Raw genomic sequence first — 144,179 nt, 5'->3', positions numbered from 1 at the left:
TTCAAAGTGAAAAAAGCATATTGAATTATAGGATGGGAACACATTTTGTGTCGAACTAGTATAAGTAAAATTTTGATTTCAAACAACCAAATAAATCCAGCATTGATTTAACCTCATCCGCATATAACGTTATTTGCACAGAAAAAATGAACACGCTGAGAGCTCAAACGGATCATCGTGTCAGCGAACGGATGATGTAGACAACCAGTGGGTCGAGGATTAAAAGCCATAGTAACCCGGTAATTCGTCTGACACTCGGTAACACAAGGATAAAAAAAAGATTTTACTTATTCCCTTGCGTTTAAACAGCATTTCTGTCAGAGATGACCAGGACTGCAGATGTAATACACAGAGCACAAAAAACACGACGCCGAAATATACAGATAATTAGATTCTCCAAATCAGGTATATCGGACTCTTGCTCCGTTTTAACTTTGGAACATGACGTGCGTGTGTGTGAGATAGGGAGAGAGGGGAGAAGTGAAAGATGCAAAGACAGGATAGGGAAATGTCAAGAAAGAGAGAAAGAGAGACGAATATCAATATGAAACACATATCATTACAGTGTATGATATAGAACGCACACAATATTTATTTGAATTATCACCAGTGATGCCTTGTAAGTTATCCATCAGAAGATAAATTTCTGCGGCCATTATTTTATGCGAAAAAGTCGTACTACCTGATGGAGAATCGAACCAAGATTTACAATTTGGAAGTGTGGCCCGTTACCACTACACCAGCGATTGCTTTAGCCAAGCTTTGTTTAGCAAATGGTGTAGTTGATGTTGATGTTCTGAGAACGATAACATGAAAACTGTATACTGCAGATCAGTGGTGTCTTTGAAATGCCCTTGCACTTTCCCAGCCAGCATTCGTATATCGTCTCTATCATGATACAGGTGTTTGCTTCCGCATTCTTATGTATTACTTGTCCAGTATGTTAAGTCGATTCTTCACAATCACTTTGTGAAAAAACTGAGGTTTGTGTGAACAGGATTTGAACCTACGTTTGATAGTTGTATTATTCATAAGGGAATTACGTTACCCCTACACTATTATGCCATCTGAAATTACAAGCCAAATATTACTTACTTTAGCCCTGATCTTTGGAACGAACCGGCTTCTTCCTGTAACGTTATTCGCACCAAAGTACACAACGAAATTGATTTATTCGACAGCCTAGAGAGAAATTAGTGACCACTGATAAAGGAAAAACATATAATCGAGGAAAAGATAAATAAAACATATTATACAGTAATTTTGCCTTGCAAATTCAAACGTAAGCAAATAATAATAATAATAATAATAATAATAATAATAATAATAATAATAATAATAACCTATATTATACTATTGAAAGTAACTATGTTTGAAACTCCTAATCTCTTGAACCATCCAACCGATCTCCATGAAATTTTCAATATTGATATGGTTCGGGCTTAGGAAGCTTTTTTTATCATTTCATTTTAATGGTAAAACTTAGGGAAAAGAGGAGGGAAAGAAGTCTGATATATAAAAATGAATAAAACGTAATAACTCTTGAACGACCAGACCAATCTCTGTCAAACTTTCAACATAGATAATGTTCGGATCTTGGAGGACTTTTATCATTTCTGTTTGACGGTTCAACGTAAGGTCTGGAGAGAGGAAGACATACGTAAAAAATGTAAATGAAGGGACTGTCATTGCGACTTCATCACTCTTGAACCACCCGACCGATCTCAATTAAATTTTCAACATAGATGAAATTCGGCCCTTAGATGGCATACTTGTATCTATTTATTTTGACGATATAACTTAGAGTTGAAGGGAGGAAGGGGTTAAAAGAAATAAATAAAATTTGATAGCTCGTGAAACAAAGAATCAATCATGATCAAATTTTTAACATAGGTGAGGTTCGCGCCTGAGATGATTTTTGTCGTTTTAATTTCACGAGAGAACTTGGAGAGGGGAATGGGAGAGGAATTCCATTAAAATGCTCATCACTGTTTAATTCTGGCATTGATTCTCTGCCATTTCCACTTCATTATCATAATTAACTCGATTTCGTAGTAGAATGTCAAGAGTGTTCCTATTACTATTTACAGTAGCTTTTATAATTTTCTATTGACGCAATACTTACTTCTTGAACTATGAAAAGTACGAGTAAGACAATAATGGACATAAGAAAAAGTGGCCAAGTATCGTAACATAAGTGAAGAAACACATGTATAAAACCAAGCACAAACAAATCAACTGCTAAGCGTCCTAACGGAAAGTCGTGTATTTTCTTTAGACGTCCACTGATCGTCGTGTGCTGGGTGGGTTAGATTAGGCTCAGTTCAGTTAATTCAGTTATAATTCTGGCTGTACAAGAAGAATAACATTGTAAGAGTTGTTCGATTTAAATCGCAATTTAAATTCAATGTTTTATTAAACAAAAAAATTTATTTCAGTCAAACATATGTTACTTAAACAACAAATCAGGGAGCGAAATCCTAGTCCAGGTACTTATGTGGGTATGAATGCTAACTATACAGTGATTCCACTATTTTTTTTCACTCATATTTTTCTTAACTCGACTAATTTTGATTCTCATTAAAAAACGAGCAGAAAAATGGAAGTACAGTCACACTGCTATTAATATAAAATTAAGGATCTACGATGTACGCTACAGAAAAAGAAAAAAATAATAAATACTTGCTTTATTAATCTTGGGACTCGCTATTTAATATTTAATAGCAGAAACATTTTAATTTTAATTAAAATTTGCAAAGCCTACCTAACAAACCGTCATGAACATTAATATTTAGACGGCCCATTATACAACAATAAAATTTTTAAAAAGTCAGCTGTTGGCGACATTTAAATTTTAAAAAAAGAATTCAAATCTAAGAAAAGAATATAATCCAGCTTGCATATTCTTTCTGTCCTACTACTTAACCGATATCTTGTAACAGTAAACATATATCGATACGAACCTACGTCACTACAATCTGAAGTGGTCTTATTTAAAGATTCTGGTGTTGTTTCACTATTACAACTCTTAACTACAGTTGCTGTTGAGGCCGGAGTCTCTTTTAGCAACATGACTTGTGGCAAACTGGAATATCCGCTATGTCTTCTATTCCCGGATTACAATCCGACTGCGAACTGTCTGAATAAAACGAGGTGCATCTTTCTTTTCGTTTCCGTGTTCTTCGTTGATCCATCTCTTCCTCTGTATTTAGGCCTGATGTTTCCTCAGCTCTCTTTAGGTTTCGTCGAGCTTTGTCATAAGTATCTGTTTAAAATAAATCCTTACATTAATAGCACTTTTTGCAGGTACCATGTGTAGAAATATTAATAAGTAGAAGTAAATAACTAAGTTTCATGTCTTAGTGTAAAATTACAGGTAGACTCCCAAACTATGCAGAGCCAGAAGTAGTGGACATATAACTTTATGTTCCAATAAGGGGAGATGAAACCTGTTCTTCGTGCTGTGAATTCACATGAAAAATAGTATCTCGCTATTCCTTACCATTATTAGAAATTAAGCTAAACTTCTAATTATTACCATTATTAGAAGAATATGTCACTTTTCTCTGATAAGCATTTACTCAAACCGGAAGTTTTATAAATCACCCGTTTACTTTTTCCAACATAAATTGCTATAAATGAAAAACAGTAATAGAGGCCAGGAAGCGGTTTTCGAAATCCGATTCAGTGACTCAAGGAAAAGAAACACACTGATTCGTATCCTTTTACAAAACCCTAAAATCATAAAGTTATACTATAACTTCCAATTTTAGTAGTGGCATCCATACAGTATCAAAATACTTTTATTTCCCCTAAAACAGGAAGTTATAGAAACTAGTACTTATTACGGTTTCAGTTTTGAATCCTCATAATTGTAACTGACAAAGAGTAAATTCTTTAATGTTTTTCGTTTGAATTCAGAGCCAGAAGTATAGATCCAATCCCTTTATAGTAGTGAATTTTGTATGTGTACTCTTTTCGGTTTAATATTCAGTCCGTATAGTTTGAAAGTTTTCACTAGTTTCGTATCTTGAAACGAAACTTACTTCTTAATACCATTCGATCCCCATAAGATTAGCACGTGAAAATATCACAGAACAGAGGTTGGGTAAGCTTAATTTCTTGTACACACCATTGTGAAAAGTTCTCACTATCACACACACCAACACAAGTACTTTGATCCTGAATACTATAACTCCTAACACCTATTGTATTGTAACTTATACTGGTAGCTAAACGTCATTAACTTTACTTACTTCTGGTAATGACATTCATAACGCAACTCAACAGTAAGTGTATGAAGCTCACTATAAGCATTATTAAAGCCACCCAATTTCACGGTAAGTGACCTTGTTCCACATAATACTAATAGAGAACTACCTGCAGGTCTATGGCTAGCACGTGCACCTTTTGGTACACAGAGTTATAGAGTTTGATTCCATGTTAAAGCACCTGACAAAATTTGAACGATTACAGTGGTTTGGATTCTATCTTCACTGTAGGTCAACGTTTCATACAGTTTCAACACTGAAACGCAAGCTAAACTTCAATAATCAAACCAAACATAACATAACACTTTAATGGTACTCGGCATGGCCTTGTTTTATTAAAATAGTTAAATTTAGGGCATTTATTCCTGTCACATTATACTCAAGTATAATGTATCAGTTCGTAAAATTTTGTAACTCCCTATATATATTTTATTTCATGTTTAGCTTCGAGAATACAATTGGGAATTATTTGATTAATAATTATATTTAAGGTTTACTTTTAATTGTGACATAAGGTCAAAATAATACCATACTCAAGTAGCGTCTATAAAATTACATATAATCGAATATTTTAGTAATATGCTATATTTTGTCCTTATTATCATGTTATGTGGGATCAAAGGTGTATATTCTGTAAGTTCTCATAGGTTTTGTATTATTTTCAAGGAAATTGTAATGTAGGGAATCTTCGCAAGGAAACTCAAAATTTTAATTTTGTAATTTCTTCAAAAATTATCATTTAATAATTCAGCCATGATGTCTCTTGGCACATCCCTTTGTTTAGGTAGTAATTATTTTCTCATTGGAGTAGAGAAATCTCAGCTTCGTTTGAGGGTCATTCCAGATATTTATCATCATTGGTTTCATTTCTTTTGATGTGTCGAGATTTAAGGCGTTATCCTTTTGTTGCGTCATCAGAGAGCCAATTAGAGCTCTTCTCCTTGTCATTCTTTGTCTTTTACAAAAAGTCATATTGCAGGTAGGAGATACAATTCAATTTCTCATCGAAATTGTGCAGAATTTGGAAAGGTTTGCGTCAGTATCTATGATAATCATTGTGACTGTGGTTAAATGGTCTCCGAGTTGACAAAATAGGAAATTTTGTTGGTAATGCATTTCTCAATGGACGGTGAAATAAAGAATTATGAAACAAGATACCCTCGCTGCGGAGCGATAGTCCAAGACCAGCCAGGAGATTAAGACACCTCTCTTTGAAATCAATTTTTGTTGCACAAATATAGGAATTCCGTAGGATGACTTGCGCAGAAATTAATTTAAGGTAAAACTTCTCCTGTTTTCTACCTAGTTCAAAGATATAGGGAGAAGTTGGCGGTAAAGTTAATTAATGCATGGAAACTTTAGGCTGTTGTAATGTCCCTCTCCACATGGAAACGAAATTCGTGGATTACTGTTTTCTTTAGACCTCGAAATTTTGGTTTGAATAAAGTGATGGGTTTTGTGTGCTTAATTATCGTGTGTAATATTAAAATGCAGTTTTAAACTAGTTAAGTTTCCCCAGAAACTGCAATCACATTTATTTGTCATGTGAGCCCGGATATTACACGGATTAGTCAGGAAACGAATCACAAACACAATGACTTGATTGTCGTAATAGATAGGTTTGCGCTTCTTGTGAGTGCAAGTCTCATCCCGATCTTATATATTAACTTTTCAGTAATGTAATTCTATTAAAGAAAATAGTTTACTCGAAACTACAATTGATTTTAAGAAGAAAAATACTGCTCATAAAGTATAAATTTTACATTCTAAAACCTCTCTTCACTTGGAAATTAGAAATCCGAAGAAAACCTGTACGACTCCCAGTTATGTATTATTTTTTACTTCGATAATCTGGTACAGATATACTTAGAACGTGCATGATGGTAACCTCTGACAACAGATTTCCTTTCGAAAACTCGCGGAAGTTATGCTATCCTACGAATAGGAATACAACTTAAATATTTAATATTTTCTTTTATATATCTTTATTTTATTTGGTCTGAAATCAAAAATTTTATTCTGTTTGGTTGGATGAGTAAAGTTTGACATCCTTCTACGTCTTTGTATTTCAGATGTGATGTGGGCTATGAATCAAATGTAAATGTTTTATGAGTGATATATTTTCATGTTCTAGGATTAGGTAATTTAGATTAGATTAGTGTAGGTTAGGATAGGCATAGGTTAAGGTTACTGTATGTGCCGATATTCTGATTCTGTGTTCCTGTATGTTTGTAAAAGAAAATTTTAGGCAGAAAGGACACAGACAGTGACAATGTTTCCGTGCACAGAAGGCAGATGACCAAGTGCGTATAAATCCTGTCGCAGGAGTCACTGTTTGTTTTTCAGAGGCACTAAAGCAACAAAATAAGATACATTAAATATGAGAAGTTCTAGCCCACTAACCACTGTATAAAACTTTAGTATAAATTGAATTGATTAAGTGTATTGATGTCAACTTGAAATCGAGATACCAAGAATCATAAGACTCTCAGATGTCAACAGATTTCATTAGTTTTATCCTTAGTACTATTAATGGAAAATTTATTCAGTAAGAAATTCAGTATGAAATGAGACATTGTATCTATGTTGTCAGATTTTTCTCTGTTTAACTGAACAGTCGAATATTGTAGAACTATTGAAAGAAATGACCTTTTTAAAATCTTCATATTGCTCAAGAGGCAGCTGTAGCATGTGTGTAAACAAAACAATAGAATTTCTCTAATAAAATGTAGAAGTTGTAATCTGAACGTTTTCTTTCGAGTAGAATTGAGAATTTGAAGAATGCAGCGATCTCGAATAACATTGATAGTAAAATTTAGATACATGTATGTAGTCAAGGTATTAAATGCATGAGCAGTATTAGAGGTATTTTAAACTTCCAGTGGAAGGTGAGATTTTACAAGTTTCGAGTAAAAGAGTTCTTGGTGTGACCGATATAAGAGACGATCGAATACAGCGACTTTTTATCTTCAGTCTGCTCTTTTTTTGCAAAATTCTAAGTTTGGATACTTTTTTTCTTTGCGTTGCGCCAAAAGAAATTCTGATTTGGACGTTGTGATTTTGTTCTTGGTAGGGTATTCAAACACAAACATCAGGTTTTCCGTAGTCCTCATTGTCAGCATAACTTAGTGGTTGACATTCTTTGTCGGTAGTTTGTGAGTGGCAACCTTTTGCACGATGGGTTGCGAATGACAAACTGCAGACCTGGATCCCGAGCTGTGAGTTGTGATTGTAGAGGTTCGAGAATTATCTTCTTTGGGCAAATTTGAGTTCCATTTTCCGGTGACAACTGGTTTTGGTGAATGGATCGGTGATTTTTGGTGGCATACCTGCACCGGGCCCAGTAGGTTCGCGACCACCAGTCACTGATACATTTACACAGTCCATGGTCCTAAGGAAAGTGAACATCATTTTCGCATATATTATTATTATCATATTATTTTCATGAATGTTAAAAGAGGGCGATCCACATCCAGGATTCTGTCGTACTTATGTTATGCGAGCGCCAAGAAAAGAAAACAATTATAGCATGTGATGAAATGGGATAATATTGCAACAATCGGCTCATTCGAGAAATGTCCGATCATTGATGGATGAGTGTGAGAGTAGTTTCTGGGAAACAATTTCATGAAAAGTGAAAATGTCTGGAAGTAGCAGAGCTAGTAACGAGTCTCGTTACCCTTAGGAATATTTGTGTTGTTATAAGAAAATATCAGGATATAGTGTTTATTGTGACGGTTGTCAATTGTGGGTGTATGTCCACTGTTATGGTTTAACCCCAGAACAAGTCCAGGAATTGAATAAAAAGGAGGAACCGTGGTTCTGCAATACCTGTCAAGTTAAACATGGTGTCCACAGAAAATTCCATCTCAATTTCCCTGACTTTCCCTGATTTTCCCTGACTGCATTTCCAATTTTTCCCTGACTTTTTCTGGCCTCCACCATCCCCATGGCCAGCCAACTCTCACCTTATTTACTGTCGTATTATTACATTTATTACACATTATGCACACAAGATTACAAAGATACAGAAAGATTTTTTAACGTACATTTACAAGTTTACAAAATGTATTATATTAGCACATGTTGACATAAAACTGAAATATATCATGGTTTAAAATAAAAAATAATAATGATAATAATAATAATAAAGCGTCTTCTGTACAATATGGAGAATGTGTTCACATGAAAATTTCTCACTTATGATTGCCCAACTATCCATAAAAGTGGGGAATAAAAGAGTTTATATTTTTAATAAGTGTTCCATATTACAAACTGCCTTTCTTCTTTTCCAGCTCATCGATTCTTGCTTGAAGAGCACTTTCTTCTGATTTCAAGTTATTCTGCAACTTTTGTCTTTTGTCATTTAAATCTTTTAGCTCTTGATTAATCCTTCTCTTTTCTACAACTTTCTTTTCTTCTTCGCGCTGTACACTTTTCTGTTTGTCCAGATAATCTTGGTACCTTCGTCTGGAACATTTTACAGACTGTAGTAAGCTCCTGGTGATGGATATATTACCTACACCCCCAGCACTGCTGATAGCATCATGCACAAGTCTTTGAGACACCAGAGAGTGTTCTACAAGATTTTCTACAAGTAGTGATTTGTTGATGGAGAAACCACTTTCAACCGGTGAATTGCCATGTGACATTATCAAGCAAATTTTCACTACATTCAAAAGGCTAGCAAACTTGACATCATCCTTTAGCATCTTGTAGTAAAACTCATCTAATCCTACAGAATCGTCGTGTCTTGCAGTAAACTCGCAAAAGTATGATTTCAAGGAACCTTGTGCTTCAACACACAATACACTGAACTGTTTCTTTGCCTGTTCAGCCACATCTGACGAAATCCTGTTTGCACTGTGAAGGTCTTCAAGAACAATCTGCGCTCTCTTTCTTGCTAGAGATGGCTGCTCTAAAATAATACTTGGGGCAAAACAAGTGACACCACGCACAAACCTGTACTTCAGCGGGCTTCTTTCACGCAACTTCTGAACTAAACCTATGATTAATTTGCGAAACTCAAGTTTGAATTCTGCTTTTTCCTTGTCTGTACATACGGTTTCTCTTAATACTTTCCTCGTAGCAAAACCAATATCAATCATTGCTGAAGGAAGGTTCTCATTTGAAAGTTCCAAAGACATCAGTTTTTGAGCAGAGTCAGCTTGCTGCAATATTTCTGGTTTCACACATCGAGCCAATAAACTATGCATTAAGTCCAAAAGTGCTGTGTGCAAGAAAGGCATTAGTGGCTTTGGAGACTGAAATCTTCGAAGAAAAGTTTCACATTCTGCTGAAACAACTCTATAACCAGCCAACTTACTCTTCAACAGAGGGTCTTTCATCTGTTCCTTTAAAGAAGATTGTTGCCGACAACTAGGTAGTGTAGAATCTTGTATGAATTTCTTCACATTGTGATAAATTTTCACAGCCCTTTCCAAGCAATCCACATTCTCAAGCCATCTGATAGAACAGAACTTTTTTGGGAAATCGGTGGATCCTGTAATGGTAGTATATTCCGCCCGGCGAGCTGGGCTGTTATTAAAAAGGTAATACATATCCCTAAGAGTCTCGTCTAAATGCCACTGTGATGCCTTTAGCCCATTTTTTATGCTACCATGCAAAACATGTAGTCCACAAACACCAGTGTCTATCAAACTTTTTCCATCGGGATTTCGTTGGCACATTTCACTCTTTAGTTTTTCCCTGAAGAGGAGATTTACGTTTGGTCCATCCATGGAAACCTGCAGTAAATTGTCTAATGAAAGACCTATTCCCTCTCTGAATCTCTCCAAAAGATCATCGGCTCTTGCCCGTCCCAAAAATACACTATTTAGATATGATGTAGAAACTTTTTGTTGATTTACATCCCAGAATCTTACGACTAGGTCCATATGGCCTCGCTGAACTACTTTATTCAGAGATTCGTCGAAATATATGACATAATCTGAAGCCTGTTTAACTCTATCCATAACACAATCTTTAAAATATGGAGCCAAGCCATGATTTACTAGATAAGAGGCTTTTGTCTTCCCAAGGGTAAATTTGGAAGCAATAGAGCTGTCAGGAAACATCAACTGGAAAGTTTGGCTAATGTTCTGGCAAGCATTCAAGGATATTTTCTTTGCAACCAACTCCAAAGTCCATATTATTTCTGCCTTCATAACTTCTTCGGTCTGTATGTATGAATGTAAACCACGCTCTTTATTTTTGCTATTGATTTCACCACTTCCTTCACTTGATTCTGGCTGATCATCTTTATGCTTACACACAGTTTGATCAGATTCCTGGCTACAGTCACTTGTACCTGATGACTGACCTGTTGAACTGGAAGGCACAAACACACTGACAGCAGGTTGCATGAGTTTAGCTTTCAAGTTCTTAAGATGTTGAGGTCCTTTAGCATGAGAGGACACTGCTCTTCGTCCCATGTTACTAAGCTTGAATGATTTTGAACATACTTTGCAAAACGCACATCCACTATTTCCATGTAGACGTCCAATCCAACATGAAAATTCCGGGTACAACTTTTCATCAAGCCATTGATCATTAAAAGAAGTTGACTTATTAGCCATTATGATGACTCATAAGGTCAGATTATTGAGTTGACATCCCACTTAAACCTGCAAAAAGAGAAAGTGATATTAATTTCTGAAGCAATGCAAAGAAAGGCATCTAAAATATTTTTGGAAGTGAAATTAGAAATTACGTACAATGATATACTTACCAGACAAAAGGTACTGATAGTAAACTGTTCCCACAATTTGATTACCATCACTAATATATGTACGAGCTTTCAAGAACTAACTCACTGTTCACATCATCGTCCGTGCTGCCCTCACCCATCCTATTCTCCCATCTAAGCCTGATGATGAGAACAGTGAGTTAGTTCTCGAAAGCTTGTACATATATTAGTGATGGTAATCAAATTGGGGTAACAGTTTACTATCAGCACCTGTTATCTCGTAAGTATATCAATGTTAGTAACTACAAAGCGGTCCAACTTTTGCGGTTTAGAAATTATGTAGATAGGTAGATACAATAGAATATTATGCTCTGAAGCACAGAAAAAAATATAAATGTATTGTAAGAAAAGGTCACCCTTCACCTCCAAGGGCAACCGGAAACAAGATTTAGATTAATACAAAATAAGAGTATCTTTTTACTTTTTAAACTTAGTAGACCTGCTGTATCCTTAAAAAATAATAATAAAATAAATATGGACTGATCACTTAGCCACTGATCGCAAAATCGAGTTTTTCTTGGCACTGTAAACTAATGATCTATACAAGAAAAATTTAAATACAATTAAATTAGCAAATATGTATAGCTCATAAAGGCATATGCATATTCTAGTCCCTCAGAAAAAATCCTAAGACACAATTAGCATATTGCTAATATGTAGCAATTTAAATCATCATTGGGACTGCACTTGAAAAATAAAGGAAATAAAGGACATATATACGAGGGCTATCCAGAAAGTAGATTACGTTTTGGAATAAAAAATCAACAAAGTATAGGAAACAAATTTTATTATATACAGATGAAAGCCACACACAAATACTACTTTTCGACATAGTCACCATTCAAATTAAGGCATTTATCGTAGCGATGTACGAGCTTGGAAATTCCTACGTCGAAAAATTCGGCCGCCTGCGACTTCAACCACTTCGTTACCTCTTCTTGCAGCTGTTCGTCGTCATCAAAACGCTGCATAGCCAGCCACTTCTTCATTGCTGGGAATAGGTGGAAGTCGCTCGGTGCCAGGTCGGGACTGTACGGCGGATGAGGAAACAACTTCCACTGAAAAGATTCAAGAACTTCACGTGTGACATTTGCCGTGTGGGGCCGGGCGTTGTCGTGAATCAACAAGATCTTAGAGCTCAACATTCCTCTGCGCTTGTTTTGAATTGCTCTTCTGAGGTTTTGCAGAGTTTGGCAATACCTTTGAGCGTTTATTGTAGTGCCTCTTTCCAGGAAGTCCACCAAAATCACACCTTTTCTGTCCCAAAAAACAGTCGCCATCATCTTCCTTGCCGACATTGTTTGCATGCATTTCTTGGGTTTTTGGGGAGAACCTGTGTGCCCCCACTGCATGTGTTTCACCCATGTTTCGTCACCAGTAACGATGCGATCGAGTAAAGAGTCACCATCCTTATTGTAGGCGTCCAAAAAGTGCAACGCTGCAGCCATTCGCTGATTTTTGTGGTCCTCTGTCAAGATTTTTGGAATCCATCTTGCACAAAACTTGTGGTAACCAAGCTTTTCGCTGATGATTTCGTGCAACAAACTTCGCGAAATTTGTGGAAAACTCAAAGAAAGTTCCGTTATTGTGAACTTTCGATTTTCACGGACTTTAACATCGACTTTTTCGACAAGTTCGGCAGTCACTTTGCTGGGTCTCCCACTTCGATCTTCGTCGTGAACATTGGTTCGGCCATTTTTAAATCTTATGACCCACTGTCGCACTCCGCCTTCAGTGATAATGTTGTCCCCATACACTTCACACAGCTGCCGATAGATTTCTATCGGTTTACAGTTTTTTGCTGTCAGAAACCTTATTACTGCACGCACCTCGCAGCTCGCGGGATTTTCAATTAACGCAGACATTTCAAACCGTCATAGTATCTTAACGGAGCACAGCACGAACCTCTCACTAGCACGGCTAGATGCCGACTGAGCTGCGCAACGCTCTGACCCCAAGATGGCCGCGCTAGCCCCGCCCCTAGCGGACACAGACGAAAACGTAATCTACTTTCTTGATAGCCTTCGTATTTGTCCTATAATAATTGTCACAAATTTCCAAAATATAGGAAAACAGGACAAGTGGGAGCCCTGTTTATATAAAAAACACTGTGTTCAAAGGAATAGTTAACTGATAAGGACTTTGGACTGACAGCTAGGCCAAGTTTGTTTACGGGAAGCAAGCGCTCACGGAATAAGCAAGCCCATTATGCCTGCATCATTGACTCACAATCACATGTTCACGGATGTAGTTTATGGTGCAAGTCTTTTGAATCATCCTGTTGCTTTTCATCATTGGGTACAGGCCATGCGAAACTATTAAGTATCTAGACAAGCCCTCAGTTTGGGTATGTTTCATTATTGGGCTCAGGTCGTGCGAAACATTTCAACTGATATTAACAACTGAATTTTTTTCGCTTAGCCTACCAAAGAGCCTGAAATATTGACTTGGTATTCCTATAGTACAGGTGTTAGAAAAAGATGAAAATAAAGTATGTATGAAACCAAGAAGAGATTCAAAATACTCTACTGTCAAGTAAAAAGCAAACAAACAAAACAAAACAAAACAAAAAAAACGGAAGAAAAAAATGAGTTGCTAGGAAGGCGGGAAAGTACCTTCTGATAAGCATCAGAAGGTGAATACAAAAATACTTGTACATTTCCATCAACATATGGTGTTTGTCCCTCCAGGAATCAACTGCAAAACATACAAGAAATCTTTCTAATTGTAATGTTTGTAATTGATCGTACAATTTCTTGTGCATTTTCCCTGACTTTCCCTGACTTGGCAAGCTTTTCTTGTGATTTCCCTGACTTTCCCTGACTAAAATCCATTTCCCTGACTATCCCTGATTTTCCCTGACTTTCCAGAATGTGGACACCATGTTAAACACGGTAATGTCTCATCATTCCCAGACTTGGATCGGAATGGGATTTCAAATGAAAGTGAACTTGAACTGTCAAGTAAGGACAACCATGGGTTAAGGTCTAGTGTTAGCAGTAATGTAAACAAAGGTGTTGATAATCAGGAATTAGTAGGTAAAAATACGCAAGAAAATGTACAAACCGGTTCAATGGTATTTCCGGCGGATCTAGCCGCAATTTTGGAACAATTTAATAGGTCGTTAAATGTTTCATTAGACAGTAAATTTCAGACAAAATTTCAGTAGTAAATTCCAGAATATGAGTGAAAAGGTTGATAATGTTAATCGTGCTTTAGATGAAAAATTTGAAAACGTGAAATCTGAGTTATTACAGCTAGTCAAGGATAAAATCGCAGATGTAAGCAAACAGGTAGACGATGTCAGGTCGGAAGTACGCGACTTACAAAATACGGTCGAAACCTATCAGGATAGGGTAAATGTCCAGTTGTACGGGTTAGGCAAAGATGTTCTGTTGTCAGAAGAAAAGCAGAACCAACGATGTGATGCCCTTGCTCGCGAAATATCATATCCTGAGTCTAGTAGTAAAGAAGCATATGAACTACTGTATGCCAAAATAAAGTCATTAGCGCAAATTCAAACGGGGAAAAGTAGCAGGCGTGGATACCAAAAGCCACATGACATAATTCCCAATGAGTTAGTCGATCTTGGTGAATCAGATGTCGACACTCCAGTGGAGGTGCCAGTCTCTTCTGTCGAGGAGACTCGTACTGTCCCACTGTCAACCGACGGTCCCTGTTTGTCAACCGACTAATAGTCATGGTTTGAATGTGATCCCGGTAGGATATATTCCACAATCTGGGGAAAAGAATTCTCGAAAGGACAATTATACAGAAACTTTTGGCTGTCAGTCCCAAACTCAAGGGTTGAATTCTCTGTCCGTTTGGCCTCAGATGTCAACTTCTGTAATCAGTCGGTGTAGATTGAATCATTCTTCGTTGCCAATAAGACAGGTGTAACTCACTTCTTCGAATGCTGGAATTCAGGAGGGAATGTGCAATCAGAGGGTGGTATCAAGGCGAAGTGAAAATACTTCAGGTCAAAATTATATAACCTATGCAAATATTGGGCAAAATTTTCAAGAGACAAGAGCCCCGTTGATGATTCTTACTCTCCCCTGAATGCCAGCAACTACGAAGAACACACGGGTAGTCGTGCTCTAAATTTAAGATTATCCGGATTAAGTTATTTACCTTCATTTTCTGAAGAATACGGTTTGGCGAGATCTTTCTTAGAAAATTAGAACAAACTTTCAAGTTAATTTCGGCGTCTGAATACGAAAAGTTTATGTTGTTACCTTGCGTTTTAACGGCAGGAGCAAAGATCTGGTATAAAACAGTTGACAAAAACAACCCAACATCAAAAATTATTCAGATTTTGTTCACTTGTTCAAGGAACGTTATTTTTCCAGGAGGATGGAAAGACTCCAAAAGAAATTCATTCAAGAAATGAGATTTGATTGCATGAAGTACAGTCGGCTAACAGAATTCGTATGGAAGGTCAGCACGGAATACTATGCAATTGCTCAAGATCGGGATGAAGCCGAAATGATTTAGATTGTTTTAGACTGTTTACCCGTAGGCGATGGGAAATTATTGCAAGCTGTAGAACCCAAAAGTGTCTACATTCCCGAAATTGAGGGACACCCAGAGCTAGTGGAACCCGTGACAGAAGAAAGATGAAACGTTTTCACATCCGCCAGACTAAATTTCTGAAGAAGAGAGAGAAGGATTTGAAACAGAACACAAGAGATACTTCCCCGCAGACGGATGAAGATAGTAAACAAAATGGTGAAGGCACCAATAACAAAAAGCACGGAGATTGGTATTCCCGGAATCGAGGTCGAAGAAGAAATTTTTCATCCAGAAGATCTTGGCAAGGTCGTAGGAATGGAAACCAATGGGAAAGAGAAGATCGAAGAAACCGGTATGCTTCACACAATCCAAACGGTTCATCTCAACCGGAAGTGGTGAACTCGGGTAATTATCGGGGTGGACCCCAGTCGTGTGCACCTAATTTCATCAAGCTAGCTTACCCAGTAAATGCTTCACAGAATAACGGAAGTGTTGAAACTCCAACTACCACTTCAACTTCTGGACAAGCAGTGAACATGGTCACGACTATGGGATAACCGATGTACTTTGTACCATATATTCCACCGACGGTAAAACCACCTGAATCGAATCAATGAAGAAAAGAAACAAAGAGTTGCTAAACGGATAAAAAAACGAAAAAACAGTTAAATTTAGATCAAGGATATACTAGTCTTTATGGTGTTCGTATAGTCATGTGTAGAATTAAGGTTAGTTTAGATACTTTGTTTTGCTTATTTAATTTCATGTACAATTCAGTATATTCTTGTCAAAAAAACTAAAGAAGTACTTCTTAGTTTAGAGATTTTTTTCTGTGAAGCTCCCGGAAGATGTTATATTATATTCAAGTATAATGTATCATAGTCCGTAAAATTTTGGAATTCCCTATGTATATTTTAGTTTAGCTTCGAGAAAACAATTTAGAATTATTTGATTAATCATTATATTTAAGGTTGAGTTTTAATTGTGTATTCTTTCAAAATAATACTATACTTAAGTAGTGTCTACAAAATTACATATAATCGGATATTTTAGTAATATCCTATATTTTGTCCTTATTATCATGCTATGTGGGTTCAAAGGTGTATATTCTGTAAATTCTCATAGGTCTTGTATTATTTTCAAGGACATTTTAACGAAGGGAATGTTCGCAAGGAAACTCAAAATTTTAATTTTGTAATTTCTTAAAAAAATATCATTTAAAAATTCAGCCATTATGTCTTTTGGCACCTCCCTTGGTTTAGGTAGTAATTATTTTCTCATTGGAGCAGAGAAATCAACTTCGTTTGAGGCTCATTCCAGATATCATTATTGGTTCGGTTTGTTTTGATGTGTCAAGATTTAAGGTGTTATCCTATTGTTCCGTCATCAGAAAGCCCATTAGAGTTCTTCTCCTTGTCATTCTTTGTCTTTTGCAAAAAGCCATATTAGAGATAGGACGTACAATTCAATTTCTCGTCGAAATTGTGGTGAAAAATTGGAAAGGTTTGCGTCAGAAACCGTGATAATCATTGTTACTGTGGTGAAATGGTCTCCGAGGTGACAAAATAGGAAATTTTGTCGGTGATGCATTGCTCAATGGAAAGTGAAATGAAGAATTATTAAACAAGCTATCCTCGCTTCCTAACCCTCCCTCACCCTAACCCTCAATTGATGCCCCTCACCCTACATTGACGCCCTCAACTTCACCCTCCCTCACACTCACCCTCTATTAACGCCCTCACACTCACCCTCCATTAACGCCCTCACCCAGCCTCACACTCACCCTTGCCGTTTCTTACACCCACACTCAAATGACGTCCTCACACTTACCCTCAAGCAACTAAATTAATCAGGACACGACAAACTTAAATGTGCCCAATATAGTACGTGTAAAATAGTACGTACCTGTAATTCCCCTCTAAGGTGTGGAATTTTCAAAAAAGCTAAAAAAAAAGTTACTTTTTATGGGTAATTGGTGTTCCCAGTTGTATCTTCCTAACTTCAGAAATCTGGGAGACACAGTTCTTTGAAAAAAACTACCATTTACTCTTTTAGGTTACACGTTACCAAAAATCCTTCCTTATGCTTTGTTTTTTGACAAAAGGAGCATTTTATGCAAATTGAACATTACTCCCTATAGATATATGGTCTGGCTGATAATGAGTCACTCACTTCTACTGTTTTATATAATAGCATAGTATTGTTGTTATTACTGAAGATTTAAAAATAATATGTTGCCTCTGAAATCCCAGAAAAGCGGGGATGAAGGGTGGCGGAAAGTATGTAAGAATTACGAAGGGGGATCGCCAGGTAAAACGATGATAACCACTGGGCCCTAGGATAAATCTGATAAGATTTTTATTTTAAAAGTGGTGGGCGGTTAACAGATCTCTCGTATTAATACGAATAGCGTACGCACCTTTGGCACGGGAGACACGGGTTCGATTTCCGAAGGGACCTCATGTGGTTCGCATCCCATGTTACGCTGAACGAGATGCTAATTCAAAAAAAAGGAATGAAATTAATAGGCCAGGAAAAAGCCTCATTGAATTCGAATCATTTATTTCAAAGTGAAGAACAGAGCTAACTGGCTGTGTGTTGTAACAACCGATGCCAGTCATTTTATCTTAATTAAATCTTTTCTTTAACTTATAGTTAACCTTTCATTTTTTTACCACAGGGCCGGCGCGAGGGGGAAGGGTCGAACCGTACCACAGCCCAGGGCGGCAAGCTTGATGGGCGGCAACATTTGAAAAAAGGAAAAGACTACTATCAAAATAGACTTCGTAATATGCCCACATGGTAAAATAAAATTGTGTTTACCTGAGAATGTAATTGAACTTATTTCACTCATATTCAGGGAAATACTCACTCAGTAAATTCAAAGCATTCCCCCTTATTTTTAATTATCAAACTACTATCTACAGGTACACTATGTGATCAAAAGTATTCGGAACGCCCCCGCCAAAAAAACATACGTTTTTCATATTACATGCATTGTACTACCCCTACTGCCAGGCACTCTATATCAGCGACCTCAGTAGTCATTAGACATCGTGAGAGAGCAGATTGGGGCCCTCCGCGGAACTCACAAACTTCGAACGTGGTCAGGAGATTGGGTGTCACTTGTGCAGAAATCTCTAGGCGAGATTTCTACATTCTTAAGCATCCCTAGGTCCACTGATTCTGATGTGATAGTGAAGTGAAAACGTGAAGGGACACGTACAGCAAAAGCGCAAAAGCGTGCAGGCCGACCTCGTCTGTTGACTGACAGACACCACCGACAGTTGAAGAGGGTCGAAATGGGTAGACATTTATCCAGACCATAACCCAGAAATTCCAAACTACGTCTGAGTCCACTGCAAGTACTATGGCAGTTAGGTGGGAGTTGAGAAACCTTGGATTTCATGGTTGAGCGGGTGCCCATAAGCTACACATCACGCTGGTAAATGCCAAACGACGCCCTGCTAGGTGTAAGGAGCATAAATATTGGACGATTGAACAGTGGAAAAACGTTGGGTGTAGTGACGAATTATGGTACACAATGTGGCGATCCGATGGCAGGATGTGGGTAAGGCGAATGCCGGGTGAACGTTAGCTGCCAGCGTGTGTACTGCCAACAGTAAAATTCGGAGGCGGTGGTGTTATGGTGTGGTCCTATTTTTCATGAAGGGGGCTTGCAGTCCTTATTGTTTTGCGTGGCACTATCACAGCACAGGTCTACATTGATGTTTTAGCACCTTTTTGCTTTCCACTGTTGAAGAGTATTCGGGGATGGCGATTGCATCTTTCAATACAATCGAGCACCTGTTCATAATGCGCGGCCTGTGGCGCCAATAACATCCCTGTAATGTATTGGCCTCCACAGAGTCCTGAGTTCGTCCTATAGAACAGCTTGAGGATGTTTTGGAACTCCGACTTCGTGTCAGGTCTCACGACCTACATCAATACCTCTCGTCAGTGCATCACTCCGTGAAGAATGGGCTACCATTCCCCAAGAAACCTTCCAGCACCTGATAGAACGTATGCCTGCGAGAGCGGAAGCTGTCATCAAGGCTAAGGGTGGACCAACCCCATATTAAATTCCACCATTACCGATGGAGGGCGCCACGAACTTGTCAGCCATTTTCAGCCAGGTGGCCGGATACTTTTGATCACATAGTGTATTTTGTTCAAAATTTCCGTTGCAGCAGCCTAGATAAGATTTTTAGCCAGGGTGGACAATTTTTTCTATTCACTTTTCTTTTATGCTTTTTCTATTCAACGATCTCTAACGCCCCACTCCAAGTATGCAAAAGGTACAATCCCACTTGAGACAGGCCTACAGCCTACAGCAAGGCTCCACATTTTATTGACCTTCGACACGTGGTTAAGATAGTTATGTGGTAGCAAAGAAGGTGCACGGATCATTCGATATGACAAAGAGTGGTCTTAAAATTGACGCAGATTACCAGAAAATCTTAAATGCCGAAGCACTACATTGGAATAACGTAATAGAGTGACTACTAGTAGTAGTACAGTTTTTAGGTGAACAATGTCTCCCGTTACACGGGACATCTGATAAACTTTATACAAGTAATAATAGTAATTTTCTGAAACTGGTAGAACTGTTTGCAAAGTTTGACAGCATCATGGCTGAACACATTAAAAGAACCATGGTAGGACAAAAAATCCACATTGTTTAGGAAAATATGTCCAAAGTGAAGTTATTGAAATTCGTAGTGAACAAATAAAAAGGAAAATACTTTATTTGTTGAGAGCTTCAAACTATTATAGTATAATACTAAACTGTACGCCAAATATTTCTGGTATAGAGCAAATGACAATAATCTTTCGTTTTGTACAAATTAATACAGTAATAGAGCTGCCTTGTATAAATTTGCGAACACCTTCTTGGTTTCGTACCGATAATAGACACAACTGATCTAGGACTACCAGAAGTAATAATTAAACTGGTAAAGGAAATGAATTTTCCTATCGAAGATATGAGGTTCCAAGGATATAATAATGGTTCCAATATGAAAGGCAGAACATTCAGGTATTCAGAAGAGAATTTTAGAAGTACATTCTCGAGCCTTCTATGTTCCTTGCAGTGTCGTTAACAATGCAGCCGCAGCATCTCAGTACGCAGTTTCATCCTTTTGTATAGCTAAAAAAGTTTATGACTTTCTTTCCTGCGTCAGTTCAGCGTTTGGGCATAATAAAAAAAACATGTTAGCAGTCTCACTTTAAAATCATTAAGCACCACAAGATGGGAGAGCCGAATTTATGCTCTGACTGCACTTAGGTGATCTTTTTGATGTCATACTTATAACAGACTAGCAGCGTTCACCCCGCTTCGCTGCGGTCACCCCGGAACGCAATAAACTTTGTTACTTAGATAATTTTTACTTTTTCGCTTTCAAGTGATATGATAAAAACCATAGAAGATTGCAGTAAATCTTAACATTATATCGCCTGTCATTTATGTTAACCCGCCCCGCTTCGCTGCGGTCATCCCGGAAGTTTTCGCTTTCAAGTGATATGATAAAAACCATAGTAGATTGCAGTAAATGTTAACATTATATCGCCTGTCATTTATGTTAACCCGCCGAGTGACACGGTCATGCGGGTTGCATATAAATACGTTTATTTTTACCTATGATGAACTAACAAAGGATTTGTACGTTATGGACACTTGAATGGTCAATTATCTCAAGACACTGGTAATTAAAAATTAAAGTGATATGATAAAAACCATCTAGGGTCCAAATCCTAATAACCCCCCAAAAATAAAAGAAATTGGTTCAGCCGTATTAGCGTGATGAGGGAACAAAGGATTTGTGCGTTCTCTTTTATATATATAGATAGTATGGTCGCCAATGGTGCCGTGTATAGCTAACCAGCTGCGTGACTTTACTTTCGTTTGCTCACTCGTTATCTGGCATGACTTTTACACCACATAAAAGTAGTAATCAAAAATGTCCAAAGCATTGATTCTCATGTGTTGAATGCAGTCAGGTTTCTTGAAAATATATCTGAGTACTTTGAGAGGAGCCGAAATGATGCAAAATTTCTGTCTTATTAGTTGATGCGATGGACTTGGCATCACTACTAGAAGCGGATGACCCACTGTAACCGTCCCTTTCCACCTAGTATCGTGAAATCGATCCCAGACCAAGAGCTTTTATTATCAAACTGAATAAATAATAATAATAATAATAATAATAATAATAATAATAATAATAATAATAATAATAATAATAATAATAATAATAATAATAGTTGTTAATCCGAGTCCAACCAACTAACACCAGGTAGAAGGGACTTATAGGGGAAGCCAGAATCGGTCAACATTCATCTCACTCGAATAGTACAATGCTTTAATTCCAATATTTTTAATACACTAGGAAAATATATGAACACCGGAAAAAAAATGTCTATTAATATAACAAATATCGGACACCAAAAATTTAATTTTAATAACAATTTATTTGGTATAACGAAATAGCGGTTACGTATTTCAATATTGCGTTAGAATAGTGTAAATACACAAGTAACACAACACAAAAATAACTATGATAAATATTGCAAACGCTATAGAATATGTGATAAATTTTTTTAAAAAAATATAATTAAATTACTGCAAATTTGAAATTGAATTTAATTCACAGAAATATTAGCAAACAACACATGAAAATACAATCATCTTTACACTTTATGAATGTGTTTTCTACTCGAATAAAGTTTTCTTGAAAATTATTTTCCAAAGTCATTAAAGTCAAATCCTGGAATAATATTAATCTAAATTTAGCAACGATGTAAATCTCCACAAAGCAAAGTAATCATAAAAGTCTTCAAACCATACTTTTCAAGCGCGCTTCTATTTTTGACACCTTACTTTTCGAACACTGTATATAAATTTAAAATCACTAATCTTTCAACGAACATTTCCCAAGGAATTCTTACTCAAGATTCGTATATACATCTATCAATCGCGTACATAATAATTTCAAAAATTAATAATTTGTCTCTTTCAATCTTTATAAACCCAAATAGTGGAATTCGAATGTTGGAGAAATTGAAAACAAAAATTACTCAAAATACATTTCTTAATCAATTTCATCATTAACCACAAATAATTAATTTACTAGATTCATTATCTTAACTCTCCAGCAGTGGAGTTCGAATGCTGGAGGAAATGAAAAATAATTCTGGCAATTTTCTATCAATTACGGTCAAAAATATATATATAACGCTACAAGCTGCAAAAGAAGATGTGAGGATTAGAAATATTAGAATGCAATAGTTAATTCAAGTTTCGAGCCTTTTTAATCTCAGAATACTCAACTCTCAAATTTGCATTTAAATAGGGAGAGTCCTAATGGCACGCGAATTGGGAATTGAAGCGCAAATTGCAAATGCAATTCAACCAAGTTTGAGATTCCAAACAAACCGGACATACACCAATCTGAACGTGACACACATACTACTTAATGAAAAAGCAAAAAATTTCACTCACCTCTTGTTGTTTCGAACTTGCAATTTACCTTCAGATTTGTGCCTGCTCCGCGTCCGGTAATTGAATTTACGTCTGAATCCTTTTTGGGCATAAGACAAAATCAGTTTGGTCGGTCACTGCCAGTACTTATGTTTTAGCGATTCTTTGATCAATCCCTTTGCGCCTTCGTTCTCAAAGCAAAAATAATACTGGAACAAATCATATTTATTTGGTATCTTGAAACGAAAAAACCAGAAGGCCAAAAGGAAACAGAATTTATGTGATCAAAATGGGTGCTCACACAGCACAACAGAGCCTTCACTTCACTATCTCGGTGGGCCACAAAATCGCTGCAAAGGAAAAATTTTGCAGAAAAGGCAAGTAAAAGCACAAACTATTAACTGCCGAAGTTATTCCATCCACTTTTTTCACCTTTAAGGTGAGCTCTTATTCGCGCTACAATTTTTCGTAACTGGCTGCCTCACAGAAAAGAGAATAAAAATGCCCGTTTAACAAACCACTAAAAACTGCTATTATGAATAGCACGAAGACAAAATATAACTTTTCCTGTCTCACTGACAACTTTTCTTTTCAGCACACTGGCAAACCACCCAAAGATTTTGTCGGTCCGCTTCGCTCCAATATTACACTTAATAACTACACAACGAGACGAAACGAACACCATTATCCTCCTCGTTTGGAAAAAGAGCAGCAAATCAGCAAGGCAAGAATCCTTAGTTGACTTGTTGCTTCGGCGAAGCGTTAACTCCGCTCCCTTCGCGATTGCTTTTTCATTTCTCTAGTAGAGCTTCCAACTAATCCGAGATAAAAATTCCTGTTCCATTCTTTTTTAAAATTCTTTACTCTTTTAAATTATTTTTAACCAACAAATTGAACCAAATATGACATTGAATACTGAATCATAGTGATCCTAACATTACCGCTAAATAAATTAACATAATATTCATTATTATTTTTCTTCCAATACTTTTCATTCCTGCTTGTGACGAGTCCATTTTCGTGAGTGGTGGAAAATGGATCGATCTGGCTCATAGTAGCTCATACAAGCTCAACATAGAACAACTCAGGAGCCCCTGAGAAAATGACCACCGTACACCGTGAGCCCACGGCCTTTTACGACCTCCATTTTAGGGGTGAATTTAATCCCTTTTATGAGCACTTTTAAGAGGGTGTATTCGTTCTCTTTTACGAGCACATTTTAAGGGGTGAACTCATTCCCTTTTACGAGCCCCCTGGGAAATTGACCACCGTACAACGTGAGCCCATGGTCTTTTACGACCTCCATTTTAATGGTGAACTCGTTCTCTTTTATGAGCATATTTTTCAACCCCTATTTCAACATAGCAGAAATTACATAGCACAGCTAATAAAAGAGCATTTCTTATTTTCCACCCCTTCATAGCAGAAATTACACTGAGACTATGAACATACAGCAGAACATAACAAGGGTGTACTCGTTCTCTTTTATGAGCATATTTTTCAACCCCTATTTTAACATAGGAGATAACACATAAGATTATGAACACATAACACTACGTAACACACAGCAGAACAGATAACACATAAGAGTACGTAACATAACAAGGGTGTACTCGTTCTCTTTTATGAGCATATTTTTCAACCCTTATTTTAACATAGCAGAAATTACACTGAGACTATGAACACACAGCAGAACAGATAATACATAGCACAGCTAATAAAAGAGCATGGCTTATTTTTCAACCCCTACTTTAACATAGCAGAAATTACACTGAGACTATGAACACACAGCAGAACAGATAATACATAGCACAGCTAATAAAAGAGCATGGCTTATTTTTCAACCCCTATTTTAACATAGCAGAAATTACAGTGAGACTAAGAACACACAGCATTTTAGGGGTGTACTCGTTCTCTGTTATGAGCATATTTTCCAACCCTTATTTTACCATAACAGAGACTACGAAACATAGCGGACATAGCACAGGAGGTGTATTCATTTTCTCCATCCCTAATTGAACATAGCAGAAATTACACTGAGACTATGAACACACAGTCTATATTATATTATTATAAAACTAAAAGGGGCTTGCTATAAAAGTGAATAGGTCACACAAATTTATTCCTTCGTTTATTTGAATAACAGAAAAATGTATAGAAATTCTGAGCTTATTCCGTCGTTTGTTTGAGTAGCAGAATATGGTATTTCTTTGTTTTTCTCTGGGTGGTACATAAAATAGACCTTCTCCGTTTTTTTTAATTGCAAACAAAATTTTTTGTACTTGGTATAAAATTGAATAGGTCACTCAGTTTTAATAGCACAAAAGGTACAAATTGACCTTCTTTGCTTAAGCCACTCAAAATTTATTCTTTCGTTTCTTTGAGTTAGTTAAAATGGAACTTCTTCGCTTTTTTTTCGTGATTGGTACAAAACTAAATAGGTCATCTAAATTTATTCCTTGGTTTATTTGATTAGTACAAAATGTTAATTCTTTTCTTTTCCTGCTGGTTTTCAAAACTGAATAGGTCACAAAAATTTATTCCTTCGTTTATTTGATTAGTACAAAATGGTATAAAATTCTGCGTTAGCTAAATTGGACCTCCTTCGCTTTCTTCGTATATTTAAATAGCACAAAAAAGTATAAAATGCTGAGTTTTTTAAAATGGTATTTCTTGTTGATACCAAATTGAATAGGTCACTCAAATTTATTCATTTGTTGATTTGTGTAGCACAAAAATACTCAGCTAGTTAAAATGAGCCTTCTTTGCTTTTCTTCTGATTGGTATAAAATTGAATAGATCACTCAAATTTATTCCTTCGTTTATTTAAATCCTTTTTCACCTTTTCTGCTTGGCACAAAAAATAATATCCATCCAAATTTAATTTTTTCATTTGTTTGAATGGCACAAAAGTACAGAAATTCTGAGCTAGTTAAAAAGGTCTTTTTTCGTTTTTTCTTTCGTTTATTTGAGTAGTACAAAATGGTTCTTCTTTGTTTGGTATAAAAAGTAGAACACTCAAATTTGCTCTTTCGTTCATTGGGCTAGTACAAAGGTACCTTCTTCGATTTTTCTGGTTAGTACAAAAAACAGGTCACTCAAATTTATCCCATCGTTTGTTTAAATAGTACAAAAAGGTACAGAAATTCTCAGTTAGTTAAAATGGGTCTTCTTCGTTTTTTCTGATTAGTACAATTTTGTTCTTTCGTGAAAATCCTTTGGTTGCTACAAAATTAAATACCTCACTCATATTTATGCCTTCGTTTATTAGACAAGTTTAAAATGATATAAAATGATCCTTTTTTTGCTAATCCTTTGTTTGTTGAAATAATACAAAATGGTATAAAATACTCAACTTCGTTTTTTTCAAATTAAATAGCTCACTCAAATGCATTACTTTGTTTAATTGACTTTAGAGTTGACACAAATTATAAGTCACTCAAATTTATTCATTTGTTTATTTGAATACTCCAAAATGGTGCAAAACTAAATACTCCATTGTTTATTTGAGTAGTAAAATTATATACAATAGTCCTTCTTCGCCTTTTGCTGAGCCATTTCTCATTGGTACAAAATTGAATAGGTCACTTAAATTTATTCTTTCGTATATTTAAATATTCAGCTAGTTCATTTTTTTCTCGTTGGTATAAAAAGTAGAACATCGAAATTATTCTTACATAAATTCTGAGCTAGTTAAATAGTCAATTTTCGTTTCTTTAAACAGTAAACAATGAGCTAGTTAAAGAAGCTCTTCTTCTCTTTTCCAGTTGGTACAAAAGAAAATAGTCCACCTAAATTTTATTCATACTTCACTTCTTTTTTTCTAGTTGGTATTCCTTCGTTTATTTGAATAATGGCCCTTCACTTTTTCCAGTTGGTACATAAGGAAATAATCCAATCAAATGTTTCTGGTTCGTACAAAACTAAACACTCCATCCAAATTTGAGTATTACAAAATGAAATGAAATTCTGAGTTAGTTTAAAAAATGTCCTTCTTGCTACAAAATTGGAAAGCTCACTCAAGAGTACAAAATAGTATTGAACTTCTGAGCCGGTTAAATTTATCCGATTGTTTATTTAAATAGTACAAAATGATTTAAATACGCAGCTAGTTAAAATGTATATCGTTGCTTTCTTTCTCGAAGTAAGCCAGTCATATTTATTCATTCTTCCCTTCTCTCTGCTTGGTACAAAACTGAATAGATCACACAGGCTTTGTTTAAAGTTATTAAAGCTTAAATATTTAACCTTTAACCTCGATGGTCAGTGTTTTCAGAACATGTAGTAGTTGATGACGTATTACTAGATTTGGAAACAGCACCTCAATACGTTGGTCTGTTTAAGAGTTATTTGCGTTCATTGGTTCATTGGGCTTTCATTATTTTTGGAACTTGTAGTACCTGATGATCAATTACTAAATGAGCCAACAACACCTCAATATTTTACTCAATTTTCGAGTTATTAGGTTTTAAGTATGTTGACCTTTGACCTCGATGACCATTATTTTGCAACTTGTAGTAGTTGATGACCAGTTACTAGATTTGGAAACACCCCCTCAATATTTGGCTCCGTTTTCGAGTTATTAGGTTTTAAGTATGTTGATCTTTGACCTCGATGACCATTATTTTGCAACTTGTAGTAGTTGATGACCAGTTACTAGATTTGGAAACAACACTTCAATATGTGTCTCAGTTGTCGAGTTATTAGGTTTTAAGTATGTTGACCTTTGACCTCGATGACCACTATTTTTGAAACTTGTACTAGTTGATGACCAATTACTAAATGTGGAAACAGCACCTCAATATGTCGATCCATTTTCGAGTTATTAGGTTTTAAGTACTTTGACCTTTGACCTCGATGGTTATGATTTTTTAACATGTACTAGTTGATGACCAATGACTAGATTTGGAAACAACACTTCAATATGTGTCTCAGTTGTCAAGCTATTAGGTTTTAAGTATTTTGACCTTTGACCTCGATAGCTACTACTTTAGAACTTTTGGTACCTGATGACCTATTACTCAATGTAGAAACAACATCTCAATATGTGGCTCAGTTTTCGTGTTATTAGGTTTTAAGTATGTTAACCTTTGACCTCGATGATCATTATTTGGAACTTGTAGTAGTTGATGACCAGTTACTAGATTTGGAAACAGCACCTCAATATGTGGATCCATTTAAGAGTTATTTGGTTTTAAGTGTCATACAAAGGGCGTATACCACATAAACTATAAGACCTAGGTAAAAAATAAATATGATATTCGTAATCAGCATGGTTGAAAACCCCCATATGCCGAGTTTCACCCAAATTGGTTAAAATTGTCATACAAAGGGCGTATGCCACATAAACTATAGGACCCAGGTAAAAATAAGTATGATATTCGTACTCACCATGGTCGAAAACCCCCATATGGCGAGTTTCATCCAAATCGGTTCAAAGAGCGTATCGAATCGCTATGTTACATAGGTATTCATTGTCTTAAAATAGGGGTTGAAAAAAAATCTTATGTAATTTCTGCTATGGTAAAATAGGGGTTGAGAAAGTAATCATAAAAGAGAACGAGTACACCCCTTAAATGCTGTGTGTTCATAGTCTCAGTGTAATTTCTGCTATGTTCAATTAGGGATGGAGAAAATGAATACACCTCCTGTGCTATGTCCGCTATGTTTCGTAGTCTCTGTTATGGTAAAATAAGGGTTGGAAAATATGCTCATAACAGAGAACGAGTACACCCCTAAAATGCTGTGTGTTCTTAGTCTCACTGTAATTTCTGCTATGTTAAAATAGGGGTTGAAAAATAAGCCATGCTCTTTTATTAGCTGTGCTATGTATTATCTGTTCTGCTGTGTGTTCATAGTCTCAGTGTAATTTCTGATATGTTAAAATAAGGGTTGAAAAATATGCTCATAAAAGAGAACGAGTCCACTCTAAAATGCTGTGTGTTCATAGTCTCAGTGTAATTTCTGCTATGTTAAAGTAGGGGTTGAAAAATAAGCCATGCTCTTTTATTAGCTGTGCTATGTATTATCTGTTCTGCTGTATGTTCATAGTCTCAGTGTAATTTCTGCTATGTTAAAATAAGGGTTGAAAAATATGCTCATAAAAGAGAACGAGTACACCCTTGTTATGTTACGTACTCTTATGTGTTATCTGTTCTGCTGTGTGTTACGTAGTGTTATGTGTTCATAATCTTATGTGTTATCTCCTATGTTAAAATAGGGGTTGAAAAATATGCTCATAAAAGAGAACGAGTACACCCTTGTTATGTTCTGCTGTATGTTCATAGTCTCAGTGTAATTTCTGCTATGAAGGGGTGGAAAATAAGAAATGCTCTTTTATTAGCTGTGCTATATAACTTCTGCTATGTTCAAATAGGGGTTGAAAAATATGCTCATAAAAGAGAACGAGTTCACCCCTAAAATGGAGGTCGTAAAAGGCTGTGGGTTCACGGTGTACGGTGGTCATTTTCTCAGGGGCTCGTGAGTTGTTCTAGGTTGAGCTTGTATGAGCTACTATGAGCCAGATCGATCCTTTTTCCACTACTTTCGTGAGCTTCAAACCGGAGGAAACATGGACCGTTACACCACGGATAGGTAATAAAATCGATTTCTGACAACTCTTTATCGCTAGTTATGTTTTATATTCGATTATGTGTTATGAATACCTTTGTTGAAACCAGATATGGTCGACTTCTACTACTTCCCGTTTAAGTAAGATTATTGAAAGAGATGGTAATTTTCTTCCAATGCAGAATTGATTCCTGAAAACAGTTTGTCCATAGCTGTTACCCATTTAAGCTTATGAAAATAAATATTGAAACCTGAAGTAGTAGAGGATCCTACCGCTTCCAGTTTTAGTAAAAATGGAGGAGTTAAGGTGGTTCCTTTCATATCCACGTATTTCCGAAAATCTGTGGCGATCGCTATTACTGTTTTTTACTCATGGTGCCTTCCATTTCAATTCAGGCAGAGCATGTACCATCACCATCTCAGATATTGCTGAAACTTTTTTTATAGCAACTAGACATGTTTTTAAGAGACCCATATTTTTTTGTTTTGTCGAAAAAAATTTTCCCGCCAAGTAATGGGCCATCAAAGACGGGGAGTACAATTTATGAATTGTAGAAGACATGGAAAATGGTCAATTTCGAAGCCTCACCATTCGGCTATGGAGACAGGTAGAGTTATAATTCTTGTTGTGGTATGTACATAGGGATATAAATAAACTATATTTTATTATAGTTTGGTTTGCGCATGCGTATCTTTTTGTACATAAATTAACAAATGAACGCCAATTTATCTGAAAAGTCGAAGTTTGCGATTTTTTTTCGAGCACTTCCGGTTCGAATTTTAAAATTCTGTTTTCACGGTTGGTAAGACCTAGTTACAGGCTTTCCGAAAAAAATTTTGTATCGCTTGTGTGGTCAACCGTTTTGTCGCAAAAAATTCGAGAAATTGTAAAATTTTCAAAAATCGCCATATTTGGGCGCCATTTTCTCGAAAACACCATTTTTTAAAATTCTGAAATTTTGTCAGATGGTTCAACTTTACCTGAATAATAAACACACCAAATACCATTTTCGACCAATGCTTCATGGATTAACTGCAGCCTTTTAAATTTAGCGAAGTTTCGCTAATTTTGATGTCACAGTTAGTAACACTGGGAACAATAAAATTGCAATGATTTGATTATGTTTGTGGTTCATATTCATTAAATGAAGAATAAAAGGTTTTCTTGGCTGGTTTTTTATTATTTTGAACAAAGAGGCTCTCTGAAATAGTAAAATGAGCCCCCCTACTCCTCCGTTTTCTTAAACTGAAGTAATCTGAGGTGGAAATTACGATTACGAAACACACAAATTTTAAGTTTACTTGAAATGGCCATCCAATGAATTCTGATGATCTATAAAAGGCCTAAACTATTACCTCAGTATGATTTGGAATGTTGCAGACAAAGTCTCAATTAAGTGCGATGTCATTACAGTGATCGAAAAATGAAAAAAAAAGTTGAAAAAAAATCGAAACGTTTTCTTACGCGTTCCAAAGAAATTTACTGAATTTTTAAACAGAGCAATCCCAGCATAAAAATGGGTCACTCGGAATTTTATAGTATTCGACTAAAGTGTGTCAGTCCGCAACCTGAGAGGGAAGTGTGTGTGTGTGCGTGTATTGTGCAAATTTTAAGCTAGCTGCTACTGCATTGCTACAAATCAAAGGTGCAACCTGTATTGAAGCTGTCATGAGTGACCTATTTCCTTTAGTAGTATGATCCGTAGAAAATGACAGCTGTCTTCTTCAAGAATGTGGCGAATGTCCTGGAGTGGAAGAAATAAGTGTGGTGTCTTTAATTATTGATCCTGATGAAAATGAAAGTGGTTACGTATGCCATATCGGAGAATAATGATCTCGTTACAAAAAAAAAAAAAAAAATAACTGTGCCACTTTCTGTTTTCGTATCGTACATTGCCGGTTTAACTGTAAGAATTGTAATTCATGACTACATCAAGAAAATCCAAAGAGAATCAATTGCTACCGAAAACCACCGTATAAAATTTCAAGATACAAATTCCATTTTACTTCATGTGGACTTCGTTGAAAACTGGACTGTTATTCTGCAAAGTGAAATTCAGAGTTATCACCGAAATATGAAACAATTGACAGTTTTGTTGTAATAAACGACGATAAAACACACTATTCGGCTCATGTACTCATAGTCATAGACAAGATTCTAAACATACTCGAAGAAAAGCGAAAATATATTCTATAGAAAAAGGTTTGAATACGTGAAAATAAGTGTCTACAATTTCCCAAACCGTGTCAGTGATTTCTGATGGTGCTGCATCCCACTTTAAAAATCGCTTTCAGATGTTCGAGATGCAGACAGGTCCGATAAAGCAGTGTTTTTGCTGTAAAACCGGCCATGCAAGGGTCTCTGTGACGGTAGTGGGGAAGGGGGGGGGGGGCAAAGAATGTGGCAACGCGCCATAGCCTTAGGCTAAAACAGATACACAGTATTAAAACCGCAGAAGAAAAAAAATGAAATTAAATCTTTAAGTTTTACGTTCCACGGTTATGCCGGTTAGGCTAAAGGAGACGGTGATTATGAGAAATGAATGAAATGGTGGAATGCAGAACGGCACGAGCTGGGATTTAACCAGGGACTCCATTCACCGGAAGTGAACGCTCTACCACTGAGCCACCGCGTCCCCACTAAAACCGCAGGAGAATTCGTGAGTATAGTGCAAGTACAAACTCCGGGTATTACTCTCGTTTTGTTACCTGGAACTGAATTCGACGACTTCCGGAAGAAAAAAGGGAAAGTATGCGACCGGTAACTGGTATTCAACGAAGTTATCTTTGGCTTTCGGAAAATTGCGAAGTTTTTATGGCAGTAACGGGTCACCATGAACTAACTTCATACTTCCCCCAAAATCGAACTTTTGCAATTCAAAGTGTAGATTTAAGAAATCTGCAAAAAGGAACTTTTGTTATACATATATGTATGATAACCAGTGGTGCGTAGCAGAAATATTATGAATAAATCATGAATTACGTGAAGTTTAAGCGCTGTTTATGCTTCCACATGAACCTTCAGCAGGGTAAAGGTTTCCAGAAGAGCATAAGAGAAGTGAAAATAAGTGTTTTGTGACTATCGACAATGTGCTACGCAGGGGCGGATCCAGGACAGACTTCTGGGGGGTTATTGTAATACTGATACTTAGAGCTACTTTTAAGAGCTCCAAACTCTGGGATGGGTTTTATTTATATATAAATAAGAAAGTTTCTTCTTCTGGGGGGGGAGCGGCAATCGTTCCCCTAGATCCACTCCTGGATGAGTTATGAGTGAACTAACATCTATCGGAGCATCTGCACGGTTACATGCTATTAGCAAAGAAGACAACAACCAAGCAAATGATTGGTTTATGTAAAAAAAAAAAAAAAAAAAAAAATCAGTGAAATTTTGTTTCCCAAGACCATTTTAAGTAAGTGAACTTGAAATTTGTGTGTTTCGTAATCGTAATTTCCACCTCAGATTACTTCAGTTTAAGAAAATGGAGGAGTAGAGGGAGGCTCATTTTACTATTTCAGAGAGCCTTTTTAACCAAAATAATAATAAAAAAACAGCCAAGAAAACCATTTATTCTTCATTTAATGAATGTGAACCACAAACATCATCAAATCATTGCACTTTCATTGTTCCCAGTGTTGCTAACTGTGACATCAAAATTAGCGAAACTTCGCTTACTTTAAAAGGCTGCAGTTAATCCATGAAGCATTGTTCGAGAATGGTATTTGGTGTGTTTATTATTCAGGTAAAGTTGAACCATCTGACAAAATTTCAGAATTTTAAAAAATGGTGTTTTCGAGAAAATGGCGCCCAAAGATGGCGATTTTTGAAAATTTACAATTTCTCGAATTTTTTGCGACAAAACGGTTGACCACAGAAGCGACACAAATTTTTTTTCGGAAAGCGGGTAACTAGGTCTTACCAACCGTGAAAACAGAATTTTAAAATTCGAACCGGAAGTGCTCGAAAAAAATTCGCAAACTTCGACTTTTCAGATAAATTGACGTTCATTTGTTAATTTATGTACAAAAAGATACGCATGCGCAAACCAAACTATAATAAAATATAGTTTACTTATATCCCTATGTACATACCACAACAAGAATTATAACTCTACCTGTCTCCATAGCCGAATGGTGAGGCTCCGAAATTGACCATTTTCCATGTCTTCTACATTTCATAAATTGTACTCCCCGTCTTTGATGGCCCATTACTTGGCGGGAAAATTTTTTTCGACAAAACAAAAAAATATGGGTCTCTTAAAAACATGTCTAGTTGCTATAAAAAAGTTTCAACAATATCTGAGATGGTGATGGTACAATTTTATATTTTTTTGCCTGAGTTGAAATGGAAGGCACCTCATGGTCTTTTAATTTGAAGTAGGAAATTTCCGATTTCTACCACTTCCGGTTTAACAGATTCACTGCCAAGGTGATTTGAGGCTACCTGTTAAGTAGGAGGTTGTTGAAGGAGATGCAACCTATTATTCGGATGCTGGATCGATTCCCGAAAACCGCTTGTCAGTAACTCTTACAGATTTTGATGTGATATCTGTTGACAGACAGACACAGCCGTTCTATAAGACTTCCCTTTCATATGTATAGCGTAGTTTGGAAGTCTGAAAGTACGTATATAGCCAAAAGCAGGAAATATCTTTTTATTTGATAATTAAATATTTTTTTTTTATTGCGGCTTGCAGCTTTGTACTTTTCTTAGGTATATTTTCACCTTACTTAGAAAAAGAAATTAAGCTTTTTCTTAGTTACAATTTAAGAATGAATGAATATGTGAATATCTGTTAGTTTCTCTTGTGAACAAATATATGAAAAAAACATTACTTCCTGAGAACATCTAGTATTTTTAATGGTTTACTTTCGTTAAACTTTGAAATTTTCGGTAGCCAAAAAGTTGTATTAGATATTTTTATATATTTTGTAATTATTATTTCTATAAAGTGAACATATATAAATATAGAAAAGTAATAAAGCTATGAGAAACATCTTGTCTTCGCGCATGGAAAGCGTATGACACTGATGGAATATTTCATATGACGAATTTCTGTGAACTACAATTAATTCTAAGAAAAAAAACTACATTACATTTTATAACATATTTTGCAGAAATGAAGAATTGCAAGATAATTAATTTTACGAAACCTTACGCTCACCGTCAATTGACGCCCTCACCCTCACCTCCCTCACACTCACCCTCCATTGACGTCCTCACACTCACCCTTCATTGACGTCCTCACACTCACCCTCAATTACTTTTTAGCTCCCTCACCCTCAGCTACTAAAAAGATGGTGAGGTGAGGGTAAGGGCGGCCCTCATGAGAGCAAAATGAGGGAGAATGACCATCTCTGCTGCAAAGTGATAGTCCAAGATCAGCCAGGAGATTAAGACGCCCCTCTTTGAAATCAATTTTTGGTGCACAAATATAGGAATTCCGTAGGATGACTTGCGCAGAAATTAATTTAAGGTAAAACTTTTCCTGTTTTCTACCTATTTCAAATATATAGGGAGAAGTTGGCGGTAAAGTTAATTATTGCATGGAAACTTTAGTCTGTTGTACTGTCCCTCTCCACATGAAAACGAAATTGGTAGATTAGTGTTTTCTTTAAACCTCGAAATTTTGGTTTAGATAAAGTGATGGGTTTTGTGTGCTTAATTATCGTGTGTAATATTAAAATGCAGTTTTAAACTAGTTAAGTTTCCCCAGAAACTGCAATCACATTTATTTGTCATGTGAGCCCGGATATTACACGGGTTAGTTTGGAAAAGAATCACAAGCACAATGACTTGATTGTTGCAATAGATAGGTTTGCGCTTCTTGTGAGTGCAAGTCTCATCCCAATCTTATGTATTAACTTTTCAGTAATGTATTTCTTTAAAAGAAAATAGTTTACTCGAAACTACAATTGATTTTAAGAAGAGAAATACTGCTCATAAAGTATAAATTTTAAATTCTAAAACCTCTTTTCACTTGTTAATTAGAAATCCGAAAAAACATGTATGATTACCAGTTATGTATTATTTTTCACTTCGATAATCTGGTACAGATATACTTTGAACGTTCATCATGGTAACTTCTGACAACAGATTTTCTTTCGAAAACTCGCGAAAGTTATTGTATCCTACGAATAGGAATACAACTTAAATATTTAATATTTTCTTTAATTTATCTTTATTTTATTTGGTCTGAAATCAAAAATTTTATTCTGTTTGGTTGGATGAGTAAAGTTTGACATCCTTCTACGTCTTTGTATTTCAGATGTGATGTGGGCTATGAATCAAATGTAAATGTTTTATGAGTGATATATTTTCATGTTCTAGGTTAAGTTAATTTATGTTAGATTAGTGTAGGTTAGGATAGGCATAGGTTAAGGTTACTGTATGTGCCGATATTTTGATTCTGTGTTCTTGTATGTCTGTAAAAGAAAATTTAGGCAGAAAGGACACAGACAGTGACAATGTTTCCGTGCACAGGCAAGTGACCAAGTGCCTATAAATCCTGTCGTAGGAGACACTGTTTGTTTTTCAGAGGCACAAAAGCAACAAAAAAGAAATATTAAATATGAGAAGTTTTAGCCCACTATCCACTGTATAAAACTTTAGTATAAATTGAATTGATTAAGTGTATTGATGTCAACTTGAAATCGAGATACCAAGAATCATAAGACTCTCAGATGTCAACAGATTTCATCAGTTTTATCCTTAGCGATTAATGGAAAATTTATTCAGTAAGAAATTCAGTACGAAATGAGACATTGTATCTATGTTGTCAGATTTTTCCCTGTTTAACTGAACAGTCGAATATTGTAGAACTATTGAAAGAAATGACCTTTTTAAAATCTTCATATTGCTCAAAAGGCAGCTGTAGCATGTGTGTAAACAAAACAATAGAATTTCTTTAATAAAATGTAGAAGTTGTAATCTGAGCGTTTTCTTTCGAGTAGAATTAAGAATTTGAAGAATGCAACAATCTCGGATAGCATTTATAGTAAAATTTAGATATGTAGTCAAGGTATTAAATGCATGAGCAGTATTAGAGGTATTTTAAACTTCCAGTGGAAGGTGAGATTTTACAAGTTTCGAGTAAAAGAGTTCTTGGTGTGACCGATATAAGAGACGACCGAATACGGTGACTTTTTTTATCTTTACTCTTTTTTTTTTTTTTGAAAATTCTAGTTTGGATATTTTTTCAGTTGATTCTTGCCAGTTGAAAAAGTAATGTAAATACTGCCAGCTTAATTAAATCAGTAACTGATTGTTGAAATTGAATCAAGTTAAAAACAAGAGAATTGAAGAAACATTTTCTTGAAGTAGATATATTTCATTTTACGTGCACGTTTTATCAAATATTATATATTTTTTTTTTGTTTCACTTTCCTCACTGCACATTATTCTGTAAGAGCCTACACACTTAAGGCATTATTCCATAATGATATTCGCAACATTTGTTGATTGCAATATGAAACGAAAAAATGTAGTAAGTCTAAATGCTATGTTGATTATCGTCGATTATAACCATCGTTCCGTAACGATTTACGTCGACCCTGAGAAAAAGTGCGTTTTACTTAACGGTAAATTTCAACTGAAATTCGGTATATCTCGGGATCCCGAAAGTTTGTATTTGAACTGAAATTCGCGATATATATGCTATTGTTACAAACTAAAACGCAAATTTTGCACTACGTCATCGCAAGACATTACTGAATGTGGGTAAGAATGAAGGCTCTCATTGCCTTCCAATTGCTGACACACAGTTGTGAGTATGAAAAAATGCGAAGTTAGTTAGAGATATGGCTTTTCCACTGACCGATCGAACATTGAAAGACACATATTTGCGGCCATATAATACACTGAATATCTCTGTGAAGTAATGAAGAAGTGAATCTGAATATTCACCTAACGTTTCAAAGTATTTATGAGATATACACTAGAAGGACCGGATGGGTCGAAATGACCCATCAACATATTTTAATATTCTACTGCAAACGTATTTGAAATACTAAGTGAATAATATTTTATGAATTTGTTAATGCTATTGGCCTGCAGCAATACTAAAATTCAGAGCATTGTGGGTTCACAAACTAAGGCAAATTTTATAGTTATACCTAAAATGCCCGCAATGGGTCATTTTGACCCATGTTAAATTCCATACATTTTTACGGTATATTTCTATTTAAATATTTGGTACGAACTAAACACATAGCAACATAGTTTGTGCTATTGTGTTTTACAACTGTGTTAACACATAACTAGACGTACCTCATTTTTACTGAAGTTATTGATGTGTCTGTCAGATGGCGCGCAAGGATAAAATACATGTAACTACCAAGTGGAATACATAATGCTACCTCTAGATATTATTCGTTAATGCTGTAATCATGCATATAAAAAATCTTCTTTCACTAAGTCTGTTATTTTTTTATTCCATATTTATTCATTTCCAATCCTTGTCAGTAATAACTAAATAAGCTCCAATGGAGAAATGGTCGCTTGCTTTCTAGAAAAGCATCTTGATCTTCTCAAAACTTACTCAATATTTACAAGTTACTTGTGTTATTGGTGACGGGTGATGTGATGAAACAGACTGCTTTGTAGACCAAGATACAATTTTTATGTGATCATTCTGGAAGTATGTCACAGGAAAGATCGAAAATTGTACGTAACAACGAAGAAATACTAGCATAATTGCAAAATATTCCGTACCACAAACACATAATCTACCAAGATCTGTAACTGCAGCTGATGGAACAAAATGGGAGGTTATAGATTCATCAGCTCCATCTCAGGGTAGAAGACAGACGCATAACATCGTACGTATTACTCCAGGGCCAACACGTTATGCAAAGCAAAATATAACCGAGGATTCGTTGTTTAGTGCATTTCGACTGATTATCAATGGTGAATTCTTATCAATTATCAAAAGATGTACCGATAAAGAGGCGGAGAAATAAAAACCTAATTGGACAGTAGATAAAGATGAACTTCTAATTTTCATAGCATTGCTCTATGTTAGAGGTGCGTTACGTCTGCGGAATATGCCACTGAAAAGTGTTGGTCCAGCAAATGGGGAGTAGCTCTTTTTAGAGATGCAATGCCTAGGAACAGATTTATTGAAATCATGAAGTACATTCGATTCGATATACGTGCAGAGAGAAGAATCAAGCTACAAACTGACAAATTTGCCCTTGCATCTTCAATATGGGACATATTTGTGAAAAATTCGTTGAATTGTTTCAACCCTGGGGAAAATGTTACATGTGACGAATAACTATATCCCACAAAGTGTAGATGCAGATTTTTGCAGTACGTTGCAACGAAACCGGATAAATTTGGAATAAAGTACTGACTGTTAGCTGACGTCAATACCAAATACTGTCTTTACGGATTTCCTTACCTAGGAAAAGACGAAAATAAGCCTGCAGATCAGCCTCTTCCCGAATATGTAGTTTTACATCTAATGGAACCATATAAGAAAACCGGTTTGAACCTTACATGCGACAACTTTTTTACTTCTGTTTCGCTAGCTGAGAAGTTGAAGAAAGATGATATCAGCATTGTTGGCACAGTACGGAAACAACGTAGAGAATTACCAGTCTGTGTCAAGAAAGTGGAACCAAATCGAGAGCTATATGATACAAAAATATATAAAAACCAATATGGCCACACGATGACAGACTACCTCTGTAGAAAGAATAAGAACGTGCTAATTTTGAGCATTCTGCATCCTGATGTAGAAGTACCAACAATAAGGAAAAAGAAGCCTGAAACAGTTGTCTTTTACAATCACACGAAAGTGGGTGTAGATGTTCTGGACCAAATGACGCGTAAGTACTCTGTTCGAGCTGGTAGTATACGATGGCCAGTTCATATTCTTTATAACATATTGGACTTGACAAGAATAAATTCTTGGATAGTTTACAAAGCAGTCACTGGAAGACGGATAAGCAGAAGGAAGTTCCTCTTGGATCTAGCTGACGAAATCATAAAAGAAAGGAAAGGGAATCTACAACCCAAACAATATCTTCCACAGCAAACTAAGGGTTCTACAAAACGAAAGCACTGCCAGGTCGCACCAAAAAGTGCCAACAAGTCATCTGCATGCTGCCCATCATGCAAAAGATTTGCCTGCGGAAAGTGCTCATCGAAAGTGTTGGTGTGTAATGAGTGCAAGAAAGACGTGTAAGACAGTTTTCTCCTTGCACCATTTTCATGAGTAGGTGTAGCTCTATAGCTCATTGTATTCTCAAGATTATTTCAATAAGAAAGGAAAAATGTTAACTAAAGTGTTCATCTGTAAAATAACAGACTGCCTAGAAACAATTTTGTGTTCAAAAACGAATAATAAAAGGAAAACTATTAGAAACATCATTTTGTAATAAATTATTTATTTTTTTTCAACATTTTAATTCTCATACAAATTCGGAAAATAAATTGTGTATTGTTTAAGCATATATCACTTCCATATATCCTGTAACACACACACACACACACACACACCTACCTACCTAACTATATATATATATATATATATATATATATATATATATCTGTATATATAAGTATTTCTGTTTACCCCTTAATGTACGTAAAAAGTACTTCTGAACTAACATTTACTATAATTCGCGCTCTCTAGTGCATAAAGACAAGAACCCAACAGAAAAATCCATAATATCAGTATAAAAATTAATATGGGTCAAAATGACCCATTGCGGGCATTATAGGTAGGTAGAAAGTGCGGTCCTTCTAGTGTTAAAATAGATATTTCTACGTGAAGAACAGGGAAGTGCACATATTTTTCGCAAGAGAGTTTATCTCTGAATACCAAAGGAAATGTGTACAGCAGAATCTGACGGAATTCTGTAGTTTTCTATCTATCTATTTAATACAAACTTCAAGGTTTCCTTGCAAATTCATTTGGTACAAACTTGCGAACATTTAATATGATAGTAGTCATGTCTCTTATTTTCCTGCTTTCTAAACGAACGAATACTTCACTTCGCATCCACAAGTTCAACAATTTCCGGATAGTTCTTAGACAAATGAGGTGCATATAATGCAGTGGGATAGGGCTCAAAATTCCAAAATTTACAATTTCTTCCAATGGAGATCTCCCGAAGTGATGCTCATCTTGATAATGTTCGCTTAACCTGGCATCTGTTCTCTTCGTGCAGTTTAACAGATACGTCTGTCTACATATTCCTCTTCTTGAACGCATTTATTGCAACCATATAAGCCTATATGTCCATAATGTTCGTTACAAATGATCTTGCAGGAGTATCAGAAATCTTCCATGCAGTTTTATGTTAATGTGTTGATTTTGGAAATGAACTCCGTCTCTCATGAGAGCATTAGTCTTACCTACGAGTTGCCTTAAGTATTGTTCAACAGAAATTGGTTTTTCATTTCCTTGATAAATAGCTACAAGGAAAGGAACAAATTGTTCTTCCTCATCAACAGCAAGAGCACTAATTGGCCAAACTTGATTTGTAGAGCTCCTTGAATTCGGCAATCCTTCCACATGTATTAAAAGCTTCAATGTAGATGGTTTAATTTTGGTATGACCTAAAGTGACTTGAATGCTATTTAGCAATCCAAAATAACAAAATTTTCCAGGAGGCATGTTCTATATTTCAATTATTCGTGGTGTTTTTACAAGCGTTCGTCCATCCTTCGGCAAAGCGGCATGACATTGACGTGATCTCAGCACATTCATTAATTTATTCATAGCCTCTACTTTTATATTGCACTCTATTCTCATTCTGCTAGCATCTGTTGAAATTTCGCACTTTCAGATTTAAAACCGACTTCAAACTTTAAACAACTAGCAGAAACACAACGAATAGTATCGTCATTTTGGTCTGATACATACGGATTAGTTTGTGTCCCTTCAGATATACTTACAGTTTTACCGAATGTAGCAGCTATTTTATGCCCATTACAACACTTAGAATCAATCACGTCACTGCTCTCACTGTCATGCGTTGTCGTATGTGCACTTCTCTCGGTATGCTCACAAGAAGATGATATTGGATTTAAAGTTTGCGCAAAATTCAATTGCGTGTAGCCTACAATAGACAACAATCTTTTGTATTTCTTCTTCCTCTTCTGTACAGCTGCCTATTAGAAACGCACGTTTAAACCTTCAGCATTTTATGACTGCTATGGTTTAATTACAATTGTTACAGTAATTCCGAACTATAGAAGCACTACGCAATGAAAAGTACAAAAAAAACTCGCATTAAACATCTACCACACTTTTATTCGGCATAAGTAACTATTTCAAGTAAATAGGTTGTGTATTTTATTCATTAAAACTTTCTACTTACATTTCATTACAGTTGTTTCGTTAATATATATTTACTAAAATAGAAGACACCGTCATAACACTTGCACAAAAAACTTGCAACTGTCATCGTATCACTGCTGCCAGCTCAAAATCCAGAAGGGAGCTAATGGTGGCGGAAAAGGTACTTCTCTTTCCTTTCCCCTCCTATCTAGAGGAAAAGGCACCAATCATGCAAACGTTCACGTCTGATTACTAAAGTAACATCTCTAAATAGAAGTGTCACAACTCTTTTTTCCAGTACCGTAAAGTCAAAATCCTGACCAAAATTATTTTTCATGTATTTTAAAGTGGAAACCATTGCTGTTGACTTTTGACTTACTTCATATTCGTATATAGATTGAAGAAAATTTATATACACAAGTACATGACTTATTTAAAAATAAGTACATAATACATGTTTACTATTATAGGACGAACCACTTGAAGTTGCTTCTAATTGTAAATTCTAAACTGATTGAGAGAAAAAGCTGAAATTTTGTATCAGGCAAATATCAAAAAGCAAACGTAGTTTGACATCCACTGCAATCCTACCAGACTACCAGTGTTGCCGCACAAAGATAAAATCATTCTTTTCAAATGGCACTATAATAGATTATTATATATTTCAAATATATATGTCAAACGAAAAGTTAAAATATCACACTTATTATTCAGCGTTGCTATAGTACCATAAACATCCACATTTTGGAGAACTCTACAATAGCAATTGCGGAAATGAGATGGACTTGGCAATGCATATTTGAAGTAACTTAGTTCTGGATACTATGATTATTATATTTCTTACAGATGTACAGTGTACTACCACTTGCGTACGTCCTGTGGACGTTCAATTGCTCCAATCATTGACGAATGTGTAAATAAGTCCATGACGGACGAATTATTAATATTCTCTTACTGATGTAAAGTGTACAACCATTTGTGTAGGACCATTGGACGTTCAAATTGGTTCGATTATTGAAGAGTAAGTAGGTTCATGAGAGACATACTATTGATATCCTCTTGTGGATGTACAATGTACGACCACTTGTGTATGTCCTGTGGATGTTGGAACTGATCCTTTTATTGACAAATGTGTAAATAGGTCAAAGGTGCACTGTGGACATGTCTTTACGGAGATCCAGTTCACGTCCAAGAGTGGATGTTTAGGAAACGTCCAGACCAGTACCTGAACTTACTAACTCTAAAGAAGGCCCATGAGGGACCTCCACTCTAATTCCACTCTTGGACGTACAGTTGATGTCCACAAAGACACGTCCATAGTACTCAATCCGTCTACTCAATTAAATTTCAGTCTTATGAAATAATATATAATTTCACTATCCCAGCGATATATATATATATATATATATATATATATATATATATATATATATATATATAGTCGAATGTTGCCCAAAGTTAGAAAATGGCAAAATAAACTACGCAATATTTAACCAGTCGTCCTTACATATTTCGCGGTTACCCGCTGAAACATCGACTCGAAGAGGGCTAATTAAGAAATGAAGAAAACAATTAATAATTACATACATATGTACCTGTAAAAAGGAATAGACGTATGTACTCTCTAGGTTGTATAAGATAGCCTTATTGATCAGTATTTAAGAAACTTAAGGTTTGAAAAAAATAGATTTCTTGTTACGGAATTGTTGATTTTAATAAAAGAAGGAAAGGAAGAAAGGCATATAAGGAGAGTAAGAGACTGAAACGAGTACGATTGCGTGAGAGAGGGCTTGACTTGTTTTCGTGTTGTTTACGAGTCAGCTTAGTACCTGTTTTCAATGACTCATTTCCTTTTTCCGGTATGGTGTGGTTCAACTTCTCGCTCTCTGCTTGTGTTTGTTTGCTAAGTGTGAAGTTCCATTCGGAATGGTACGAAGTAGGCTGCGTTGAGCAAATAAAGTTGAAAGATTGTGCCAGTGGAATGAATTATAAGGAAGTATTGTGCATTGTATATTATATTTCTCCCTCTATGAGGTATATTTCACGAATTATTGGAAATATTAGTTAAATTAAGTGCTCTAAAAAGAGCAAGGCATCGCGTTATGGTGAGAAAATCGGTGATTTTTAAAGCCCACTTCTTATGACGATTTGTCATACTCAGTGTATTTGTTCTATTTTGTTCGTATTCATTTGTGAATGGATTAATGCTGAGCTTAGTGATTTGGTGATTAATACGAGTTTTAAGATTATGCTTAAATCTCTAATGTCAGAGTTGTGTGATGGACAAATTGTGACCGGGTAAAAAGTGACTGGAAACTCCAGTTAATAGTTTTTTTAGCGCGATATTCTTATTATTCTTTGGGATTATCTCTACATTTTTCAAGTGTAGAAAATACGCTTTTAGTCTAAAAAAGTAACTCAAAAGTGGTACTCATTCAACCAACTTGTTCAGATTCAGTTACTTGTAAAAACAGTTTAGACAAGCTGAGTCTAGAGGAAATCGTCACATTAGGTAACACTGAAGGTAACAAAAATAATTGTTCTATCAAATTTCTCCTGACAGATTTCTTTTTCTGAACGAATTCAAATCGGCAGATGTTCTATTTTCTTTGTTCTCTTCATGTACGTTCCTTTTGGGGAAGCGGACGGAGACGTTAAAATTACATACCATAATTTTATTGATGTGATCAATGCGGGAAGTGATATTTATTAATCTACTCGGTAATACATATATACAACAAGCTAGATATTATATCTGATTCACAATGTTGAAGTGTTTGTTTCTAGTAATATTCATATGTTTTTTGCCATACTTATATTTGCAGGTGTTTAAGTAAAATTTTGCTTAAATTGAATGCTTTCTGTTTTCCAGAAGTTATAGGGAGTAAGTACAACGTTCGATTGGCATTATTGTATCTTTTTTATTTTTGTGGTTTTGGAATATGTATCATCTATCACCATGTTTATTTAAGCAACAATATCAAATTTATTAAGACTGCTAACCTACATTTACACTTAATGCGTTTGCGACGACAGGTATAGTTTTTAGTATGTAGACATTCAGTGCGTTGTTCTTTGACAGCAGTTCCATTTCTTCTAATTTTTGGAAACTATAAACACAATAGACAATGAAGAATGGACATTTCACATATCTTTTCGAGACGATCGTAGCTAATATTATTAACCTAACTAAGGTTTTGACTTTTTTTATCATAACAGCGGCACTGTAATTTTGTGTGCACGAATTGACTTTCGAAAATTATCTGGAGTCATAGCCTACTTGTCTGCACTTAAAATTTACATATCTTCAATCTATAATGTGATGGCCTGCAATTATATCCCATCTGTCATTTAATGATGCACCATAGGTATCAAATTAATTTAAGTTACATTCATAGTATTTACTGGTACATAAATTAACAACTGCTGTCCTTGTACCAGTGACGCATAAGTTTCATATTGTGACAAGGATCTCTGCACCGAAAAAAACATATCTTTGCCACCCAGAAATATTTAGAATAGAAAATGCACAATTTAATCGTTCTCTTCATGTTATTTCAAATACAATCTTGCATTTGCTAAAATAACAAAATATTAAAAAATTATGAAAGTCTTGTCGCAAAAGGAAAAAGGAAACCTTATACAACTCTTCTATTTTTAATGTTAGGGTAGCAAGAAAGAGATACAGACTACAACACCAAACTTTGCACAACCTGTGCGCACACTGCTACATCATCATATGTTTTCTCTTGTCATTTTTTTTTGATAACTTCATGGTCTTTCCCATCAGAACGTGTACATTTGAAGGTATCTGCAGATTTCATTTTGATTGCTTGCTTTCCTCCTGCTTAAGCAGGTTTTTCATATAATTTTAGATAATTAGCTACCATAATAGGCTTTCGTTTATTCATGTAACTCAATGCTAAACAGGAACAATGCGTTTTATAAACTTATTTGTTGTTTATTTATGAGTGGAAGAAGTTTATACATTTAGTCTGCAGGGTCAACTTTGCTGTTACATGCAAAATGCAGACAAAATTATGTGCCGTAACTGTTGAGCCTTACAGAATCATGTACAAGTTCATTTCGCGTATATAAGCCTGATTCACAGTGAACGTGAAATCCAGGAAGTGTATTATACCTAGGCACCACAGTAATCCCTAAGAAACACTTGAATTCCTGTTTTTAAATATTAGGATCATTGCTGTTTGTGAATTCGGCATAACGACTACTCACCTCTATCATCAAATCAAACATCTAATTAATGAAAAAACATGAAATTCAATATATGAGAAATCAGAGTACTTTGAAAAAATATATCACCAGCCAATTTGGGGCTGACAAAATGAGTTACAATTAAAACTATGAAACATAATGGGAGCAGCACTTTCGTATTTTATTTATTATATTACCCTGATTGGAAAGTAATGAGCTACCTCTACTTAGCCGCAATATCCTCGCATACGGCAATCGGCGCCGGTTGATGAGATAACTTCAAAAATATTCTGCTTGAAGAATAGTTCATTCTTTCAAAACGAGATATTAAGTAATTTTTACAAGCTCTTGCAGGACATTTCGGAGAGAAGCTTCTCTAAGTTTGTAAATTTGTACTGACATCTTACTTACTGACATTTTCCAGCCAAACACAGACACACATAGACTATCCGAATGTGATGAAGGAACCAGCCTGAAAAAGTTATCGTCCAACGGAAAGTGGACCCAACACGAGAATAAAGACATTCTGTGGGTCTATTACCTTGCATAGTGTTTGTCAGCCCATGACTTATTAGCTAAATTTAGCCCAGCAACACGCACTGAAATTATATTTTCCATAGCAATAACTGGTTAAGCACCTCAAATCGTAATGTTTCTGCTCCACCGTTAGGTGATAACTGCGAGAAATAACATTCATGGTCAATCTATCTATGAAAATGCTACAATATCAATAAAAACGCTTTTTTTACAATGCATTTTAAAGGCATGTTAGTCCCTTACAAGGGTTAAGCCGTTTTCTTGGGAAGAGTATGAATAGTAATATGGAAAGGAGGCAGCAGGGATGCTCTAAGTGCTTTAATAATTTATATTAACTTTATTGATCATAATTTATATAGCACTGAAGTACCATAACAGACATTATGGCCTTTAGCCATAATCATTTGGATGTGTGATGAGATGGAGATGAGGTTGAGGTGCACTGAACGCCGCGACACAGTAAAGGGAAGGGTTAGTTAGACAAATGCATGTTAACTTCCGATCATGGGACTGATCAGGATTATGATGAGAGACACAATCCTGTTAGAAGAGATTGATTACTGTGCGCATGATGGTAAGATGTAGTGCGAATCTGCATGAATGGCAAAGGCAGATGCGATCTCTTCATCTGGATGATTTGGTGAATAACGGTATAAAGTAAAGAGGGGGCAGAGTGGGGGACAGGATGTTGTGGAGCGTAATCGATATCACTTTGTAGAATATCAAGGAAAAGTGGATACTTCTGAGCCAGTCTATTGGTGATGTAGGTAAATCGAAGTTTTTCGATATGATAAAGGATGTGAGGAAAGGAAATGAGATCATAGAGATCTTGTGCAGTGCTGGGTAGCCTGATACGATATGCAATACGGAGGGCGTGTCGTTCTAAAATCTTGAGCTTGTTGTAAAAGGTTGAACGAGCAGCGACCCATGCTGTAAACCCATAGGTGAGGGAGGACCGTAAGAACACCTTATATGTTGTGAGAAAGGGATATGTTTGTAGGCCCCAGGTTGTGCCTGAGATTCTATGAAGAATATTCAGTCTATTGTAGGCTTTAGTGATAATCTGAGCTAAGTGAGTTCACCATGTGAGATGAGTATCAAATTTAACCCCTAGGAACTTAACAAGCTTGGTAGGTTGGATTGGAGTATCAAGAACAGAAAGGGTCAAGCGTATTGGCTTTTTATGGATGCGAGACCGTCTCTTAAGAACAATAACAACTATTGCTTGAGTCTTCTCAGAATTTAGGCGTAATCGCCATTTCGAGAACCAACTAATAACGATATCGATGGCTGATTGGAGAGTTGTGTTCAATTGATGAATCATTTTGCCGAAAGTAAGAAAGGCTGCACTGTCTGTAAACCGGACGAGATGTACATTTGGAGGAAGTGGTGGAAGATCAACAACAGAGAGTAGATACAGAAGTGGAGATAATGCTGAGCCTTGTGGAATAAATAAACACAGGATGTGATAAGGAATTGTATATAAATGTATATGTAATGCGACATGATAGAAAGTTGAAAATGAATCGCATGTACCATATGGGTAATTTACAGGACAGAAATTTGAAGAAGAGCGCAAGATACCATACCTTATCGAAAGCTTTCTCAAGGTCGAATAGAAGAAAGCATGAAGGCTTTGAACGGTTGAAGTGATTCGCAATGAGATTGGTGAGACGTAAGAGCTGGTCGTGAACACCAATACAAGGACGGAAACCTGCTGGATGAAATGGAATAATACGATGGCGAGAGAAATGTGGAGGAAGTCTCTTTACAAGTATGCGTTCGAGAAATTTGCAGAAAAAAGTTGTTAATTGAATTGGACGGTATTATGATACAAAGGTAGCTGGCTTCCTAGGTTTCAGAAACATTGAAGTCTTGGATATTTTCTAATCGGCTGGAATGATACCGGATAAAGTGAAATATGTTCTAACAGCAGCAATAAAAAGAAAATACTCTCTTTAATTTGACGGCAGCAGATAAGGTCCATGCCTGGAGCAATGTTACGTTTGTGAGCTGTGACTTCAAGAATTTCTGGAACTGTGATAGGTGTGGTAGTTCGTGATGACGTGGAAAGGTATGCTCTGTACTGGGTTGCAGATGAGGAGAATCAACGTTAAATGTATATGCAGGATGGCATCTTTCAGGTCTTTGAGAAGGAAATGGCATAAAGATGGTTTAGAGATGATTCGTAAAGGCATCAGCTTTGACACTACCCGATGTGAGTTTATGATCCCGTCAATGAGACGATAAGGTGATCGAGTGAGTTTCCCAGTTCATGCATTAATCACTTCCAGTATTTGCTAAGATGTGAAGTTGCGTCCAGGGTATTGCACATTTTGAGCCAGTTTTGAAGTTTATATGCTACAATGTAGTTACGAAACGTACGTTGGAGTTGTCGGTGATAGCGTAGATCCTCTTCGTTCCTTGTAAGTGCGTAATCTCGGTAAAGTTGTCGTGAACGTCAGATCATGTTAAGGTACTGAGGTGGTAATCGAGGACGTCCTGGATATACTTGGGAGGTAGGTATATTCTCGGCAGATGCTGTGTGGATAGAAGAGGTGATAACATCCAGCGCCGAGGATAGTTCATCTTCCGTATTTGGTGGCTCGAGATGTTCAAGCTTAGAAGTGAGATGAAGTCTGTAGTTATCCCAATTAGCTTTGTCAAATCTAGGGACCTAAAGAGGTTGAATATTTACAGAACAATGGTGGCGAAAACAACATTTGATAGTTATCTTCACTGGAAGGTGGTCACTGCCAAGGGGGTCTAAGACTTCGATATGGCATTGGCCGGCAAGGGTAGTTGAGGTGATGACAACATCCGGTGTGATATCTGAGAGAGGGCGTTTGCTATTGGAAGTTTATGCAGAATGCAAGGTATGCGTGTTGTAACGAAGTCCTGGAATTGAACTTTCTGGAATACGGGTCTACTATGAATGTTGATATTGGCCACGATAAAAGTGGCGAAAATTATTAGCGATATACAGAAGAAAGGAATATGGTATTGTATGACCGGGGTGAAGGAAGATGGTCGCCAAGGTGATGTATAAACCCTTGAAACAGAAAGTTGTAATAACAGAGAGAATATTTTCGGAGAGAATACAGGCAGATAACATATAAAGTGATTAATCCGTAGTACACTGAAGAAGAAATGATGAAAAACAAAATACATTTGTATTAGATATGAATGCTACTGGGTTGGAAATTAAGTTATAATTTAAAAGATGGAATTTAGCCAGAGTGAAGCCATAGTAGTTATACTAGCTCTGTTAAAAGTTAGTGAGTTTGATTCCCGTCTTTGTCAAAGCATTTGTTATGCAATCTTTTCTGGTTAGGGTACAAAACGTCGCGGACAGAACCTCGCGGCGACAAGATCGCGGACCAAAACCTCTCCTGGCCAAAACCTCGCCTCCCAAAACCTCGCGGCCCAAAATCTCGCCGGGCCAAAACCTCGCCTGGCCAAAACCTCGCCTGGCCAAAACCTCGCCGCTCAAAACCTCGCGGGACAAAATCTCGCCTGCCCAAAACCCCGCCTTGCCAAAACCTCGCCGCCCAAAACGTCGCGGGCCAAAATCTCGCGGGGTCAAAACCTCGCCTGGCCAAAACTTCCCGTGCCAAAATCTCGCCGGGCCAAAGCCTCCTCTTCAAAAACCTCGCGCCCCAAAATATCGCCATACCCAAAATCTCGGTATAAAAGATGCTGTTTCAGAAGAAGTATCACGGGTATTTGACCAAGTCCCGCGATACCATATGAAAATCCTATTTATGTATTAGAGGATTTCAGTGTGAAGGTAGGGCGACAGGATGTTTTTAAACTGGTTATAGGGAAAGAAAGTCTGCATAAAGAAAGTAATGACAACTAACGGGGTTAGTTTCATGAACTTTGGAACATCCAAGAACTTAAAATTTTAACAAAAATCTAATAATACTTATGAAAGTATGAAATAATATATGAGTTTTTACGACGTCCCTTGATTATGTCCTGTAGGTTAAAGGAGTCGTAGATCACCAGGATGAAGGAAATGATCGAATAAAGAAAGTGGGAGGAAACGGGAATAACTCGAGAAAGCCCACGCACACGATGTTTTGTATATTATTATTATTATTATTATTATTATTATTATTATTATTATTATTATTATTATTATTATTATTTGTAATGAGGAATTGCATATTAAGAAACTCATTGGGTAAGTTTTAAAGAAAAGTTTCATTCGAGGCGAGGTTTTGGCCACGCGAGGATTTGGGCGGCGAGGTTTTGGACACGCGAGGTTTTGGTCCGGCGAGATTTTGTCCCGCGAGGTTTTGGCCGGCGAGATGTTGGGCGGCGATGTTTCGGCCGCGAGATTTTGTCCGTATCCCAACTTTTCTCAAAACATGATGATTGCATGAAATAATTATATCAAAACAAATCACTTGTATTTATATTCATATAATAATTTCAGAAAATAAGTAATTACTGTATTACGTTTAAATATAACATCTGAGATGTTGTAGGTGTTCAGAGAACATCGACATATTAAATGTGAATGTCAATAAAAATAAAGAAAATCGTGCAATAGTAATAAAAAGTTGCGAAGTGTATTTATATGCAGCTATTTGTCATATAGAGGTCATTTCTCTATATTCTTAGTAGAGCATATATGATTTACGTACCAGTGTTTCTTCTAGACATGTGCTTGGGGACGGACAGCTCCCAGAGCTCTGAGAGTGCCCCAGAAAAAAGAGAAAATAACACATCTATAATACAACAATAAATTGGAATACTGGCAGCAGTGCCCAACGGAATATTAAGTGTGCCTCCGAAACATTGTTTCAGAAAGGAACACTTCACGTACTTGTAATACACAAGATTAATTATTCTTTAGTAAGCAAGGACGAACAGAAGTTCTTCGCGGAGGTTTTCAGTTTAATAATTCGAAATACTTTTCAACATATAAGCGGTGGCGCTTTGGTCTCTCCCTCTCTCTGTGTGTCTCTGTATGTTTCTTGTTTGTATTTATATAAATAAAATTGGTGTACGTTTGTATGCGTGTTTTTGTGTATGTGTGTTCCAGCATATCTCTGGTATGCCTGTAGTAATCTTAAATTAACTCCACATACTATTTACTGAGTGGAAACGAGCACTGTCCGAGTAAGCTGTCACTCATACTTACGAAGTGTTGAAGCTTACACGTATACAAATGATAGAAAACGATCACTATTGATCTCAAATCTAACGTTTTCGGTTTCACTTAGAGTTTAGAATTGTGCCACATTCAATTCCGGTTTACTTCGATTTAGTTCTTATGTGCCCCCAGGGGTTAGGGTTACGTAGTGATGTAAAAACGTCGACATCGACAGATATTATTGTCGAGTTGTAAGTGTTCAACGTAACTAAGTTAATTTGTAGCAGGTTTGAAGCCATTGAAGTCTAAGTTGATCCTCTGTATTGGCAAGACCGTTTGAGCCCTCCTAGTGGGAATAGGAGGTGCAGACAAAAATAATAAAGAAATCGATATTAGTGTTGAATCCATAATTTTAGGGCTGGCTTAGATAAGGAGCGACACTCGAAAAGCCATTTAAGTTCAAATTCAGCCCGCATTGCCACCCTAAAGAGGTGTTTGTAATTGGAACATATAAAAATAATTAAAGATGGTTGATGTTAATGTCGAAACAAAATTTAGTGGGGTGCCTAAGCTCATTAAGAGGAGTCCTAATAACATTTCAGTTTAAGTCCAGTTTCCAGTAGGATTAAAATCCCTAATAACTGCTATGAAGACTGGAAGAGAGTGCCACAAAAATGATTCAAAATTACTCTTATTAGAGTAGAGTCCATAGTTTTCAGTATCACTGTGATAAAACCCAACACTGCAGATGACATTTAAGTTCAAGTCAACCCTGTTTGGACTATTTGTGTTGGGCATAATGATGGTATGAAACAAATAATCAAAACGAACGATATTAGTATCGAGCCCATAATTTTCTGTGCCCCTAACTTCATTGTGAACACTCTTTATACCATTTAAGTCTCTACATTTAGTTCTCATTGATGAGGAGCAGTTGATATATAAAAAGTATAAAAAAGGTCGATATTACTGTCGAATTCATAGTTCGTTGTCACAGGAGTTAATAATTAGGATCTAGATAGCAGTAAACTTTCAGAAGGATGAAAAGGGTAATAAATTAAGTAGAGTTCTGGACACAGTACTAGTGTTTTCACTTTAACTTCCATCAATTCTTTTGATTGCTACATACACTTTTCTCAAAATATTTCCAGTAGTAAATATTACTTTTATCGTATTTTGTGCAATTCTACTAATAAAGAAAACTGTATCTACTTTGTTATTTATCAGTCAGGTATCTACCGATACTAAAGTTTGCTAAACACGTTACGTTCCCAGACATTACGAATCAAGGTGAATAATTCTCGAGTCATTTTGTATACTTGTTGTTGGTATTTCATTTTTGTAGAGCGCGTGCAGTAGCGCAACTTTTCTCAACCCTAAGACCGAGAGAAATTGAACATTGTTCACGTTATTGTAATCAGAAATATCAATATGGTAAATGATAAAACTATTTATCATTAACTCACCGAAAATCAATTCCAAGATCTCCAACTAGTGAGGGAGACGCTTAAGCCAGTATCCTAATACATCACTGTAAATAATGAGGAAGACGATTTGATCTAGAGTGTATATAGCAAACAGCACACTTATTACGATTTCAATATTTCAATAACAATCAAACACTCTGATTTTGGTCACCCTAAATTACAAAAGTTGTATGTAGAAACAATTGTCCATAGAATTCAAATTTAAATAGAATTTTGCTCAATGGCACATAACTTACTCCTGGCACACAGGAACTGGTTCGATCTCCGTGCAAGTAAAGTTTTGGTGGAAAACACCGTGCTCATGAGTTTTCTCAACGTACTCCCTTTTTCTCTCCCTTTATCATCCCACCAATTTTTCCATGATTGTTCATTTGTTTTAATAGTGGTAAAAATGCACAATCGTTTGACGGAAAGTCAAAGATTTCGTTTGTTTCTAATTTGGGCCGTTCAGCACAATGTTACGAGCTACAAAAAAGAACAATAAAGGCAGTTTCCTTTACACAATTCATGTTTTAAAGTGTTCAACATTTTTGTAGAGGTTAGGTTCCTAAATTCTAGTTGGTTAGTTGTAAATATACGCTAAATGTGAAAAATGTTAATATGGATTTAAAATATTACTAATTTTTCACTCCTTTGGAAAAGTGGGAACTTCGATTATATACTTGTGTTTTAACGTCAATTTTTCCATACATGACAATAATACTACATACGATACTTTTTCAGACTATTTTAGCTTTACTTTTAATGTGAAATTCAATGAATCCAGTTTCAGTTTGTTTACATTAAAATTCTTCATTTTCTGCATTTCACAACAAAAATGTCCATATAAAATAACTGTACGTTTTAGGGCGCAAACCGCATATCACTTCTTTGCTGGTCAACATTTACACATGCCTGCTCGCCAAATATTTATTCCCGCTGTATCGAGGACACTGGCTAAAACACCAAGGACTTCAATCTGCAATGCGAGGTAATGTCTCGTGAAAGATTATAATCACAAAGAAATGCCAAAGCATATTTTCAAACTGCGATTTCACATTAGCGTGTAGCCTAGATGGTGAAATGGGAAGTTAAATTCCTATTGTCGAAATGCTGCAACAACATACTAATAATAGTGATACCACAAGTACTGAACAACAACAACGACATCTTCCAAACACATCTTCCAACAACAACGACTACTACTTCTACCACTACTACTACTTCTACTACTACTGTTACTACTACTACTACTACTACTATTATTACTACTACTACTACTAATAATAATAATAATAATAATAGTAATAATAATAATATGGAACGAACATTTTCGTATTAGTAACAGTCCATTCAAAAAGTCCATAGGATGACACAGAGATGGCATTACTAGACTTTTTTCCATATGATTTTTATTTAGTACTAATCTTCAAACGATACGTGTATACATTTGACAGAAATCTGACTATTTATTCGTGAGTTATTGCTTTATGTGTGAATCAACTTTTGTTAGTGCAAAAACAATGGACAAAAGTGAACTTCGAGTTTTAATAAAGCATTGCTTTTTGATGAAAAAAAAACTAAAGTGGAAACCAAACAATGGCTTGATAAACGTTATCCGAACTCTGGCTCATCGAGACAAATGCTAGAGAAGTGGATTGCTGAATTTAAACGTGGTCGTATCAGCACAAATGATGCAGAGCGTAGTGGACGCCCAAATGAGGCTGTTACTCCAGAAAACATAAAAAATCCACAAATTGATGAACGATCGCAAATTGAAGGTGCACGAGGTAGGTGACGTTGTAAAGATATCAGATGGTAGTGTTTCTACCATTTTACACGAACATTTGGGTATGCGAAAGCTCTGTGCAAAGTGGGTGCCGCGTGAGCTCACAGTCGACCAAAAACAACAACGAATCGATGCTTAAGAGGAGTGTTTGGCGCTCTTAAACAGCAATAAAAGGTACTTCTATCGTCGATATGTGACAATGGAAGAAATATGGCTTCACTATTACACATCAGAATCCAAAAGACAGTCAACTAAGTGGACATCAATCGACGAACCGAATGTTAAGCGAGCAAAGACGCACCAGTCGGCCAGTAAGGTGATGGCGTCTGTATTTTGGGATGCGAACGGAATAATATTCATCGACTATCTCCAAAAAGGAACCGTCATCAACAGCGACTATTACTGTGCACTTTCGATCGATTGAAGGCTGAAATCGCAAAGTAACAGCCACATTGCAAAAGAGAAAAGTGTTGTTTCACCAAGACAATACACCGTGTCACAGATCGATGAAAACGGTGCCAAAATTGAATGAATTGGGCTTTGAATTGCTTCCTCGCCCACCATATTCTCCAGATTTAGCCCCAGTGACTTTTTCCTGTTTTCAGATCTCAAGAGAATGCTTGCTGGAGAGAAATTTAAGTCCAATGATGAAGTCATCGCTGAAACTGAGCCCTATTTTGACGAGAAAGAGAAATCGTAGGGGTAGGCGTTGTACCTTTGAAACAATGTACCTTTGAATACCTGTGCTTTTCTCGAATTCAGAGCTATCTAGGTACAATGATTAAAACTTGTTTGAAAGATTAAATGAAAAAAGCACTACAAACGCGTTTGGCTGTTTTTTACTGACAGTGAGTGTTGTGCCGAGTAATGTTTCTTTTAATTTTTTCACCCCCAAAACGAAGTTTTTTTGTAGTTACCTTTTGAGTTTTGTGCTCTTTGGTTTTCGCAACTTGTGATATTTATTGGTCCAAACATGGGGTAGAATCATTGGTGAATATAGTAATATTTTTAGTTTTAATATCTGTTCAATATTTAAGCTACTGGAGAACTTTCTTTCGTAATGGTGACCCTCTTGTACCTATGAACATTAATGCATCGTGTACCTTTGAACGATAAATAATACTGTTTAAAGCTACACAATGTAAGTAGTTAAAACAATTGATATATTTTATATAGGTTAGGTTAGGGTATAAAGTTTTTAATTATATTTTTAAGTAGTTTCTATATATTCGCTTATTGTATAACATAATGTTAAGAGTTGTATATGATCAACTTTATTGTTCACAAGTTTTTGTCAGAACTTCTCTTCAATTTTTAATTTAATTAATAAAATTTCAATTCTGGGGAATTTTTATAGCTAAACCCTTTATTGCAATTTATAACTGTTAGTATTTACAGCTTCTTTTTATATTATTGCCTCAGAAACTTTGTAATTATCACTTTTTTCAAAGGTACAAGAGTGTCTGTTCAATGGTACACGACCATAATATACCTGTGAACAAAACAGATATGCTCTTGTTGTATTCTATAAAAGATACTGTAATTATGTAACAAGTTTAAAAATCATCCTATCTGATAGCAAAAAATCATCCTATCTGATTGCACTTCAAATATACGACAAAAATGGGGGGAAAGTGCTGAATATTAGCGCCAAAATTTTGAAGACTCTAAAAGTGTTCACAGGTACAACGCCTTCCCCTACTATAAAAGTGGTATCGACAAGTTGAAAAATCGCTATACTCGTTGTATCGCCCTCGAAGGCAACTATGTTGAATAATGAAATCGAGTTTTGTCAAAATTTTGTTCTTTTCTTACTTATCCTACGGACTTATTGAATGACCTGCTAATTACGTATATTTTATTATGTTCCATTGTTTGCTATGCATGACCATTCCAGTGGACTGAAACGCGAAATTTCCCTCAAGGGGAGTGGTAGTTAAGAGTCCGAATCCGTTTGAAAAATATTTTCTCTTTCATGTCCTTTCCTTATGTTCTTTTATTTTAGAGTTTAAATTTTAATTCTGTGGAGCATTATTACTACATAATTAGTAAGTATTATATAATAGCGGTATGTCATTAGTATAACATTGACATCCTCAAAGTATAAAGTTTGCTAAATATGGTTCACGTCGATTCTGCTTAAATGACGGTTTCACAAGTTGGGCTTTCTGGGATAGATTATCGCTAAGTTTGTTAAAGATTTTTTTATAATGTTCAATCTTAATGCTTTCGACGTATAACAACAAGAAATACGTTTTCCTCGACGTTTGAATGACATGACGTTCTTTACAACCGATCTAGAAATGAGTCAAGCTGTATTAACCTTGTTTCGTACTCACTGTGAATGTATCTTGTTTAGCAAACAATTGATAATACATTAGGCACATTCGTAGTATGGGATAAAATATGATTTACAAGATGAAGCAAAGAGAATTCTTTGTCAGTAGATTTGCACAAAATATTATACACGGTTACTGCGAATAAATATTTCAAAAAAAGTTTATTTAGCCTTCAAAATAGCTCTTTTAGGAGTTTAAGTTTGAACATCAATGTTGTGTCGAAGTTTCTACTCACCTTATTATACTTTCTATTATCCTGAAATCTACTTGCGACTTCGGGAACTATGAATTCGACACCAATGTCGATCGTATGACAATACGGAACAGTATCTGCCTAATAAAAACACGTAGTATTAAAATTTATAATTAAATAACTGTAAGATGTGAATTTTCAATAGACAAATAGCAATATGTTCTATCCAACAGTACAATAGAAGGGTTAACAATTTAGACGTAACAAAAACCGAGCCAACATATTTATTAGTTGGTAATTGATATGAATACAGTTGAGCGTCGATTAACCGAAGTATTTGGGTGACATGGGTGTTCGGAAAACTGGTTTGTTCGGATAATCGAACTGTACATGTTTATTTGCCAAAAAGAAAAATGAATGAAATGAAATCTTTGTTTTACGTCCCACGGTTATGCCGGTTAGGCTAAAGGAGGCGGTGATGATGAGTAATGAATGAAAATGGTGGAATGAAGAAAGTGGGAGGAAACGGGAGAACCCCGAGAAAACCCACGCACACGGTGTTTGTCCACCACAAAGTTCACTTGGCGGGGGCTGGGATCGAATCCAGGACCTCAAGCACCAGAGGTGAACGCTCTACCACTGAGCCACCGCGGCCCCTTGCCAAAAAGAAGTGTGCTGATTGTTGAAACACAGCGACTGGCGGCTTGGCCGGTCAGCAGCGCCTTATGAAGGCCCCATTAGAAGCAATGTTCCGCCAGCGGTGGCTTAGTGCGGCGACTACTGTGGGAAACTTGGTTTGGGAGTGAGGGGGATGATGGACGGTAGGGTGGGAGAGTAACAGGTGCGAGCGAGTACACAGTTCGGTTAAGCGGTCGTTCGGTTGACCGACGTTCGGATAATTGACGCTCTACTGTAATTTGAAATAATACGATTATGTATATCTATACAGAGTATAAACAATGGAATTACAAATAGTTTTGTAAAACACCTAATCGACTACAAGGTTACTAGAATATATAACATTAAATACAATCAAAACCAGAGATGGTCATTTTTCCTTACCCTCCCTCTCATTCACCCTCAATTGACGCCCCTCACCCTCTATCACACTCACCCTCCATTGACATCCTCACACTCACCCTCACTCACACATCACCCTCCATGGACGCCCTCCCCTCACCCTCCTTCACACTCACCCTCCATTGACGCCCCCACACTCACACTCACCCTCCATTGATGTCCTCACCCTCAATTTACGCCCTCACCATCGCCCTTGCTCACACACACATTCAAATGACGCCCTCACACTAACAATCAAGCAACTAAATTAATCAAGACACGACAAACTTAAATGTGCCCGATATAGTACGTGTAAAATAGTACGTTCCTGTAACTCCCCTCTGAGGTATGGAATTTTCAAAGAAGCTAAAAAAATTTACTTTTTATGGTAAATTGATGTTCCAAGTTTTATCTTCCTAACTTCAGAAATCTGGGGAATACAGTTCCTTGAAAAAGAATCTACCATTTACTCTTTAAGGATACACATTTCCGAAAATCCTTCCTTATCCTTTGTTTTTGTGACAAAAGGAGCATTTTATATAAATTGCACATTCCTCCCTATAGAAATATGGTCTGGCTGATATTAAGTCATTCACTTCTACTATTCTATATAATACCATAGTATTGTTATTATTACTGAAGATTTGAAAATTAAATGCTGCATCTGAAATCACAGAAAAGGGCAGACAAAAAGTACGTGTGACAAACAAGCGGGGATGAAGGAGGGCGGAAAGTATGTAGGGGGAGCGCCAGGTAAAACGATAGTAACCACTGGGCCCTAGGATAAATCTGATAAGATTATTTATTTTAAAAATGATTGGCGGTTAACAGGTGAGATCTCTCGTATCTATACGAATAGCGTACGCGCCTTCGGCGCAGGAGACACAGGTTCGATTTCCGACGGGACCTCATGTGGCTCGGATCCCATGTTACTCTGAACGGGATGCTAACTCAAATAAAAAATATGAAAATAATAGGCGAGGTAAAAGCCTCATTGAATTCGATTGATTTATTTTAAAGCAAAGAACAGAGCTAACTGGCTTTGTGTTGTAACCCCAGGTGCTAGTCATTTTATCTTAATTAAATCTTTCTTTTTTTAACGTGTAGTTAACTTTTAATTTTTTACCATGTAGCAGGGCCGGCGCGTGAGGGGGTCGAACCGTGCCACCGCCCAGGGCGGCAAGTTTAATGGGCTTGGACACCCCAAATTAGACCTAGTGACGCCACTGCCAACAAGCCACCAGTCACTAAAAACAAAGGGAAATATTTAATTTAATAATAATGAAAAATTTGAACTGTGTAAATTTAGGACTGTAATTGTATATGAAAAATATTATAAATACAATTATGTTGACCAATATTTAATTGAGCTTTTCTCCCTATCGCGGAACTTATGTCCGGCACGGAATCGAACCCGGATAACCCAAGGATCTCTGCTTCAGATAATCGCTGGATAGAAATGTTCTCCTTGAAATAAAATGAAATGAAGTATTCAGTTTAACGTCCCACGATTATGCTCCGAGGCTAAGAGAGACGATGATAATGAGAAATGAATCAAATGGAGGAATGAAGAAAGTGGGAGGGAACGTAAGAACACCGAGAAAACCACCGCATACGGTGTTTGTCCACCACAAAGTTCATTTGGCGCTTCTTCAAATAAAGTACAGCTACAAATAAAACGCTAGAAGAAAGCTAATTTTCTACGCTAGAAGAAAGAATCTCCTTTACATTGTTCCGTCCATTAAATGTACATATTAGCATTTGGTCTACTGAAGCCATCCCTGCAACTACTGATGTGAAGTGGAAAATTTTCCGCTTAAAACTTCCCATTTCTGAAAATTTTCCATTCTAAACAAATATTCACTATCAAGTATTAACTCCACATTAAGTCATGATATTGATTGAATCCATGAATAGAAATATGACATTAGAGCAAATTATAATCTTCCAACTTTCTTGGTCCTATAATGGGAAAATATATAAATATTATTGAGTACCTGGTAATAAACCTAGTATTTGATAACACAAGAATTATATGATAGAACAAGCGAGTATCGTTCTACAGTATGAAACTACGGTAAACTTCCAAACTATACAAATTCAATAGTAAAACGGGGAATAGTAGAAGCCACAAGTAGTTGATTTCTACCACTTACGGTTTAGATATTAGTTTATCGAATGAGATGGGATCTATTATTGGAACGGCGAATCGTTTCCCGAAAACCGGTTCTCAATAGCTCTTACCGGTTTTGAGTTATGACCAATATTGTTGAAACCAGAAGTGGTTAACATAGCTTCTGGTGTAACTCGAAGATTGGTGAAAGAGATGGAACCAATTCTTTGGATGCTGGATCGATTCCCGAAAACCGCTTGTCAATAGCTCTTACCGATTTTGATGTGATACCTGTTGACAGACAGAATTACAGACGGACACAGCCGTTCTATAAGACTTCCCTTCATATGCATAGCGTAGTGTGGAAGTCTAAAAGTACGTATATAGCCAAAAGCAGGAAATATCTTTTTATTTGATAATTAAATATAAAGTCATTTATTGCGGCTTCTAGCTCTGTACTTTTCTTAGGTATTTTTTTCTCTTACTTAGAAGAAATAAAGCTTTTTCTTAGTTAGAATCAGAATGAATGAATATATGAATATTTATTAGTTTCTCTTGTGAACAAATATATGAAAAAAACATTATTTCCTGAGAACATCTAGTATTTTTTATGGGTTACTTTCGTTAAACTTTGAAATTTTCGATAGCCAAAAACTTGCAGTAGATATTTTTATATATTTCGTAATTATTATTTCTATAAAGCGAAAATATATAAATATAGAAAAGTAATAAAGCTATGAGAAACATCTTGTCTTCGAGCATGAAAAAGGTATGAAGCTGATGGAATATAATATGTCGATTTTCTGTGAACGACGATTAATTCTAAGAAAAAAAACTATATTACATTTTGTAGCATATTTTCCAGAAATGAAGAATTGCAAGATAATTAATTTTATGAACCCTTATTCTCACCCTCAATTGACGCCCTCACCCTCACCTCCCTCATACTCACCCTCAATTGACACCCTCACCCTCCCTCATACTCACCCTCCATTGACGGCCTCACACTCACCCTTCCTCAAACTTACCCTCCATTGACGCTTTCACACTCACCCTCCTTCACACTCACCCTCAATTACTTTATCGCCCTCACCCTCAACTACTAAAATGAGAGTGAGGTGAGGGTAGGGGCAGCCCTCATGAGGGCAAAATGAGAGAGGAAGACCATGTGTGATAAAACTTCTGACTTGCAACATCCTTTTTTAACCCTCATTATCCGGAGCCCTTTGGTTCCGGTTTAGTCAATACTGCAGCATTGCAATACTGCATAAATTGTTATTAGAATTAGCACAAAATCTCAAGCCACAAATGGCTATTAACAATTCCTTCTCTAAACCGTGTTCAGAATCATTTGAAATAGAATTACTAAAAATTGACTGTTGTAAAAATGAGGAAAAAATCTATACTTACTTCAATGCTGCTTTATCAGCTGTTCCGAAGAAGTACTTCTCAGATTAACGAAAAGGAGAAATGCGGCTCACACATATCAATCACAGGAAAATACAACAATATATATACCACTTCCAATTATACGACCGACAAAATACATAGTATTTTCCTGATGACTTTCTAGTAGGCACTTAACAGATACATACGCTGGTTTAAATTCCCATAAAGCAGCATAAAACAAGGCAACGTCGTCAAAGGAAAATTTTTCAGTACATTTCCGGATACGAAACAAACGTTAAAGATAGAGATTGTTACCCGAAAAATCTATGTACGGCAGTAATATTCACTGTTATATAACAACTGTTTCTAGACTGCAAAGATGTCAAGCCATGGGTAGCGGACCCTTTTAATACAACAAAATATGACCTTCTCGCAAATGATTGATTAGCATATACCATAAACATGTTGAATAAAATACCAGATAAAAAAATTAGTAACGTATGTTCTATACGTCACACTTCCGCTCTTCCACCTTGTGCTACAAGGTCTTCCTGCTACTGAAAGCAATAAAAAAACTATTATTTTCACTATTTTCAATTAAATTATGAATCACGGAAAATATGGACTGGACCCCAATGTAAGTTCGTTAAAATTTATTTAACATGTAGTGACTTTAAACACCCGTTCAGGTTGCTAATTGGAGCTGCACTTGAATAGGATCTGGAGTGTCACTCAATGTAAGCGATCCCCAAAATTATGCATTAGACAATTATATCGATCATTTTTCATTATTTGTATGTCTTCCCCACCCACTTCCCCTAGGGGCTCTCAAATGCTTTACATGGAAATTACATTTATATCCGTTGCAAATGTATTGTATTTTCTACTCTAACTTCCTAGTTCTACTATGAATGAATCATATTATGTGTTAACTGTATTCATTTTTATTGAAAATCATCTTTTACCTATGGAAATCTAGGTGACAAACAAAACATATGTTCGTCTGTATACACAGTGAAGTTTCGAAATACAATATTATTATGATTATCAGTGAATGTTTTCCTACACTTCAACATGGCTGACTGCAGCTAAGACTGTGCTAGTTGGCATTCCACGTTTACATTTATGAGTTAGTTAAATGAAAGAGAGAGAGGGGTGTATACATTTTGAGGAACAACTTCAAGCTAGCCTCCAAAATGTTTAGGTAAGGCAAGATTTCTTAAGAGTAATATCTCGGACGGGGTATTACTTTTATTGTGCTGACAAGCAACGTACAGAACAAGGCAGGATCACATCCGACTCAAACTTCGCCCAAAGGACACATAAAAAAAGAAGGAAAATGCCAAATTTTAGCTGCCCATATCAGGAAACACAAGAAATATGTTCCGCAACATAACGCACCACGCGACAATATGATATAAGGTAAAGGTCGCAAGATACCCATTTATGTTGAAAACGGAAAGGATGGGCAGCACCAAAATGAAATCATGATATTTGACATGCTATAGCAGTGACTTGGCAGCCATCTTGAATACCGCTATCTTGGATATAGCGTAAGATATTGAAATGAGAAACTGGATGTGTGGTATATGAATGTAAGGTAAAATGCAAAAGGAAAACCAATTATGTACCCGCGAAAAACATATGTATAATGGTGTGGACGGGACGAAGTATGGAAGTCTCGGGTAAAACAAACGTGTTATCAAAGGACAGAATAATAGGGCAAGATCCCACGACAATGATACGCGACAAGTAACTGGAAGTGACAGTGTATGAAAGTGCATCCGCCTTAACAGATTATGCTTTTCGAGGATATTGGAATTCGGTGTGGAACACTGGAAACCACAGTTGCAACCGCGATACGAGCGCTCGTTTGGGTACTACCTAAACTTCAAAGGATTATCTCTTATAGAACAGCAATTCGGCAACTCGCACCGGAGTGTAGGAAATATCATCTTGGATGGGTAATCGAAAGCACGACCTACCTGAGATTGAAGCCCACTCCTGGAGAACGTTTTGTATGTTTTTTGTTCAAGTTTCTTGCTGTTTCGTGTAAACAAAGGATATTTCGACCCACGTTTATTTAAACAACACTATCTGAAGCAAGGTGTGTACGGATGGGAAAGCCCAGATGTGTTCTAGCTTACATTTCTTTACGAATGGTTTTTTTCCTTTGCGCAGTGTGCTACACTATTTCGCGACGGTGTCAAACTGTCACATTATAAGGGAAAGGCAGCGTTGTACATTGACTCGATGAGTTCCATGAGTTGTTGCAGTATCCCACCAGAAGGTTAGTTTACCACAAAATGAAACGACTATAATTGTGTCAGCTGGTTTCGAGAGTCTCATCCACATTCACATTTGTTACATCGTGGTTGTTCAAAATCTCCAGTATGTGTTGAGGTTCTTGTCGTCCATCCACTGTCGGTTCTATCGATTGGACTTACACTTCTTTTGGAAGTACACTTTGCATCAGTAACACCAGATTGAGAAGGTTCGCCATTGCAGCTCTACATTGGTGTTTGTAGATGAACGATACTGCGGACACATTCAGTGCAAAGAATATTGCGCATTTTGGCTTGCGTATGCCACAAACACACTATCACTTCTCACTGGCCGGCCCCTGCTGTCACGTTCACTTCCTTTTATATGTGCAAGTGAAACCAGTAGACACAATTCTAGTCGTCACATTGTGTGGTATACGAGCCTTTTAGTGGGAGACTGCATCAACTCACGGAATTCATTGAGTCAATGCAGAATGCTGCCTTTCCTTGATATTGTGACTGTTTGGGTCTGTCGTGAAATAGTGTAGCAAACCGCGCAAAGAAATAAGAAATATTCGTAAAGGAGTGTAAGCTACAACATGGCTGGGCTTTCTCATTCGTACACACTTTCCTTCAGATAGTATTGTTTAAACATATGTGGGCTGAAATGTCCTTTGTTTACACGAAACAGCAAGAAAATTGAACAAGAAACGTACAAAACGTTGTCTAGGAGTGGACTTCAATCCCAGACAGGTCGTGCTTTTGATCACCAATCCACGATGATACCTTCTACACTCTAGAGCGAGTTGCCAAATTACTGTTCCATAACAGATAGTCCTTTGTAGTTTATGTTGTCTCCAAACAAGCGCTCGTATCGCGGGTTGTAACTGTGGTTTCCAGTGTTCCACACCGAATCCCAATATCCTCGAAAGGCATAATCTGTCAAGGCGGATGCACTTTTATGCACAAACACTTACAGTTACTTGTCACATATCATTGTCGTGGGGATCTTGCCCTATTATTCTGTCCTTCGATAACACGTTTGTTTTACCCGAGTCTTCCACACTGCGTCCCGTCCACACAATTACACATATGTTTATCGCGGTTACATCATTGATTTTCCTTTTGCATTTTACCTTACATTGATAATGGTAGGCGTGACGTGAACTTGAGCTGGTTGGGGTAACCACTTCAAGCTTTTGAGTCCATTAAATAAGTAAGATATGAAATCATAATTTATGGGTAAGTGTGAAGTTGGGATCTAAAGTGCATAGGTGGGTAAGCATAGTGAAGTGGCTCCAGATGAATCTTGGTACGACAAGGGGGTGGTATTGTCATATATTAATCATGAATTATCAATTGGCCCACTGGTAGTGAATGTTTTTTTTCTAGAAGTGGACTTAGGGTATCCAAATTATTTACACGAATACCATTCTTATTTTCCGTGTGCTCCCACCAATGAAGTTCCACCGAATGGTAAATACTCAAAATTACTATTAACAGTTAAATCGAAATCGAATTATATCTTACATTATAGAGTATTACATTTTTATCTAAAACAAGGTTTAATATTGGGAAAAGTACATAAAATATTATGGTTTCGTCAATCTAAATGGCTTGCATCTTATATACAAGAAAATACTCAGCTCGTGCAAATGCTACAATTGAATTTCAAAAAGATTTCTATAAGTTATAAATAATTCTGTATACGTAAAGACAATTTAGAATGTACGAGAACGCATTGATATAAAATTAATTAATAATGAAAAAAGTGTAAAAAATTAGTAGCGCAAGATCAGTTTCAAAACTGGGTAAAATTAGGAGATAATCTTGCTTTATTGCATATGCTAAAAAATCTGTAACTCTAAATAAACCGATCTGTGTAGGAGCTACAGTTTTAGAATTATCAAAATTTGCAATGTATGAATTCCATTCCAATATAATGAAACCTCGATATGGAGATAAGATTAGTATTACTTACATGGATACTGACTCTTTCATTTACTACATTAAAACCGACGATATTTATATAGATATAAGAGACATGAACGAGTATTTTGATACTTCTAATTATGTGGAAAATCATGCTTTATATAACATAAGAAATAAACACGTTTCGGGTAAAATGAAAGATGAATTAAGTGAAGTTCCTATCATTGAATATGTTGGTTTACGAGCAAAAAATTATGCAATAAAAACTGGTGAAAATAAAGAATTGAAAAATGTAAAGGGATCAAGAAAAATGTAGTTTAAGAACAAATTACGTTTGACGATTATAAATCATGTCTATTTCAAAATGAAACGATTAATAAAACACAATTTGAATTTAAAAGCAAATATCACAATATAACAACAAATCAGGTAACAAAATTAGCGTTAGATCCGTATGATGACAAAAGAAAAAATTAAATTGTAATATACATACTGTTCCTTGGAGGTATCATAATAATGATTTAACATGTGAGATTTTTATACTGTAAATATGATATTTTAGTTTTTGTATATATATTAGTGTAATAGTATTGATAAACAAAAATATGTCGCAATCAGTTCGAGAACAAATAGTTGCAGAATTACATAAAGGTGCAAGACGAAACTATCCTCGAATACCCGTTATAATGAAAGGAATTAATGATTTATGGCAAGCTGATTTAGTTGAAATGAATAGTGGAAAATTGAAAGGTCTAGCAAACATTAATCGAAATTTCAAATATTTATTAACTGTGATAGACAAATTCTCTAAACATGCTTGAGCTACTCCTGTAAAAAATAAAACTGGGAAAGAAATTACACAAGTATTTATAACAGTACTGAGAAAAGCCCCAAATTTTTACAAACTGACAGGGGTCGAGAATTTTATAATTCAGAGTTTCAGAAGGCGATGAACCAAAATAACATTAAATATTATTCCACGTACAGTGATGTGAAAGCAAGTATTATTGAAAGGTTTAATAGAACACTACGTAATTTAATGTGGAAACAATTTACACTGCAGGGAAATTATAAATGGATTGGCATTCTGCCGGAATTACTAAATAAATATAATAATACTATTCATTCCACTATTAAAATGAAACCTATCGACCCTATTAAAAAAGAAAATGAAAAACATCTATTGACAAACATCTATTGCAAAAAGTTTTCTGTGATAAAAAGAAAATGTAAAATTAAGGTAGGTGAATATGTTAGAATTAGTAAACTTAAACGTCCTGGTTTTGATAGAGGTTTTACATGCAATTGGAGTACAGAAATGTTTCGAATTGCTAAAGTTTCCTTCACTAATTTTCCAACATATCACTTAGTAGACTCAAATAATAAACCTATTGAAGGAAGATTTTACGGACACGAATTACAATTAACAAAATTTCCTAAAACATATTTAATTGAAAAAGTTTTGCGAAAGAAAAATAATAAGGCCTATGTGAAATCGTTAGTTCTGCCAAAAAGTGAAAATTCTTGGATTGATTTAAAGCATACTCTATTGTAAAAAAAAGAAAAGTCAAGAATTTATAGGTGAAGCATGTAGTCACAAGTATTTCTTGTAGATTTTATAATTTCAAAAGGTGAGTTTTATATTTTCAATTCTAGCAACACTGTAAATTTTCGTTGCTTAGTTAAATTGTCATCATCATCATCATCACGAGGTCTATCAGTATCACAAGTAAAAAGTATATTAAATCAAATTTGTTCTTCAAGAAACGCTGTTTTTTTATGTAAAGGAGAAAAGAAAGCAAAATATTCAAAAACGCTATTTAAAACAAATGTAATATATCTGTAATAGAGAGAGAAAAAAATATGGAATGGAAAATTCCTTTTACAAGTATGGTAGCAGGTCCTACAGGCTGTGGAAAATTGTATTTTGTTAAAACATTTCTTGATCATTATAGTAAGTTATTTAAAATATTGTATGGTGTTATGGAGAATGGCAGCCGTTGTATGATACTCTTTCAAGCTGCACTTTTAAAGAAGGTTTACCTCAAAATAATGAATTCCAAGCACACGAGGGTCCACATTATATTGTCATTATATTGTTTGTTTTAAAAATCCTAGAAACCAAGTTCAAATTAATTATCTGGCACGACAATTGTATCCAGGTAATACAAAATTGCAACTCGAATTGCACATGGTTATTTACTTTTTGATTTAAAACAGAATACTCCTGATGAGCAGCGAGTTCGAACAAATATCTTTCCAACAGATTCTTTTAATTATGTTTATGTGCCTGTAAAAAATAATCGCAATATGGTTTATATTCTAACAACTATTTGTGCTATAATAGCCGTAAAAAATGATTAGTAAGGAAAATACACATTCGTTAAAACTTTTAGCAAAGTCAAAACCGAAAACACATAAGGCAATTTTGCAAAATGCAGATCCTGATTTAATTCGCTTTATTTGCGAATGTTCCTATTACGTATTACAGGGAAATGTTCCATTAAATAAAACAGAGATAAATAAATTACAAAATATGAAAAGGAACTGAGATATTTGGTGAAAAAGTTTGGCATTTTTCTTCTTTTAAAATTTCTTCTAAAATTTGGCATTTTTCTTCTTTTTTATTATGTGTCTTCTGGGCGAAGTTTGAGTCGGATCTGATCCTGCCTCGATCTGTACGTTGCTTGTGAGTTAGTCCAAACGTCCAGCTTTTGGTCGATCTAAGTAAGCTAGATACGGTTCTCTGAGATTTATGAACCAGTTTAAGTGCAGTTCTATTTTTTGTGGTAGGCGTGACGTGAACTTGAGCTGGTTGGGGTAATCACTTCGATCTTTTGATTCCATTAAATAAACAAGATATGAAATCATAATTTATGGGTAAGTGTGAAGTTGGGATCTAAAGGGCATAGGTGGGTAAGCATAGTGAAGTGGCTCCAGATGAATCTTGGGACGACAAGGGGGTGGTATTGTCCTATATTAATCCCTCACGTGTCAAACCTCAACTCTCACTTGTTCATGAGAAATGGTGCAAAAAAGGAAAAGTGAGATTAATTTACTCCTCAAGAATGGCTCGATCGACGTTGTTCAAACTTGGATGTATGTATAGGTATACGCAAGGGCTTTGGCTAAAAAAATAACAGCTCCCCCGACCATTTTTCAGAGCTGAAAAATTCGAGTCCATATATTCAGCCCTTTTTGACCTCTGATGTTCTGAGAGCACAATTATCAAAAAATAAAGTTTAGATGTCGCTTTAACCCTAGAATCACATATGTTTTTCCAAAATTGTATCAATGGTACGCCATGGTCAAAATGGGCAAATACCAAACATATCACATCTATAAGGGAGCAATTGCAGAAATAACATTTATTGATGTAGATTTTGCATATTTGGTACGTGAATGAATGAGAAATCACACTTGAAAACATCCAAAGTTAGGGAGGCCCCACTTTATGGCCTGTAGCGCCCCTATCCTTATTTGTTTGGGATATGGGTGATATGCTCCCATGCAGGGTTGTGATGGGACATCAGAAAACCACGATATCACTATCCATGCTCTACAGTTGGGAGCAGACACTCTGTATCATAGGTCTGCGACGGTGTTCTCCATACGTAAACATGACCGGTTGTTAGAAACAAGTGAAAGTCGATTCATCGGACCACATTACGTGTTTCCACTACTCATGAGTCCTCGCCTTGTAGTTCTTGCACAACTGGATACGGCTATTTGCATTTACTGCTGTGACCAGGTGTTTGGTGATAGCGGCACTGCCATGAATATTTATTTTATGAAGTTCCCGTCGCACTGTTTTCGATGAAACCGGGTTCTCTAGGCCGGATTTGAGTTCAGACGCAATTTTCATTGCAATGGTCTTCTTTGAGATATCCGTTTTAATGTCGTCTTTTCCCCATCTGACAGGATTGTCTTTCGGCCACTGTTGTTCTTTGCATGCGCCGTTTACCCATGAATTGTGTATGCTTTCGTGACATTGGACACAGTGCCTTTCGATACCCCTACAATATTCGGCACTGTTGCCATTGAACCTCCAACCAGGCGGGCACCAACGATCATGCCTCTTTGGAAGACTGTCAGGGCATACTTTTTACCGCACCACTTTCACACCACGACACTCACTGGTTACTGCTGACTGGTTACTGGCTACTGCTGACGGAAGAGGAAGGTACACATGCCACATTGAAAAGGAAAATCGATCATCAAACGCAACACGTTTTGTACAGTAGAGGGCCAAACTTACATGTGCTGTAAGAAATGGTTTTAGATTTTTTGTTTCTCCACCTGTATATGAACTTAGGCTAAAAATCACAATTTCTTTAATTTTGAGAATAAAACCATTTCGTTCGTTTAAAATGTTCTTCCCTGCTTGTTCCTTCTCAGCAATATGCGGATAATCTTCGGAAGGTGAGTCCTGAGATGGAACCAAGTAAAATGTTCTAGACTCTTACACGTGAAAGTTTGACTGCAACTTTTTCGAAGCTTTATTTATGCTACCAGTGTGTTAACTAACAACGCTACAAGATATCATTTTCTCGTGTGACTACTTCCTTCTACAATTATAACTCGTTCCGTAGTTTTACGAAATAACTCTCTCAATCCTCGATTGATATGAAATATATGTCGGTGCAACAGTAACTTCTCACAGTTGTGGATTTATTTTTGCTTGGTCTTGATCTACCGAGCAAATAATTTTTACCTAACCAGGAGAGGTTGAGCCATATAAACCTAAACGCCGTAAATAAAATCCAAACTTCAAATAGAACAGAGTGTTACTCGAAGACAGTTTCGAGTTTAATAGCTGATTATAGACAGGCGTGATATAGCCTGTATAGCTAAGTGGACAGTCCGTGAGACTCTCATTCTAAAGGTTCCTACTTCGATTCATGGTCTGGATTGACAGTTATATTTTCATGGAATTAAGCATTGTAAATGATAATCACAACTGCTACTAAAAGAGTTTTATTCCACATGAATAAAAAAACTCAAAGTAATAGGAGGAAAAGGGATATTCAGATTGTTTATTGTTAAGTGTTAAAATTTCTAGTATTTCCATGTTCTTGATCATTTTCTCCCACTTTTCCATTATTTCCTTCTTTCCCTTTAGGTTTCCGTTCCATGTTTGCTTTGTTTATTCGTGATGAATATTGTTATTTTCCGTTTCTTTGTATTAATTTCTACCTCTTGGAATTCAACACGAATGCAATTTCTGCTATTTAACTCATGCTCTTTTCTGTATGGTACACTGAACTACTAATTATTTGTTTCTCAAATGGAGGAATATCCAGACATGTCATGTTTTGTGAATGTCCTACTGTCTTGTTGATCCTCCAATGTTGTCATGTTGAGCCGTACACTGAAACAACTCTCCTGGAGGAAAGTTATATTACTAGTTACATAACCTGGCCCATACTTAATATTGTTTCTCATTGTAGGGTAAGATTTGATAAACTTTTACAACAAAATTTGCAAGACTCGGTGATTAAAAGTAATTACACAGATTCACAGATGATAATATAGGTTTGTTCTATTTCAGTGGAATACATTTTAGAACACTAGAAGATTATTGCACTTGAAAACACTGGTATGTTGTACTGATCGGAACAAGAATTCACAATCACCCCCTTCTGTTTTGATTTATCCTCGGTAATAGTGATTAGAAAACAACATTGAAGCAACACTATTTGCTGAGTCATCTGTAGTTCACTTAAGTTAGCTGATAAAGTTCAACGATATGAGAAAGGGAATATAGACGATGTTACTTCTAAGAGAAAATGATTATTAATGCAGAAACCCCATCTTTGCATTTCCTAGCGAAAAGTGTAGAATCTGGTAGTTTCATCAGTAACAACAGCAGCTTTTCAGAGATTGCACAAAGTATTCCTTTAAAGTTCTTCTTCTAACTTTCATCAATTTAAGAGGGTAGTGAGAGCCATTACATGAAATGAAATAAGAGTGAAATGATAGTTCTCGTATATGCTTGCTGAATAAAGAGGATAACAAACATTTGTGACAAATTTACAGTTTAATTTTGTTCATTCTCAAACCCTTCTAGGAATGCTCAATACTTCGTTTGTTTAAGTTATCTACAACTTACGCCACTGCATAAACGTTTTTTCTCTGTAATATAAAGTTTTATGTCTACAGCGGGTTCAATAATCTTCATGACTGAGTGGTTCGTCACTTGCATTAGTAAGGGTGTTGCATCACTTTTGAAAATATTGTGTAACTTAATTCAGCAAAACCTAGTATTTAGAATTAATACGATACTATCTGGTCTGTTTGGCATTCACTAAATGAAAAGTGACTTATTATTGGTAGGAAATGATTCTTACAAAGGCAAGACTTTTACTAGAATAGCAAGAAGAGCAGTTTTCATTTAATTTTCTCACAAATGTTTAACACACTTAAAAAGAGAAACAATCACGAAAACATACTGATGGAATTTAAAATTTGGATTGAATTTGAATTGCACAATGCAAACTACTAATAACTTTATCAATATTGAAAACAGTTCAACTGCATAAATTAGGCATTTTATCTATTATTATTATTATTATTATTATTATTATTATTATTATTATTATTATTATTATTATTATTAGTAGTAGTAGTAGTAGTAGTAGTAGTAGTAGTAGTAATGGTAGTAGTAGTAGTAGTAGTAGTAGTAGTATATATTTATATTGGATGGGTCTCTAGTATGTAATAGTTAGTACCATATTTACAGAAACAAATACAATAAAGAATATAATGTAAACGACATTCACCAAATTTCATATCTTGGGATATTTTTGTAAACTCTCATATTGGCAATCTGCAGAGAATGAGAATATAAAAATGAATGTATAAATGTATAAATGCACAAATGTTGTTATGAATAAATGTATGAATGTTGTAACGTATAAACGGTGGAACTCCCAGAACATTAAGTTAAATGACAAAGGGGAAAAAGTAGTTTGTTTTAATTCCCAAACCGCCAAGTGAGGTACCCTGTGTAACGCCCCATTCCCCAGGAGTCAGAGGTTGATTCAACCAAAAGAAAAAAGAAAAATTCTAAACCAACCCCGAACTCCACCGAAGAAGGGACTACGGTAGGTGGATCCGCGTGGCTCAAGATCACCTGATTAACCTGTGGCTAGACTGTGATTATCCAGTATTCACTCTAGGATAAGGTTAAACAACAATAATAACAAAAATAATAAACCAAAATTCAGTTTTCAAATAACAAATTTTATTTCAATAAGTATAGGTGAATATTTGCTCAAGCGTTTGAAGAACAGATATTCACCAACACGATTAAAATATTCAAAAAAATTCAAACAATGAAATTAAATTCCAGAGCAATTAAGCAAATTTTCTTTATATTAAAAAAATATCTAGTACTTTCAGATTGAACTTTGAATTTATAGATTTCTCTCAATATTTTTAAGCTAAGAGCAATTCGTAATACTAGCAAAGACTCTAGGAAAAAAGAATATTTAATATTTCGCACCTATGCAGAGAAAATATTTTTCTAGAGCAAAATATCTTAATTGATCAATATTACTAATTAAAGAAATTAAAACTACTTAAGTGTTTTCAACTGCATGAAAATACATGAAAATACATTCAAAAATATATTTGTTCTTTTCTGAGTATTTCTCAATAGCTCTGCAGTTTTCGGTACTCTACCTCCTAATGTTGTCCGCGAGACTTTTTTTTTATAAATACAATTTCTTATTAAGCAAAACGAGGTTCTTACCACAGATTATACTAATATAACCACAATTTAAAGAAATCAATTCCAGCTTAGTACAATTAATGACCAGAATTTAGAATCCAATTCAATCAATCTGACCCATTCAATTTCTTAAATTCACATATATGTATTTATAATTTCAGCCCTCTTAATTGCCTCGTCAATTCTGTCTATTCAAAACATAGCAAACAGCATTTCTGAAAACCCGTTTCATTATACCCAAAACAACTTTGATTCCGAGTCTAATAATGACGTGAGAGAGAGTTTGCATTAAACGCTAAGCTCTGATCAAAGAAATTAACATCAGAAGAGGTTATAACAAAATACTTTGGTTTGAGTAATATTTACCTGTACCTTGGGCAGAAAGTACTCATACATATGCACTATACTTAGTAGAACGTTAATTTCATATTAACAAAAGAAGAATGTTTTTAATATATGTAAGAGAGTATTATGGGATAGTTGTTGATATGGACATGTTTTATGGTTACCTAGTCGGTGAGTTTGTGTACTTAACAGTTTTAAGAAAAGGATATTATAAGTTATATCAAATAATAAACCAGTTTAACATCGTTTATAGACGTTGTCATATTTATTAAAAAGGTGAGATTAATGGTATTTAAATATCGAAGCTAATATTTTTATGCCAAAGAATTACTACCACTTCGGATTTTTATCTCAGCAAACGAACCGGGTTTACGACTATCTTTTTGATAAGTCGTTGTAAAAATTTTGGTTTACCTCACCCGGGACTTTGTAAATTCAGTTCCCGAAGAAGAAGAGTAAGGTTGAATTTACTTTTACTACAGTTAATGAATACGAACTTAACCATATTGCGAAGTGGTAAAGTGATCATAAGAAAAATGGACAACGAAACAATGCAGCAGGAATCAAATACTAGTGACCAAGGTGAAACTAGTGTAACACCAGGTTTGTCATCAGAGGATCGACTCTTGTTAGCTGTACAGCGACAAATAATGCAGATGTCTACCGAGATAAAGCAGACCATAGAGCAGAAGTCTGACGAAGCTAACAAGCGATACGAAGAATTAAAGCAGACCATGGAACAGAAGATAGAACAGAAGTTTGACGAAGCTCATAAGCAAAATGAAGAATTAAGTAGACGAATGGAACAGAAGTTGGACGAAGCTAACCAGACCATGGAACAGAAGATAGAACTGAGGTTTGACGTAGCTAACAAGCAATATGAAGAATTAAGTAGACGGATAGAACAGAAATCAGATGAAACGAAACAGACAATTGTCCAGGTGGTGAACGACATATCCTCACAGTTCGAGGAAAGTTTAAAAAGGATATCCGATGAGTGTCAAGAAAAGCACAATCACCAAAATCAAGAAATCTGTGCTGTAAAAAAAGATTTACAAGTAATAGAATCTTCCGTTAAACAGCAAAAGATCCAGGTTAGCAACAATTCTAATAACATACGTGTAAATACACAGTTATTAGCTACTATTCAGGAAGAGATTAGATCGTTACAGGCTAAAGGCAACATTTACCGTAATAACTTGGGTAGTGATCGCTTTGAGTTGCCCCACTCACCAGAGACGAACTCGCCTTCGCCGGGGTCTGATGAAGATATTATACTAGAAGAAAGTTGTCCGAAGAGTACTGATGAGCGAAACATAGATGGTGTCACGACACAGCCCGTCACGAACAGGAACTATCACTCAACAAGAACAAGGAATGAGAAAAAGAAGGTAAAATTAAGTGTTAAAATGAGTGAAATTCGAGCTATGAGCAAATTCAGTGGTAAGTGTAATGAGAATGCTACTTCTTTCTTAGAGAAATTCCAAGACGAATGCAATATAATGTGCATCGATCGATCACAATATATGAAATTAATACCCCATGTATTACTCCCACCTTGTTCCTTATGGTTTAAGGCAATACGTGATCACATTAGTACATATGAGGAATTCAAAGCGGCATTAATCGCAAATTATGAAAATGACTTTTTGCTGGCAAATAGAGATGCCACCCTTAGAAATCAACACTTCAATCCTCGATTGCACAAATGTGTTGTAGAATTTGTTGTAAATGTCTACAACGAATTAAAGGTCGTTAATCCTTTGCAATCGGAATCGAGAATAATAGCATCGATTCGAAATTTGCTTCCATTTAAATTGCAACAGATCTTATTTTCCACACAGTGTATGAGTTTCAGCCATTTATTGATGCTTGTCCAATGCTACGAAACTCAATACCATGCCATGAATCCACAATCAGGAATGGGTAAAAATAAGAATAATTCAGATCATTTGCTGCCTGTTCGTAATTTAAATATCCGAAGTGTGAATAATACGGAACATAACCTAAGCCGAGTATACTCTAGCAATCAAAATGAGCAAAATAGACAAGGTTATGTAGGGAATCCGCCTAACCTAATTAACCGTAGCAATTCATATGTTAGACCATATAGTCAAAATAGGTTTAAAAATCGACGTAATGTATGGCGAAATTCCAGAAATACAGCGAACTACGCGGATAGGCGTAATGAAAGGACAAGAGATGGCACTTCGTATCAAGATCCAGGCATTGAAGTAATTTCTGTACAGAACAATAATACGGGACATAATCACGATTGTGCTGTACAGTGTACTTTATTGGAACCATACACAAGTATGAATTTAAACTAATCGCGGCTGATGTGGTAGGGGTTAAACCCATGTCAGCTGTAGATTCTCATGAACATTTATCTAAAAATTTAAGTGATAAGTTGTATGAACATTTATCTTCCAATTTACATGTACATGCTAATTATGAAAATGATCTTTCACATGACGTCACTGTAAATAATTATTCTGAAATTGCAATTAATAGGTGTCAGTACCAATTTATACCGGTTGTAAATCGTTGTTGGTTTGAAGATGATACTGTCAATGATGGTTTTAATATTGAAGAAAATTTTGTATTTTTAAAGTCATATAGTACAGCTAAAATACCTATTAAAGTCAATGGGTTAAGTACCGAAGCTCTACTTGATACAGGAGCAAATGCCTCTCTATTGTCGTATTCATTGTGGAAAGCAATTACTAGTAATTATTCGAATCCTAAGCTACAAAAGGCTGAGAACCTTATTATAGTTGATTTTACCGGTAAACATAAAAAGAGAGTAGCAGGAATTACTCGTGTGACAATATCTATTCAAGATTTTGAAATATCAATTCCTATTCTGGTAATAAAGGATCTTAACGAGAAATTAATTATGGGCTTAGATTTATTATCCCAATTACGTGTCATGCTTGATTTTAAAAACCAAACGTTGACGATACCGGGTATACCTCAGGAAATCGTTCAGAAATTGCTTCCAAAATTAGATAATCTTGCTTGTCAATATAATGACATTTCTCCTGTAGTGAATAATGTTTCTATTAGTACAGGAAGTGATAAATTAAATGATCCACGATTGGAAGACAAACAAAATTTGGTGAATATAAAGGACGATGTATTATTTTCTGAACATGTTAAATCACTCGAAAGCAGCCTTGATTTTGCTGATAATACAGTAATAGCCGACTTTAAGAACATCTTATATAAACATAGAAATGTCTTTTCAGAACGTCCTGGACGCTGCAAGGATTTTGTTTATTCTTTTAAAGTTAAAACAGATAAACCCATAGTAACCAAGCCCTATATAATTCCATATAGATACAGGGAGAATGTACGTCAGCAAATAGCAGATATGTTAAGAGATGGGATCATTAGGCCTTCAAGAAGCGTACACCTTAATCCACTACATGTTGTTCCAAAGAAAAATGGTTCTCTACGTGTGGTATTAGATTTGAGACGCACTAACAGTCACATTGATTTGGAACAAGTGAGGTATCCTCCAGTAGAAGAAATACTAGCTTCTTTACAAGGGAACACTGTATTCGGAAATCTAGATCTAGTGATGGCGTATAATCAGGTCGAGTTACATGAAGATTCAAAACCATACATAGCATTTAGTTTTGAAGGTCACTTGTACGAATACAATCGTGTAGTCTTTGGGCTTATCAATGGTAGTGCAGCATTAGCATCCTGCTTGAACAAAGTTCTAGGTCAAGACTTACGTAGCAACGTGATAACGTATGCTGATGACATCTTAATCATGGGGAAAAATCCACATGAATACCTGAAGTACTTAGATATAGTTTTAGACAGATTGGAAAGTTCAGGCCTTACTATCAATCTACAGAAATCCAAATTTCTGCAGAATTCTATAGAATTTCTTGGGTACCAAATTGATGCCTCTGGTTTACAATTCAGTCAATCTAAAGTTCAAGCCATAGAAGATCTACCTGCGCCAGTAAATGTGAAACAGACACGACAAATATTAGGACTCTTTAATTGGTTTCGCAAGGCCATCCCGCGATTCGCTGAGATAGCCCAGCCTTTATTTATGATCATAAAGAAAGGGGTACCATGGCAATGGGGTCCTATTCAAGAACACAGTTTTAATAAGTTGAAGGAGTGCGTAAAACGAAACATCCATTTGAACCACCCCAGATACGACGTTCCTTTCTATGTACAGTGTGACGGTTCTCAACTTGGAATCTCTGCAGTACTCTGGCAACCTAACCCAACTATTCAGGAACCAGCTGTTATACATTGCGCTAGCCGTACTCTAAAGAAAGCTGAAAAGGGATACACTACGACAGAAATTGAACTTTTGGCTATACGTTTTGCAATACAGAAATTCGCTCCATATCTTAGCGGATGTCATTTCATAGTACTTACCGACCATAATTCATTGCGATATCTTAATAGCGTACAAGGATATAACAACAGATTACTTCGCTGGTCGTTAGATCTTCAAGCTTATGATTTCGAAGTACAACACATTAAAGGGGTAGATAATGGACCCGTAGATACCTTATCACGTCTGTTTCCTGGAGAAGAGCAACATATTTTGTCCATTAACGAATTTAAGATCTTACAGGATGAAATAGCTACCATTTCAATAGAAGATTTAAGAGAACATCAAATGAAGTATCATGAATATAAACAAATCATGGAACATTTATCTTCATGTGGCGAGGGATGTAGTTGTCCCAAACACTGGAATTCCAGATTTAAATTAAACAACGGGATTTTACTTATTAAAGATTTCAAATTCAAATCTAGGAATAAAATTTGCATTCCACCTACATTAACAGCACGCATACTAAAGGTCTACCATGATGATTTCGGACATTTTGGGTATGTGAAGGTATGTGCCTTAGTTAATAAATCTTTTTACTGGAAGGGAATGAGAGCTCAGGTCAAAAATTATATCAATGACTGCATTGAGTGTATGCAAATTAAGCATAATTATCAGGCTATACAAAAACCAATGCTCTCAATAACACCTGAGAGACCACATTCATTTCTATCGATTGATTTATATGGACCGTTACCCAGAGCAGCTACTGGAGAAGTTTATTTGTTAACAACTATGGATATCTTTTCACGATATGTGGTAGCCTATCCCTTGCGTAAAGCAACCTCCGCTGCTATCGTGAATAAAATTCTGAATGTATATATTCCACATTGTGGCCCTATCGAGCATATATTATGCGATAACGGTTCACAATTCAAAAGTGATGTGTTTCTCAAAGCCATGAACAAAGCCAACATTAAAATTCATTTTGTGACTCCGTACCATCCAAGTAGCTCCGTGGTAGAAAATGTACATCGCAATTTTGGTATGTTGTTTCGGCACTTTTGTAAAGATAAACATGCTGAATGGATTAAGCATGTCAACCAAATTACGTACCTTTTGAACCATTCTATATCAGACACTTTAGGTGCGTCTCCTGCTAATGTGCATAATGGCTCTGATTTGATTTTCCCTGTGGAACAACATTTTGATGTCAAATTAGAAGATTCGACAATTATGGATTCATCCAGTTTAGTGAATATGGTGAAGATCCGAAGACATAACAAGTTTTTGAAACGTAATTCGCAAGTAGAGTCTTTGCAAGAAGGAAAATATCGGATCAAGGTCAATGACTTAGTTTTTGTTAAACAACATCCGCAAAGTAATATGTTGTTAAAGAGGATTTATAAATTTTGTGACATTTTCTCAGGTCCTTATTTATGTTTTAAGGAAATAAATCCTAAAGTTTTCGAATTGTTGAACGCTAAAACGGGGATGTCAATTGGACTTCGCAATATAGATGAGTTAAAGGTTTGGAAACCTACTCCGTATACAAAGGAAAAATGGATGCATCTAGTGAAAGAATTAGTAGCACCTGACATTCTCGCTCAAATAAATAAGAATGAAAAATAATAATAATAATGAAAAATGTATTTATATAATAACAAAAGGGTGTCTTTTGTTTTTTGTAAAAATAGATTTATTTACTTACATGTGCTTATTCAAACGTAGATTGTGTTTAATTTTTGATTTTTGTTCAATTCTATTTTCCTTGATTTTCATTCATCAACGATAATTTTTCAATGACTTGAATTCTTTCTTATTAACGTGAAGGATTGTAATCTAATTCATGATTAATCAAGTACAAAAATTGTTTTCATTATATTAATTTGTGTTAAAACTTTATTGTTAAAAATAGGTATTTGATGAAATGAAAGAATTGTTATGAATGTATTTAGATATATATGTATATGTGAAATATAATGAATAGATATACAAGGTGCGATCAAAATATGATGGACATATGTGATGTAAACAACACTAATGTAAACGGACCAGTGGTTCTTGAAGATAAAAGCCAAGCCTACTCATGACTTTTATATTCAGTCCCTTTGTCGAGCGACATTTTTATATAACAAAATACTTTGGTTTGAGTAATATTTACCTGTACCTTGGGCAGAAAGTACTCATACATATGCACTATACTTAGTAGAACGTTAATTTCATATTAACAAAAGAAGAATGTTTTTAATATATGTAAGAGAGTATTATGGGATAGTTGTTGATATGGACATGTTTTATGGTTACCTAGTCGGTGAGTTTGTGTACTTAACAGTTTTAAGAAAAGGATATTATAAGTTATATCAAATAATAAACCAGTTTAACATCGTTTATAGACGTTGTCATATTTATTAAAAAGGTGAGATTAATGGTATTTAAATATCGAAGCTAATATTTTTATGCCAAAGAATTACTACCACTTCGGATTTTTATCTCAGCAAACGAACCAGGTTTACGACTATCTTTTTGATAAGTCGTTGTAAGGTAATTCATGAATACTGAACAATCATACCAAGAAATTCATTCAAAACACCATTTAAGCATTACTAGTGAGGTGAGTCTAAAAATTTGGGGGAGGGAGATTTTTCAATTTTTTGCAAAAACTAAAAATATCACGCTTATACTCTAGAAAATACCCGAATACATGACAGCGATTGAATACAAGTTATATTAACCCATTTCCAGCTCATTAATGACACTACGTAACCAACTAAACCCATATGTACAAACTACTAATTAACTGCGAAGTTTCCAGTATTAAGCGAAACGCAATTTAGCTCCAGTAATATTTTACCTTTGTAGATAATATTACTTCCCTCTGGTTGGAGCAGCTTATGTCCTATGGTCTACTACCGACTTTCTGCCAAATTGGGCCCGAGACGAAGTGAGTATAATTGTTTTGTTTTTTTTTTTGATGAAAAGGCGGAAAAGATAGCTTTAAAAATTACAAAACATTGAAAGCGAAACAATATAATCACAAAATAGAGCCGATGTGAGTCACTTTAATGGGCACTTTTGTCTGACCACCAAGGCCCACTCAAGCACAGTCTCCTCGATGCCGGTTTAACTCCGTTAAATTTCAAGAAAAATACTTTCCACAACGGAACAAAATTCTTTGAGATCACAATTACTAACAAAAACTAAATTATGCTCACTGAAAGCATTTCAATACACTCACTTCACCTTTGGCCACCTTTTTCTCCACTTTTAACTCTGCATTCAACTACAACACGCGCTATGCAAGCTATGAGACAACACACGGTGAACAAGCACACGCGAGCCCAACTCCACCAGCAGAGGCAAAACAGCAAATCAGCCTCAGGAGGCAGCTGCTTCGAAAGCAAGACTCGCCATACAGGATTGGAAATTCTCACTCACGTTATTATCGCTCGTTACATCTTTTTTTCTCTCTCTCATTTTTTTAAAAAAAGAAACATTTTCTATCAAACCTCTGATACAACATAAACGTTAAATAAACGTTACTGTAGGCCCACATATAACGCAGATACTTCATAATTGAATATAATTACCTTAAATATCAATAATATTTGACTAGATATTATTAATACAAATTTTGCATTCAATCAAGGTTTACATTTTTTTAAAAAAAAATTCCAGTCAATACAAATCTTTATTTCCATGCAGCTGGAATGCTACATCCTCCACCGCCCAACAAAAAATCAAGAGCAAGGATTTTTTGCCTAAAAATACAAGGAATCACAATTAATTGAACAATACAAATTTAGAACAATAATATAGATAAACCTAAATATAGTAAATAAGATCTGGAATTTAAAGTATTCAGTTTTAACTTTATAAATATTTTCACAATAATATTTGCATTTAATTACCTAAGTTTAACATTTAAAAGAGAATTTGGATTACCATGGCCATCGAAATCGTTAAAATGAACGAATATTATTAAATATAGAATTTTCAATAATTTAATTCAATTTTTAGAACCAATACAAATTTAACTAGAAATATTAATTTATAAATTCTCTAATATAGTACTTATTTTTAATTTTGATATTTAGATTAGATTATTGAATTTTACAGAGAAATTTTAATTTCTACGCTCCCGGAACAACTTTACCTCAGAAACTTGAGACTTACGATATGAATCTGGAGTATCCTGTTCGTCAGAAACCAGCAACGTATTTGGGGTTAAAAATCTTCTAATTACGAAAGGACCATTCCACATCAGACTCAGGGATTTGGTAATTTTATCTCTCAGAGATGACTTAATATGGGTCTTTATCAATACCTTGTCACCAACATTCAAAGTAACTTCTCGTCTTCGTTGCATCATTAGCTTCCGTCTTCTCTCCCAGCTTTTCTCCATGTTACTTATGGCTGCAGTCCACAAGTCAACTGAAGATTTACCACCATAATCTGATTCTGCGATGTTCCATCGTATCTCAAGAGGTGTATAATTAGGACGTCCATAAAAAATCTCGATGGGACACATCTTCAAACCAGCATGTTCACTGATGTTGAGAGTATATTGCAGATTTGGGACCAAGGATGCCCAAAGATGTTTTTTCCTCGAAAAAAACAACGAAGCGACGATTTTAGGGTTCTTATGAATCTCTCAGCCGGATTCCCTTCTGGGTGATACGGACTTAATTGGATGTGCTTAATCCCGAGCAAAAACAATAACTTACTAAAGTATTCCGATACGAATACTGATCCGTTATCGGTAGAAATTGCCTCTGGGAAACCAAATCTGGTGAAAACGTCTTGTTACTTATTGGCTATTATCCTGGAACTAATTGTCCTCAATTTCTCAAGAATGACGAAACGACTAGCGTTATCGACTCCAATTAATATAAATTTATATCATTTTGAAGTTGGCAAGGCCCCAATGATATTGAACATCCAGTGTGAATTAACACGCTTGCTGAATTCCGATATCAGACGACCCATTTTCTTCCTGTTATCCTCCTTCGATAATTGACAATTCTGACACGATCTCACGTATTCATTCACATCTCGCGCCATATTATTCCAAGTATATCTTTTCATCAGCTTCTTCAATGTTTTGTAAGGTCCCGAATGTCCACCAACCAACTGGTCGTCATGATGATATTCAATCAGGAGTCTTCTCAAATCTCTAGGAATAACAATCTTAAAAGGATTTATGGCTGAATTTGTCCGCTTCATTAGGATCTTCTTATTCAAAACATATCCTGGGCAAGCTTCACCTTTCTCCAACTTGTCAATTATTTCATTTAACTCTGGATCCCTCTGAAGAGCTTCCATAGGTTCCTTCACCAAAGGTAACCGCCACAGGTTGGCAAGCTTCATATTGTTGGAAAATGTAGCCAAACCAACTGGACTATCCATGATGTTAAATTCGTAAGGATCATAGACCCGTGTAAGTATGTCTGCAACCAAATTTTCCCCTGATCTAATGTTCTTGATCTTAAAATCAAATTGACATAATGTTTCAACAAACGGTCCATATTTCATGAGACGCTTTGAATTATTTAAGATCCATGTCAAGGCTTTATTGTCAGCAAGAATATCAAATTCCTTGACTAAATAATGCCTAAACCTGGATATGGTTTTTACCAAGCTTATAAACTCGATCTCGTAAATAGATCTGTGTTTCTCGGCTTCTGAGAGTTTCTTACTATAAAACGCGATCGGTTGGATTTCCCCGTCGCTGTTTTCTTGGGAAATGCATCCCGCGATGCTCTTCCGAGACCCATCAATGTTAACAACAAAACGCTTATTCAAGTCTGGTATTTTTAAAACTACGTTTTCAATAAGTGTATTTTTCAATTTCTCCAAAACACACTGATGTTCGGTTGTCCAAACAAATTTGTATTAACAGATTTAAGAGAACTCAAGGGTCCCATAATCTCTTGCATCTCAGGAGCGAACTTCGAATAATAACTAAAAAGTCCTAGGATTTTCATCAGCCCTCTTCTATTTCTCGGAGGTGGAAAATTACGAATAGCAGAAACCCTTGCAGGATCTATCTCCATTTGATCACCACTTATAACATATCCAAGGTAATTAATTTTGTTATAAAACAACAAGCATTTATCAGGAGATATCGTTATATTATATTTTCTAAATCTTTCAAAAACCTTTTCCAAGACCCTCCTATGTTCTCCAAGTGACCTTGAAGAAATTAGGACGTCATCAAAAAAACTCTTACTCCTTCTGACTCTAGATCTCCCAATACTTTATTCATTGCCCTAGCCAGAATGTTACTACCTGTCTTTATTCCGACCGGAACTCGAGTATACTGGTAACACCCTTTGGGGGTAACGATGGTTGTTATTTCACTTGACTTTTCATCCAAATATATTTGGTTATAAGCTTTCCGGAGGTCCAGTTTACTGTGAATTGCTTTATCTGCAAGGCCTGCTAAACAAGATTCTAAATGTTTAGACGGATAACAATCATTCACAATTAATTCGTTGGCCCTTACATAATTCCCCACAATTCTAAACGTATTATTCTTGTTTTTTACTAAAAAACAACTACTGGCATAATTGCTGTGGTCAACTTCCACCAATATGCCTTGCTGGATCAAAGTTTGAATTTGCTGATCAAATTCTTTTTCTTTATTTCGTGGGATGGGAAATGGTGTTTGCTTAAATGGCTTATTTTCACTTAAATATAGCCTACCTACGAAATCCCTAATACAACCAATTCGATCCGATATTACATCGGAGCATTTCTAGTTTAACGAATCAATAAAAGCTAAGGTCTCCGAATCCCGAAATCTCCAGGACTCATTAGGAATCACCGGTTTTTCCACCTGTGTGTTATCAAGGTTTTTGACCTGTATTGTCGATTTCAAATTAAGTTATCAGGAGGCAAATATTTCCTATTCTGCCTCATTAATTTTTTGAAGTTCTCTGACTGTTCCATATCCACATCAGATGCTTCTGAATCGGTAATCTGAAGTTTTCAATCCATTTCCCCTTTTGATGACAATACATGCATTTCAGCATCTGAAGAGTTTCCAACAGTCTTCTTGGATCCATCTTTAACAGGAATTTCAACAGGTGGTTTGCTATTATCTTCATGTGACAAAGATTCAACTCTGGAATCACTCTGTTTCTTCTTTCACTTTCTTCTACGTTGTCTTCTTTGGGAACACCAGGAGAACCAGAATCCGCTCGACACTCTTCCACTGGTACTTCATCCTGCAAATTAGTCGTTGCCACCAAAGAACTACTATTTCCTCCAACAGGACATTCCACATGACTTTCAGGAACTGCCATTTCATCCGAATTCAAAACAAAATTTTTAGTATCAATTTTGTCTGTGATAAATGCCAAATCAACACGAATCTTTCCAGAGCTACTATGTTCCCTATTTCTGTTTAAATTTTCCATCAAAGTCCGAGGTAGTTCTCGATGCGACGAACTATCTCCGAAACCAATATCCTTAAATCCAGTATCCACTGACCGAGGCAACAAATCAGGACCCTGAACACCTCTTCTTCCAAGTTCACACTCAACCACTGCCCGCAAATTCAATAACTGAGAGGCTGAAGGATGTTTAATTTTTAATAACTCAGTTTCTAGTTGTTCACATTCCAATTCACACTTTATTCCCTTGCTAGCAATTCCCAAATAATTTACATCCTCCTTAATAAATATCGAAGCCATACCGGAGTTTTGCCCAGAAAACCAGACTAAGTTCGAAGCACCATCGTTCCGAGTTTCGGACTGGTCACCTTGATCAACTGATCGCGACCACTTTCTTTTATCGTTTATCATACGACGATAGTTCAAGCGAATTACCTTCTTTCCATTATTCAATATTATTCGATTGTTCACATAATCGATAACTGATTTGGATTCACGCAGGAAAGGAGTGCCCAACAAACAGTCACATGGAAGTTGTTTCACTACACGAAAATTAACTCGCTCGAAATGTCCGGACAGGTTGATATTAAGTAACACTTCCCTATTAGTTGAAAAAGTCAACCCAGACGGAGCATTCACCGTTCTTTCATCCGCTTCCATCCGCTTCCCACAACGACGCACAAGATCTTCAGTCACCAAATTGAAACTTGATCCGCCGTCTACGCAAATATCAGTCAATTGACTATTAACTTTCCCAACAACAAAGGATGCTATAGTGCCACTTAGTTCTGACGGAATATTTCCTCTGGACCTGGGTTTCTCCCCTGTGAAATAATTCGGCTTATTAGAATGAGACTCTGAAGATATCGAATTTCGAGACCCGATCCCCATTTTATTCGATTTCGAATTATTTTTATTAGGATGTTCCTTAAAATTATCTTTCCCATTACCATACAATCGATTAGTTCTAGCACTACTACTAGAAAGAACAACATTTGTTTTATTTTTGATAACCCGATTGTTTATTATAATCAATTTGATTTTTATTAATCAGGACGAACTGATCAGCTATTTCCAAAAGTTCTCTTCTATCAACAGGAATATACGCATTTAACATTCTATGTCTCTGATTCGGATTCATTCCGCTCAGGATTATATTAACTAATTCAATCTCAGGTGCCCTCATTCCTAACACATTCATAGCAACCATGACTGATCGAACATAATTATTAATTAATTCACTCAATTTCTGCCTCCTATAAACACGTTCAGATATTAACGTATGAATACATACTGGTGTCACAAACTTTGTCAACAGAGAATATGGTAACTCTTCCCAACCAATGTTATCATGTAAGGCAGACAAAATTACTTTCAAGACTGTACCTTCACATCGCGAAATCAAAGCTGTCAGTATCATTCCCAAAGAATAACTAGTATCTAATAAAATTTCTTCGATGCTAACCATAACCTCAAACATCTGACATACTATCATTTCCAATTAATTTCTTAAAAGTTCTAAATTTATTCTCTAAATATTCAGAGGTTTTACTAAAAGTATATTTAATCATGAGCTTATTCTCTACCTGAGAAACAAAATTTGCTGATGCATTTCCTGAATCACGATTATAACATTCTGGGTAATTCAAAATAGCATAGTTGATACAAGGTTGTTGCTCATTCCTAGTATTAACTACCCTAGGGGTTGAATTCCTGATCCTAGAAACTCTTTGATAGTATTGACCCAAATTCAAATACCTATTACTAAGTTCAGGATTCCGAGCCTCGATATTACTTTCTGGACACCCTATATGATTTCCTAAAGGTGGTCCATTCAAACTTTCCGAAAAAGTCACCTGCCGACAATCCCGTCCATCATTACTTAAACTGGGATTCACTTGCGTACTAAATCCAAAAGTCGAATCATTTGTTCCAGGCATACCCTCATTATTCTGAACTAGCGAAGGCATATGACAAATATAAAAGCTTCCTTGAGTCGGAGGTGTTAAAGACATATTAGCATAACCAAGGATCGAATGCTGATCTAAATCTACCTGGCCAGTCCTATCCATGATTACAAATCCTGAGATATCAATAGGCATATCAATACTAACGTATTCTCTTTCATAATTTCGATTATCCATCCTTGAGATACAATGCTGATAAGATAATATCAATACCAAAATAAACAAAATGATTTCGCTTATAATTAACATACAACCAAATTACCACTAAAATCTACAAGCTACCAGTGACCAAATGGAAACAACCCATACAAGAACTACTAATCCAATCGAAATTTCAAAATTTAATTCTAGAAACTTTTTAAAATATAAATAATGATTAATACTGTTCAAATTTCCAATAATATTACTACAAAACACAACCATCAATTATCTAACCGGAGGTGGAGGTTACAAATATTTATGAAAACACAGTATATATAATTAACAAGTGAAAATTTTCTAAATTTAACGTAACCAAAAAATAACAAAATAAAAATTAAATTGGATTTGCTGTTTTGTCATTGTAACGCCCCATTCCCTAGGAGTCAGAGGTTTATTCAACCAAAAGAAAAAAGAAAAATTCTAAACCAACCACGAACTCCACTGAAGAAGGGACTACGGTAGGTGGATCCGCGTGGCTCAAGATCACCTATTTAACCTGTGGCTAGACTGTGATTATCCAATATTCACTCTAGGATAAGGTTAAACTACAATAATAACAAAAATAACCAACCAAAATTCAGTTTTCAAATACCAAATTTTATTTCAGTAAGTATAGGTGAATATTTGCTCAAGCGTTTGAAGAACAGATATTCACCAACACGATTAAAATATCCAAAAAAATTCAAACAATGAAATTAAATTCCAGAGCAATTAAGCAAATTTTCTTTATATTAAAAAAAATATCTACTACTTTGAGATTGAACTTTGAATTTATGGATTTCTCTCAATATTTTTAAGCTAAGAGCAATTCGTAATACTAGCAAAGACTCTAGGAAAAAAGAATATTTAATATTTCGCACCTATTCAGAGAAAATATTTTTCTTGAGCAAAATATCTTAATTGATCAATATTACTAATTAAAGAAATTAAAACTACTTAAGTGTTTTCAACTGCATGAAAATACATGAAAATACATTCAAAAATATATTTGTTCTTTTCTGAGTATTTCTCAATAGCTCTGCAGTTTTCGGTACTCTACCTCCTAATGTTGTCGGCGAGACTTTTTTTTTATAAATACAATTTCTTATTAAGCAAAACGAGGTTCTTACCACAGATTATACTAATATAACCACAATTTAAAGAAATCAATTCCAGCTTAGTACAATTAATGACCAAAATTTCGAATCCAGTTCAATCAATCTGACCCATTCAATTTCTTAAATTCACATATATGTATTTATATGTGAGGTACCCTGGTATATCTAATGTGAGGTACCCTGGTATATCTAATGTGAAGAATACGGCGGCGATATTAGATATAGAGTGAAACAGTAGTGAATTACCAAAAGAACCATCTACACGAAAACATTTTGAGAGTATTCACACTAAGGAAATTAGTCTGAAAGCTCAATTCTGAGTACTTTGGAACTTGCCACACTACATTTTTACCTTTATATTCCTGAAGGAGCAGGGACAATTTTTCTATCCCTGTTTATCTACATGTGTACCTGCAAATGAATTATGCAGATAACTAAACTTCCCCATTGACGCCAATTCACTAAAATCAAATGCGAACCTGTAATAAGATTGAGATAGTGACGGAATTTGCAATTAGTAAGTATTGAAATATCGTTAGTTCTGGAAATATGTTAATGAGTTTTTAATGTAATTGGTTAACCGTTAAGTGCTCGCGCAGGATGTTCACAGACCATCAAAAGGGTAATTTTCGTCTTGGTAGCTACAAGTATGACGAAACATTGTATTAAAATGTCTCAAAACGACTACTGTCCCAAAAATGTCGCGAGTACTTAGGAGATATAGGGAATGGGTATTTAGCACATGTATGATATAATTTGTTCTTGGATCTTTAATTTTGTGTCAGTAAATCCTGCTTCTACGTTCCAGAATGTGTAACTGTTTCTGTTGAGAGAAGAAGTAATAAAAGTAAGGTTAGATATACGTTGATTCGTTGTTACTGTTTCTGAACAAGGACATACACATAGCAAGTTCAGAATTTACAGTGTAAGGAAACCTTAATACTTCATAGTTACGGGATTGCAGGGAAATTCCCTCATTACAATCAAATTTATGTCCTACGTTGAAATATGTTGTCATTTTGCGGGTGTTAATTGCAAAAGAAGTAACACCACAAAGAAAATTTAATTTCAATACTCACAGTAGAGGCAAATTTTCTGTTAACGAAACATATTGAAAAATGACGAACGCTTCATCCATCATGACTACTTACTATTCACCGAGACCTGGACCACGAAGGATTAGATGTAATCAACACGAACTAGTAATTACATTAGGATTTTGACATGAATTAGTAATGAAGTAAATATAAATTACATGGGATAATGACAGTAAATATCGAATGCCCTTAAATATCGGATACCTTGTTATTTCGTTTTAAAAATAAGAATACCGAAAAGATGGCATACTATCTGAAATTTGTGAACACATCCTCCCAAACCTAGTCTTTAAAAAATCAGTAAAAAAACATTTGAATATTAGCGAATGTGGGAAAGTTTCTAGTCTATAGTTTTGACGGGAGATTCGAGAAGTCACTACATTTTTTGTAAGTTGCAGCACCGCAGTAGTACCCTTTAATATTCCGCCGGCCAGCAGCTGGAAGCTTCCCCATACCGCGGGAAATTTAAATAATTTTTAATAGTTTGTAGTGTATGAAAGAAGAGGTTCTAAAATAACTCCAGTTGCTTACAAAGACATAAAGTAAAAAGCATTTTGTTGCCGAAGGTCCCTGTTATAATTTTGGGGGTCATTTAACCCTTATCCGGGCAAGACATTTTTGTAACGTAAACGGGCAACCGGGGCCTGTGAGGCCCAGTATATATTTTAAGTGCAGAATACACAAAATCGATGCCTATTGTCACCTACTGTTCAGACTAGTCTAAAATGTACCGGTATATATATTTGTCAAGTAGCGAAACTTCGTGTCACGCTTTTGTAAGCCGACCAAGCAGAATAGCAAATTCGGTCCAGACATTTTTGTAACGTAAACGGGCAACCGGAGCCTGTCAGGCCCAGTATATATTTTAAGTGCAGAACACTCAAAATTCAATGTCTGTTGCCGCATACTGTTCCGACTAAAGGTTACAATAGTCACGTGTTCAATATATAATTATGTGACAATTTGATCTAATATTTGACAGGAATATCACGAAAGTTATACGGGGTCTCCTAGGCCCCGGTTGCCCGGTTACGTCAGGAAAAGATTTTCAAATTAAAAACGGATATGTTCATGATTTTAACTTCGACGAAAGATAGAAGAATTCAGTATTTTATGTCTTCGAAATATGATGGTTATTGAGAAATTTTAGAAAAATGAAGCTACTGGGCCTGGGAGGCCCGGTTGCCCTGATAAGTGTTAAGATAGTTGGTACAAACCGAGGGTGCGCCATGGGGCGCCAAATGACATAAAGTCTAGAAAAAATGCTAAATTTCGGGTAAAAACACCCCCCAGCCCCTCGTTTTTAATTTTCTTTGTAAAGATTTTTATTGAAAATGTACGTACGTCCTTCGGAATGCGAAATCTTTTTGGTTGAGGTCTTAGAATAAAATAGTACTGTTACTATAAATGATTTTCTGACACCTTGCAAATTCAAAAAAAAAAGTGTAAAATTTATGACTGCAGTGTTTCCGAAAACATTTTTTTCTGACGTTAGGAAATGCGACTAAGTTATGAAATCACTTTTATGTTCTTAAGAAAAGTCCCTGGTATAATGTTTGCGTTCTTTGAAATACTTGGTGCAAACCTAGGGGGCGCCACGGGGCGCCAAAAGTCAAAATGTCTAGAAAAAGTGTTAAATTGGGGGTGAAAACACCCCCCAGCCCCCTTGTTTTCAATTTTCTTTGCAAAGAATTATATTGAAAATATACGTACATCCTTCTGAATGCGAAATATTTTTGGTTGAGGTCTTAGAATAAAATAGTACTGTTACTATAAATGATTTTCTGACACCTTGCAAATTCAAAAAAAAAAGTGTAAAATTTATGTCATTATAGTGTATCAGAGAACATTATTTTCTGACGTTAGGAAATGCGACTAAGTTATGAAATCATTTTTATATTCTTAAGAAAAGTCCCTGGTATAATTTTTGGGTACTTTGAGATACTTGGTACAAACCGAGGGGGCGCTAAATGTCAAAAAGTCTAGAAAAATGCTAAATTTGGGGTGTAAAAAAACCCCCACTTCCTCGTTTTGAATTTTGTTTGTAAAGAATTTTATTGAAAATGTACGTACATCCTTCCAAATGCGAAATCTTTTTGGTTTAGTTCTTAGAATGAAATAGTATTTTTACTATACATTTTTCTTCTGAAGCATTGCAAATATCTGCAGTAACAATCCAATGGCTTTTTTTTATTATAGACATTGACAAAGAAGTAAAATTATGCCATATAAATGAAAGTTAGTACTTGTACTTAGCAACAGCCTGATGACAGCTTGTGTACGATGCACTCAGGTCCCTTGGTCAGGGTCACTGTCGCGTGTGGTACAGCCCGAAGCATGGATCCACGCACAGGTGAACCTTACTCTCCGGGCACACATAATTCGACATCCTCCTATTTTTACGATTGGAACACACCACACAGTCCTTGCATTCGTCTACTTTCTTAGGCCAATGCTTAGAATGGGCAGGTTCCAACCTTCGTATTTTTGGAGCTGGAGGTCGACTTATGCGCGACGGTCCCGGAACTGGTGGCGTCCCCGGAGACACCAGTTCGTAAATCAGTTGAAGCCTATAGTCTCGTAAGGCACGGGAAGGTCGAAGAAAACGTAACAGAATGAAAGAGTTTAAAATAGCTTGGTCAAGAAGGTAGATGAAAACCTTCTTTGTGCATTTCATTGTTATAAGTGTTTGTTATCTTGTCAGCATTGTCAACGTAACCCATGTGTTTATTGTATTCCACAACAATGTGCGGTTTGATTGCGTTATTATGGTCGTCAAGGGAGTTCTTTGGAAATGCTTGAAGACGCCATCTTCTCAAAAGGAAAGCGAACACTTCGATTCTAGTCTCTTCTGCGTAAAAGAATTCCACCCAGCTAACACACAGAACGGAAAATGAATCACATTGATTTGTACACAAGAAACAAACGACGCAGTTTGAGCTCGCGGGTTTCAGGGGAGGGGGGTAGGATGGCAAGAGGTCAAGTTGTGTATATCGCCCACTTGTTAAAACGAAATGGATATAACAGAATCAACTTGCTATGCGTGACTCATTAATTATTTTCTGTGGCGACATATGTTTAGTCTACCACGGCAGGAAAACATGATTGCCTAACACCACTCTTCCCGCACCCCTAGCAGTTTTTTTTTAAAAAAAGAGGATTCCTTTTCCTTCGGCGATTACGAGTTATAGTATACATTGAATTACCATGACAATATTCCCTGCGAAATATTGATAAAATCTTGTGAAACGTAGATTTTTAAAATTTAAAAGCCATTCTTTTTAAAAATCACAAACCTCAATTCGTATCGCTGTTAAAAACTAGATAAAAGTAGGAATAGCACAATTATTTTTTAAAATGATGTGCCTTATTGTATGAAGAGATAGTCCACAGTGAAAGGAACCAAAAACGTTGGTTCTCAACCGGTGTGTCGCGGGTCAAAGTAGACCTTTTGCTTGTGTCAGTACAGTGACACGCGGGACAGAACAGATTTACTATTCTGGCAGCGTACTGACGAGTGGTAAATTAATGTGTAATCGTGTCTCCCTTGTGTGATAACGTCATCATGAAGTATCCTTTTAACGAACGATGTGTTAACATCATATATGCATATTTTTTTCTTATAACGTTACTTTTAGCAATCGTCTTGTTTGACACGGAAAGAAAATAGTATTCGATTTTCGAGACCCATTTCATAATGTCGGAAAGCCGTTCGATGAAAGAGATTAGTTTAAGGGTAAGTTTTCTTTTCTATTAAACATTATTATAATTCAAAAATCTGTTGGTGATTAAAATATTAATTTAAATAAGTTCTTGATTTAGTTTGCACTGAATATCGAGTTTTACACTGAATTTTAAGGCATCTAAATTTTATCTGACAGTTAATGTGTTCAAACGTCTTTAAAAATATTTAATTTTACCTTTTTCCTCATGTTTCGTCATAGAGAGACAACCTAACCAAAGTCTTAACGTATTTCTGATCACATTATTTCAGAGTTTTGTCACTTGGCTGTTCTTCCTCTTAACGTATAGGGTAGTGAACACAGTAGAAGATAATCATAAAAATAATTTCTTGATCTTTTGTTGAGTTTCCCTGACTTCTACTCAGTGTATGATAATGGACAAAATTAAGGATTCCAACAAGGAAGGTATCAACAAAACCAGAACAAAAACTGTCAAAAAATTTAACGATGGAAGTACTCGTTATATGCCTTGACTGAAAGTATTCAGGAGGTTGAGTCTGTATGATGTTCCACAGGCAGTCATCGAAAACATTCCAAGTTCCTATAACGACTTTAAATGATAAGTTATCTGGATGCCAGAAGATTGAAATTGCTCTTGGCCAGAAGGCGTTCCTGAAACCACAAGAAGAAGGAATTTCTGAATTTGTGATGAACATGGCAAACTGAGGATTTCCGTTGAGAGAAGGTAATACATTTGACACTGCACAGCAAATCGTAAAGTATGTATTCAGGATGAAACACACAGTTCAAGCATGGACGATCAGAGGAAGTTTGGTTGAGGCGTTTTTTTTTTTAATTACATCTTTGTCTGTTTCAGATGAAGGCTGCAACTATTAGGAAATGCAGAGCTGCGGTTTCGGAAGGGAGAAATCACGGCTGCTTTCCTGAACTTTTGAGTGATAAAGTGCAATTATGTAATATAGAAGAATGGTATTCAACACAGGTACAACAAATTTCCACAAAGATTGAGGAAAGTGCCTTGGGGTGAGGGGAGAACAACTTCAAATTAGAGCAGCATCTAAATTAAAAGAAGGCATAACAGTACTTTATGTGCTGACGGACGTCACGGACGGGCCATGGTCATGTAGAACAACATATGACTTCAACAAATTATCAAGAATAGTGTACCTTAGTCATGTAAACACGAAAGTCCTGAATGAGGAAGCGTAGTCGCTATTTCTAAATTGAAATTTCTTGTTATAATTTTAATAATTTAGCCAAAATTTGAAATTGAAAAATAAATCAATAATTTGTTGTAAATTCTTATGTACGTTCGAGAGTTTACTAATTCTTATCGGATTTCCGAAGAAAAACATCAAAGCAAATTTATGACCGTGTCAATAGCGACAACTCCCAGTCACGACCCCTCTTCAGTTTTATTAGAAAGAGGAAAAGAAAGGGGGTGAAAGAAGAGAAGAAGGTTGAGAAATGAGGGAAAGAGGAAAAGGGGGAAAGCGAAAGGAAAACCTAGGGATAAATGATTACTGGATAATTATGAAAACATGGTAAAGGAACTTCTATAGTTCTTAAAAGGTGAATAATATTGGAAATTTATTACTTGAGGATCAATCTCAAGATATCCCGGAAAGGCACACGTTCCTTCATACTACCCCGACCTGGATCCTGGCAACTGCACAAATGAGAGTTGCCCTAACCCAGCCCAAGTGACGATAAGTTTTAATTTAATTGTTTGTCTATTATTTCAAAATGTTGCATAATCTGTATCCAGTATTTGAACTTCTATAATATAGATTGAAGACACATTTGAATCAGCGAAAGGAAAATAAAAACAAGTCAAAGTGTTTATTTTCCACAAATAGATGTTTGGAGATTTCTGAAAAGACTCGTTAATCTGGCTCATCTGGTTATTCTGGTTATTTTGGGTTTCTTGTAGTACTTGGCGAGAGAAATCGATTAGTAAAGGAATTTCAAAATCGGCGCAGGGAAACAGGGAGAAAACGGCATTTTCATGTATCGGTTCAAAATGGGAAAATCGATCTTCAATTTCGTTTTTCCTTATATTCAAGAGCTCAGATTTCAAATTTTTTTGTTATTGTTGTGTTTGTCCCTCTAGTACTACAAGAATCAAACAGAACATCGCGGACCTTATGGATTACCTTTTCGTCCTCCCCTAATTCAACACCTCTTTGCTATTTCCCAACTCGTATTAAAAAGAAAACCGTATCTTTCTGTCTCGTTTAGTAGTAAAAGAGTCAATCGAAAGATTGCCGGTCTCCTACGGTGAATGGTATAGACTAAGAACAAAAAAGCCATTCTTGTCCTTCAATATAATTAAGCTTCCTTCAAATACTATTTGTAGATTGAAACATTACACAGCTATAATCTGCAGCGGTGAGGAATTAAGCAGTTCCCCACCACTTTGATTTTTGAAAGAGGTTTCTTTCATGCAATCCAATCTGTAATATGTACCTACATAATGGACGTCGAATGAGATGTTATACTTCCTGAAATAACGTAGGCCTTTCATTATCACATTTAAACCTTATTTTTTCACACAAGAAAGTATCTGAAACCACGCGTACTACATAGAAATACACTAACAGTTAGACTACGAAAACCTATGGCACAACATTAAAGACGAAGTATAGAACCTTGAATACAAAGAGAGAAAAATGAAATGAAATCTTTAAGTTTTACGTCCCATGGCCATGCCGGCTTAGCTAAAAGAGACGGTGATGATGACAAATGAATGAAATGGTGCAATGAAGAAAGTGGGTAGAAACGGAAGAACACCGAGAAAAATCATTGCATACAAATTAGTTTTTCCGCACTTGTGGTATGAGTTCGCAATGCAAAAGCTCACCCGACCTAGCATAATGCAGATAGAGTCGATTTTAATCACCTACTGGAACGTTTACTGGAACTATACAAGTTCTTAATCTAATTTTCCACATAACACAAAACGCGTTTATGTTTTGTGAATATTTTATGTACTTCTACCCTCTCTTTGATAAGTATTGCATGACTAATAATTTAGGGAACCATTTTCATTCAAAGGAGGCGTTCATCCCTTATCTATAAATTTTCTCGTACAGACACACAACAAGTGTTAAGTGGTTTTAGGTGATCTCTACATTATCTTACCTTTGAAATGATGGAATACGTGATTTTCTGTTTTGACATTTGTATGAACGTTTCAGATCTAGAGGAGTGGCTATAAATTTTTGGATGAAGTTTGTTTTTACCCGCCATTCTATTACATAGGTGTGGACAGTCGAGACTTCCTCTTTCACTTTATAACGCCTATCGATCTCGCGTGGTATTTAAAAATTATGAGTAAGACTAGTCTGAGACTCTCGGACATATTTTTTTCCCTAAATACGTTGTGTATTTTTAAAATGATCAAATACGTATTTTCTTCTCATCTTTCAACATTTATAAAGGTGGCCATAGATTTTCAACGCAGATTGTACTTCCATTGTGACAAGCCGCCTTTTTTGCAGGACTACCTTACAGAGTAGAGACTTATCCCATCTTTTTCTACTTAAAAATAGCTTTCATTCGATATACTACTCAAGCACCATCGTCACTTGCAAATTTTGTGTTGGAACTTGTCTGGGAACCTGGTGCCAAAAATATTATCTCAAAACGTGTACCCACAACACAATGGTATCCGTGATCGCCGATTTCTATATCTACCAAACCGTTTCCGAAAAAATCATCGGGTCATACTTTGTGGACACCTGCACTCATCTTGTCAAAATTGTCATTTTGAAGTGAGAAATTGCCCCCGCAACACTTTTCTCCCGTATTTCTTACTTTGAAGTCATCTTTGCATCAGCAGAGTTTCCTATGTTTAACGTACCCCTTTTAATCAATAGGGGCCCTTTTTGAAAAGTCTCCCCTTGCCCCCATTAACTATTTTCCGAAAGAAACAAAAAATATATATCGATTTATTTTAGGTCTATTATATATCTACTGAGTTTGAAAGAAATCGGATGAAGAGAACATCTTGTGAAGATATCTCTTTTACACTTTCACTTTTTGGATTTGAAGGTTTTTTCGCATCATTCAATTGTATTTCGTTTCGCAACGTAAATACGATATAATTAGTAACTATGCACATTCAATATTAAAACGTGCACCCGGAGATCTATAACTTTCGATTATAATAGAGGAGTAAGGTTAGAGACAACATATTCATTGAAAGCTGAATCCACAACAAAAAGTTCACTATATATTATCGGTCTTGCTTTATGGAGACAAACAATGAAACCGGAAGTAGCATAAGGTTTTCCCAGTTTCGTTTTTAGTGCCGAGATAAGAGTGAAAAAAATATATACTCCGGACGATAAATCGAATGAAAGAAACCGCTTTTCGCTATCTGCTTTCCACTTTCCGTTTTTGTTGTATATAGACTAATGTTAAATCCAGAAATTGTTGACTTTGACCACCTCCTATTTAAATTCTTCAAAGATGGAATTGAACCTTGGTACCTTGAATCTATAGGAGAGAACCGATTCTAATATATATATATATATATATATATATATATATATATATATATATATATATATATATATATATATATATATATATATATACAGGGTGTTATGTAAAAGGTGATTCATTACATCAAAATTAAAGAAAAAGTCCTTATGGACCTATGGTGAAAAGTGCATAGTTTCAGTGTTAGGGCTCTGCAAAATCGGGAAAAAGCCGAATTTCAATAGGTCCTATTTCGAATTCCAGAAATTGTGGATGGCGGTCCTTATCAGCGTAAAATGTAGTCACGTATGCGCAATCCAAAAATGTGTATTTCATTAATTTTCAGTTGGTATACAGACTGTTCCATACAGGGTGAAATTCTCAGACATGCAATTACCCGAATTTTGATATATGCTCTGACATTATGATAGATCCAAAGTAGGCAAGCGATAAGCCTTGATACCAGTGAACACATAATTCTTTGGAGCGATGTCAAAAGTTGTAAGCATCTGCAGCAGCATTATTTCGCGTGCTCAGGAAAACGCATGCTGGAATGTTTTCCTTTACGCTTATAAGTGAAGAAAACGAAATATACCGTGAAGAAATACATCAAATCACACATCATTCCGTACAGAAAATAACATGAAGCTGTCCGTTCCTAACACTTCCGACTTCTCTCCAAGGCATTGGATGTCCATTACTGTCGTGTTACATCCAGCTTACTTTGAATCCTCCTTGAAATCAGGGTATAACTGAAACGTCTATTGAGAGCATAATATGAGAAACACCCACTGTAGGAAATACCCTGTATACCTATTGTAAGTTGACGAAATATGCATTTTGGATTGCGTATGTGTGGCTTCCTTTACGCTGATAAGGAACACCATCAACCGTTTCTAGAATTGGAAATTGGACTTATTTAAATTTGGCTTTTTCGCGAATTCAACAGCCCTAGCTCTGAAACTATGCATTTTGCGCCATAGGTCCATATGAAATGTTATCTGGTTTTTAAGTGAGGAATCACCTCTTACAGTTTGTCGGTATAATTCATTAACTTCTTGTATATCTTTCACTTTTGTCTCAATGAGGATCAATGGCAATACCAGAAGCAGTAGTAATCTTTTACTATTTCTTTTCTAATATAAAGGTAAAGTAAAGATGATATATTTTCTTGAAATCTACAAGTAATTCTAGGAAATCGCCAGTCGCTACCTCTTACTGTGTTTGTTCGACGGTAATCAGTGTTGAAACCGTAAAAGGTTAATTACTATTACTTCTGTTTTTTAGAAAAGCGGTAACCAAGGAAATGTCATCTGTTCTTGAGATGCTGTATCAATTCCAGATATCCACTTCTTGATATCCCTTACGGTTTTCTTCCTGTATGGGAATAGATATTGAAGCCGTAATTAAGCCGTTTTGAAACGATAAGATCCATTGCTTTAAGCGGGCTTTCTGCTCCTTCAATAGCAGTGAAGGGAAGTTTTGGAGTATTTGAGAGATTATAGACACAGAATTTCGCGCTACTAGGATTGTTGTTAATACCTGACGCAATACCTAAAAATATCGCGTATCATTGACTACCTTTCATTTGAAAAAGCTTTGTTAATAATTTTTTTGTTCTAGCGGACAAACACGGGTGATGATATCTTCTCTCGAGACGCTCAATCCATTCCAGAAAACAACTTGTAATTATATATTACGCTTTTATCGTATTGGGGTTAATATAGAAACCGGAAGGTTGACTTCTACCACTTCTAGTTTCAACAGAGTTATGAGAGCGGATTGAGTCTATTCTTCAGCCGCATAAGAGATTCTAAAAACAATCCCTTGTTTCTATATCTTACATCATCCATCTCCTAAGAACAAATCCTGGGACACCAAATAAAATAGATATCATTTTCATTTCAGTTCTAAAGTGTAAAAGAGATTTTGCAGTCATAATGGTTGGCAATCAAAATGTTCGCTTAAACACTACTTGAAAGTTAATAGACTAAAAGGTAAATGTATAAAAGGTACATTTAAATATAAAATTAAATATATAGAAATCTACAACTAGTAATTTTAATATATCATATCTGAAAAGAAGATAGTCATGACACTACTAGTTTTGGTGACCTCCGTCGTCACCAAAACAAGTGTATTATGAATTCAAATTTGTTAAAATAAAAAAAAATATTACGTTTTCACTCGTCACATTACCAAACATTGGGGCCCCTTAATCCCCGAAAATTTTAAAGTTGTTAAAAGAAACCCTTTAATTGCGTTTTAGTTTCCTCATTTCTGGAAACATTCCGCAGGAGGACCAGACGCGTATCCAGGGGTGTATAGGGGGGCCGGGTCGCCCTAAATTTTTGCTGTCCCCTAAAAGTTTTACAGTAGGCTTGCAAAAGAACTATAATAAGGTGATGAACTATCGTATGGTTGGATCGCCTCCCCTAACTTCAGAAGGACCCCTGCTAAGTTTTTGGGCTGGCTACGGGCCTGTGGAGGACCCTCAAACCCATCCTGGAATGAAATACTGGGTACGACACCGTACATATATTAAATACTAGCAGCGTTCACCCCGCTTCGCTGCGGTCACCCCGGAACGCAATAAACTTTGTTACTTAGATAATTTTTACTTTTTCGCTTTCAAGTGATATGATAAAAACCATAGAAGATTGCAGTAAATCTTAACATTATATCGCCTGTCATTTATGTTAACCCGCCCCGCTTCGCTGCGGTCATCCCGGAAGTTTTCGCTTTCAAGTGATATGATAAAAACCATAGTAGATTGCAGTAAATGTTAACATTATATCGCCTGTCATTTATGTTAACCCGCCGAGTGACACGGTCATGCGGGTTGCATATAAATTCGTTTATTTTTACCTATGATGAACTAACAAAGGATTTGTACGTTATGGACACTTGAATGGTCAATTATCTCAAGACACTGGTAATTAAAAATTAAAGTGATATGATAAAAACCATCTAGGGTCCAAATCCTAATAACCCCCCAAAAATAAAAGAAATTGGTTCAGCCGTGTTAGCGTGATGAGGGAACAAAGGATTTGTGCGTTCTCTTTTATATAATAGATAGTAAATATCTATAGTATTATAGGATTTCATACTAATCTATTAAATACAACAGAGTATCAGCAAGCCAATCTTACAAGTTTTGACATGTATTTCGAACAGTTGCACACTTTTCGAAAATATAGGTAATGCTAATGACCCTTCCGCCCCACCTTGCAGGCGGCCATGCATACAACAATATTTACACTTTAAGACGTGTTTATAAATTTAGCAAAAGCTACCAACAATCCTTACATTGTGGAAAATATAAGAGAATGACGTCTTAAATATGTCATAGTAACTATAAATATCATAGTTTCTGTGTCAATTTAGGCTTACACGAATTGACTTTCGAAAGTTATTTTGCAATTTAAGGTTAAAAGAATAGGCCCTACTTGCATTGTGTGTTAACACCTGCGTATAATTTCTTATGAAAATTTTATATTTGTTAGACAATGTAATGCACATTCATATGAATTCGTTGATTTCTTAACGACTGTATCTTGTTGAAAAGAATTTAAAACAGGAAAACCTACTGTACACTAGTGAGAACATTGTAGATAGCTGAAAGGTATAATCAGGTGGAAATCTTTATCGACTGCAGGCACATGATGAGACGATCACAGACCTGGATGTCATATTTTTTATTTCATTATTTGAGTTAGAAGACAAACCTTCATAAGCAGGTACCTTTCTGTACACACTAGTGTGCATTCGGTTTTCCTGACGATTAAAAGAGTACCTCCATAGGATTTTTCGCAGAAGAGGGCAAAGTTTTGCCTCTAGTTTTGTATTTTTAATATACCTAGAATAGGAGCAAGAATATAAAAAGAAGTGACACTGAGGCTGATTGTTTTTATACCATCTAGGTATTCATGGTAATATCACATCACATAATCAGTAAGAACGCCAGAAACCTCTACTTAGTGAGGTGTTCAAAGTGCAAGAGACTGTGTACCCAGAACAAATGGTATACATTTTTACACAAATTTAAAGGAAATCATATTTTCACGTCCAGAGGGGAGTGTAAGGAAATTTGGGGGAGTGTTAGGGTATTGAAGTGTGCGAAATACTCCCTGGACATAAGATTAATTTTTAGAACAGAAGGTGTAAACGTAAAACAAAGAAACTATTGCAATATTAGATTCAGAAAATATTTGCTCATGCTCGGAAACTTAATACAAATTATTCATTTACTTGTTAGGGGAAACCATACCCTCCCTTGTGGAGTCCATGGATGTATCTGTATTGCAATATTTTGTTGCGTACTTAACAACCGAGAGTAGCAGAGCCATCTTAACGGTACATAGTCATTTGCATGCAGAATGGCATGTATTAATTACATATATGAAGAGCAAAATTTAGTCATAATGATCATAACACAATTGTTTGCTCTAAGTTCTAATATGCTGTTTAAATGGCACTGGAGAGTAGAGTAGATGGCACCAGAGCGGAGCCCCCTCAATCGGAGCAATCGGTCCAATGGGCTTAAGGCCGGCCATGTCTAACGGCTTCACTCAGGCGCTGCACACAACCATAAGAATTCACAGCCAAATCAATTTAATGCACTCTATCCACTGTTTGGATATTTGAGCACTACTATTATGTGAAATAAATTTTAATGTTTACAAGAGAAAAATTATCTTTTTTTATCAAATAGAACATCATTTAGTTTCCGTGTTTCAAGATACATTAAGAGCCTGGTTTAAGATAGATTAACTGTGAAAACAATAGGAATATTTTCTTTTTTCTAATGCTCTTCTGTGGTACGTAACATATCACTGCATGTGCTTTCTTGTACATTGCTTAAACTTTTATCCCGATATTGATACGTTCTCTGGTTTGAAGATAGAGAGATTGAAAAATTTCGTATCTGATTTTCAGGAAAATATCCCCTATTAAGTTGATTACAAGAGGAACCGAAATTCATGTTAATCATTTATTATCCGCGTTCATTTTGTGATTTATTATGGTGTTTTTCTGTCAAATGGCGAGAGGGTGGAAAGTATATATTTGATGTTTTGATTTGAGTACATGATATAAATGCACTTACCAAATGGCCAACATTTGTTCTGATTTCATTCTTTCTTCTTTGATTTTGTAGGATTATTACATCGAAATAGTCGAAAAGTGGATATTATTTCATAAAATAAGTGTTTTTCCATTAAAAAGCTGGACTTTGTTTTTACACGTAAATGTGAAACCATTTTATCTTATAAGTATGTAGATGATGTTGAAACTGCATTGGTTTCTGGATCAGAATTGTACTTGCCAGCCAACATTTTTTGACCGAAGTAATGCATTATGTCGTTACAACAAGTATTTGTCATTTTTTTCATAATTTATGTGCATGAAACTACGTATATATTAGTACAATGACGGATCCCTAACTGACTATATTAATGAGCATTTTTTCACTAAGTATTGATAACAGAAAACGCTCTTTACTCGCCGCACTACCTTACTACTAAAACCGCAATATAAAGTTGATAAACTTTAAGAAGATTATTATATATTTCAATGATATTGTTATTTCTAAAAAAAAATGCCCATGACTACTCATCACAAAGAGTTAAATTTTCATTCTACACTAAGGACTCATAGAAGATGTGGGACATATAATGAGTTATTAGGCCTAGGTGATATACTTAACTACTTACATAACGCTAACGGTTTAAAAACTTATATTATTTATAATTTTGTCTTTCATTGTTTATTTTCTGAAATATCAAAGGGAGTTTTACACTACGAATTCCATCAAACCATCTGAATAAAACTTGGCTAAGTTATGAATCTTGACAATGTTGTACTCATATGAAATACTATGATGGACAGGCTTTTAGTTCCAGAGTTAGAGAAGATCAAATATGAAGTTTGTACTTCGACACATCTTCGAGAATCAATTTTAAAAACATTTATTTAAAATGAAGGACACATTTCAAAAGCAATTGAGAAACGCGGTAATTTTAAAGCTAAATAGTGAACAAATAGTATTTTGATTAAATGTCAGACTATTCAAAAATTATTGAAATGAGTTCTGGACATAGTTAAAAATCACAAGATCGTACATGGCCGGCTGAAGTCGAAAGGATGTCGACCCTAATTTCACTGAAAACTACCTCTGGCGAAATATAAATGTTTCAATATGTTATCTACAGTTTCCATCTACCAATGTCGATATGATTCATATAACCTAGAAAAGATCAGTAACTACTTGTCTACTAACATACTGAATCAAAATAACTATATATCCCATTTAGATTCAGTTTCGGATGTCGGATACATATTAAAAAAAAAAACTTATGTACATTGCGATTTTGATGCGGCCACTTCCACTTCAGAGATTGCCAAATTTCCCAAGATGAACGCTGCAAGTACACAACTTCCCTTATCGTTATATACTTGGCATATGCATGTTCAGCTTAAAACGGCGTTTGATTCCCGGTGGGAGCTCAGATGGTTCTGATTCCATTTTAATCAATAGATTCCATTTTTATCATATAGCCTCGCTGTTTAAAGGGACGTTAAACTGAAATCATCAATATTCCCATATGGAACTGAAAGGGTTTGGACATATCGTTAAGCGGAAGTTCGTCTCAAAGAGATTCAGCGCTAAGAAGCATGTTAAAATCCGAATCAACGAAACAATCCAGCTGCAGAGGGACATTAAATTCCCAACGTAAGTTCCGCACGATAGAAGATTATTTCTTCTACGGCACGGTAACGACAGTAAATATTGAGCAAACAATTATATTATCAAACGCTATATAAAAAGCATGTTTTAGATAAATTTTAATCTCGAAAGTTAATTTCAGAGACAGATTATACATTTATGGATAATATGCTTATCTCACAAGGAAACTTACGGAAGTATAACTCACCGTTTGAATTGAAATTTGTAGACTTGTAAAACATCGAACAATAATCGACACGTATATTTTTAATTAGGGGTGACGAAGTCGGGAACATATGTTGTAGTTGTTTACTCTCAAAACTGTCAGGATAGTTTATGAGTCTTTAATGACACACATTTTTCAGAGTTGCCACGTACATTGTGAATGCCATGTTTGTGTGGAAATCCAAGCAAATGTTACCTTTCGATCATTTGTGGGAGGATATGCTGAAAATCATGCTTCAGTGATACCTAGCAGTTAACGTGCAAAAATATTCCGTCTTAGAATTTTAAATGAAGGCCCTCCAGTAGATATTCCCTCCTATAGATGGCCGAGTCAGCAAAAAATTATCTTGTTTTCCTAGAATTCGATATTATTTCCTGGAATTGGGAGGCAAGTTTCGACAAGCCTTTAGTTGTTATGTTCATAGCCTTTTACGGCTAGCACAGGAACGCGTGGGAATTTTTTTTTTTGTGAGAGTCGGCTGTTGCTATGCTCATAGTCTTGGATGCCTTCATCGTCTTGGATGCTCTTGGACGGATCAGAGTCCTATCAGTTATCATGATTGAAGCTTCCCAATTGATGATTGATTTTTGTCTTTTCGTTATGTATTGAATTGCTAAATGCTCTTGGACGGATCAGAGTCCTATCAGTTATCATGATCGAAGCTTCCCAATTGATTGATTGATTTTTGTCTTTTCGTTACGTATTGAATAGCTAAATGCTATTGGACGGATCAGAGTCCTATCAGTTATCATGATCGAAGCTTCCCAATTGATTGACTGATTTTTGTCTTTTCGTTATGTATTGAATAGCTAATTTTATATAGCATTGGTCTTTCCCTGCCCCGTTCCTTTTGGGAAGTCGAAGAGCATAAGCGATTTAGCCCCCTTGGATGCTCATAATCTTGGACGGCTATCGGATCTTCATCAGAGTTCTATCAGTTATCACGATCGAAGCTTCCAAATTGATTGATTGATTTTCATCTTTTCGTTATGTATTGAATAGCTAGTTTTGTATAGCATTGGTCTTTCCCCGCCCCGTACCTTCTGGGAAGTCGAAGAGCATAAGCAATTTAGCCCCCCTTAGATGCTCATAGTCTTGGACGGCTATCGGATCTTCATCAGAGTCCTTTCAGTTATCACAATCGAAGCTTTCCAATTGCTTGATTGATTTTCGTCTTTTCATTATGTATTGAATAGCTATTTTGCATAGCATAGGTTAGACCTTTATCCCCCAATCCTTTGATATTCAGTGTTCGAAGCACTCCAATTGGATTGGTCTCCGTCTTTCCCCGACCCGTTCCTCCTGGGAAAACGAAGAGCATACTTAATGTCTTAAAATATTCAATGCTTTCTCATCGAGAATCGAACCTGAACCCTAAATATGATTTCATTTTCAAAGCTCTCTCATTGAAATCGAACGCAAGAGCAGTACTTCACGATTTAGAGTTGAATTAATCCTTGCATGGAAAAAAAAGAATTTCACGTATTGATGTTAGCGTAAGCATATGATATACATTGTTCGAAGCTCTTCATTTCGAAGCACTATAATGCTTTCAAGTGTAGGATACGCCAGATGAACTTCGTTTTCAAACAAATATCTTTCCTGATGATATTTATTATTACGTTTATGTTCCAACGAAATAGAAGATGTGTTTATAATGTTAATTTTAAACTGTGTTTCTTCATTCTAACTCTGTACACAAAAATCCAGTTTGGTAGGGAGCTGGGATCGAATTTGGTACTTCATGATTTTAGAGTTCAACTAGTCCTTGTATGAAAAAAAAAGTTTTTCACGTATATAGCACTTCGTTTCACGACAGAAAAGAACGAATTAACTTAATGTCTTAAAATATTCAATGCTCAAACATCCACTTTGGTAGAGAGCTGGGATCGAATTTGGTACTTCATGATTTTAGAGTTGAACTAGTCCTTGTATGAAATAAAAGAATTTCACTTCGTTTCACGACAGAAATGAACGAATTAACTTAATGTCTAAAAATATTCAATGCTTTCTCACCGAGAGTCGAAACTGAACCCTAAATACGCTTTTATTTTGAAAGTTCTTTCACCGGAATCGAACGCAACACCAGTACTTCCTACTTTGGTAGGGAGCTGGGATCGAATTTGGTACTTCATGATTTTAGAGTTGAACTAGTCCTTGTATGAAAAAAAAAGAATTGCACTTCGTTTCACGATACAAAGGAACGAATTAACTTAATGTCTAAAAATATTCTATGCTTTCTCACCGAGAGTCGAACCTGAGCCCTAAATACGCTTTTATTTTGAAAGTTCTCTCACCGGAATCGAACGCAAGACCAGTACTTCACGATTTAGAGTTGAATTAATCCTTGCATGAAAAAAAAGAATTTCACGTATATAGCACTTCGTTCTCGCGAAAGAAAGGATCGAATTAACTTCATGCCTTAAAATGTGTAATGCTTTCTCGTCGAGGATCGAACCAGGACACGGGAATCAAACGCAAGACCTGTACTTCATGACCGTTGAGTTGAACTAATCCTCGCATGAAAAAAAGAACTGCACGTATATAGCACTTCGTTTCACGACAGAAAGGAACGAAATAATTTAATGTCTTGAAATATTTAATGCTCTTTGAATAAGAATCGAACCAGAACCCTAAATATGCTTTTATTTTGAAAGTTCTCTGATCAAAATCGAACGCGAGACCAGTACTTCACGATTTAGAGTTGAATTAATCCTCGCATGAAAAACAATAAGAATTTCCCGTATATAGCACTTCGTTTTCTCGACAGAAAGGATCGAATTAACTTAATGCCTGAAAATATTTAATGCTTTCTCACCAAGAATCGAACCCGAACCCCCAAGGGTCGCGGTTCTTCGTAAGTGTATGGGACATGTATAAACATTTTCGACTGACATGCACGTCATCGCAACCGATTTCCTCAGAGGAACGAATTAACTTAATGTTTTAAAGTATTGAACGCTTTGTCATCGAGAATCGAACTCGGACCCTAAATATGCTTTCATTTTGAAAGGTCTCTCACAGGAATCGAACACAATACCTGTACTTTACGATTTAGAGTTGAATTAATCCATGTATGAAAAAAAGAATGCTTTCTTATCGAGAATCGAACCCGGATCACAAACGATCGTGGTCTTTCGGAAGTATATGGTACATGTTTAAACAAGGTGAAACATGATTTCCTCTCCGGCACCCCTTCCTGCATCATGCATGTGTGCACAGATATTTGTATGCATAGTGTCATTAGTCTCTGTTGATCATCTGCTGAAATAACATGGCTGTGTAAATCATAAGTTACTTTATAATATTGACTTCCGAAGATTTCGAACATAATTGAACATAGAAACGTAAGCAAGATTTCATTTAAGCAGACGATTAGAAAAATACGAATAGTGGAAGATTAAGAATGGAACTGCGACCAAATTCTGTATCTGAAAGGATACCATTCCAACAAATGTCAGAATTACCATATAGTGGTGCATATACAGGTTGTAAATGTTTTGCCACTCAATATAATCAGTATTGTACAAAGGAATTACGTTTAAGAACATTCGAACATTGGCCTATTTCATCAAAACAATGTCCGGATCAAATAAGTGATGCTGGATTTTTTTACACCAAGAAAAGAGACCAAACTATTCTATTGCTTCTATTGTGCTGGTTCATTAAAAGATTGGACTGATAACGATGTTCCGTGGATAGAACATGCGAAATGGTTTCCTAATTGTCCATTTCTTTACCTTAAGAAGGGATATGCTTTTATTAAACAAATACAGGAAAAGTGCTCTGATATGCAAGAATTTAGTAGTGCTCCGAATGATGATATACATAAAAATGCCAGTAAAAGTTGCAATAAGAAAATTAATTTTCAATATGGTACAATTTGAAATGAAACTTGAAGAAAGTTCCATTACAGACTTTTTCTTTGTATATAACTGTAAAAAGTACATGTACATATTCTAAAGTTATCAAAACAATTTGTATTTATAGAAATAATTTACGTATGTGCTATTATGTATAACCTCCAGATGCATTAGCATCGTATTTCGAACGTGACATTGTGATTATATTACAGAGCCGTCCTTGTCAGTAATTCTTATAGTAGAGTATCAATGTAGGTTCTGCAGACAACTTTCCCCTCAACCCCTAACTGCCAAAATTTACAAATCCACCACTAACCATAGTACTTTAACAAAGAAGAAGGGCACAAAGTAGATTGGGTAATTGCACTGCATATAGGTATTTATGACATTTAAAAATCAAACAAAATGAATTAAGTATTTTGAATATTTTATATTTAATAAATCATGAAAAAGTTTGTAATTTGTGGAGAATTAAAACAATATCAAGAATTTTCTCGAAATGGAAATACAAGATGAGATGAGTGTAAAGCATGCCGGAATAAAATGAGCAAACAAAATGATGAAACAAAGAAAATGGGTGCGTTTGCTTATCATGTTGTAAATCCTGAACAATTATCTAAAAAGGAATTTAGAGACTTACAAAACGAATTGAATGATATCAAACTAATGTTTTTAGAATTTTACAACGACTATAAGAATGAAAAAGCTCAACTTGATGAAAGAGCAAAATATCATCTTAATAAAGTACACGAGCTGTGGAATAATGCATTACCCTATAAGAATTTGGACTACTATTTCAGTTTTAAGAACCATCATATCTTTATCAATCATATTAATAATAAGAAGTGGATTGATTATATAAATGCATTTTTGAAATGGAGGGTAAAGATGATGCCTTATTCAAATTGGGAGTAAAGATAAATAAACTATTGTTTTATGAAATTACTCATAAAACGCTAACATCTAAAACTTATAACTTATAGTGGTGTCTTTGATTGAAAAAAATAATTTTGGTTTGGTGTAAATCGGTTCACAAATGACTGAATTAAAAAAGTTTAAAGTTTACTATGTTGCATACAGAGGTTGCATATATATATATATATATATATATTCACTTTCACTCAAATGTACACACGCACACATTCACAATATTAGCTGCCGAGCACACATATACATATATAGCAAAGAAGAAGGAGGAAGTAAAACGTGACTCGCAATCCGATTCTCTTTCTCTTTTTCTTTTGCTTCTCTCAGCTCTGAACGGCAAAGAGGTTTGCGCAATAGAAACAGAGAGAGAATGACTAACAGCGAAGTAACGGCGTTGTATTCTTCGCATCCCATATACTTAACGTTGGATTTAACAGCTAAGCATAGCTCGGGCGCGGCATTCTTCCCTCAACTTTTCTCTCGTAGCGATCAGTTTTTAAGCGAATGCATCTTCGCCGTTAGCATCCTTGTTGACAGAGTTAGTATCTAGTTCCAAAACGTCCCACTTACATGCGCTAGTGTTCCATATACAAAATGTATTTCTCATTTTCTTCTCTTTCTCCCACACATCTCTAGAGTTGAAGCATTCAGTGATACCAGATTTCAATAACTAAGTTGTATCACATATTCTAAACGAACAGGGTTGGAAACGAATTCTTTTTATCATGATTTTCAGAATTGTTAAAATTACGAACTAAGCTCTGAAACTATTACGAATGAACTAGTAATAAATAAGGTAAACATGATAATTTTTTGAACACGATAACACACCCTGTCATTAGTGGTGTATTGAAGGGGTAGTATTTTTCAAATCGCTATAGCTCCGTTGTTTATTAACCGATTTTCAAAATTCAAACGACATTCGACAGAGAAAAAAATATGCAAATTTTTGAGTGTTCGAATATCGAATGTTTTGTAGGTTGCATAAGTCTAAAGATATAATTACAAAAAACTCAAATAAATATCTTATTTATACATATATCTTGAAAATTCAAATGGTATTGCGTTTTGTATATCCAAAGGTATTAGTTTTTATAGTCTTGATACCATAAAAACACATATACACTTAAAACATACTAAAAATTACAAGTTTTCATATTGATAATGGAATTTTCTGCTATTTTTTAGATTCATTTCTAAAGTGAAACTTATGTATTTTATAACAATTATCTAAATCTTTCAAACCCTGATACTTAACAAACAGCTTATATTTTTTCAAATCTTTCAACACTTGCTCAGTTTTGTCATTATATCTTTGTGGTAATAACGTCTTATATTTCTCATCTAAATGTACTAAAACTATTTGACCATAACGCTGTGTTTGAGTCAATTTCCATAATGTTATCTCGTACGCTTTACCTTTTTCTAACTCATCTATGCGAAGGAATCTCAATGCTTTAACGTCATTTTTTATTCAAATAAGTACCCATAGCTTATTTCTTATAAGGAAAATATTAGTGTTATGAGAAATTCATAAAACCGATTCTCATTTACATAGAGAAAATATACATAAAATTTACTTACAGAACTCAACAGTAGGATAATTATCTTTTAGCCCAGTGTATTTGATTTATATTCCATCTTTAACGATCTCATCAATCATTTTATCTGTTAAGTGTTTTGTAAATCTAGGTGGAAGAAATACCTTAAACTCTTCACATTCAACTGAAATGCTCTTTCCAAACTTAGTTTTAATCTTTTCCATTTTCACAATCTTATATTCTGTATTCAACTCTAATTCTCTTAATCCAATACATTGTTTTTGTTCAAGATTTCCAAGTTTATTTAAAACCTCAATATGACTCGCCATCGTATTTATTATATAGAAAATCAACGATCACACTTCAATTTTTATCTTTAATCGTAAACATTTTAATCATTTTTGTCAATTTCGTTTATGGAAAACTCTCATAAACAACACAAAATACATTTAACTATCTAAAACTCTTCTACTCCTTTCTCATTCTTAGGATCATATGTAAAGTTCTTTTGTCCAATTAAAATCGCATAACATATAGTATTAGCAGCCACAGCTTCTGCAAAGTCTACTACAATCTTTATGTTTGTTCTCTCATTTACCGATACATTCTTCCTCTTACTGCAATTAATCACATACATTGTCTGTTATCTATAAACTCTTTAGGATCATATTACATTTCGGTATTGCCACATGTTATTCCCTTAAATGCAGTATAATCTTCGTAAATCTTAAAATAATCCTTGTTAGCAATATCTAATTATCTTGATTCTTTTGGAAATACCTCATTCCTTCCATTATTAACATATATATTCTTCACCTTACAATGATCAAACTTACTTGCATCTGCTGTTTGTTTGCCACTTCTATCAGTTTGGAACATTACAACTACGAAATCAGGCATATCAAATTGTCTAGAATTAAATTGAGTAGTAACATCGAACTCCAAGAAAGAACCTACAACAGTCTTCTGAGCACATTGATAAGTATGGAATGAAAACATGATTTTAGGTGCTTTAAGAATATTCAATTTTAACTTGTTTTCATAACTAGATTCGTATTCAATAATAGGCCTTCTTATTTCGATATTCTTTATTGTTATTTTTCCATCATGGGGAGCTGCTGCACCTGCTCCTGATCGAGTCCATTTGTACAAGACATCGTTATTATTGTTAGCTTTTGTAAATGTTATTCTCAATCCACCTTTCCACATAACCTCTTTATAATCACTTAAAGAGCCTAGAATTAAACTTAATGGGTACAAAACACTAAAGTCCTTTCGTAGACGAAGTTTATCATCTGTTTCAAATCCTGCTTGTTTTAGATATTCAACTTCTGGTTTGGAAATCTAAATTTTCATTTTTTTCCAATAGCTGTAATGTTATTTCAGGTAGTTCAATCTCATCTATAACCACTCCATGCTTTCTAACCTCAATTTGAGAAAAAAGAATGGTAAGAAGTTATCTACAAGTTTTATTGTATCACTTGCATCAATTGTTCCTCCAACTGATGCACCAACAACTTCAAAAGTCACATGACAATCTGCTTTGTGTGGATGTATGAACCCATCCCCGACATCGAAATCAAACTCAATATCTTTGTTAGCTTCATTCAAATTCATAAATATTCTTGTGTTAGTTTTAAAACTCTGTAACTCGTACCTCTCAATACTATCCATTTATTATAAAGAAAATCTTGAAACAACTTTTTTATGATATGTAACCATAAAAGAATCATAGATAATAACATTTAAAAAATTATAATCCCCATCCTAACTTAACCATAAGAGACTCATAACAATTAAAAACTTATAATCCCCATTATAACCTAACCTTAGCATTTATAGCAGTAACGACTCCAAAAGCAGCTAATCGTTCACCAATTGATGCGTCGCTACTAAATGCTCTTTTCCATGCATTAGTTTCTAGTTCCTTATCTGCAATATGTCTTGACTCTGTATCTTTATTGTCTCTGTAGTTTATATCGTGTTCTTTACAAGCCTCATCTAATGGGTTAATACCTTTATTGCCTCTTTGTAATCTTTCTTGAAGCCTAGTTCCCGGACCACAGTACGAAAATCCTGGAATATGTAATTCAAATGGGAGTTTATTAATCAAATCATTTACTAATCCTTTTCCAAGCTTCTCATCATTCCAGAATCGTTGTGGTAATGTATTTAAGACCTTAATCAAATAACCTATACCTTTTGGATTACTAGGAATAAATTGTGAAATCTTATTATGAATCATACTCACTATACCTACTTTCTCATTATAAAAGTTATTATTACCAGCCTTTTCTTCTCCATCTATAACTATTAACCGATCAATTAACTTTCGCACATCATCCGTCCATATATATTCTTTAGGTATATCTGTATATTGTTTAATTCCTTCACCAGTCCTTTCAGGAGTTGGAGGTAAAGATGGTTTAATATAATTATCCCAAATAGGTTTGATAATATTAATGTACTTAGAATCTCTATTAGATGCTACTTTTTTTATCTCGATTTTGGAAGGCAGCATCTGATTCTATTATTATTTCCTTGTACTGTTCAAAATCGTAATCACCATAATCTTCAATGGTTTTATTAGTATTCATCGTTAACAATTCCCATAGACTTTCTGTTCCTTATAAGTTTTACCATTAATTATCAAATCATCACCACTCACTTTAACTTCAGAATTTCCTATCTTATTTATTATTTTTCCATCTTTCTTCTACAGTTCTTATTCCAAATACACTATCAATTCTTTTACTATAATATTTCGTTGCAATCTTACCAAATGATTGTGCTGTAGTTAAAGTTTCTACTCCTTCGACTTTGTCTTTAATTTGTTTTCTCATTTGTTTTATTTCTCCCGTTATAGGTGTATCACTACTACTTGGGGAACTATCATAAGTTATTTTTAGGTGTTTCTAGTAGACTAGGATCTATTGAAGCCGTCTTATGTACAGCTGGAACTAGTTCATTTATTAGATTTTTATTTTGTTCTGATACTTTTTTGATTTCACTTCCTAAATTTTGAATAGCATCAATTACAGGCTGTTCTTGCGTCTTATATTTATCTTATATACCTGCCCTTTCTTTCTTCCAAGATTTGAAGCCCTTTATCAAGCACTCCTTTAACTTAATATTCTTATTAATTTCTTTCTCATCCATTTATTATATAGAAAGCGAACAAACGCCAATAAACGTGAAAAACGTCAATAAACGTCAAAGAACGTCAATAAACGTCAAAGAGCGTCAAAAGTTAAAACGTAAAACGTGAAAAACTTCAAACGTTTATAAAGTGTTTTATCTTGTTCCTATACTTACAATTGTTTACCTTCCTTGTCATATCAATTACTATAAAACCAAAATATTCTTGCGAACATTTTGAGCATAACTCTTTAAATTTATCATAAGACATATCTCCTCCAACAAACTCATTATACACATGTTTAAGATTTGTATCATCTTGTCTAAATACACATAGGAAGTTAACGTTATCTCTTATAAGCGGTTTAGGTACTTTGAATATGTTAGTGCAAGATAGAAACAGTCTAAATGTCTATGTCTACCTCTCGTAAAGTAATTTCTAACAGCATTTTGATTCTCCAAAATGTAATCGTCAAACACAACAACAGAGTATTCTTCACATTCATCAATAGGTACAATAGAATCATTACTGCATAAGAACGTTGCTATTTGCTTATTGAACTTTAGTTCTGCTTTCTCAAATCGATCTTTTAATTGCTCATACTTTGGCTGATTCATGCTTTTAGAATATATATAGAAGTAATTATTGTTTAACCAACCTGGCTGTAATAAAAAATTAAATAACAAAAAAGTTTTACCACACCCAGATGTACCCACTATAAGACATCGAATATCATCAGGTATAAGTTCTCCATTTCTTTTCTTAACTGTTGTTTCCTTTATCATCTCTTTTACATCCCAATTAATAGTTTTCTTACTCATTTATTATAGAGAACATCGTCTGCTAACGCCTTTTATGATCTTATATCTTTAAGTTGTTCTCTGATCTTATGCAACGTATCTTTTAAATATTCGTTATCCATTTCACCATTTAATGTTATTATCATCTCTAAGTGTTCTTTAAATGAGTTAATACAAGCGACAATGGTTTTATATTCATCTTTTCTTTTGCTTATATTTAACTTAGAAGACAAACCTATTATAATAGCACTTCCAGTTGCAACAGTCGTTGTTAATATTGAGTAAATTGTTACAGGTATAAAAATATTTATAAACCCAGTTGTTGCAGAAAGTATAACCGATAACGTAATCAAAGTGTAGTACGCATATCTAACAATTCGTAGTTTTCTCTTTTCCTTCTTTGAACTGTATTCTAACATTTGAATGATATCTTCTATTAACTTGATTACTTTCCCTCTTGGAATATCTTTAGGTAAATCAAACTCATTTATTTATTATATAATAAATGGCTAAGGTATTTAAGGTAACGAGTGATACTTCTGTTTTAAAGAAGAAACTCCATTATGAATTAGACAACAATAGCAACTACTTAAGTATAGGACTAGTTGGGTTTTACACAACAATACTTAAGTCCAAACATTAGAGAAAAAAATAATAAATTAACATTTTGTAGTAATCTTCATCCTAAACTTACAAAAGAACTCATAGTTCAACCTGGTCAATATAGTTTAAAAGAATTAGAGGAATACATTAAATGAAACCTTCCATACACTGGTGATGCTTTTAAAAATATTAAATTTACTGAGGACAGAGAGAAAAATAGAGTTAAAATATTTAGCGAGCATTGTGATATAACCTTAGATACCATTAACACTCTATTAGGTTTTAGGAAAAAAAAAACTTCGCTAGAAACACAGAACATGTTAGAGATAAGATACCAGCATCATCCGTTTGATACTATAAATGTTCACTGTAATATGGCAGATGGTATGTTTGTTAAAGATTCGGAGTACACACATAGAGAAACAGGAATTATATGATCATTTAAAACAGATGCCGAGTTTACACATAGTATTATTTACGAACCTACTTATCCATTATTTTTCCCTATATCCAATGACAAGGTTGATAATTTGGGATAAGGATAGCAGATGAGAATAATTCCTTAATTGATTTAGGTGGATCTAAAACAACTGTACTTTTACAAACCAAGATTTTCTCTTAAATAAATAGGAAGATGTGTTCTATTAAAGGTTGTATGTTTAGTGTTCCTTATAACGAACTAAAGGATTTGAATATCGATCATGTATTAACAAAGAAACAACGATAAATCCAAGATTATTAAAGAAGGTAAAGGAATGGATTTAACTCTAAATACTGCACAAATGAAAAAGATTAAGAAAGAGCATATGTGTGGTTTTATATTTACAATTCCGGCCATTTTAGCAGCTATAGGTGCAGTTGGCTCATTAACAGGTGGTGCAGCAGCGATTACTAAAACTGTACTGTATGCTAAGAAGAATAAACAAGAACTTGGAGAACAAAAAAGACACAATATGGCTATGGAAGAAAAGCAGGGGGCAGGTAAATCAAAGAAGTCAAAAAACTAAAACCATTGACCAACTTCGATATAGAGAGGTTGGTTAAAGAATTAAAGATAAAACGATTTAGAGGTGTATTTATGAGTGACGAACTTCCACAAAAACCCTATGTAAATGAGTGTGGTATAGTTAACCTCGATAAATCAGAAAACATTGGTACTCATTGGATATGCTATTGGAAAGATAACAACATAAAGCACGTGTTCGATTCTTATGGTGGTGTTCCTCCTAAACAACTAGTACAATATCTTAGTACCGAAAACTTATTTTACAATGACGAACGAATACAAGACTTTAATTCAGTTATATGTGGTGCTCTTTGTGTAAGGTTTTAAATCTTCTAAATCAAGGGTATTCTTTTAGTGATGTTATGTATATGATTAAAAATGATTAAGTGCTTTTATGATTTATATTCATAGAATATTTGTTTTAAGATAAATATGGAAGCTATACACAATAGATTTTTAGATTATTATCAGAAGCATGAGGATTAACTAGATGCGCTAGTTTAATATAATTTTTATCGGTATTTTCAGTATTTAGTAAGATAGACTTAAAAGATAAAAACAAGGTATATACAGTTATTGATTTCTGGAAAATGTTTATACCTAAATTTTTGTACACGGAACAAGAGTTGGGTAAGTTATATCCAATAATTACCTTAAAAGACTTGTTGTCAAATTATAACTCCGGACCATTAAAATGCAGTTATTGTGGTAGTAAGTCATTAACAAAAGGTAGGAGTAGATACATTTGCGATTATTGTTCTGTAGAGAGTGGCTGGGTCTACAGTACTAATGAAGGAATGAGAGCTGCTTGCGCAAGAAAACCATGGCATGATACTACAAAAAGATTTAAGTTACAGCTATATCGTTTGCAAGCTTTACAAGATAGAATTATTCCTGAAGATGTGTTCAAGGTGTTAAATGATGAATTTAGGGAGATATCAAAAGATTTAATATCAACAAAAGATGTTCTAGAAGTACTAAAGAAAAATAAATACACAAAATATTATGATGATGTCTATTTAATACACTATCACCTTACCGATTAAAAACCATTAAACTTACGACATATGGAAGAAACACTTATAAATGAGTACGAAAACTTATACGAAACCTTTAAAGAACTGTATCCGAAAAGAGTATTGTTTATTAGCTTAAAATGTGTATTGTGCTATCTGTTGAAAAAGCACAATGTTCATGTTGATATTGATTTTAAACATTCACCTAAACAAATAGAGATGTTAAAGAAATGTTTTGAAAAATTAGGATGCGCATTTTCTTTATAATAAATGAGTATGGATATATTTGGTAATGTTAAAGATAGAAAAGGTGATGTTGATATTAGTGAAAAAAAATTAAAATTGTTGGAGAATTTAAATAATGTTGTTAGCGTTTGGGAAGCTTTGATCGTGATAACTGATAGGACTCTGATGAAGATCCGATAGCCGTACAAGATTATGAGCATTCAAGACTATGAGCATCCAAGGGGGCTAAATCGCTTATGCTCTTCGACTTCCCAAAAGGAACGGGACAGGGAAAGACCAATGCTATACAAAATTAGCTATTCAATACATAACGAAAAGACAAAAATCAATCAATCAATTGGGAAGCTTCGATCATGATAACTGATAGGACTCTGATCCGTCCAAGAGCATCCAAGACGATGAAGGCATCCAAGACTATGAGCATAGCAACAGCCGGTGTCACGGTGAAAACCTGCATCGTGAAAAATGTACGGGGGGGTACAAAATCACCGGAGATTTCTTACCCCCCGGTAAGAAATCACCGGGGAATTTGTACCCCCCTGCTGTTTTACAATCTATAAGTGGAAAATGAACTTCAATGGTATCAATCGACTGGACATTACCAAATGACTCGATTAAGATAGCTCCGACACTATTGTTATAACTTCCCTTTAATCTAGCCGAGGGGGGTAAGATTACACCCGGGAATTTGTACCCCCTTGCTGTTTTAAAATCTATAAGTAGAAAGTAAACTTCAATGGTATCAATCGACTGGACATTGCCAAAGGACTCGATTAAGATAGTTCCGACACTATTGTTATAACTTCCCTTTGATCTAGCCGAGGGGGTAAGATTTCACCGGGGAATTTGTACCCCCCTTGCTGTTTTAAAATATATAAGTGTAAAATGAACTTCAATGTTATCAATCGACTGGACATTGCCAAAGGACTCGAATAAGATAGTTCCGACACTATTGTTATAACTTCCCTTTTATCTAGACGAGGGGGGTAAGATTTCACCGGGGAATTTGTACCACCCTGCTGTTTTACAATCTATAAGTGGAAAATGAACTTCAATGCTATCAATCGACTGGACATTACCAAAGGACTCGATTAAGATAGCTCCGACACTATTGTTATAATTTCCCTTTAATCTAGCCGAGGGGGGTAAGATTTCACCGGGGAATTTATACCCCCTTGCTGTTTTAAAATCTATAAGTGGAAAGTAAACTTCAATGGTATCAATCGACTGGACATTGCCAAAGGACTCGATTAAGATAGTTCCGACACTATTGTTATAACTTCCCTTTGATCTAGCCGAGGGGGGTAAGATTTCACCGGGGAATTTGTACCCCCTTGCTGTTTTAAAATCTATAAGTGGAAAGTAAACTTCATTGGTATCAATCGACTGGACATTGCCAAAGGTCTCAATTAAGATAGTTCCGATACTGTTGTTATAATTTCCCTTTGATCTAGCCGAGGGGGTAAGATTTCACCGGGGAATTTATACCCCCCTTGCTATTTTAAAATCTATAAGTGGAAAGTTAACTTCAATGGTATCAATCGACTGGACATTGCCAAAGGACTCGATTAAGATAGTTCCGACACTATTGTTATAACTTCCCTTTGATCTAGCCGAGGGGGGTAAGATTTCACCGGGGAATTTGTACCCCCTTACTGTTTTAAAATCTATAAGTGGAAAGTAAACTTCATTGGTATCAATCGACTGGACATTGCCAAAGGTCTCAATTAAGATAGTTCCGATACTGTTGTTATAATCTCCCTTTGATCTAGCCGAGGGGGGTAAGATTTCACCGGGAAATTTGTACCCCCCTTGCTGTTTTAAAATCTATAAGTGGAAAGTTAACTTCAATGGTATCAATCGACTGGACATTGCCAAAGGTCTCCATTAAGATAGTTCCGTTACTGTTGTTATAATTTCCCTTTGATCTAGCCGAGGGGGGTAAGATTTCACCGGGGAATTTGTACCCCCCTTGCTGTTTTAAAATGTATAAGTGGAAAGTAAACTTCATTGGTATAAATCGACTGGACATTGCCAAAGGTCTCAATTAAGATAGTTCTGATACTGTTGTTATAATTTCCCTTTGATCTAGCCGAGGGGGGTAAGATTTCACCGTGGAATTTGTACCCCCCTTGCTGTTTTAAAATCTATAAGTGGAAAGTAAACTTCAATGGTATTAATCGACTGGACATTGCCAAAGGACTCGATTAAGATAGTTCCGACACTATTGTTATAACTTCCCTTTTATCTAGCCGAGGGGGGTAAGATTTCACCGGGGAATTTGTACCCCCCTGCTATTTTAAAATATATAAGTGGAAAGTGAACTTTAATTGTATCCATCGACTGAACATTGCCAAAGGACTCGAGTGAGATAGTTTCGACGCAATTTTGGGATCTGCTCGTACATTGAGAGCAGAACGCAAAGAGAAACGCCTTTCCTGTACTCACCAGTTTCTTGAGAAGTGCCAAAAGGATAAGGGAGAATTATGTTATTGCATTGTAATGGGAAATGAGACGGGTTTTTTGCATTTATTTTTCGAAGCGAAACAAAATTTCTAACAAAATCTTCACTCGGGTTCAGCACTCACAAAAAAATATATATGTATATATAAACAAACTCCTGCTTGCTGTCCTGGCAGGTCTGTTTTCGATTTAAGAGGACACTACTGATCGATTAGATGGAAGATATGGGAACAATCAAGTCAGACCGTTATTGTACAACAGTAGAAAAGCTCAGGCGAGCTACCCGAAGCTCCTGAGGAGTACCACTGCCAGCTGGTATAAAGCTGCTGCACGAGAACACCCTACCGGACGTCTACCGTCAAACCGAGTACCTGTTGACAAACTTTTTGTGGACTGTCACGCCCCACGCACGTAGAGTCCGGATCTCGCGCCTAGCGATTATCACTTTCTCCCCAAGTTAAAGGTACACTTGAGTGGCCAACGCTCTCTTGCGACAATGAAGTCAAAGACAAGGTGAAACACTTCCCCTGTGCGTTGGTGGCGGAGTTCTGCCTCATTGGGAGACAGAAATTGTAGCACGGTGTAAAATTGATGGGAACCCTATTTCTGGATCAACTCTTGTAGAATACCTACACACTTTCCGAGCCTAATTCTATACTAAAACTTGTATTAAACTTTTCTCAAACAAATGAGGGGGTTAGCGCAACAGCGATCTAACCCAAACTTTTAAAAATGAGAAAAATCCATTGAAACTTAAACATATCTTGTTTTTTGTACAATATGCCGAGGGGGCTTGTGCTTGTTTTTGTTATATTGTACAAAAAAAACATGTGTGTTTAACTTAATTTTTCTCCATTATTAAAAATGTGGGTTACACCACTGTTGCGCTAACCCCTTTAACTGCTGGTTGAGGATGGAGAAATGAATTATGTGTGTTTTTAACTTGTTCAAATATATCAGAAAACTAACCGAAAAGAAAACAAACATTCATAACTACATAGAACCAAACGTAGTTGTAGATATACAAGACAAAAGTAAAGAACAAAATCTTATATAATATAGTATGTTGAATGTTGAATTTTAAAATTTTGAACGTTATACAGTATGTTGAACGATGGACGGTGGGGTTTGGATGTAGGACATTAAGTTTATGTTTAGACGCTTGAACGTTGAAATTAATTAAGAATCATATGAAAATTTCCATAAACATTTACACCACATATTGAGTGTTTGAAGTTTTTACTTCGGATTTTATCATTATGTTCAAGGTTTATACAATTTTGATATTGTTCCTGTACATTGTTCTTATTTCTTACTACTTAAAAACATAATAATCTTTCCAATACACATCTCTTCAAATTTATGGTAGTTAAAGTCAGATTTCATTTCATTTTTTAAAATAATATCGTAAGACATATATCCTCTAAAAGACACATTACATATAGGTACAAGAATTCTAAAATCTTGACTAAATATACGTAAGAAATTAAAATTATCATTTATTAAGAATTTTGATATTTTATTATACGTTCGTGCAAGATAAAAACAATGTAAATGTTTATGTAGTCGTAATGTAAGATAATCTTTATAATTTGGTATAATACACAATTATTTATACAAGTTACAATATAACTTAATAATAATAATGAAATTTAAACATGATTTCTAAGGAGCAAACGCAATTTGAATAAATATTATGTTACAGGTTGATGGATCAACATTTAAAGTTTAAACCTAAAATACTGTTAAATTTCTCTGAACGTTGATATATTATTTTTATTATTCTATTGTCCGTTTGTTTCAGTTGTACTAGAGACGAAACACCTCCTCCAGTTCGCTTCCAGGCGGCAACGTACAAAGAACTGACGAAACGTTGCCATGTTGGACCGCAATGGATATACGTTGGAATAAGAAGGATGCTGAACGAACATCTTCATAAACGATAGATATGCGTCTGCTTACCTCTCTGATAAAATCAAGGCTTCTAGAACCCTATGCTCCACTGGTCTCGATGGCTATTGGAGCAAATATAAATTTATGGAGGAGATTATTGTATTTCCTTTTCTTTTCTGCCTCTCTAGGTCTAGCGACTTCTCCAGCATTCACAAAAGTCAATGGGAGGCTTGAATGGGTAAATGTTTCCGAACACGTAAAATCCCATACTAGTGATCTATCATCCAAGGTATTAATGCCATGCCATCAGGTCGTTTACCATCGGAACGGTTCACGAATCTAAGGAATTCCTGCCGTCGTGAGGGCTCGCAAAATGATGTCATTAACAGATGAAAGTCTGGTGTTTCTGCCTATGCTCTTCATGCATGAGAGGCCATGCAGGCCGCGTTGGGTAACTTGATCACCGCAAGCTGCAAGGCGATATGGCTCACAAACATCTGAACCTAGTCTTAAGGCTACTGCGATTCGAAAGGTTTTATTAGACATGTGAAGACCTAATTAGGGGGAAGGTAACGCATTTAACCATGCCCCAGCATGGGGGGATGACGCAGCAAGAAGTCTAGCTTTATCCTCTGGAACAGCAACGGATTGTAAAAGAAATTTATGGAAATGTACTGCTATTGATGTGTACCAAGATGCCTGAGAACCTCTTTTGCTGATTTCTGGAAGGTCGGTATCTGTTATATTTATTCATTTGCTTGAGCCTTCTTCAAATATCCCATCTGGGTCCAGGTGGTAGCCTTGAGGAAGGAGAGCCTCGATTAAACGAAGAGATCCGTGGTAGGAAGCTAAAAAGGTAGGAATCCCCATATCAACGGTTCGTCGAATACCAAGGCCTCCTAATACAACAGGTAAGGATGCTTGCATCCAAGAGTTGTCACTCAAAGGGCAGTTCAAAATTGACTCCAGACCCATTTTGAAGATATGATCATATTTCTTCAGCAGTGGAGTCTCATTCCAAGATGGAAAGCACCGTAGAAAGTAGTTTAGGCGAGGGACTGACAATGAAGCACGTAGAAGAAAAAAAGCTGCGTATGCTGCAATCGAGTCAAGAGGAGACAGAAAATATTCTAATTTGGATATTTTGTTTGATAGCACAGTTATAAATGCTTCCTTTGTGAGAGCAGAACCTAGAAGACAAGCATCCTGTTTGTTTAGGAGACGTATTGATGGGGTAACTTCTCCAAATCTTCTGAATAATTGGTCGGATGTGACTTCATCTGATCCAAGAAAACCAACTTCGCATTTTGAAAAATTCAAATGTAAGCCAAGAGCTGATGCTTTCTCATTTATATGTGTTAACGTTGAAAGGACTGCCTCTGGTTTGTCAGCAATAGTCCCATCATACAAATACCAGATGTTTATTCAGTATTAATTGAATGTACTAAAGAATGTATTGTTATGCCAAAAAGTGCTGGGCCCAAGGAATCACCTTGTTGTATTCCTCTCTGGGATGAAATAGTGTCTTGGCCTAAGAATAGGTTACTGGGTTAAGCGTAACACTGGTGAACATATGAGTATATTGCAGGAAAATAGTTCAATACCTTAGTAAGCATGGAGTCCCGGGGAAGTTCATTAAAAGCGTTGCGAAAATCCAGCTTTACGATAGCCTTTGGAGCGTTGTGTGTGGAGGAAAAATATACCCTGGTTGCATGAACGGCTGCTTCGACTCCGTTGGAAATACAAACTCCAAGTTGATGGGGAGACAAAAAGTTCTTAACATGCTCTCGTATTCTGAAGCATATGATTTTAGCTTATATTCTGCGCCAAATATTCCCTATGGCGATAGGTCTGATCCCACCACATTTCTTTTTAAGAGCGATAAGTCTGGCTCCGAAAAACAAAGGGCGAACTTCTAAGAGTATTTTCCCTAAATAATTAGATTGAACAGATCACAAAGTGATTTCAATAGCTTGGTATCGGTGTTCTATGAGAGAAATATTCCTGTGAAATCTCTCGACGTGTTCATCACTTAAAGCACCACAGTTCTCTGGGAAGACATCGAGGTGTGAGTGAAGAAAGTGCATTTTCAGTGTCATGTTGCAGCCAATGTTCTGATAAGCATGAATTAATTCATCCACAAGGTCCTTCTAATTGTCGGCTAATTGTCACAAGAACAATGTGGTCAAATTACGGAAACAACGCCACGCATGCAGCTAATTAGGGGTTAGATTGGCCTCAAAATCAGGGTCATTTAGGAGCTGGCGTATCTGCGGACCAATGAATATTCTCTGTTTGATCTTCTCTGTACTTAATCGTGGAAACTTCATGCAGAAATATCCGAATGCTGCCTTATTCGTGTGCACTGCCTTTACAAACGCTGTCATAAGTCCCAACTTAATATGCAGTGGCTGGAGAACAGTTTTCTGAGGGTTCACTAGAGGTTCATTGACAATATTTTTTGAGCCAGAAATCAGAGCTGTTCTTAAAGGCTACTCCTTTTGTGTATAGTGTTTATCTCTTGCGCGACTGTCCAATTCACATATATACCAACAATACTTGGTATAACCTCCTTGCAAACCCAACAAAATCAAAATTACTTTGAAATTTCTACATATTAGCCATTCATGCTGATTGTAACTAATGACGCGAAGAACAGATTTCAACGTAGTGTACGTTTCTTTCGCTAAAGCAGCATATGCGACAGGGATTAACGGTCATTCGTTATTGTTATGTAACAGTACAACCTTCAGACTTGTTTTGGAACCATCTATGAATAGTCTCCACTCGTCTGGTTTGTATGATATATGTAGGTCATGAAACAGACCTTCAGCATCAGTGCAGAATGTAATGTCACCTTCAGTACTGAAATGGTTCTCAAGTTCTTTCTGACGATCCCGAAAAACTGACATTCGCACTGTTTCAGCTAGAAGATTCCACTACTGCAGTCGTGAGGCTAACACTTCAGCTTTACACTTCGGGAGGTCTGAATCTCTAATCAGATCACTGAGTTCACGTTGTGTGATTTTGTGTGTTTCGCTGGATGAAGATGGCGTAAATGAAGGATCAACAATACTGGTGGATGGATGTACTTCTTCGGCTGGATGTGTAGGATCAGCATTCTCGCTATCACTGCTTGATGTTGTTGCGTTTGGGGGATCAGGAAATGGCAGTCCTTTTCCATTAGGCACAGGGCGAATTACAGATGGGATGTCAGGGTATTCGATATTTATCATCCTTTGGTATTTATTCCTTTCTTCAAGGGCGGTGTCATACAAAAATAGCAATCAGACGCATGATTTGTGGATTCACGCCAAATAGCAGGCACGCCAAACTTCATGGAGACGTTCTTCCCATGCATCCAAGCATCTAGTACGGAAGAACACGATGTACAACACACCTGTGGAGCCCACGATTAGTCTTGGTCTCCCACTCGACCACCGAAATACAATGAATTGGCTTTCCTTACTGCATTAGTAAGTATTCCTCTTCTTTTACCACAAATAGCGTCTGCACAAATGTAACAAAAGTTGTCAGGATTGTTCTTGAAGTTGCGGGGCATTTTTATGAAAACCGACACTCGTTCAAATAACACAAACACTCACAGTTTAATTCAAATACTTTACTGCATATACATTCACCACCAACCCCACTTTCCAACCAACACATATTACAGTAAAGTAAAAGAGAGCGCGGACACACACAGCACGCCGCCAACAAGTTTCAGCCTGTCGAATGATCAGGTGATTGGATCGTGGGCACATGAGTGAGCTTTATTCATTGTTGCCAGATCCTGTACAACTTGCTTAAGGACGGCAGCAAAACCGTTGTTACGCTTCTTTGTATATTGCTATTATAACAACAACGCAATTCATTTGTTCCCAAAGTACGTGTGACATTTACCCCTCCGACATTTCTTGACAATACGGTCATCTCATGGGAAAAACATTTTTTTTGTGTGGATGTGAATAGAATATAAATTGTTGGTCTCAACGTATATTTTATGATATAAATATCCGAGGATTGCATATGCAGTTATTTATTGCAGGATTGCCAGCTGTAGGCAGAAAAAAGTTGGAATTTTTCAGAAAGGGAATTTTTTCGTGCAGTATTTCAGTACATAAAATCCCCCGCCTCAGTACAGACTAACGAAATGATAGTTACATTGTCTGAATGTATTGTCCTATAGTTCTGTTCGGCATACGGAAGTCAATATTACATTTTTAATGTGCATGTTGTAAAGGTAGGGAAAATTTCGGTATTTTCGTAGAAGGGATAATATTTTTTTTCAGAGTTCGGCTGTCTTCGATCACGACGACATTTGTAGAAAACATTCCTAATATTGACAGGTTACTCTTCATATATAAATTATAATTTTACTATTGCAGGGTTGCTATTAAAAAATAAAAAAAATCGGATTTTCCTCTGAAAGAAGGGATATTTTCGAATATATTGGTATATAATTTCCCAACGGTACCGGTTACCGGAACGCTTGTTAAAGGTTCAGAAAGTACTGTCATCGACCAATAGAAGGAGGTATAACATATTCCGCAACGATAAATAGGGACGTAATTATACGTTCCTCGGTAAAACCTAACAAAATAAATGTGAAAAACGTGAATTTTTAGATAAATTCCACATTTACTGGCAACCCTGAGCTACCAGCTAATTTTAAGTGCGATATTCGTGTTCAGCGCCTCGAAATCTATAAAGATTTGTTACTTTCGTTTCTGTAAATAATAAAAAGTCAAAATTTGTTGAACAGTGTTATTTACACTTTACTTTTTAAGTTTGTCCAGCAACTACATGCAGTTACACGAAAATTAATTTGCAAATCTAAATATAGCTACAGCCCTACTCTTAATACTAAAAGCGGAGTATACAGTTCGTCATCATTGTTATACACTTTCAACACTTAAATTGAGAGAATATATGCTATTACAACCTTACAATATACTGCTGTTCAAAGCCACAAATACGAGTGTTAATACTCAAATATAAATATGATAATCGACCTTGTTCTATTTTCAAATGATGAAATTTTAACAATACGACTTTTAAGTTGCAAATAAATCGTCAGAATAGTTTTATGTGCAAGTTGGCTGCACGTTAGAGATATCTATTGGTGTCTAAGCATGACTGTGGACTATTAAGAATTAGCTTTACTCAAGGCTGAGACGTTTACCTTTTATACGTAATAAGGATTAATTAGGTCAACGATCATAGCTTAACAAAATGAATTCAGCTAACGACAAAGATAATTTCGAAAAAGATTATTTCAACTTTGGACAAAAAGACTATACACATGGCTATCCTCTCTGAACTGAAGAGTGAAAACCATAGGCTATTAAAGATTAGGTAGTTCATATAATGGATTCAGCTTCTTGTGTTTATTGAAAGTACTTTATTACCTAGGTAAATTATGTACTTACGTCATTATATTCTAACCATTTAATATTTAGTCCATCACTCACATCCTTTTAATTTTTTTAATAGTGATTTCTAGAAGGAAAATGTATTTCCTAGTAAGATAGTTAAAACGATCCTTGACGCAAATTCGGTCGCTTTTGAACCAACAGTTTACCCTTAAACTAAAACTACCTTAAAAAAAATGACCCCAAACATCCTCCCATTACATAATTATCTTATCATACATTCACAAAATTGAATATTTTTAAATTTTGGTGGGGGTGTTCGAAAAAGTTTTAAAGTATCGCAGATTATAGATACTATTGAGATGCAACAAATATGCTATTTTTTTTAAAGCATCGATGCGAATTTTTTTATTTTTTTGCGTGTTGAAAATTTCCAAAAACTCAGCACGGTAACACGGTGCTGATTTTTGGCTACAAAGTTGTTGTACCCTTAGGTACAACATATATTTTTCGGGGCCTGAAACGGAAATGGTAAAAAAGTGCAAAAAACGTTTGTTTTCCGTTTTATTTCTTTTTGACAATGTTGTCATCACTTTCAGGCCCCGAAAAAATATATGTTTTACGTAATGGTATAGATTGTTTAAACCAAAAAATTAGCAACATGTTATCTCCAAATATTTTTCACCAATTTTTTAAAAATTTCAACACACAATAAAACAAAGAAAATACGTATCGATGCTTTTGAAAAAAATGCACATTACATTTAGATAGTATCTACAATATGTGAAACTTTCAAATTTTTTCTACCACCTCTACCAAAATTTAAAAATATTCAATTTTGAGCATTCTGGTACGAAAATTCGGTAAGGGCTGGATGGAGGGTCAAGAAGTTTTTGTGAGGTAGTTTTGGGTCAAGGGTAACCTTTTTTCTAATAGCGACCGATTTTGGATCAAGGGCCGATTTCAGTATCTTAATAGTAATGACAATTTAGATATAAGTCATTCCACCCTAGTGATGGGCCGTGGGAATATTCCCGGTGGGAAGGAATTTAACAAATGGGAATATTCCCGGGTTTCTCCCTGGCCTATAAATTTCCGGAAAAGAATTTATTTCCATTTCTTTAATTTATCTTCCAAATTATATTTTTTTTGACTAATTACTTTATTTTAATATAGTATGACTTCTAGGTTTTAAAGAATTTGGAGGTTAAAAAATTTAAAGTTCTTTGACAGTACTTTATATAGCTAATATGATTTTTTAAGTTCCATTTCCGTTTGAACAAAAAAGTAAAGTAATTGTTTAGTATTGCGTGCCCAAAACTACCAAAATGTAGGATGATTTGCGGAAGACACGAGTTGATACTAGTGTTCAGGTAGTCAAGAAACTATCGAACACATTTGTTAGGGCAGTATGAAATTTGTTCAAACCGTAAAGGTAAGTCGAAGTGATATATGTGAGAAAAGAAAGTGAATTGTTGGAAACGAAGAACAATATCGTGCCCTGTGGGGCTCTAACCCGCCTTCACTCGCTAATGCTCGTTCGGTAATGCTGTCTAAATTTATTGTTGGTAACGTAATTAAATGTATGAAATCACGAAACAACAACATCAGAATAGAATACCGCAAAACAAAAGGTACAAAATCTGACCGTCAAAGCTAAACAATCGCTAAAAGTAGCAAAGTACTAATTTACAAATGATGGAAAGAAACCATTTTGTAAAGTAATGTAGAATTATGTAGAAATCGAAATGAAGTACTATTAATAAACCCTGAAGCACCGTTAGTAATAGACGTCAGTCTGTCTCCTCTCTCTGATTCGAATTTCTGAAGAGGTACTCGAACTTCTTTTACATGTGAATTAACGCATGGAATTTCGAGAAATGGGCAGGAAGAAAAGTCGTGTGTCACAATGTTACATGCAAAATTATAAAGACAGGATAGTATCTTGCAAATATTATGAACATACATATATACGCGCAAATGTTGACAAAATTGTGAGGCATGTGTGTTCTGGCAATTACCCAGCCTATTTTTTTATAATATTTAAAAATTTAATATGTTTATAATATCAGTAGTAAAAGTTTAGAAAATCCACTAACATGTAAATTTAAACTGTTTAGCGGTTTAAAAGTATGTGGACTTATTATACAATTTTTGAAACATATTTAGTTTGATAGAACATATTGTAAATAAATAACCATTTTGCGTACTCTCAAAATATAATAAAGTATTAATAAAGTATCACAACATTGTTCAGAATATATATTCTAAAGACTCCCCTAGGCACAACAGTAATAATATACTCTGATATAAAAACGAATTTAACTTTGAAAGGATAATATAGTAATAGAATGCAATTTTCTTTGTGATTGTACATAAATTCCCGAAAATTCTTATTTTGGAAATATTTCCGGGAATTTACCTATCACTATTCCACCCTGTAAAACCTCTTCAAAGCCGGGAGTAGATGGAGAAACAGAGCGGTAAGGGTTGCTAAGATCGAATTCCGTAGCCTTGGAATCTTCTTAGATGCTGATATTATCGGTTCCGTTCACATGTTGCAGGTTATGTTGGCACCAGGAACCAATAAATATTCTACGGCACTTCACGTGTTTCCGAACAAACAGCCAGAAATAGTGACATCAGTGTTTTCCCACTGCAAGTATCAATAAAATTCATGCATTTTGATCCTATCATCCTTTTTGTATCTCTCTTAGGTTTTGTGCACATTTGGTTGCAACAAACAGGTTGCCCAACACAAAAGTAACAAGTATACAAATACATCTATTTGGTGTATGTGTGTGTGTCGCTGAAATCGTGTCATAAAATAATAAATGATTATGAAAATGTAATTTATGCAACTTGTTGTACGACAGTTACAGCAAATGACACTATTTAAACTACACATTATGAAAATAATTCAAAATATAATAATAACAAATAATTACGATTTAAGAAGTTACTGGCATATCGTAAGAATGATGTATGCAATCAATGATTTATTATGGAGTGGGTTAATTTGCTTGCTTACTAAGTTCGTAATTTATTTTTCCGTAGCTAAAAGTGGTTAAAACTTGTTTTCCTACTTTCATTATGGGCGGCTCTTGGAACATTCTCAAAGTTTCATGTAAACTGGTAAAGAAACCATTCCCAGGAAATGAGATGCAATGATACTTGCCAAAGAAGCTTCGCCTACAATCTGGATGAACCTTTTATAACGTAAAATACCGGTATAAAAATTTGTGGCCCAGTTTCAACTAATTTCACTTAACAACTTAATTTCGACTAAAATAGCGCTTCCTTTCAATATCACTGAACCTCTTATATTTGAGGGTACTTTCAATGCATGAAACCGTACAAATATCAGAAATTTACAAAACACTTATTGTTTCTTCTGTGAGAATAACTTCAATAGTCTGAAGTTCAAAGCACAATATGCGCAATTGGAAACTGTTGGTTGGCACGGACATATCCGACCTCATCCTAAAATTACGCATCACTGTGCATCACGTGTCACAAGAAGTGTCGAAAATGTATACCTATGTGGCCCTTTTTCGATTGGCGAATTATGTCGCGGTCTTCTCTGACCCAAATACGGATTACGAAATTTCGTTTATTAATAATCCAAGTAACTCGGAGTGAAACACATCTGGATATCATAGTTTTTTCACTATTTCTAATGTAAATCATTTTTCCAATAGTAGACTGAAAACAATATGATACTTGATTGCCTTTTGCTTCCACTAGATGATGGAAGTTGAGTTAACTGCATTTTCCATGGGTATACTGACAGATTACTGTGATATATATTTTTTAGTAATAGAGTAAAGCATGTCCCTGTTATGATATATTTTGCTAACATTGTTCTAGACTTCACAAAATTAATTCTATATGTTATGCAGTCTTGATCCATTTCCTCCTTTTCTCTTCTATATACTTATATCATAAACAATGATTGTAGTTTGAAACTAGTGCACTAGTTTTAACGATGTGTTTTAGCAACATTTATCCCTTACATTAAACTTACTCCATTGGTTTATTTTCTCCTAAACACTAGAATTTTCCAATTAAAAATTGTGTTTATGTTGCTTCTACCATTTATAATTTTATTTATGAATCAGAGTATAACATTGTTTATATTTCATACAACATGAAGTGCAAAGAGAAACGTTAGTTGGAAATTGATTTGACTACGCGAACAAATTGAGTAATTATATCTACGAGATTAAACAATACCTTGTATTAATACATTTCTTTTCTTTCCACAGACAAGGTTGATGGTAAGTTTATTCTTGCATTTCGTAACTGACAGCTTATATTAGGCTAAGATTTCGAGTGGGAACTTAGCAGGACCGCTTTAGAAAAATATAAATATTTCCAAACCATGCGTTTGTACTGCGTTTGCACCAGTTTGTACCGTAAAACGTGTCGTTTGTACCTATCTCAAATTCGAAAAAACCTAAAAAGAAAATAGTCCTGCTAAGTTCACGTGAACTAAGCAGGACCAGAACACAAATTAATACAATTCTGAAGATGTTACTTTACGAATAGTTTTTACTGTGTTTGTACCGGATTGTACCGTAAAAAGTTTCGTTTGAACCGGTATTAAATTCAAAAAAAAAGAAAGAAAAATGAAGTGGTCCTTCTAAGTTTACGTGAACATACTACGACCGGTAATAAATTTCTACAAAACTGAAGATTTCTGTGTACGAATCGTTTGTACTCTTTTGTACCGGATTGTGCCGTAGAAATTTTCGTTTGTATCGGTTTCAAATTCGAGAAAATCGGGAAATAATGTGGTCCTGCTAAGTTCACTTAAGGATAGCAGGACTATTGACTAATTTTATCAAATTTTAAAAATATAAATATTCCATATATATATATATATATATATATATATATATATATATATATATATATATAGTAGTTACTTTTCTGATCACTTTTTTAAAATTGTAAGAAACTATGTTATTGCTCAACATGTTTAGGCAAAGTGTGTCCCTTACGATGGTTCAAATTGAACGTTAGGGTGCGTCATAAAATTTCCTATTTTAAGTTGGTGGACACAACTGCGACTGGTGGTAGGAGATGCGACTGACTTTAGTAGTGGTACTTCTCGATGGCAGTGTAATAAATAGCAGTATCCTGCTTTTTCTGAATTTCGCAGTTAATGTTGTATCGTGTACTGTTAAGTTTTAGAGTTTCACGTTTGTATATCTCATAAATTTACTATTTTGAGTTGTTGGGCTCGAAGTAACCCCCCTCGCCCCGTTGATAGGAGATGTGACTGACATTTAAGAAATACCACTTCTAGATGATAACGTATTAAACAACTGCTAGTCTTATCCTGTGTACTGATCACTTTAATCCCTTTAGTCCCTGTAGATTTTTGAGAGAATTTCTAATTCGTTTGTTTAGCGAGATATATTTATTTTTGTCATGTCGGCACAAAATATCGACCATCTTGGTAGTTCGCGTTACCAAAAATATCATGCCAGTGCGAGGGTAAAATCGATTAAAAATACATAGAGTAGAACAGTGTGTACATTATCTGGATACACATAGGATATTATGTACACTATGCGTTCATAAGTTTCCGGACAAGCCCAAAACATACATTTTTCCTATTACATTCATTGCGCTTCCACCTACTGCCAGGTACTTATTATCAGCGACCTCAGTAGTCATTGGACATCGTGATAAAGCAGAATGGGGCGCTCCGCGTGACTCACAGACTTCCAACGTGGTCAGGTGATTGGGTGTCACTTGTGTCAGAAGTCTGCACGCGAGATTTCCACACTCCTAAACACCCCTAGGTCCACTGTGTCTGATGTGATATTGAAGTGGAAACGTGAAGGGACACGCACACAACAAAAGCGTACAGACCGACCTCGTAAAGGTTGTAAACTGTAAAAGGCAGACAACTATCCAGACCATTACACAGGAATTCCAAACTGCATCAGGATCCACTCCAAATACTATGACAGTTAGGCATGAGGTGAGAAACTTGATTTAATGTTCGAGCGGCTGCCCATAAGCCACACATCACGCAGGTAAATTCCAAACGACGCCTTGCTTGGTGGGAGGAGCGTAAACATTTGACGATTGAACAGTGGAAAAACGTTGTGTGGAGTGACGAATCATATTACACAATATGGTGATCCGATAGCAGGCTGTGAACGTCATCTGTCAGCGTGTGTAGTGCCAAAAGTAAAATTCGGAGGGGGTGGTGTTATGGTGTGGTAGTGTTTTTCTTGGAGGGGGCTTGCATCCCTTGTTGTTTTGCATGGCTCTCTCACAGCGCAGGCATACATTGATATTTTAATCATCTTCTTGCTTCCCACTATTGAAGAGCAATTCGGGGATTGCGATTGCATCTTTCAACACGATCGAGCACCTGTTCATACTGAACGACCTGTGGCGGAGTGATTACACGATCATAACATTCTTGTAATGGACTGGCATGCACAGAGTCCTGACTTGATTCTTATAGAACAACTTTGGGGTGTTTTGGAACGCTGCCGTCATGCTAGGCCTCACCGACCTGCATCGATACCTCTCCTCAGTTCAGCACTAAACGTAGAATGGACTGCCATTCCCCAAGAAACTTTCCAGCAAGTGACCGAAAGTATGCCTGCGAGAGTGGAGACTGTCATTAAGGATAAGTGTGAGCCAAAACCATATTGAATTCCAGCAGTGCCGACGGAGGGCACCACGAACTTGTAAGTCATTTCCACCGAAGTGTCCGGATACTTTTGATCACATAGTGTATATTATAATCACATAGTTCGTAGTCGTTAGGAATACGAGGGATTACAAGGTATGAAAACTGTTTCATTTGGTACAAATGTTCGTGCTCAATTGTTAATTTACTGTTGTACATATTTGACGAATCAATATAGTCGTACTTAAACAAAAATACTTCCAAATGTATTTCTTCAAATGAAAGAAGAAGAATATTTAGTGAAGAAAAATATCGTTGAACCTTACAAGCAATTTAAGCATGGTTATCGAAATTTAGGATACATCTTATCTCTAATCCTAAATTCGTGAACATGCTTTTTGCAATTTTTTATTATTTTATGGTTGGATATATGTATCAAGTTCCTTTAAGGATCAGTCTTTTGTCTGTTTCCTGATAAATCATTTCACTATTATATTCACTAATGTTCAATAATTTTCGTTGTCTTAAATCGCTTTTTAATATGGAATTCTTTACATTCACTGTGTTGGCATAAAGGGACTATATAACTTCAAACAAATACAATAATACCTATTAAACATTACAAATGAAAAGTTTTAAACAGTAAAACTACGAGTGATTGAATCATCTTTTAAAAGTCTGCGTTACAAAGAATTCATAAACTGGTTAGTCTTACTCGAGAAACGAGTAAAATATCTCTCACTTCTACATCCGAACAGTTTGTATACAGCTAATTTACAGATGAATGTTATCAGATTGTGTGTATATGGTAATATTAATTAAAGCGTTTCTTTAGAATTAGTAGTGTATTTGCTGTGTCAAACTGGAAGTTGTAAGTGTTTGATATTTGCATTTACAAAAATAACCCTGCGAATTCTTTTCCATTTAAGGTTTAGTTTGTATATACCTTTAACACAAAAATGCAGTCTGATGAAAATTATTGGATTATAGATTTCTTTTCTCCAAGTTGACAACTAACATTTGTGTTTAATATAATCATCGGAATTTAAAATCATATTGAATACCAAATTAAATAGTTTTTACTTTCGTTAAAAAGTAGGAGAGCTAAGATGAATTAGAATTTTGATTTTAGAGTATGACTGGACATTTAATAAACGATAAAAATGACATAAATTCTTACGCTAAAATACGTGAGTAACGAATAACTAATGTTTCTGTTGTAAGAAAGAATAAGCTAGTGTGAATTATGTTTTATGTACATTCTATTACGCTTTGGATGAATTTGAATTTGAAAGTAGTTTCTGCAAGTATGAAAATTCTTTTTCCTAAAGTTTGCTGAACTCCGTTCTCTCTCTCTCTCTGTCTCTCTCTCTCTCTATATATATATATATATATATAAAAGTTGAGAAAATAGTTAACGTAACTGAAAATTTTTAGATGTAAATTTGTCTCTTTTTATTGTTGTATATAAGTCTTCCGTTGTATTTTATAGTTATGTATTATTTGTACATTAAGAAAGACACACCATTTAAGCATTTTAAATAGTCAATGTAAAACATATATTTCCAATGTAATCGTAAATAAAGTACTGTCCGAGTTCTGTGTTCGTTAAATTTTTGTACAATTATTATTAAATTCACATATTCACCAAAAGTAAGAAATTATTCAATTGTCCTATGCCCACTTAAACTTAGCAGGAACACTTTCGAATTTAAGACAGGTACAAACAAAAATTTTTATTGTATAAACTGGTAAAAACGCAATACAAACGATTCCTCAAGGGACATCTTCAGATTCGTAGAAGTTTTATCTGGCTCTGCTGAGTTCAAATGAACATACCAGAACCGCTTTACTTTTCGATTTTTTCCAATATAAGACTGGTACAAACGAAATTTCTTACGGTAAAAACCGGTACAAATGCATTAGAAACGATTCGTACAGAAAAATCTTCATATTTGTATATGTTTGTATTCTGGTCCTGTTAGGTTCACGTCAACTTAGCAGTGCCATTTTACTTTTACATTTTTACGAATTTGAGACGGGTACAAACGTAAAGATTTACAGTACAATCTCGTACAAATGCAGTACAAACAATTGTGACAAAAAATTCTAATTTGTACAAATTTATCAGTGGTGCTGCTATGTTCACGTAAACGTAGCAGGAACACATTATTTTTCGAGTTTTTTTTTTCGAATTGAGACTGGTACCAACGAACAGTTTTACCGTACAATCCGGGAAAATCGCAGTAGAAACAATTCGTGCAGAAATATGTTAGCGTTTGTAGAAATTTTTATTCTGGTCCTACTAAGTTGACGTCAGCTAAGCAGTACCACTTTATGTTTCAACTTCTCGAATTTGAGAACGGTACACACAAAACTTTTTAAGTTATAATACGTTACAAACTCAGTTCAAACAATTCAGTGACCCCTCGTAGCATAGTCGCTAACGCCCTCGCCTTTGGTGTGAGCAGTCATGGGTTCGATTCCCGGTGGGAGCATTCGGTTGAAAAATTGTAAAACCCCTTTTCAGGCCTGCCACCCTGAATGAGGTTTTTGTGGGTTTTCCTCATTCACACCACCACATGCCGGGGTGGTACCTAACTTATAGTTCCATGGCCGCTTCCTTACTTCCCCAAACATTTCTTCCTTCCCTTTTCCCGGATTGTGTGCTCGCCGAGGGATGTCGTCCCTCAAAACGTGAAGGGCTAAATGGCCTTAGATGCCGAAAGCTCAGAAATCTAAACCCTAATTAGCTAAATCCTAACGATTCGTACACAAAAATCTTTAGATTCGTCACGTGAACTTATTAGGAAGGCTTAATTTTTCGATATTTTTGAATTTGAAACCGGTAGAGGCGAAAATTTGTACGGTACAAATTGGCACAAACCCAGTACAGATGTATGGTATGCAAATATTAACAATTTTCAAAAGTGATTCTGTTACGTTTGCACTCGTTCTAAGATTTGTAAAATATCTAAATTCAGCATTTCAAACAATACTTTTAATTAACCCTTACATGCTCATAAGGGAGGGTCGCGAAGTTGCTCCACTGAGATGCGAACGTGATAATAGTGTGTGCATTTGATATGTTGTAACTAGATGAATCCCAAAGTTATACATGCTACCCAGCAAAATATCGTGAGGTACAACATATTTTCTAATGCTTAAGCTAGAAAAAAAATACCTGGCAGGATAGTTTCAACCGAATCATTTGTTCGAAAACGGTTGGGTAAATGGAAAATTCGCTGGACACTATACCATCATTTTCAAGGACACAGTTTTCGGAGTCAAAAGAAACTTTGCCCCAGGGTCACACGCAGGGTGCCAGATGGGTACAAACTAAAAATATTCAAGTGGCAAAGAAAGTTAAGTAGCACATAGTTTGAAAACTGTTGTAAAATGAAAGAAAATTGAGCAAATCTCGACTCTACGACAACCTCTGCAAAATGAGGGAAGGTGAAAAATATAAACAAAAACTTAATTGAAAAGTCCATGGGCACCCCGATAACTCGGAAACGGTGAAACAATTCTGAAAACAGGATAGGAAATGTGGCGTTTTTTTTAAATACAACGATTATTTTAAAATCTCTTGTTCCAGCGTCCCCAAGCTTTCCAGGTGAGGTCCAACTAAAGAGTTTTAAATGGCAAGAAGGGTTAAGTAGCACATTATATGAAAGCAGTTGTTGAATGAAAGAAGATGCAGCAAGTCTCGACTTTGTACGACAACCTTGTGCAAGATGACGGCGTGTCAAAATGTAAACAAAGGTTTACTTGAAAATCTGGTATCACCTTGAGTAGAAGATGGCTGCTTAAAACCTACTTCGAAAGGATAGGCATACAAAACTGCTGAAGATAGGAAAACCAAATTCGGCATGAATATTGATCAGTAGGTGACGAAAGGATGCGAAATGTTCAAAAACGCGATATCTTGAGTTCAAAATGTCGCACTATGTGTCTAAAACATGTCCGTTTCACAACACTGGTATTGCAGAAACGAAATGTGGTATTTACTTTTTTCGTCAATAGCAGATATCCAGAGAATATCAAAGAGTATAATCTATAATCCAATGTTGCTACCAGCTTGAAAAATGAGTTTATATATAAATATGCTATTTCTTGGAAAATTGTGACAAACCAACAAAGTTTGCGCAGGTTGATGCACTGAAATGATTTACACGTTGTTTGGTGCTGCTCGCTAATCTTGTAAATGAATGTTTTTGTATATTTGGTTTTACTCTAAATATTGCGAACAAACCAACGAATTTCATACCAACCATGTCCTTTAGCGTGACGACGAGCTAGGAGCGATATAATGATTTCTTGGTGTACTTGATCCAGGTACACTTGGAGCAGTTCATAACTTTGGCAGAAGAGTCCGCGCTACGTGTCTTCGAAATACTAAATTTTCAATGGTTAGGCCTCTTCTTGTTGCCAAAAGCTAAGAATTATTCTCGCAACATCGAACATATAAAGCGCAATGGGTATATGGATTGTTTCCTTTGAAACTAACATGGTAAGCTTCTACATTTTGGTCCATCTATCCATCTCGCCCATATATTAACAGTATATTTTGATGACATTTGACTGAGGAATGGTTACATTCGTCTGTCTTATCTGAAGAGGAATAACTTTCGGTACTGTGCACAGGATGAACGTCAAATTCAATTGAGCACTGAATGTGAAGTTGATGAACGTCACAGCATTACTGCCCTTCCATCTAACTACGATAACATTGTAGAATCAACTTTCGCAACATACATTCCACATCTTTCTTTCCTTAAGGTTTTTGCTGCAGGTAAAGGGCATATTCCAACGCTATTTTCTTTTACAGTTCCTGTTTTACAGAAACATGATTTTGAAATTTCCACTAATAAAATTGACGACGTAAAGATATTATCAAAAAAATAAGGAGAAACAAAGATCTTTGTATCGTTGCAGACAGAATGCATTCATCAGGTAATAGCGAGTGTTTTGAAACAAATGCAGAGTGTGAGAATTAAATCGTCATGTCTATTGTTTTGTGTGGAGAAGAAACAAATGTCTAAGAAACCAAATGATTAAGAACTAGTCAAGTTATTAATACAAACTATGTCGAAAATTATTTACTTATATCATCATAAGAGAGTATGAAAGTTATTTTGAAACGAAGAGAAATAACGTAAACTTTGAAAGCGGAGGCAAAGAAACCTAACGTAACCAGACTAAAGACAAATCAGTTACGAAGTGATCTTGGTTCAGTGGTTAAGACGCTCGACTAGTAATCCGCAGGTTCTCGGGTCGAGTTCATGTCGGGCAAGTATTTTTTTATAGTTTAGCATTTTTGATGGCAATTGATCGACCTTGACACCTGTTTTATTATATTCAGATATTTGAATACCCGGATATTTCAATACTTAAATTATCAAATCTTCAGAAATAATAATAGTAATAATAATAAACTAATAATAGTAATAATTATCTCGTAGAAGATTAAAACTAGGAACTCATTGTCGTTTAGGTAATACCATTAAAACTGTGGCATATTTCAAGAATTTTTCGGTTTTGTTTAATGTTGCACACGAAAAGTGAAATTTCTCATCTCGTTTCTAAAACAAAACAAACAAAATCGAGACGAGAATTAACATTTTACATTCGAGACGGGACAAGGCTATCTCAAATTGTCGCCTCGCTTTGCAGTTGAGAACCGAGTCGAGGAGAAAAGTAACGTAAATATTTCTCTTCTTATTTGGATTTTCACACTAGTGTATTTCCATTCATAAGTAACAATGGCTTTGTAGACAGAATCTTATACGCTATTTTTTTACTTTGTATATCAGAGCTCATTGAATTATTTCCTGTGCAGGTAGTTTTATAGCAAAGTTTTTATAACTACATCTGCATGTCCTAAAAGTTAGTTTATTATATGCCTTAATGCTCAATGATATTCAGTTATTTTTATTGCAGTGATTTTGCTGAAAACATGCAGTAGTGGTTCACACTGTTCCACTCAGGTCCCGTCTAGTGGGCATTGTGCTTAACAAACATCTTATTTGTAGGTTTTCTCCGAGTTCCGCTTCTTCCCACTTTCCTTATTCCAATATTTCTTTCATTCTCATCATTGACGTCTTCCTTTGCTTAGCAGTCATAACCATTACTAGAAAAACATTTTCTTAGTGCTCTTGTGAGTTCAGTAGCCCCACTTTCTAGATGAGTCTTGCCTGGAAACTTTGCGCTTAATATTTAGCTTAATATCCGGAGGATATGCCCTGATTGTGAGGACACTTCTTTCGAATCCGGACTATTTTGTAGCTCTTGTCGAACGCTATTGTCGAATTTAAAAATTTTGATACAATCTGTCCTCATACAGAATTTGTATTCTATATTATTATTAATATTACTGAAGATTTGAGACCTCAATATTACGTCCCATTCCAATGCAAATAATCATAGTAAAGTAGATAGGAGAAACGAAAAGGAATTGGTTTGCACCTTGTTTAAGAAATTGTTTGGACGGATTATTGTCCGGATACAAAAGAAAGTGTCAGCTCATGGAGAATATGAAAATCGACCCTTAGGATGCGTACTGCATCTTTTACAATATACATTTTATCTTCGTAAGAACTTAGCGTTTTTTTCTTTTTGTTAAAGTAGATTATGCTTTTTACTTCGAAATGTGTGATATAATTTTTATATTTCCATACCTGCAAAGACACAATCTTCAGAGTTCTTAAGAAGTAATTCTTATTTATAAATATATAACATAATTCGTTTTGCACTTTTACTACATTTTCATTTAAGAAATATGCCTTGAATGCCTTTATATTTTATTTCAGTCTATAGCGCTTTAATTGAAAACATTATTCATTTAGAACTTGTTATATTATTTCACCTTTCAGATTTCCATTTTTTTAATTTTCCCAATACTCTTTAAACTTTTTGTCCCATATTTAATATTTTCTTCAGAATGAGATGCATCTAAAAGAAACAATCCACACCTTCAAAAGTCGAAGAGTGTGAGGAGTCTTAATGTCGTTTAACATTGTTGTCTATAAGTGGAGGCGTAACTTACAGGAGCTATGGAGACAGCACCGGAATCCTAAGATCCGGCATCTTTGATTTGGTTTTGTTTTTTCTAACAGCAAAGAGGTTATGTTGTGTATCATTTTACGCCCCGAAAAACACCTGTGCAATATAATTTGCGATATCTTTATTTCAGTAGGAGTTATGACATGTTAAAATTTGGGAAAATTACCATAGTTTGCATTACAGCATATGATCAATATCACCTCCATTGCCCTAGATACACAATCGCAGTCTTTTTAGCCAGTCATGTTGCACACATCCAAGGGTCTATGGGTTAACAAAGGCACACGTTTCCTATATACACCGGGAAAGTTGGGTTACATTGTTAATTTGTACCTCATACGCAATGAATTTGATATGAATACACAGATAAAAATCAAGATGCTTCAAATCAGGGGACCGTGGTGGTCGTTCTATAGGACCCATATCCACCAATCCAGTGACCTGGAGAATGTTCATTCCGAAACTGTCTGACCTCAGCAACAAGATTGAAGTGGGAGATTGGAGTGTGTGCAACACACGCAGGATTGAATTGTAATCGTCTCCACATATTGCTGATAACCGTCGAGTACTGCAATGTGGACTTTTCACAATTGATGAGACAATAGCTGTTAGTCTCCTTCTCGGAAGCTGTTTTTGAATGTCCATGGCAGGGTTTGTCTGCAACAGAATATGTTGCACGAAATTTGTCCAAATAACTTGGAAACTGGGATACGTGAAATGTCACTTCTCTCACGATACTGGGCAATTAAGTTAGTAAGAATCACTGTAGTACTTCGCGAACCACTCATTACCACAATTTCAATGCACTCGTCATATGTAAGTAGCATTGTTTGTCAACTGCAATAATAAGGAAAATTCATGACCTTTTTGTAATTTTAAACTTTAACAGGTCGTAATTCCTATACATTAAAGAAATAATAAAAGAGATTGCACAGTAGTATTTCCTTAGTGATGAAGATCTATATAACGTGTTTTAGAGTTAAAAAAATGGATCGTCAAGTAAGTCATTGTGACACTCACATTAGGAACGCTTTCTTATAAGAAGATTAGTATCGTGTGTATAGTCTCGTATGCAACGATTTTAACTAACTAATAGTTTAGGTGGAAGAGCAAGTGACGCAGTAGGTAAGTGGTTACCGCATTGAAATTTTAATCGGCGAATCCGGGTTAAATCCCGGCCAGATTGAAACTCTTTCAAATGTTTCAATATCAATTTCAATGTATACTTAGTGTGACAAACAAGATCTCCTCTCTAGAGAGAAAATGATGTTGGAATGAGGAGAATTGGAGGTCTCTCAATGAAGGCATTCACTTACAAACTTATTTTCAGCATTTGTTCAAAATTTGATAATTTCATCTACTTTCAAGCATTTTCTTACTCATAAGAGGTCAGAATTTTTGTTTCTCTGAACATACAGTATATAACGAAATAACACATTGCATATGCAGCTATATTGAGAATAATATATGATGTTCATTGGACAACACGATCAAACTATAGAGATTCATCTCAGAATGGAGAATTGTTCCATTAGCAACTTATTTTACAATTTTGCTTGCATAAGCACCTAACTCAGTGCTGCCATCTGCAGTCAGTGCCGAGAGACGTTACGTGTAAATTGGGTTGCTTTTGTCTAGGCGTTTTCGAAACGGCAAATTACTGAATTCTAAGTAATGGAAATTGGGCACTTAGGTGGAGATACTTTTGCTGGTGGCTGTACCAGTGTATTACAGAATGCATCTAATTTATATTACTTTCGCATCACCCTGTATATCTATTAAAGTATAAATAAAAACGAATCAAATGACTACTTCGACGTTATTTCTCGACAACCAGGTAGTTCGTATCTATATGAATTTTAGTAAACAAGGACTCGTAGTTATCTTATATTGTAGTCTGTTATGCATCATCACTGTAGATCTGGTTAATTATGCAAACGCGAATAGAACAACTATTTCCAAGTTATTTCCCGTCCTTCAATCAGTATCCGAC

The sequence above is a fragment of the Thermobia domestica genome, chromosome 4 (genome assembly GCF_964235325.1).
Source record: "Thermobia domestica chromosome 4, izTheDome1.hap1.1, whole genome shotgun sequence".
NCBI classification, from domain to species: Eukaryota; Metazoa; Arthropoda; class Insecta; order Zygentoma; family Lepismatidae; genus Thermobia; species Thermobia domestica.
Note: the sequence above shows the minus strand (reverse complement) of the source record.